The 144,179-nt window shown below is 41.1% G+C and overlaps 1 protein-coding gene across 1 annotated transcript; it reads right to left on the reverse strand.

Moving 5' to 3' along the window:
* Positions 1–336: 336 nt before the first annotated feature.
* On the reverse strand, positions 337–43,151 carry fbxo25 (F-box protein 25). Its single transcript, XM_060821649.1, has 9 exons — positions 42,826–43,151; positions 35,842–35,945; positions 30,836–30,885; positions 30,663–30,755; positions 29,455–29,548; positions 16,595–16,779; positions 12,102–12,284; positions 7,385–7,528; positions 337–1,155 (listed from the first exon to the last, which is right to left on the reverse strand). Exons 1-9 carry the CDS (start codon positions 42,972–42,974, stop codon positions 1,066–1,068), a joined length of 1,092 nt encoding a protein of 363 aa, XP_060677632.1. The 5' UTR covers positions 42,975–43,151; the 3' UTR covers positions 337–1,065.
* Positions 43,152–144,179: the final 101,028 nt, after the last annotated feature.

Consider the following 144,179-nt stretch of genomic DNA (forward strand, 5'->3'; position numbering starts at 1 on the left):
CTATTTCATAATAGAAAATATTTTTTTAATAGAAAATAGTTTTTTTATCATAAACTCTACCACAGCAAATGCAGCACCAGAATAAAAGGGAAACAAAGCAGTTATTCTTCAATTTTAAGTAAAAATGAATACAACGGTTGGCACTTTATGAACAGAGTACATCTCCGAAGACTTCAGTTTCTAGTAAAATACAAATGACTAGATTAAGCAATCAGAAGTCAATCAAATTCTCTTTATTTCCTTCAATTCTCCAAATGTTTACATGATAGAAGGTTTGGAAGTAATCTACTGTTTTTGCACTTAAAAAAAACTTACATATTTAGTTCATACATGGGAAATTTTTCCAGTATTAAACAGCAATGGTGTATTCTGCACCACAAGCTTATAAGAATATAATATTTACTTTCAAATAAGCTTTTTATACCAGTAACATTATAGGCAGCTGGAATGATTATTTTACAAATTACTGTACATTTGCAATACATCTTTGATCATACCTTAGGTATTATGATTCAAAGCAGTAACATCGTTTAATCCCATTCACATGGAATCTTAAAGAATAATGATCGTACATAATACTTTGTAAGGGCCAATGTTATCTTCAAAAGACAGCTTAAAAACATAACAAAGTGCTATATGTTTTAAAATTATTGTACACTAAATTATAGATTGCATCAATCTCAATGGATCTTAAACACGGGCTGCTAAAACAAAAGCTAAAGCAATTCTTTTGTTAACTAAAATCACATTTCAGACTAGATGTAGCACTGTGCAAAAATATCCACTTTAACTCAAGTTGTAACATTATTGAAGCTTTCAAATTAAGAATTAACTCCATGCAAACACCTAAGAGCCGTGTGTTTATTGTTTATGGAAACAAGTCTACATGATTTTTTTTCCACTAATGTAGGCATTGTTTCATCTGCAGTTTTTTATTTTAAAAACCTTTTCTTAAATTATAGGAAGAACAATGAGTATTGCACTGGAATAAGAAAAGCAGCAAAGTGCTTGCCTACAAAAGAGGGTCCCTTGAAAATAAAATCTTTTAAGCATACATAGTTCTGTTTAAAACTTAAAAAGGTCTATGAAGTGCTGAGGTGACACTGGTGTAGAACAGCTTTCAGGATTGTTGGCTGTGCATGGATGTCCTGTATCCTGATTTAAAAAGAGAGAAATAGCAAATTAGAAACCTTTAAACACTTTGTCAGAATGTCAGAAAGACTGGGTTCCCTTTGCTTCCTACTTCTCAAACAAGTCAACATAATATATATTTATGAAAAATTCTATAAGCAGCTTTACAATCCAGTTCTTGTCTCGAGAATTATGCTTAACATTTTGACTGTTGTACTGTTCATCGGATTTGCTAAAGGGTTAGAAATTGAGGACACAAATGTTTCAAAATACCTTGAATAATAAAGCAAGATGGTAGTCCTTCGAGATCAAGGAAGGAGCAGGAAGGGCACGCATGAAAGAAGAAGGAAGAAAAATGATGAATAGGTACAATTAATAGAATAGAAATAAAAAGGATTTTCCCATCCTGATTCTTCTTCCAGAGAAACTTCACTAAAATTAAAAGGGTCCTGTAGTGATATTTCTTTTAAATTTGTTAATGGGAAACAAATAAATTAAGTAACAATATTGCTGATAATTTCAAGATATTGAAAAAATTGATTATATTCACTCATTTGTGGTTTGAATTAAAACAGACTAATTCAGAACACAATTGATGAATTGAAGATGCTCAATTCCTTACTGCCTACAGCAGATATGAAATACCAGTATAATGCCTCTATTTTGATTCAATAATTGGGGAACACAAATAGAACAAAAACTCAGATCTATGGTAAATGTAATGGTCGAGAGCCAAGAGGCTTTAAACTTTCCATAGCTTACAGGGAGATGACCATATCTCCTTTTATAGTGGCTTTGTTCACACAAATTTTACAATCGGTGCACATACTGATCATTTGCAGAAAATGCATCTTGGCTAAATATGACAGGAAGAGAACCATGAACTGATAGAACACGATAGTTTTAGATGTTTGCAATGCCTATTTTTGACCCCAGCCAAATTTTCAAATACAAATCTTCTCTATCAACATTACCAAATTCTAACACTGCATAATGATTCTTGTTCTGCCTCAGTCCATCTGCTGCTGCTCAAAGTTTCATCCATACTCTACTTCCAGAGCTGACCAACTGATCTCTTGTCCAGACTCCGCCAACCACAAGTTTGGGCTCATCCAAAATTGCTTGTATCTCAACTTGCAATAACCCAATTCATCCACTGCTCAACAACCTACAATGAAGCGTCTGGGAACCAGGAAACAATTTTAACATTCTTACGTTTAAACCTTTCTGTGACCTTACTTCTCAGTTGTATCCCAACTATTCTAAGCTCATGAATTCAAGAACAGAGCTACAACATCTATTGCTATGAAAATAATATAGCACTTTTAATAAAGAGTACAAAATGAATGAAAGAAGAATCTTATAGCACAGAGGAAGACATTATTAGGCCTGTGCTGGCTCATTAAAGGTAAAGCTGCCAAATTAGTCTCACTTCTCTATTTTTCACTCAGAATACTGGAAATCACACCTCTTCAATTAAATATCCCAAACATCTTCAAAAAGTTGCTACATAGTTTGATTTCACCATCTTTTCAGGTACATACACTGAAATAACTCCAGAGACCAATAGCCAATCATCAAGTCACCCTTTATTTACATGTGGAGAGTCCTTGATACTTTTCTAGCTCCCTCTCATTGAGCAGGATGTTGAACACTCTTGTTCTTATCTGTCAGTCAGGGCTTCCTGTTTGGACCAGATTAACAGGGAACTCAAACGGAGGTCCATCTGACATAGTGATTGTAACAATCTCTCCCCTCTCCAAGACAGAAGACATCGGCCACTTCTTTTTTTGTAGCTTCTCCTAGTGCACTTTAGCATTGGTCAGGCAATTCCAACACTGCCTCTGTACAGGTAGCATGCAACATACAATAGCTTGCCTCTTGCGCCCAGAACTTTTCAGGAGAAATCTATAGTGATCTGGTCACTTCGGGTCCAAAAAGGTTTCAATTCTGGTTATAAACAGCCCTTTGGTTGCCCCTATTACCAATTGTTTCAGTTTTTCCATTACCAGATCTTCCTGCATCCAAAGTCTAATATTGTTAGCTGTGATCGGAAGGGAGTCTAGAAGATTTAGAACCATTATGGACTCTAGTGGCAGTACCACCAGTGGGATATCTCCCAAAGGCAGGCAACTCCATGCATCCTCATTTGCTACTTGGCATCCTGATGGTGTTCTGACTTATTGGAGGTGATGGCCTAGTGGGGGAGGTGATGGCCTCGTGGTATTATCACTGGATTGTTAATCCACAGGCCCAGGTAATGTTCTGGGGACCCAGGTTACAGATAGTGGAATTTAAATTCAGTAAAATTCTGGAATTAAGAGTCTAATAATGACCATGAATCAATTGTCAAGAAAAACCCATCTGGTTCACTAATGTGTGGGTAGCATGGTGGCTCAGTGGTTAGCACTGCTTCCTCACAACACCATGGACCAGAGTTCAATTCTCACATTGGGCGACTGTCTGTGAGGAGTTCGCACATCCTCCCAGTGTCTCCGTGGGTTTCCTCCGGGTGCTCCAGTTTCCTCCCACAATCCGAATATGTGCAGGTTAGGTGTACTGGCCATGTTAAAACTGCCCATAGTGTTCAGGGATGTGTTAGTTTGGGGTAAATGTAGAACAGTCAGGGTTGGTTAGTTACTCTTTGCAGGGTTGGTGTGAACTTGTTGGGCTGAAGGGCCTGTTTCACACTGTCAGGATTCTATATCATTCTCTAAAATTATACACACTTAGTGTTAGAGCCGACTGCTGAATGCGGCCTGAAGCTATGGGTAGCACTGCTTGTCCCTTTGAAATAGACCTAGCAGAGGTTTGTAGCCTGTTATTATTTAACTTTAGGTCAGTAAAGGTAAAATTCCCAAATCCAAATTTGACCTTCTCTATCTATGAAGATTTACATTCTACATTAGCCAAAGTCCTAGAAACATTCACTACTGGACATTTCTCTCTACTGGGCCACCTATGAGCAAATACTACCCTGATGCATTATGGGGAGGCATCGCATGTCAATACTAGATCTCGCTTGGAATCATAGTGTGCCAACACCTTAGAGGATGATCGCTGTTTCTTTACTTTCCTGAAGCCTATGACTTGGCCATGGAATTATTTCCAAGGCTGACCCTGTAAGAATTGATTAAAAAAAAAGGTTCTTGGATGGAGGCCAGGTTATGCATGAACTTTCTGTAATAATTCACCAAACCAAGGAAAGACCTATGCTCTGGTACAAGCATGGGCCAGGGCACCTTTTAAAGCTCTCATTTTATTTTCCAAAGGGTGTAACCCCGGTTTTGTCAACTCATCCCCAATCAGGGAACTCATTAATATCATTACATACTCGAAACTTGATTTTAGCAACCTGTATAAAGAAATGCCTCATTTCCCATCTTGTACTTTTACAAATTCTTTTTCACTTCGCGTTTGGACTAATTTCTCATTTTCTTTTCTTGATCAATTAAATACTCTCAATTAAGAATATCTACATTAAGTGTTCCCTTCTCCATAGGACTGAACTTAATCTTTGTTCATACTATTCTAGTAAAACCTTTCAAGACCCTGGCATCCTCCTTCAAAATAAAATGTATGGAGGCCAGAACTGTACTTGATGCTATTTGGACTTCAGCCAGAGTATTATGTAAAGTTTTAGCACAACTTCTTTCTTTCTGTTCTCAATGTCAATACTTATGACACCAATTACTGGAGGATTTGAGCTATAGGGAGAGGCTGAACAGGCTGGGGCTGTTTTCCCTGGAGCGTCGGAGGCTGAGGGATGACCTTATAGAGGCTATGAGGGACATGGATAGGATAAATAGACAAAGTCTTTTCCCTGGGGTCAGGGAGTCCAGAACGAGAGCGCATAAGTTTAGGGTGAGAAGGGAAAGATATAAAAAAGACCTCAGGGGAAACTTTTCCACGCAGAGGGCGGTGCATGTATGGAATGAGCTGCTAGAGGATGTGGTGGAGGCTGGTACAATTGCAACATTTAAGAGGCATTTGGATGGGTATATGAATAGGAAGGGTTTGGAGGGATACGGGCCAGGATCTGGCAGGTGGGACTAGTTTGGGTTGGGATATCTGGTCGGCATGGACAGGTTGGACCGAAGGGTCTGTTTCCATGCTCTACATCTTTATGACTCTATTAGCTTTCTTACATGCATTTTCAAACTTACCCTGTCACCTTCAAAGATTAGTAAATATGCACCCGGGCCTCCATTCTTACAGTGCTATTGATGCAGAATAATTTAGATTCAAAAAGGTTTGCAATGTCCTCCAAAGGCCAAAACCTACAATAATTTTATCTGCTGCTGATTTAAATCTACTGATTTAAATCAGTCAATCAGTCTTAGTTCACCTCATCTCTATCATGCTCACAATTTACTACATGACATGTTTTAAATGTCCACCTAGTTCTCGTGCATTTATATAAGAGAGCTTATTTTCAGTCTATACTAGAGGGCATTGGGGGTGCGGCAGGGAGGGGGGAAAAGATATAAAAAAAGACCTCAGGGGAAACTTTTCCACGCAGAGGGCGGTGCGTGTATGGAATTATCTGCCAGAGGAAGTGGTGCAGGCTGGTACAATTACAACATTTAAGAGGCTTCAGGTATATGAATAGGGAGGGTTGAGAGGGATATGGGCCAAATGCTGGCAAATGGGACTAGATTTAAATTTAGGATATCTGGTCAGCATGGATGAGTTGGACTGAAGAGTCTGTTTCCATGCTGTACAGCTAATGGACCCCTCTTGCAAGGATGCCTGCCTTGAAAAAGTTTTCCTCCTCTCTCTACAAGAATATCAGGGAGTCCCTCTCCCACTGCAACGCACAGGTCATTTCCTCTGCCTTGAAGTTCTTCAACCATGTCCTGAAACTATGCTACTTTCTCCCCACCCCCACGCTTCTCTCGTTTATCTCTCCACCCTTCAGGCTCTCTGCCTGTATTCCTGATGAAGGACTTTTGCCCAAAATGTCGATTTTACTGCTCTTCGGATACTGCCTGAACTGCTGTGCTTTTCCAGCACCATTTTAATCTAGACTCTGGTTTCCAGCATCTGCAGTCATTGTTTTTACCTAGCTCTGACTCTACCTGCTCTAGTCCCCCCTCCAAAATCATTGAAATTGCCTCTGAAATGTTGAGTATTATCTGACTTTTTTGTCCCTATCATTATTTTGAAACTCTATCCCTCAGTTATGTATTTTTAGCAGGAATTTTGAGTTCCCATTCATCCAAGTTGAAACCACATCTCTGGCTATTACATTATAACTCCAAGTTGAAATTTGAGTCTGCAGTTACTTCTCATTAATACATATGCATTTTAACACCATCTTGACCACTTTGCTATTTTTCTCTATTCACTTTGTTTTTGTTCCATTACTCGTTGTTCTATTGCAAATTTTTCTTCCTTGTTTTCTCTCCATCAGATCTCACCTTTCTGCTGTTGTGGTGCCATCTAAATCCACCTTGTACCACCTTCATTGTGGAGAAGTTAAAGGTCAGCCCAGTTCAGCTGTTTTGTTTAAAAATAGAGATCCTTCTTACCCAAAGAGCCTGAAGACTTCATTCCTGAACCCCTCTTAAGCCAGGTGTTCATGTTTGAAGGTCCTTGACACTTTTCCCTAGATCATTCTGTCTGTAGAACTCAATCCTATCCTGCCAACGTGATCACAACTTTTAACTGTTTCCGTTCTTGCAGAAATTGATAGTTTTCTTTTAGAAAGCATATTTAACTGTTCAGTTAGCAGCAAAACTCGCTTCTAAAAATATTAACCATTAAAAAAATTAAATTAACTGAACAACAGCCAACCTAAACGTAGCCAAAGACGTGTCCACTGTAACCCAGATTCAACCTTACATTATGTTTCTTCAGTTACACCTCTGTGGTTGTGGTATACTCAACTACTGCTGTGCTATCTGAATATGTTAAAGCATAAAATCACCACAAAAGTTACCATGTCAAAACAAGTACAAAATTGTGTATAAGTCTGAGCTATTTTCTCTACTTCTGAATAATGAACACTTGAAAATGATGAAATTTGACCAAAAGTTAAATGTTTGAAATGGATGCATATGGACACATCTCTAGAGTGAAAGAGAGAGTGCGAGAGACTGTAAGCGAGAACCTTATGCATGCAGAATACTGTTTATTAGTCTGTTAATGCTACTGCTACTCGAAATGACAGACAGATTTTAAGCATTAGAAACAGCATAAAATATAAAGATGATTTTCAGGTGAATTTAATACGGAAATTAAAAATTACCTTCCAGAACAAAATACTGCAATGGCGACAAAACTGCAGGGCATCACCATATTGCTCCTTTTTTGGACAATATTTTTGGAGTGTGAAATACATTAGCTTCCAGTCAACACAGCCATTCTCAGTCAGCATCAGGTGTCTGCAGAACTGTAAAGGACATTAGATTCAAAGGTTTGACATAACTTCATCCTTCAAAAAAGTTTTTTAATTGAGATAAAAGAGTATTGAAGGCAATGGAGCTTGCATGGTGTAAATGGACTTCCAGACGGAGATGGATAAAGTGCTATCTAACGTTTGTCAGTAAATTTGAAGCCCATGAAAGAAAATGGTCAGTGGCAAGGTTAACACTCCAAGTTTTGTTTTCTTATTTAAAGTTTAATTTCCATAAAAAGACAGCTGGTGGAATAATTAGCCTTGGGTAATGTTGGATAGGCAGAAAGAAACTCAAATAGATAAGATCACTTGCAAAAGTGGAACAGCAACTACTAGAAAGCCAAAACAACTGTAGTACAGAGTAGTGTTGGGCTTTTACTTTAACTTTATTTTAATTAAGATACTTGAAGTACAGGAGTTAATTAGTGTGTGAAAGTGGAATACAGAATATTACATGCATTTACTGCCTGCATTGTGCATTTTTTGAGCAAAACTAGAATGCATCTACAAATATAATTCTGCAAATACAAATACACTTCATGGATGTGTATGTGTGTACATGCATGAGAGAGAGAGAAAGAGAGAGAGAAAAAGAGAAAGAGAGAGAGAAAAAGAGAAAGAGAGAAAGAAAAAGAGAAAGAGAGAAAGAAAAAGAGAAAGAGCACGAGAGTGCATGCACGTGTGAAAACTTGGGAAATTGTGTGGGGGTGCGATGGAGTATAACGGTGTGTATGGGTGCGTGTGGGTGTATGAGAGAGCATGTGTATGAGAGAGGGTATGTGTGAGTGTTTGAGTATGTAGGAATGCGTGCAATATACAGTGTGTATAGTGTAGTGGGGTCACCTGTTGTGTGACATGCCCTGAGGTATGGTACATTGGCGAGAACAAACAGACGCCATGACAACAGATGAATGGACACCACACAACAATCAACAGACAGGGGTGCTCCCTCCCAGTCAGGAAGCACTTCAGTGGTCAGAAATATTTAGCTCGGATGGCCATCCTCCAAGGCAAACTTTGGGATAGGCAACAATGCAAAGTTGCTGAGCAGAGCTAATAACCAAGTTCGGTACCCATGAGGATGGCCTCAACCAGGATACTGAGTTCACGTCAGATGGCAGGTGATTCCACTACACTATACACTCTCACACATATACCCACACAAATACATATGCTCTCTCTCATACACACCAGCCCTCCACACTCTCAACATCCTCACACAGGCTTATACTCCGTCATGCCCACACACACTAACACTCTCATGTGCACTCACATGCACGCACGCACTCCCTCCCTCTCTCTCATGCATGCACACAATTCCATGAATTGATTTTGTATTTGCAGAATTATATTTGTAGATACATTCTATTTTGCTCAAAAAATGTACAATGCAGGCAGTCAATACATGTAATATTTTGTAAATTCCCCTTTGGAAATAGAACCAGTCTGACTTAAGAATGGGATACAGACAAACTCTGACCTCACACATTTAATGCATTATCTGAGCTGAGATGTCACTTTTTTAAAAATAAAACCTTAAGGTATCTCAAGAAGGTGACTTAAAAGTAATTCTGGGATTTACATATTCATGATTCGAAAGCTGAAATCCATTCTAAAAGATGTAAGATTTAACAATCCAAGTTTGTTCAATATATCACTGTATGACACTGTAAACTTTTGCTATAAATTCTGTGTCTTATAATCTTATACTTCACAACAAAATAAACCTGGCATTGTGAGATTTTTAATAGATGTGTTCGGACACACCTCCTGGAACTTGAACTTGGTCTTCTGACTCCGAGATAGGGGGCACTACCATTGTTACAGGAACTCTTACATAGACTGGAAGACCTACTGTTTGATTTTGGATTTTGACAGAAATCTGCATTGGTTTAATTGGAAACAAGGTATTTGGTGGGATTCTCGGGGTTGATATTAGGCCCATTTCTTTCTCCCGGATCTACTTTAACAACCTAGGCTTGAGTGTAGAGGGCATACTTGCAAAATTTAGATGGCAAAATAGTGAACAGTGAGGATAGCAACAGACTTCAAAAGGACTAGGAATGGGCTTATCATATGGGTGACCAGGTAGCAGTTGAAATTTTGTGCACAAAATTGCAATTTGATACATTTTGTTTGGAAGAAGAGGAAAGGCAATATGAAATATATTGATAAAATTATATAAAAAGGACTTGGTGGTATGGGTGGACAAAGGTTAAGAAGGTAAAAACAATGACTGCAGATGCTGGAAACCAGATTCTGGATGAGTGGTGCTGGAAGAGCACAGCAGTTCAGGCAGCATCCAAAGTGCAGCGAAATCGACATTTCGGGCAAAAGCCCTTCGTCGGGAATAAAGGCAGTGAGCCTGAAGCGTGGAGAGATAAGCTAGAGGAGGGTGGGGGTGGGGAGAAAATAGCATGGAGTACAATGGGTGAATGGGGGAGGGGATGAAGGTGATAGGTCAAGGAGGACAGGGTGGAGTGGATAGGTGGAAAAGAAGATAGGCAGGTAGGACAAGTCTGGACAAGTCATGGGGACAGTGCTGAGCTGGAAGTTTGGAACTAGGGTGAGGTGGGGGAAGGCGAAATGAGAAAACTGTTGAAGTTCACATTGATGCCCTGGGTTGAAGTGTTCAGAGGCGGAACATGAGGCGTTCTTCCTCCAGGCGTCTGGTGGTGAGGGAGCGGCGGTGAAGGTGGCCCAGGACCTCCATGTCCCCGGCAGAGTGGGAGGGGGAGTTGAAATGTTGGACCACGGGGCGGTGTGGTTGATTGGTGCGGGTGTCCCGGAGATGTTCCCTAAAGCGCTCTGCTGGGAGGCACCCGGTCTCCCCAATGTAGAGGAGACCGCATCGGGAGCAACAGATACAATAAATGATATTAGTGGATGTGTAGGTAAAACTTTGATGGATGTGGAAGGCTCCTTTAGAGCCTTGGATAGAGGTGAGGGAGGAGGTGTGGGCACAGGTTTTACAGTTCCTGCGGTGGCAGGGGAAAGTGCCAGGATGGGAGGGTGGGATAAGAAGATGGTAGGTGGTAAAGGTTAAGATGATATGAAGGAGTCTTTGGCTTTGTAAATAGAAGCAGAGTACAAGATGCTAGAAAGTTATGAGAACTCATTTGTTTAGTTTCAACTGGAACACTTCAGACATTAGAAAAGGAGAAGAAAAAAAAATTTGCAAATAGACAGAGATAGGGGCTTCCATTACATGAATTAATGGAGAGGTGGAATGATTTTCTTTAGAGAAGGTTGATAGAAGACTTGACAGAGATGTCCAAAACAATAAAGGGTCTGAACAGAATAGTAATGAAAAACTAATAAATGAACGTGGCATGACAACCAAAGTTCATTGAATCAAGGTGATTGACAAAATAATCCAAACAAAAAAGTGTGAGGAAAATTCACAAGGTACTGTTACTATTTCAGAACTCAGATTCCAAAGCAGATGGAAAATGGAGTTTAATTTTCGGTTATAAAGTCATAGAGAGTTATACAGCAGCGAAACAGACCTTTACGTCCAACTCATCAGTGCAGACCAGAAATCCTAAATTAATCCAGTCCCATTTGCCAGCATTTGGCCTATATCCCTCTGAAACCTTCCTATTCATGTATCTATCTAGATGCCTAAATATTGCAATTGTACCGGCCTCCACCATTTCCTCTGGCAGCTCATTCCATCCACGCACCATGCTCTGCCTGAAAATGTTGTCCCTTACATCTCTTAAATCTTTCCCCTCTCACCTCAAACCTACGCCTTCTAGTTTTAGACTCCCCTACTCTGGGAAAATGAAGGTTGAACATTTTCTTGAAGAAAAAGATCAAAAATAATATTGAACATTAAGGTTTAAAGCAGCATTCATGTTTTTCATACTTCTTTACTTTGCATTCTATTCACGATCTTACAATGAATCAAATACTTAGACTTATTTTGCCTGGTTAAGACTCTGCAAGTTCTCAAATCTTATTATATGTAAAGCTATGCTGTTGCTTGCACACATACCACAGATCCAGTAGAGGTGGCCAGCTATCCAATGAAGATGAATGATTAATAGCCCACAAAAAGCCATGGATATCCCCAACCCCTTTTAAAAAAAAAGTGAACGGACAGCATCAAATCTTTCGGCTCTGAATGCATAATCTGAACTAGTATCACGACTCTCGTATTACTACACCATAAGTGAGGTAAAAAAAATTGCATTTTTGACATGATCATGGGAACAGGGAATACACAAAAGTTCCTACCACGAATGGTGCCAAGTAGATGGAATTGGAAGAGTCAGACAACAGAAGACAGCCACAGTTCTGACTGCAAAGTGCCACAATGAAATCCAACATTTACTCTAAGAGTAGAAGTCATCCTAAATAAAGAGACAATGTACACTTGCAAAATACTGAAGTAGTAACTCTACATGCAGCTACTTTACTTTTACTATCCTGATTTTTCATATATTCTAGGAGTAAAACAGCATTTTAAAAGTAAAACTATACACTTAATGTACAGTATTAGGTCTTCAATTGAGTGTTTGTATTTTATTAGGTTGTTTGTAACTTCATCTGCTAGACTTACCTGTGTTTCTGCAAAATGATACTGGCAAAGTTTTTTCCACAGATGTCTATCTTCACTGAGCATGTGCAGGGTAGAAGTCACTTGACCTAAACTGATAATATCCAGACCATCAGAAAACCTATATAGGATGCTGTTCTGCATGTGAAGTGGAAGGTCACTCAGTGTTGTTCTGGTATTCATTTGCTGTAAATACAAAAGAAAAAGAATTACTGCCATTACCCTCATTCAAAACTGGAGAAAGCAATATATATTAGGGTTCTTATAATCTACCAGAACTGAAGTATACCAGACCACCTCCATAAGGCAGCTACTGCTTACACTGGTTGGGGGTTTTGGGTGGGGAGAAGGAGAGAGCGAGAGAGCAAGAGAGCGAGAACGCGAGATGGATGGAATATTGCTTGAAAGACAAAAGGGAAAAAAAAAAGTGCAGATATAAAATCCTCTTGCAATTCAGCAGCTCTCCCACTGGGTGAGAAAATAGCCAGGAAACTGAATGCTTGATAACTAGAAGTTGTTTATTGAACCATCGCATCTAAAAATCACAAAAAAAACCACACTGGCTCCATCTCACAAGAACTTTTGTAAATGCACATTCATTATTAGGACATAGAGTACAGCAAAATGTTATGAGTCTTGAGAATAGTCCAAATGCAGAGCTGAAGATTTGTGTTCAGAACTTACTGCAGTGAGTTATTACGATGATTGAATTATTGGTATCTATCAGAAGTGGAAAATTGGACAGGGATCCTTGTCCAATAACTTTGCTGTTCAATACTGCATTCAAGTAGCACTTACTCACCAATACTTTGCCAGGGCACACCGTTTCAGACCTCATTGCAGTTCTAGGCCAAACATGGAAGTCAATTCCAGAGGGGAGAGATAAATGCACTTGATATCAAGACAGCATTAAATTGTGTGTGACAACTAAGAAATTGTATGAATGGATTTTTAAAAAAATCTTCACTGTCTGGATAATATTTAATGGATTACTGATGGCCAATCATCCCAGCCCCAGGGATTTCCTCAAGATACTAAGTCCAAGCATTTACAGTGGCTTTATCAATGATTTCCCCACTATCATAAAAAGGTCAAAAGTGTAATTTCCACTGATAGTTGCAGTGTTCAGTTTATATGCTGCTTCAATATTTCAAGAGTTATGCCCAAATGTTGCAAGATTTTAACTAAATCAAGTTTTGGTTAATAAATGGCAAGTAACATTTACATAGCGCAATTGTTAGATTATCTTCAGTAAAGAAAGAGAGAGTGTAACTACCCATTCCAGAGAACATCATCTGGATCTTCCACCATTAACATTCAGAATAATGATGACTGAACAGAACCGGAATTGAACCAACCAATAGAGAGTGTAACCACAAGAACAGATCAAAGGTTGGAAATTCTGAAGCAAATGATTTACCTTCCAATTTGCCCACCATCTGCAAGGCACAAAGTCAGAAGTATGTTGATATAATCTCCACCAGCTTGGATGATTGCAGTGCCAACAATACAAGCTAACGGTCATCTTGAACAGCTGACTTGATCAACATCTCATCTATCACCTTCAATATTAACTCCCTTCACCATCTTTGCTACATGACTGCAGTGAGCAGCATTTGCAACTGCATTACAATATTCTATTAAAGTTTCTTTGATGGCACCTTCCAATAATTAACCTTGTTGCTCAAAGTTAACTACAAGGCAGCAGATTTTTGAAAATGCCATCAGAAAGCTTCCTAAATTGCACACCATCCTGATAATATATATTAAAAGGTTCCTTTCCTGTTGCTGCATCTGGGTATACCAATGCCATGCAAGACTGCTAAAAATTTAAGAAATAAAACAAGGAATGTGATGCTAGAGACTGAAACAAAAACGGAAATTGCAGATGAAATTCAATAGGTCTGGCAACATGTTGGAAGAAAACAGTTAACATCGAGTCTGGTGACTGTCAGAACTGCCACAGATATGGCCAGACCTGCTGAGTTTTATCAGCAATTCCTGTTTTTGAACAATTTAAGAAAGTAGCTCACCCAATCACCTTCAAGGACAATTAGGATGAGCAATAAATGCTGGCTTCACCAGTAATACCCGCATCATTAAAAAGAAATTTAAAGCTGTTTCTACCTCCTTTTGTTATGTGCCCTGCAAACCAAACTCCATGAGTGAGCAATAAAACAATTTGGGGCGGCACGGTGGCTCAGTACCTCGCAGCACCAGAGTCCCAGGTTCAATTCCAGCCTTGGGTGATTGTGTGTGGAGTTCACACATTCTCCCAGTGTCTGCGTGGGTTTCCTCCCACAGTCCAAAGACGTGCAAGTCAGGTGAATTGGCCATGTTAAATTGCCCATAGTGTTAGGTGCATTAGTCAGAGGGTAATGGGTCTGGTTACTCTTCAGAGGGTCAGTGTGAACTTGTTGGGCTTAAGGGCCTGTTTCCACACTGTAGGGAATCTAATAATCTAAAAAAAAATAGAAAAACCGAAGGCTTGCATGAATTTCATGTAGATTGCCACTTTGGCCATTTCTTTTTAAGGGAAGAAGGGAGTTCTGTATATCTGAGAGGAGATTCCGCTCAGATCTCCTTCAGAAATGTAGAGCTATACTCCCATTCCAACAGTCTTTTGATTGCACAGAACTGTCAAAGGAAGATAAACCATGCCCCTTTTTCACAGGAGTCAGCTGTCAAACAATTTTGACAGTTTCTATCAAAAAAAAGTAACAGTTGAATATAAGCTCAGTATTAGCGTACTGGAAGGACTGTATGGGAAGGGTGCTTGATAGATAAGGATAGGGACTAAGTGGTCTAAAGATGGTGTCTTGCATGTGTCTGCAAGGTAAAGATAGGTTCTTTAATAATTACTCAGAAATTAGACTGTGTATTTAGTAGTCAAAATTTTTTCCTATGTAACTATTTCACTTCATTTCAGGAGCTATCTGAAGTTTCCAATTTTAAGAAATATTTTGGAGGGTTCCAGTCACAGAGAAATTGCCCAGGAGGAAAATTCAATATCACTTACAATTCTTTCAGAATATGCTTACCATGGAAATTCCCCAGTGTCCCTAAGCACAACTCAAATTTACAATGGAACAACAACAACAACAACAGTCCAGCCAATGGAAAATGTACCCAAATGTCTTTTTACTCAGCCACTGCCAGAGAGCAGATTGACTGCTTATCCCCAGATCCAAGGTAAACCAGAAGAGGGCAGAATGGACATTTGAAAGATTTTAGCCTCCGATTCTTCCATTTTTAGGATTTAAAGTTGCCATTTTGCAGAAGTATGGCCAAAGACAAAATGATCTGTCTATGACAAGGAGTAGTATCTTCCATTATGTTAGTCTTGAGGCCACTTTCTCCCGTGACAGGTTGAGGTTTTCCACATGATTTTTCAGCTGAGCACGAGAGAGTTGAACGGCAAATGTAAACATACAAATACATGTCAAAATTGTCCATTGCCCAGGATATTTATGCATATTAGCATTCTTAAGTCAGTTGCCTTTCAGCAAGCCGTTTTAAGATAGTCTGTCCTGCCAAGACAACTAACTCCGACCACTGCGCCCCACCCCCAACCCACAATAAGATCCAAAGGGGACAGGCAGACCTGATACTCTTAGTGCACAATCCTGCCTTACAACTAAAAACACTTATGTCATCCAAACTGTATGCAAAGCATCAGACTTGGAAGTGTAAAAGTATTCTAATTTTTATGCCCAAAATGCAAATGACAATAATAAGATACTAGCTGTACCGGGTGGTGAGAAATTATTGGAAATATTTGAGCCTCTCCAGAGATATCACTTTCAAGATCTATCACAGTGACTAAAGCTTTTAACCAAACAGAAAATCTTTATAGGGACCTGGACCTCCTTCCATTAATCAGCAATTCCTACATCCAGATCTCCTAATCCTCACCTTAAACTGATGCTTATACAAATATTTTTTATTTCTCACCTCTCTCCAAAATGAGACCTTGCAAACTCATCCAGACTTTGTATTACAAGAATGTGAAAGCTTAGGTGAGCAAAGAATCCAAATCTGGCCTACATGGATGGCAGGTAAATCCTGCCTGGTGGATATATTCTGCCTGGTGCAAGGCTGAACAAAAAGGGTATTCAGCTTCTTCACAGATCAGTTAAGTCACAGGTTTGATTCCCACATGATTTCCACTCATTTCCCTGCTTCTTCTCTTTGCACTGCCAGATGATGTTGAATATATTGGACTATCATCCAGCAGATGTTCAAAAACACAATTCATGACATCATTGCCTTAAATCTCTGGAATGCAAAATAATGTACAGATAAATACGGGACTGCTCTTAACTTGTCCAGAAGCAACTCCAGCGTGGTGACCAGTTTAAAGAGATCAGCCTCAAATTCAAGTTAATCTAACATTCTGATCAACTATCAACATAAAAGACTCAGAAGTGATCAACAAAACAATCAAAACTTAGACAAGTAAGTAAATAATAAAAATGCAAGGTTAATACTCTCACCCTGGTAATTTGCAGATTATTTAGCTGGTGTTGCCAATTCAGAATTGTTTCCATACGGCAAACCCAGATGTTAATGTTCCCAACAAGGACACACCTTCCCACCTCACGGACTAGGATACAGAGAGCAGAACCCAAATCCTGAAGAAGGTTTTTGATTAGTCGAGGATTCTGTTGGTCCTCAAGCACTGTAAGAGAACCGGAAAAGCATACTTCAATGCTATACAACTAAGAAAAAAAAGTGATATAATTGTAGCTAGCCTACATTGTGCAGTGGTTTACAAATGATTATTTCAGTTTTGAGTTTGTTCAGACCAATTAAAATCAACTGATGAGATGAATGAACCCTGTCTTTTTCCACTTACAGATGTGTTTGGCAAGCACCAGCTCAGTTACTAGTTTGTGCAAAATAAATTCAGATTTAATATGAACAAAATCTTTAGTTGGGGATCATTAGGCTGGGTGGGATAGGAGTGAAGGTAGTGCCCCACAATTATGATTCAGCTCATTTAAGCAAACCAAGGGATATTTCACAGTGAGTTGGTAATAATTACCTGCCCAAAGACAAATGTTCCACCTTTGCCAACTACCAAAGTTGTTTAACTCCTCCTTCAACACCCCATCCCACTCCACCAAGGTCACGCAAGTCCTGGGCCTCCTCCACACCAAATCCTAGCCACCTCTATTTACAGTCTGGAAGAAGAACACGTCATCTTCTGCCTAGGGACCCTCCAACCAAAAAAGCATCAACACTGATTTCACCATTTTCCTCAAGTCCCCTCCCCTCACCTTATCCCAGATCCAACCCTCTAACTCAGCACCACCCTCTAACTTCTTCCACCTCTTCATCTTCCTTCCTGCCTATCCGCTCTGACCTATCACCACCACTCAACTGCATTTACCTATCGCCTTCCGAACTACCTCCAAACCCCCGCTTTCCCCCCCAGCCCCAATCCCCTCCTACTTATCACTCAGTTTCCCCCCCCCCCCCCCCCCCCCCACCCCCGACCCCGAACATTCCTGATGAAGGGCTTATGCCTGAAACACTGACACTCTTGCTCCTCAGATGCTGCCTGACCTACTGTGCTTGGCCAGCACCACAGATTTTGACTCTCATTTCCAGCATCTGCAGTCCTCACTTTCTCAGAGTTGTTTCATTCCTTAGTAAAGACTACAGAGAATTTAAAAAAAAGGACTTGCATAGCATAAAACCTACCATATTATTTAGCTTCACTATTTAGAACTGCTACCTCTTTCAGAAGAGGCGTACTTTGATTATCCAATTACCCAAGAAAGAATTTACTGACCAAGGTCTTTTTTTTAAATTTTGGATTCCCCTAACCTTTAGAGGGCATAGGATTAAGGTGAGATGGATAAGACATAAAAGGTGTAGGATTCGTAACTGTTCCTATATCTAGAGATACATAGGAAGGTTAATTTTGGGTATGGCAAGATAAGGAAGCTGCAGGTTTACATAAGTAATGTACTAAATTTTATTAATATGTCAAGATTATACCAAAAAATGTAAAAAAAAGTTATTTCTGCTTACAAATTAAGAAGTCATGAGGCAAGGACAAAATCGATAATTCAAGGCTAAAGACTGCCATAGTTACAGGAGAGAGCGAGAGAGAATACGCAAGAGAGAGAGCGCAATCATTTCAATACAATCTATGGCAATGACTGGACAATTCATGACTGAAGTGGCTAAAATCAATCCTACAGAATACACATTAATGCATGAAATCACTGACTAGTTTGTGAATTTCATAAACAAAAATCAGGCAGAAACAAAAGCTGCTACGGCTCCAGGAAATGCAAAACAAAATAAAAATCCATTAAACCAAAACCACATCTGCCAAGCTATCTGGCTTGCTATGCAGAAGCCAGTGGACATCAATCTGAAAAAATTCAAAAAAAGGATGAAATATAAATGGACGTAGGTTTGCTCGCTGAGCTGGAATGTTCATTTTCAGACATTTCATCACCATACTAGGTAACATCTTCAGTGAGCCTCCGGATGAAGCACTGCTGGTGTTTCCTGCTTTCTATTTATATGTTTGTGTTTCTTTGGCTTGGTGATGTCATTTCCCATTCTTTTTCTCAAAGGATGGTAAATGGGATCCAAGTCAATGTGTTTGTTGATAGAGTTCCAGTTGGAATGCCATGCTTCCAGGAATTCTTGTGAGTGTCTGTGTTTGGCTTGTCCTAGGCTGGATGTGTTGTCCCAGTAAAAGTGGTGTTCTTCCTTATCTGTATGATTACACTATTAGAAGACCAAAGACACATACACCAAACACCATCAATTTCAATCAGCAAGGACAGTATCTGCTTCACTGGTACCATTTTATCTTTCTGGTGTATTAAGCTAACAGGAACAAGTGGCTATAAAAGGGTCATTCTGATCAGGTAGCAGAAAGAATAAATCAGGAGACTGTAGTAAATGTGAGGATCTGGGATTTTTTTAAAAAAAGTTAGAACAGTAGAAGTAGCATGAATGAGTGGAGTCAGACTCCCACAGTAGCAAGGTTTTAGATTAGTTTTTTTAAATTGTTGGAGTTTTGAAGTTAGTTGTGGAAGCTGTCATACATCCCTCTTCGCCAGAATGTTCTCTTGGTGTTCTTTCCTCCTGGACTAGAGAAACACCAAGTGAGAAATCTACTTTACTGAATTTGCCTTTGCTAAGGGTGTATTTATGGAATGTTACAATATTGGAACAGTTGCTGTTTAGTTGTCAAATAATCTATTATTCTGTTAAGTTTTCCAAGAGTTAAAGTTGTACCAATTTTTCTTTCTTTTGTCTGTATTTTAACTGTAGTGCAAGAGTAAAAAGTGTGTTTTGTTTAAAGCCAAATAGTCCAACCAATCAAATCCCATCTGGAATGCAACACCTTGCACTTGCCTGTAAATAAGAAAGTTAGGGCTATCTCCTTGATATTTTGAGGGGGTTTGATCTGGTTCATAAATTGGGGACTCTTCTCAGTATCAAAATCTTTAATTCCAGGTTGGGTTTAGGATTATTGGACACAAAGTAGAGAGTGGTGAGTATTGGGTTTTTGCTGTTGTATTTGGTTGGTTTAAACTGAAGTGCTTTGCATAATATTGACTCTTCCAGTTGCAAAGACCTTCATGGGGGGTGGAAGAAGTCACCATGGATAGTTTATATAAAAACTTGCAAGACAAAACTTTCGGAACTGATGAGCAAGCGGAATTTGGAGTTGCCTGTATCTGAGAGGAAAGAGGAAATAATTGAGGCAACAAGTCAACATTGAAAATTGCCAGGAATGTATTCAGAATAATTGGAAATGGCTAAAATTCAATTGCAAATGAAGCAGCTTGAATTTGAGGCAATGGTGAAGAAAAAAGAGAAAAGAAAATGTAACAGCTTGAATTACGTTCAAAAGCAGAAGCAAAATGGTCCGATTAGAAGAAGGGAAGAGAAAAGATAGAAAAGAGGGAGGAAGAATTTTTGAATTTCAGAAGTTGGCAAGGTCAAAGGCAGGAGGAGTGACTAGGTCAGTGATGAAGAGTAAACCCATCATAGTCAAAAACCTGATGTGGATCTCTTTAAATATGTCCAAGTGTGACCAATGTTTAGGGAGAAGGACACAGAAGCCTTTTTCATTTCATTTGAGAAAGAGGCTAAAAAATCAAAATGGCAATAGGAAGGATATTAATCAAGCTAGAGAGTGTTCAGAAAAGATTTAAGAGGATGTTGCCAGGTATGGAAGGTTTGAGTTATAAAAGAAAGGCTGGATAGATTGGGACGTTTTTCACTGGAACATAAGAGAATGAGAGGCAATCTGATAGTAATTTATAAAATAATGAAAGGTATAGATTGAAGCTAATGGTAATTGCATTTTCCCTAGGATGGGAGAATTCAAGACTCGGGGCACATTTTTAAGGTGAAAGCAGAGACATTTAAAAAACATGAGGCAAACTTGTTTTTCACACACAGGGTGGTTCGCACATGGAACAAACTGGCTGAGGAAGTAATGGATGCAGGTACAATTACAATGTTTAAAAGACACTTGGATTATTACATGAAAAGGAAAAGTTTGGAGGGATATGGTCCAGGAGCAAGCAGGTGGGACTAGTTTAGTTTAGGATGATGTTCAGTATGGACTGGATGGACCAAAGGGTCTGTTTGCGTGCTGTATGACTCCATACCTTTATGTTCATGTGGTATTTCTTGATTCAAATAAACTGGTACGTAGGGCTAGTGAGGCATTTGCATCACTATCAGAGGAAGTGTGGTGAGGTGAAAAAAAGCCATCTCAAGTGCATATGAACTAGTGTCAGAAGCCTAGAGACAGCATTTTAGAAATTTAAAGAGGGAACCTGACCAAACTACAAAGAGTTTGAAAGGATCAAACAAAATAACTTTGATAGGTGGATAAAGGCATTGAAAACAGATCAGACATGTGATGCTGTTACAGAGACTTATTTTGGAAGAGTTCAAAATTCACTTCCGAAAGTCATGAGAACTCCTGTGGAAAAACAGAGTTATAACTACAAGATTAACAACAGAAATAGCAGATAATTAAGAGTTTGATTTATGAACAAAGTTTGGCTTCCACATCAATTTCAATCTGTATTGGATAGAAATTGGGGGGGTTAAAAAAAAACCTCCTCGTGGTAAAGGAAAAGGAGATCTTATTGAAGATGGAAAAGAAAGTTTTCCACTGGTTAAAAAAGAAACGAAATAGATGGGGGCAGGTAGAGAAGTACAAATCCTCGGGTGTTTTCACTGTAATAAACCAGACACAGGAAGTTGCAATGTTGGTGGTTTAAGCAAAGCAATGGGAAGACAAATGTGGTAAAACAGGAGGAGCAAGTGAGGCCTGTTAAAGTGGTAAAAGGTAATCCCAGTGGAAGGTAAGAGATGCAAAAGAATGAACAGCCTGGTCAGGATTGGTTAATAGGAAAATATAAGATCTGTTTGAAGAGTTTACCTGTATGGATAAGGTTCACTCATGTGTATCATAGAGAAAGAGATGTACAGCATAGAAACAGACCCTTTGGTCCAACTCGTCAATACTGACCAGATATCACAGCTCAATCTAGTCGCACCTGCCAGCACCCGGCCCATATCCCTCTAAACTCTTCCTATTCATATATCAAAGTTGCAATTGTACCAGCCTCCACAACTCCCTCTGGCAGCTCATTCCACACGCACCACCCTCTGCATGAAAAGGTTCATCTTCGATCTCTTTTATATCTTGCCCCTGTCACCCTATGCCCTCTACTTTTGGACTCTCTCTTTCCTCCTCCTCCTTCCCCCCTCCCCCCCAGGGAAAATACCCTGTCTATTTACCCTATCCATGCCCCTCATGATTTTTATAAACTCCATAAGGTCAACCCTCAGCCTCCGACGCTCTAGGAAAACAGCCCCAGCCTATTCAACCTCTCCCTACAGCTCCAATCCTCCAACCCTGGCAACATCTTGTAAATCTTTTCTGAAGCCTTTCAAGTTTCACAACATCCTTCCGATAGGAAGGAGACCAGAATTGCACATAATATCCCAACAGTAGTCTAACCAATGTCCTGTACAGCTGCGACATGATCTCCTAACACCTGCACTCAATACTCAGACCAATAAAGGAAAGCATACTAAACACTTCCTTCACTGCCCTATCTACCTGCAACTTTACTTTCAAGGAGCTATGAACATGCACTCCAAGATCTCTTTGATCAGCAACACTCCCTAGGACCTTACCATTAAGTGTATATGGTCCTGCTAAGATTGGCTTTCTCAAATGCAGCATCTCATATTTAGATAAATTAAACTCCATCTGCCACTCTTGGCCCATCTGATCAAGATCCCGTTGTAATTAGAGGTAACCTTCTTTGTTGTCCACTACACGTCCAACTCTGGTGTCATCTGCAAACTTACTAACTATACCTCATATGCTCACATCCAAATCATTTATATAAATGAGGAAAGGTAGTGGACCCAGCACCAAACCTCATATCACTCCACTGGTCACAGGCCTCCAGTCTCAAAAACAACCCTGCACCACTACTGTCTGTCTTTTACCCTTGAGCCAGTTCTGTATCCAAATGGCTAGTTCTCCCTGTATTTCATGAGATCTAACCTTGCTAAACAGTCTCCCATGGGGAACCTTATCGAAAGCCTTACTGAAATGCATTTTGATCAAGTCTACTGCTTTGCCCTCATCAATCCTCTTTGTTACTTCTTCAAAAAAATCCATCAAGATGGTGAGACATGATTTCCTATGCACAAAGCCATGTTGACTATCCTTAATCAGTCCTTGCTTTTCTAAACACATATACATCCTGTCCCTCAGGATTCCCTCCAACAACTTGCCCACCACCGACATCAGGCTCTCTGGTCTATAGTTCCCTGGCTTGTCCTTACCACCCTTTTTAAACAATGGCACCACGTTAGCCAACATCCAGTCTTCTGTGATTGTGATTACCTGTGATTACTGACAATAGAAATATCTCATCCAGAGGCCCAGTAATCACTTCCCGAGCTTCCCAGAGTTCTTGGGTACACCTGATCAGGTCCTGGGGATTTATCCGCTTTTATGCATTTCAAGACATCCAACACTTTCTTCTCTGTAATATGAATATTTTTCAAGATGTCACCATCTAGTTCCTACATTCTATATCTTCCATGTCCTTTTCCACAGTAGACACTGATGCAAATAACTCGTTTAGTATCTCCCCCACCTTCAGTGGCTCCACTCAAAAGGCCACCTTGCTGATCTTTGAGGGGCACTATTCTCTCCCTAGTTACCCTTTTGTCCTTAATGTATTTGTAAAAACCTTTTGGATTCTCCTCAACTCTATTTGCCAAAGCTATCCCATTCCCCTTTTTGCCCTCTTGATTTCCCTCTTAAAGTATACTCCAAATGCTTTTATACTCTTAGGCTTCACTTGATCTATCCTTTCTATACCTGACATATACTTCCTTCTTTTTCTTAAACAAACCCTCAATTTCTTTAGTCATCCAGCATTCTCTACACCAACCATCCTATTGTTTAACCCTAACAGGATTATACTGGCTCTGACTCTTGTTGTCTCATTTCTGAAGGCTTCCTATTTTCCAGCTATCCTTTTACCTATGAACTTCTGTCCCCAAATCAGCTTTTGAAAGTTCTTGCCTAATACCATCAATATTGGCCTTCCTCCAATTTAGAACTTCAACTTTTAGATCTGGTCTATCCTTTTCCATCACTATTTTAAAACTAATAAAATTATGGCCGTTAGTCCCAAAGTGCTCCCCCACTGACATCTCAGTCACCTGCCCTGCCTTATTTCCCAAGAGTAGGTGAAGTTTTGCAGTCTCTCTTATTGGTACATCCACATACTGAATCAGAAAATCCTCTTGCACACACTTGACAAATTCCACTCCATCAAAACCCTTAACACTATGGCAGACCCAGTCTGGAAGTTTGGAAAGTTAAAATCCCCTACCATAATCACCCTATTATTCTTACAGATAACTGAGATCTCTTTACAAATTTGCTTCTCAATTTCCGTCTGATTATTAGGTGTCTATATTATAACCCCAATAAGGTGATCATCCCTTCCTTATTTCTCAGTTCCATCCAAACAACTTCCCTGGATATATTTCCAGGAATATCCTCCCCCAATACAACTGTCATGCTAACCCTGATCAAAAACACCACTCCCCCTCCTCCCTTTCTGTCCTTCCTTAGCATTTGTATCCTGAAACAATAAGCTGCCAGTCCTGTCCATCCCTGAGCCACGTTTCTGTAATTGCTATGATATCCCAGTCCCATGTTCCTAACCACGCCCAGAGTTCATCTGCCTTTCCTGTTCGGCCCTTGCATTGAAATAAGTAGGTAGGTAAAGAAGTTAAAATTTTAAGAGATACAGAAACAAGTCAATCTTTGATGGTGAGAGATGAGGAGGTGTGTACTGCGGAAGGAATATTGCCAGAAAAGGTGGTAATATGTGGAATTCATGGTGAGAGGAGTACTGTTCCATTGTTGGACAGTTCGGTGAAAAGTGGTAGGAGTAATAAAGAAATTCACTGTTTTAGAAATACAGTTCATCCTTGGGAATAACAACAGCTTGGTCACAGGTGGAAGTGATGCCTACTGTGATTGCAAATCCAGTGGAAAAAATCAGGCAACTAAGCTATTATAGATAGTATATCCTGGGATTTTTCCTGACTGTGATGTAACTAGATCACAAAGCCACAAGTTGAATCAGGAGGAGAAATCAAAGAATAAAGATAAGGAAGTTGAAATTCAATTATCAGAAACTACATTTGATCAAATGGTTGAGAAAAACAAAAGAATAGGTGGGGGGTGGGGGGGGACAAAAGTAGTGCTTTTAGTTCAGAGAAGTTAGTTGAATTACAACAAAACAAAAATGAAAAAAAAACAGTTGTATAACAATAGAAGAATCTGATTGTATTACAGAATGCTGCTATCTTAAAAATGGAGTCTTGCAGAGGAAATGGAGACCACTGCATATTCAGGCAAAAGTTCAGCAAGTTGTTATAGCAGTCAGTCACAGAAAGTTGATGTTGTAGGTAGCACATGAATTACCAGGAGGTTGTCGTTTGAAAGTAAGGAAAACAAAAACATTTTTACTGGTCTGGACTGCACAGAGATATGGTTGAATTTTGCTGGACATGTCATAAATGTCAAGTAATAGGAAAACCTTGGCAGTGATAAAACCAACACCATTCCTAATATTCTACCACTTGAGGAACTTTTTACGAGAGTCTTCACTGATTGTTTTAGTGGAGTGTCCTATACAAAAAACTGGGAATCAATACTTGGCCATAATCTGCTAGATTTCAGAGGCCATTCAATTACACAATATTAAGGGTTGTAGAAGAGTTACTCAATTTTTTTAAAAATAGATGAGGACTACCCACTGACAAGAAATCAAAAATTCAGTTTTTTTAAAAAAAATTACTTAGTGTGGAAACAGGCCCTTCGGCCCAACAAGTCCACACCAACCTGCTGCAGCGCAATCCACCCAGACCCCCTTCACCTAACACTATGGGCAATTTAGTATGTTCAATTCACGTAATCTGCATATTTTTGGACTGTCGGAGGAAGCCGGAGCACCCGGAAGAAATCCACGCAGACACGGGGAGAATGTGCAAACTCCATACAGACAGTCGCCTGAGGCAGTAATTGAACTCAGGTATCTGGCGCTGTGAGGCAGCAGTGCTAACCACTGTGCCACCGTGCCACCCATGGTTTTGATCGGAGGAGATAAACTGCTAATACTACCTGTGGTAAGTGAACCTTTAAAAGTAAGATTTTGTGGGTCTTATCAAATCCAAAGCAGATTGAGTGAGTTGAATTATGTCAGAAGACCATCAGACAGAAAGAAACTTCAGTGCTCAAATGGTATTTTGACAGGGAAGAAAAGTAAAAGTAAAAGAATGTGGTACTTGTTACAATTCAGAGTGAAGAACCAAACATGGATAAGTTTGAAGTTGATAGCCCTCAAATTAAGTTGGATAATGAAGAAGTCCTTAAAAATTGAGATAAATTGAGTTACCTTTCAGTGAAAAATTCAAATGACCTGAAGTTATTACAATCACACAGAGGTATGTGGGAAATAAACTGGGAAACACTAACATTATTACACATGATGTAAAACTGTTCCAATTAAGCAACATAGTTATAGATTTAACCATCTAACATTGGCACAGGTTCGAAGAAATTGAAAGTATGCTCAAAGACATTACAATTCAAGTAAGTTGCAGTGAACAGAGCTCACTCAATGGTGATGCAAAAACCAAATGGTACCCAATGTTTGTTGATTACTGCAAAGTCAATGCCATGATTCACATCCTATTCTCTGGCTGTGTAGACAAAGTGGGACAAGCAACGTATATTTCTAAATGACACTTACTCAAAAGGATACCTTTGTACCTTTATCCAAAAAAAAAAAAGGAAGGAAATCTTGGCATCTGTGACACCAAATGGACTTTACCAGTTTCAAGTTATGCCATTTAACATTAAAAGATGCACCAGCAACACTTCAAAGGCTAACCAACAAAGTCATTCTGGCTTATCCAATTGTGTTGTGTACATAGACGATCTGGTGATTTTTAATCACACATGGAAGGGATAATTGGAGTATTTATCAGAATTGTTTGATCAACTCCAGAAAGTGTGTTTGGTAATAAATCTGTCTAAGAGTTCACTCGCAAAAGCCCAAGTCACATTCCGAGGCCACGTCATTGGACATGGGATAAAAAAAAACAATCAGGTCATCAATCAAAGGTTATTGGGGAGTTTCCCATACCACCGAAGAAAGAGGTACTACAATTCCTGGGGCTAAGTGGTTTTTAAATTGGAAAATCAGACCAAATTTTAGCAACATGGTCGCTCCATTGGTTGACTTGAAGAAGTGCACAAACTTTCCATGGACAGAGAAATGTAAGAAAACATTTGACAGCCCCAGCATTAGTCACACCTAATTATGGAAAGTCATTTAAGGTGCCAATCAATGTGAATGATGTGGATGTCACTGCAAGATGAAAAAGACATAGAAAGACCTATTGGATATTTTTCACAAAGTTGAATATTCATCAACAGAAATATTCCACAATTGAGAAGACCCCTTGAGGTTGGTGTTGAATTTGCAACTTTTCACCATTTATGGTGCTAATAATGCATCTGCGACAACTGTAATTACTGGTCATTTTTTTTTCCAAAAATGTTAAAAAGTAAAGATAAAAATATCAGACTGTTCAATTTGAAAATTATATACATGGCAGAACTAGACAATGTAACTGCTAACATGTCATCACAAATTTGGTGAAGGCAAAGGTGTTGAATAGCAGAAGAAATCTACTGTAGTATTGAATGTTTGCATGCTTAGAGTCAATGTAATGTATGTGTATTGTAGAGTACTAATGGCATAAAGCTAAAGGTTTTTAAAAATGAAATAAGTCTTTGGATCTTGATGGGGGTGTTTAAAGTTAGAACAATAGAAGGAACATGAATGGCTGGAGTCAGGCTCCCACAGAACCAGCATTTCGGTTTAGCTTTAAGTCACTGAGGTTTTGAAGTTGATTGAGAAAGCTGCCATTCATCTCTCTGCCAGAATTTTCTCTTCCTGTTGTTTCCTCCTGGACTGGAGAAATACCGCATGTGAGACGATCTATTTTCCTGAATTTGTCTTTGCCACAAAAGTGTATTTATGGGATATTACAACATAGGAACAATTAAGTAGTTGCATAACCTATTATTCTATTAAGTTTTCCAACAAAGTTATACTGGTTCATCTGATAGTGAAAGGGCAACAATTGAGGATGAGCATGAGCAATGACTGAAGCTCACATTTGTGACTGTGGGAGAGAGGGGGAGGGGAGGAAGGCGTAGAGGGGAAACAAGATCTATTGCAATGAGATCAAATCTCAATGAAAAATATCCAGAGTTAGCAAACCTAGCTAACGCAAGCAGGTGTCTTTCTTCTATCTCTGATCTGCAGCATCTCTTATATTTTGAAGTTTAATTTATTTTGCTATTTGCTCTGCAAAAACGTTGAAGAAAAACAACTGAAGAGATGGCACCAGACCTTCAAGAGAAAAGGAGTACAGCCTATTGACATTGAGTCTGCATGACTATTTAACTTTGAGAACCACGAGTTATTGGTTTGAGATTGGATCAAAGTCAATGTAAACTAATTTAGATATGCCTTTAGAAAGCAACATTTGGATTTACCCAAGACATTAACGGAAGTGTCAAGAGTACTTTCTAAAAGTGGAAACCTTGAAATAAACAGGATTTTTTGTTTGAACAATCGTGAGGCACCAATGGGACTTACAAGGAAGTGAACAACCAGTAGCTATGTGAACTAAGTGTGTTTCAACTTGGGAATTCACAGTAAATGGTGAAAATTGGTCAGCATTCCCCACATTAAAATATTACAATTCACCAGCAGTAAAGCTAGTATCTTGAGATCATGAAAGATGATGCAATAATGCAAGACTGTGTTTAAACCACTAACATACAAGTATTATTTTATTGGAGGCAAGCATTCCAAAGGCCTTTACTGCAAAGTGAATTGAGTTTAAGAATTGGGATGTCACGAAGCACATGTACAGGATGTTGGTTGGGCCACTTTTGGAATACTGGATTCAATTCTGATTTTCCTCCTACAGGAAGCATGTGGTGAAACTTAGAAGGGCTAAGAAAAGATCTACAAGCATGTGCCAAGGTCAGAGAGTTTAAGCTACAGGAAGATGGTGAATAGGTTGGGACAGTTTTCCCTGAAGCATGGAAGGCTGAGGGATGACCTTTAGAGCCTTATAAAATCATGGAGGGCATGGATGGGACAAAGAGCCAAGGTCTTTTTCCCAGGGTAGGGGGGGCCAAAACTAGAGGACATAGGTTTAAGGTGAGAGATTTAAAAAAAGAGACCTGAGGGGTACCTTTTTCACACAGAAGGTGGTGTGTGCATGTAAGTAACGAGCTGACAGAGGAAGAGGTATAGGCTGGTAAAATTGCAACATTTCAAAGGCATCTGGATGGGTAAGTGAATAGAAAAGGGTTGAGGGATATGGTCCAAATGTTGGCAAATGGGACTAGATTGATTTAGGCTATCTGGTCGGCATGGGTCAGATGGATCAAAAGGTTTGTTTCCATGCTGTAGAATTCTATTTCTACAAGTCCACAGTGTCCCAGACAAAATAAGTTGATACAAAAAGAGAGATAATCATTTCACATAGCATGAAATTAGACTTAAGTGGTTCTTTATACAGAACAAAAAAAACCAGTCACTTTTTGGCAATTCAGTGTGTTGGGCTAGAGGAGGGCTCTGCACTTCTGCTCTGAGAAACAGGCTTTACATATTTGCACATTAAAAACAAACATGGTCAAGTTTACCTTTCCGAACGATCTTTTCCAAAATATTGAAGTAGTTCTTCTGTGCAGCTCCACTTAGAGAGGTCAACTGTGAATTTGCTATAAGCTGCAAAAGCTAAGTTTTTAAAAAATTAACTTAGCTCATATAAGTATCTTTACTCAAGGCAAAATTTAGTAACACTGGCTATAAAACAGTTCTTATTGAACAACTGACTTTCATGTTAAATACCGTTTCTGAAATTGTAAGTCTTTTCTAAATAATGAACTCTTCCACAAGAAGCACTCAGACAAAGCAACATGAATAATTTGCACTGTTCACGCTACATAAAATCAATATGAAAATCTCAGATTTCCATGGTGTCAAACAGCACTAAACTGTGGTTAGCACTGCTGCTTCACAGCGCTAGAGACCCGGGTTCAATTCCCGCCTCAGGCAACTCTCTGTGTGGAGTTTGCACATTCTCCCCGTGTCTGCGTGGGTTTCCTCCCACAATCCAAAAATGTGCAGGTTAGGTGAATTGGCCATGCTAAATTGCCCGTAGTGTTAGGTGAAGGGGTAAATGTAGGAGTATGGATCTGGGTGGTATACGCTTCAGCGGGTTGGTGTGGACTTGTTGGGCCGAAGGGCCTGTTTCCACACTGTAAGTAATCTAATCTAATCTAATCTAAGTAATCTAATCTAAACTAAACTATTTCATGAATAAGTGGAATCTCTTTGCCCTGGAATTCAAAGTTCTACTACACCATGATAGGTGTTAAATGTCTGAGGTGTCTCAATTAAGTTAAATATGTCAGATAAGGATAAACCCACCTAAACTACAAGCTCACTTCTTTGATGTGGCTTCTTACTCAAAACTAATATAAGTATCTGAAATCTGCAAGTAAATTAGAAAGTTAATAATAGAAATTAGCACATTCTAATCAGGAATGAGGTTAATTTTGATTCATTTTGTACATAAATCAAATGTACTCATAATACCCATATTTAAATTTTTTACCATTAAAATTATTCCATGGCAATGCAATCTTCTGCATAACAAGCCATGCAATTTTTGCAATCAAAGTTGTGTGATTAAATACAAGTCAACATTTCATGGTTATTGTGTTTTTGGAGATAATAAAAACCCTAAAACATCTTGGGGGGGGGGGGGGGGGGGGGGAGCGGGGAAGTTGTAGAGAATATAGGTATAATCTTTAAAAGAATGCAATGTTCCAGGAAAACAACTTACTTTAACAACATAGTTGAATCTTCTCATGTCTTGAATTGCACTTGAAAAATCTAAGCGGTTAAATGCTTCTCCCAGTGTACAATAACCATGTCTCTGCAAACAAAGTAAAGCCACAACATTTAAAAGAAGGATAAAAATTAAAATGACAAAGATTACATAGCAAATAAACCTACTTCTCTGGTGCTTCCTTTATGAACATAGATCCACTTTTCCTGACAGAAGTCTGAAAAAAATAAAATGAGAACTTTTTAAACCAGAGTTGCACATCCCTGTTTTTCTGGCTGACATTGATAGCAATGACCTCTTCCAAAAGCATCCAGCTAATACTGTTATGTTTGCAACCGAGTAGTTTAAGTAGCATGAAAGATCCATCTTAACAGTACTATGTAAATGGGAGAATGAATTACTTACAAAAATTAATTGTTAGATTATTCCAACGAATGTTTGGAGCATGTGTGTTTTTGGAATTATCTTATATTTGTATAATATTTCAAAGTGTCGAAAGAGAGGGGTTTGTTTGGTGCTTTACTACCTTTTTTTTAAAAAAATAATCTAAAGGCTTACGCTGAAACAAAACTGCCTTCCTGTCATAGTTGGGTTGGGTGTCTTCCTTTTGAAATTGAGCATAACAGAATAACAAGAACGAACCACTGCAAAACCAGAATGCTATAAAACAGAAGATGTGAGAAGGGGCTCTCTGGAAGAAATCAGAGGATTTTTAGGGTGAAATTCTCTTCGTCAAACTTCAGCAATGACCTACATACAAGATACCTGCTCTTCAATTTTTTTAAAAAGTAAATGACTGAAATTTACTGTTGTAGTCACAACAAGTTAAATTTTGGAGATGGCAATATTTAATTGCCCAAGGCGGTCAAGTCATTACAGTTCTTAACTGGTGGTGTGTTAGACTCCTTCCAGTTTGGTACTGGATATAAGCAATGCCTTTTATCTCACATTATGCTGATTCACAAAATAGATCAAAGGACACTGTTAGAAACAGCTGCAGAAAGGAGAGCAAGAGACAAGTTTTCAAAGGCTTCCTTGTGGTGCAGGATTTTGTGTGCATGCACGTAATACTTGCGTGTGCCTCGTGACTTCAGCCATTTTTCTGAATGCAAAGGGATACCAGACCCTGAGTGCATATGGTTGCAAAATATTTGCACAATGCATCATACAGGTGAATGGAAGTCATCACCAATTCTTCACTCTATGATATTCCTCTGTCCCAAATGCAATGTATACACCACAGCAAGGCACGAAGAATACTGTGACAAGGTTTACTTATTTGTGAAATGACTCTACTGCAGAATCCACATACTTTAGATCCACACTTCAGACTTATAAGTGAAAACACAATGACTTCAGAAATACTCTATTCCTGGACAACATGAAGAGCCCAAGACAGTCAGTTGGGTAGCTATCAAGATCTGCGGCATGCATCCTGGCCATTACAAGCAAGCAACCTTTGCAACCACCCATCAGGTGAGAGCAAAAACAAGGAAATAGGAAATACATGACGCTAGACAGATGGAACAGGAAAAGTTAATCAAATCTAGCCTCCCTTGCTGTCTGGCTTCTATCAAATAATGCTGAAGCAATACCAGTTACCTCAAACACAACTCTCCATTCAGAAAACAGTCCCACACTTCTCACCTTTCTTCTGACCATTGCATCATACTTCTGAAGGAGATGCAAGACAAGTTATTTAGAAATGAATTCAAGAGAATAAACACACAATAAAAAGGTCACCTTTGTACATTGTTGGAACGTTAGACAAAGCAAAGGAACAGGGAAAAGGTACTTTGAAAAAAAAAGGTGTTTTTCCCAGTGGCAGGCAGGAAGTAGCAACGGCACTAGCAAACTTGAATGGAGGGGGGCACAAATAGAAAACAGTCCTTACAGAAAAAACAGTAAGAGAAAATATAGTTAGTAACAGTTACAGAAATGAGTGGGATGACAAGACTGTGGCATAAATCTTATCCCCAAAAATGGGGATAGAAAAAGTCAAGGAAGTGAAGAGGCTAAGAGTTAGAGCACACGAAATTAGCAGCATAGAGTCATCGAGCTGTACAGCATGGAAACAGACCCTTCAGACCAACTTGTCCATGCTGACCAGATATCCTAAATTAATCTAGCCCTATTTGCTTGCATTTGGCCCATATCCCTCTAAACTCTTCCTATTCATATACTGATCAAGGTGCTTTTTAAATACTTTAACTGTATCAACATCTACAACTTCCTCTGGCAGCTCATTCCATACATGCAGCACCCTCTGTGTGAAAAGGTTGCCCCTTTGTTGCCTTTTAATTCTTTCCCCTCTCACCTTATACCTATGCCCCTTAGTTTTGGACTCTGCTACACTGGGGAAGAAGATCTTGTCTATTTATACTATCCTAATGGACTGTTTCCAAGCTGTACATCTCTATGACTCTAAGCCGCTTATGATTTTATAAACCCCTATAAAGTCACCCCTCAGCCTTCTACATTCCAGGGAAAATAGCCCCAGCCCGTTCAACCTTTTACTTAAGCTCAAACCCTCCCACCTGACAACATCCTTGTAAATCTTTTCTGAACCCTTTCAAGTTTTACAACATTCTTCCTATAAAGAGGGAGATCAGAATTGAATACAATATTCCAAAAGTGGCCTAATTAAGATCTCCCAACTCCTTTACGAAATACACTGACCAATAAAGGCAAGCATTACAAACGCCTTCTTCACCAACCAGTCTAACTACAACTCTACTTTCATAGAACTTTAAACCTGCGCCCGAAAGTCTTTTTGTTTGGCAACACTCCAAGACGTTAGCATTAGGTGTACAGTCCTGCCCTGATTTGCCTTTCCCAAATGCAGCACTCACTTATCTAAATGAAACTTCATCTGCGACTCGTCATCTCAGTGGCCCGAGTGGCCCATCTGATCAAGACTCCATTGTACTCAGAGATAACCTTCTTGGCTGTCCACTACACCAATTATTTTGGTGTCATCTGCAATATTACTAACCATACCTCCAAATGTTCACATCCAAATCATTTATATAAATGACAAAAAACTGTGGACCCAGCTCAAATCCTTGTGACACACCATACATAGACAGCACATTTTCTACTGGGGAAGAGAATAGGCAATACAGCTAATAACAACATTGACACACAATAAAAAAGCATGATCATGAATTTAAAAAAAAAAGCAGAGGGATGTTCCACATAATTCATGAAAAGCAACTTTTGGTAATGATTCTACTTACAATGCCTCTATGTTTCTTGACCCTCTCCTTTCGCTTTGCATCAGCATCCCTTTTAATCTCTCCTATCACATACATTCTTCAATCACTCCTTATTCTCTTATTTCTGCACAGCTTAAAACCTGTTACATCTCCAGTTTTTTTCTACTTCTGACAAAGGTTGAAACTTAATAGTCTCCCTTTCTCATACAAAGATAGAGTCATAGGGATGTATAACACAGAAACAGACCCTTTGGTGCAACTCATCCATGCTGCCTAGATATCCCAAATCAATCTAGTCTCACCTACCAGCACCCGGCCTATATGCCTCCAAAGCCTTCCTATTAATGTACTCATCCAGATGCCTTTTTAAATGTTGCAATTGTACCGGCCTCCACCACTTCCCTTGGCAGCACATGCCACACACGCAGCACCCTTTGTGTGAAAATGTTGCCCCTTAGGTCTCCTTTATATCTTTCCTCTCTCATCCTAAACCTATGCCTCTAGTTCTGGATTCCCCCACCCCAGGGAAAAAACCTTGTCTGTTTATCCTATCGATGTCCCTCGTGATTTTATAAACTTCTATAAGGCCACCCCTCAGCCTCCGACACTCCAGGGAAAACATCCCCAGCCTATTCAGCCTCTCCCTATAGCTCAACTCCTCCAACCCTGGCAACATCCTTGTAAATCTTTTCTGAACCCTTTCAAGTTTCACAACATCCTCCTCTTGGTCATATCAGATTATTTTCTGCTTTTATGCCTTCACGTAATACTTCACACTCACTAACAGTTTCCTGCTGCTGAGTACAGCCGTTGAACAGTGTGGCGGGCACTTGCTTGCTCCACAGAACAATTTCACCCAGAAGGCAGTCTGAATTTGCCATGCTTCCATCATTAAAGTAAACAGATGCCATTTAACTGCACCTTCACAACTGTCCAATTTAACCCCACATTCTACTGCTTGTTATTAGTTTGACCTTTTCCATTATCAAAATTTCTCAAATGCTTCCCTAAAAAAAAAGGCAAAGAAACTTCAAAATTGTTTGGGCATGTGGATGATTATGAAAATAGTGGGTTTTGTTATAGATCTAGTAACAACCTAGCAAATATTTAGTGCACATTACCAGGAACGTGTTCTTGTTTTACATGACTTTGTTAAAAGGTTGCTGCTAAATCAGGCCCATTCTTGGAGATGGTTGCTGTCCTCACAGCATTCTGAAAGCAGAAAGTTGCACATATTGTTCTTTGAGCTAGAGGGTCCTTTCATGGGAACAAGCATTCTGAGCAATTATACTCCAGAACTTCCTCTTATACAAAACAGATAATGTTTGAGTATCTCAAAATGGAACAGTTTGAATAACTTGCTAAATTATGTATACTTCAAACAGAAGGGGAGTTGGTGAGCTGAGTTGGTTGCAGAGTAATGATAACAGTGTGGCTTCGATTCAGGCATCAGCTGAGGTTACCACGAAGAGCTCTCCTTATCAACCCCTCTTCTCGCCCGAGGCATGGTGACCCTCAGGTTAAACCACCACTAGCTATCTCTGTCCAATGACAGAGTAGCCCTAGGGGGCTGGTGGGACTCTGGCAACTTTACTTCTATATTTAAAAAAAGGAAGTAGGGCTTACTTTTGAAAAACAAATCCTGCAGTAAGAAGAAAGGTAGACTGTTTTCTAAACACAAAATGGATGAGCATACATTTTAAAATAAGTATTCTGTTCTCTAAAATCAAAGTGGATGTGGATACATTTTTAAAAAATATTAGCAGTTTGTCACTGAGTCAGAGTACTTCATTAATTCCAAACTTTTCTCTAATTAATGAGTAATTTGATTAATGTACCTAATTTACACATAGATAATCATTTGCAAGTTTTGGGATAGCTGAAAAGCTCCAATAATTTGGAGCTCCAAAGCCTACCATGTTTGCTTCAAAATAAGTCGCTTTAAAAAACCTTACACTGAGTCTTTGTGTTGTTATTGAAGTGATCTTTCTTCCTCTTTTTCACTATCACCTCACAGTCTTCCCCAATAATTCTATTTTCCTGGCTCTCTTCCTGCAATCTATTGAAAAGAAAGAAGTTCAAAACACTTTATGTAAAAAACATGATATAGTAAAGATAAGACTTTTTTTTTACAAAACGTGCTTGTGAATAAATAATTAAGATCTATTGTGTTAATGAGATCTGTAATGAAACAATACACTCAAAGAGGATTCATAGTTCTTAAAAAAACTATATATCTTATGAAAATGGGGATAATACGTTTTTTTTAAATCCTATTTTATTCTATATATGTTGCAGATTTTTCACTGGTGATTTTACAATTTGATATGAATGCATACAGTTCCAAGGATTCTAATAATGTCACACAAATTGAACACATTTATATTTTACACATAAAATATAGTTACAAAGGTCATCTATGGTGAATGCCTCATCTGATTTATTGTGCAAATGATTACCAGCACAAATATTTAGATTTAATAATAATTTATTTTTGGGATTTCCTGCAGACATGCCTTCAGTAAGTAATTGTGGATTGAGGTGGCATGCAGTTATAACAACGATGAGTGTGTGGTCCAGAAAGATCCCGAACAGTTTTTCTTTCCCCATGTTAAATTATTAACAAAAACATGTTTGCATTCAGCAACCTACAATTCACTCCTCAGTTGAGGAAGAGTCACGTGACCTGAAACGTTAACTCTGATTTCTCTCCACAGATGCTGCCAGACCTGCAGAGTCTTTCCAACAATTTTGTTTTTTTTATTATTTACAGCATCTGCGGTTCTTCTGGTTTTTATTTGATATTCAGCAATGTTTTTGTGTGCTTTACAACCCCAAGCATATTCATAGGTGCCTGAAATGTATTCACGGAGTTCTTCAAATCTGAATAAATCAAATGCAAATAGGAAAAATAGCTGCAGATTAATAGTACCTGTAGCAATACAGGTATTTCACAGTGGCAGAACAAACAACTATCACACGCTAGAAATACCTAATGGTGGAGCAGAAGGGGATAGAGTGTGATTATAGATTCAGAACCTATTGAAGTAACAATAAACAAAGCAATTAGGATACAATACCAAGACAGTTCAGTACAATTCAGAAAATGCCATGATTAAATTATAATGTGTCCAATCAGACTGCATGTTGAATTCTGTTCTACTTTTCCCTCAGTCATAAAAGCAAAACACTCAAGCAGTGCAGAGAAGGACATTGCAGCTAATTCCTGGCATTTAACATTTCTGATCTTAGGACAGACTGGCAAAATTAAGATTTTCCCCACATTGAAAATAGCTAAAGATAGGGCCCTGAGAATACTAAAACTTAATGATCATGTTTGGAAAAAAGATAACTGAGTAAGTAAACTAAAAGCAACATTTGGACATTTTATTTAATGTCTGTTAAATAATGAAGGGAGAAACACATGCAATTTATTTCAGATTTGGGGGCATGAATGAGATTCAATTGTACCACTTATAAATGGTACAAATGTCTCAGCAAAATTGCTGTACTTGAAATAAATAGCAATAGTTCAATGACAAATTTAATTCAAAAGTGTATTTTTGACATTAAATACAAAAACAAAATGAATTCAGGCTACTTGATAATGCGAAGTTCAAACAATTTAAAACAAGGTGATTTGAAATTAAGTCTTAAGCAAATATTCAGATGCTTATACTTAAAATTCAAACCTTCTCATTTGAATTTAAGTAAGACAAGGTAGAATGAAATTACACAAATCAATATATGTGGCAGACTGATCCAAAGAATTTACTCCTTACCATTCTATGGTGAAGCATATCACTCTGATACTCTTATTAATGAAAGAACCAGAATCTGATCTCGATAAATTTATAGATTTGGATGATAAGAAAATACCAAGGCTTGATATCTGGACTCATATCAAGTGATTATGTACAAGAAGAAGACATCCAGCCCTGTTATGTATGTCAGCTCTGAAATCAGTGTCCATAGCAGGTTATACTTCCACGGCCATGAAATTTTCTCTCCAGCCACCTTAAAAAAGGTAGGTACTCCATTTTCTCTTGAAAGGGATTATCAACTGTTTCCACTGTCCTCCTTAGGCAGTGTATTCGATATCATAACTGGCATTAATATTCTTTATCATGTTTCTGATTCATTAATTACCTTAAATTGGTGCCCTCTGGAACTCTTTGCTACATGTAACAGTTTCCCCTTATCAACTATCAAAATACCTTCTTCCACCACCACCCCCCCCATACCTCTATTAAAATAAATCTCCTGTATTCCACTGACAGCAATCTCAATTTATCTAGTTTTTTTTTACAATGAATTCCTCATTGCTGTTTCAGAGCCTTCACTTCTTACTTGCAAGCAACCTTAAAGCAGAGTTTTGGGCAATATATTGAGATTGTCTCCAGCTACTTCACCAGTAAGAATAAAAAATCCTCAAGTCGTAACAGTTTTTCATTCTCCAAATATGTATCCAAGCCAGCAAGGGAACTCTGCTTTAAGAGAGTCAGCATACTTGGAAGAAGTGCCTTTGAGAGGACTGCCACATTTGTGATTTGCCCTGCTAGCGATAAAAAAAATTCATCCAGCAAGGTGAAAATTGGGCTTATGTTTCATATCCAGACAGCAAGAGAGAGCAGAGGCCCCAAAACCTCGCATTTTTGTCCTCAGTATTAGCTTGATGTTATTCCATGCACATTTTGTGAAGATTCTGAAGGTGGTATTTGCTTTCCCTATGCATACAACTAGCTCTGCATTCAGAGATAGATTATTTGTCATCATGGACACTAGGAGGCAAAATTTGCTATTCACCTAACTGCTACCAAGTGGGGGGGTTCATCTGATGAAAAGCAAAGCAGTTATTAGAATCATAGAAGCCCTACAGTGCGGAAGCAGGCTATTCAGCCCACCATGTCTGCACTGACCCACCAAACAGCATCCCACCAAGACCCACTCCCACTAACCTTAATCACTTTAACCCTGCATTTCTCATGAGAAATCCACCTAACCTGCACATTCCTGGGCACTATGGGCAATTTAGCATGGCATCCACCTAATCTGCACATTTCCAGACTGTGAGAGGAAACCCATGCAGACACGGAGAGAATGTGCAAACTCCACACTGACAGTCGCCTGAGGGTGGAATCAGTGTCCCTCATGCTGTGAGGCAGCAGTGCTAACCACTGAGCCACCATGCCACGCCATTGATAGAAACATTCCCTTTATCCAATTAAACACTTCCAAAATTAACTTGCTCAAAGTATGATTCAAATCTTGGGCAGGTGTTAGTTAACAAGCAGTTTAATACTTTAAAGGTTCTATACACCAGAGAAAGTATGGGCATACATTAACTAAATTCCCAAAGTACCACAAAAGCTCTTTTTATAACGATCTTAGCTTCAATTTATACCTGGTTGACAAATTTAAAACTAAAAAAGGGAAAATAAAATCCTATTTCTTTTGCACAAACAGACCACATATGTAATGCAGCATTGCTAGTCTTGTTCAGAGTATAATGGAGTTTTAGTTGTGACAGATAACAGGGCTAACCAAAAGCAAGTGCAATTTGAGTCCATTTATTTTCAAAGAATCTGCAATCAAAATACCCATGATTCAACCTACGTCTAAGCAGTGAGGGAGATAGTCATCAGACATTAGTTCTACTAGTAGCCTCCCCAAAATGCCTTCATTAGGGAATGGAATTGCAAGACCCAGTCAAAATTCACCAAAATTTTCCAGTCTTCCTGGAACAACACATCAACAATAAAATTTGAAAATTCATCGACTGCAAAATTGTGTTTGAAGTACTGTAGGCTGAAGAAATTTAGTTGGTTTAACTTTAATGGTTCAGTGATAATTTAAAGAAGAACATGTTCATCAGAACACAGCTAAGAATATTGAAAAAAAACTCTACTAAATGAACATTACCCAAGAAATCAAACTTGTATCCTTATAACAAAGGCAAGCATCACTTACTGGCAGGTCAGATGCAGTGTTCCACTGGAACTCTCACCATACTGATCTAACAATAACAAGTGACTATTGACGAACAACTGCAAAAAGAAGTTTCTCTGTCTTTTGTGTATATTCTCCTTGGATAGTATATCACCCATGTGAAATTCCTCCAAGTCTTAAAAAGAAAAGCCCAACTTCCCTTTTGAAAGAGTAGAAGCACCAACATCAAAGTTACACTGCAATCATTTCTTAATTTTTGAAACTTTTGAAAAATATTGAAACAGTGTACACAAGATGGTTTTAAAATTTCAGTGTGGTTTACAAATTTGTAAATTCAAACTTTTGGCATATGCACTTCAAAAATAAATCCCTTGTATCTAACCCAGTTTAAAGGATGTCCAAGGATAGTAGTTCAATTTTTAGGAAAAGCTTGTTTTAAACATGCATGAGAGTACATTTTTCAGTTCCATTTTTAAAAAAAATATGTTTGTGGGATGTACTGTAGAGGTAGAATTGAATGTTTGAATGGTGCTGGATTGTGTGGCAATCAAGTGAAATTCTCTTTCTGACATTGTATGAAACTTCTCAAGCGGTAACTAAGTTAGAAGGTTATTTCTGATCAAGGATGATCAACAGTGATGTGGTTTATGTAGAGACCCTTGCTGGAAACAGTTATTCCCTGGCATTTGTTCATTTATTTGAATTATATACACATATAAATCCAGAGTGAGAGAAGTGACGCTAAGAGGGCAAAAGAGTAATTGGTAATACCACTGCAATCAATCACGCTTTGAACAGAAATAGATATTTCTTTTAAATCAGAGCAAATTATATTCAATTCCTTTATAATTACTTAAGTGTACTGTAAACAGAACGATTATATAAAACACACATGATGAAAATAGCACCTGTGACATTGCACGGTATCAGGCCCTTGTTTCTCCCACTGTGCGTGCAAGACAAACCAACCTTGCAGATAACAATGTGGATGGTACCAAAGAAAAATTAGGTAATTATACAATTTCAAACTAATAAACTGCCAAGTGTGAATTTCTAAAACACCCATTCTACAATGATGGGGAATCCTCAGTTGAGCAAGAAGGTGGACATTTCGGAGGTCCCCTTTTCGAAGTTGGCATCATCAGGACAGATGTGATGGAGATGGAGGAACAAATGAACCTCCTGAAACTACTGTGACATCTCAAGAACATCAGCTCAGCATCCCTACCAAATATGAAATATTCTTCTCTATTCTCAAATCTGCAGGTAAACAATATAATGAAATTTATTACTGACCACAAAATCTCCCATGGTTAACTATCCAAGCTTCTAATGTTTGTCTGCATCAGTTGTGTTCCATTGTGTTTGAAAACAATTGCCATTTGCTTCAAAATAATAACTGTTTTTTGACATGTGACTATAACACAAAAGCAGGTCACTAAAACAACTGACTCATAATAGATGAAAATGCAGATTTTAAGATAGCTAAATTCTCTTCTGAAATCAACACATATCCAATGTTGCTCATCAGTACATCAAAGAACACTGATCCTTTACTAAGACAACTACAGTATGTACCCAGAACACCCAATATCCTTTACTTTGTCTATTGTAGGCCCGTGAATGGTGAATTTTACCAGACTTTAGAGAAAGCCAACCAGAAGATCCTCAGCCAACTTATGCCCAGAGCACCAACACCCACCCCACCACCATTAATAACACATGCTCCTACAGAATCAGTGGAGGTGAGAAATTCAGCTCAAACATTAGGAACATCTCTTTTACAGTCAAAAAGGAACTGCAAGCTTGAGACTGCATACACATGTACTTGATGCATCAATTCCACTGCAAGAGTACATGAGATATTCATGAAGTGGCTCAGTAATCTTCAGTGTCACTGGACTGCATAATATCTTCCATCGCAAACATCACTGGTGCCAGAATGGATTTCCATAAAAGTTCTCTTTGTTGCCTCCACTATCCACAAGAATCAGTCACTGTCCCCGTTACATCATGTACAATTAGCAAGACAGACCACCGGCTGTCAGATGTGATAACATTTTGGAGTGCAGTGGATCCAGGAGTCTACACAGGATCTAGGTCCCATGAAGTCTCTCAACATCAGGTCAAAGGCAAAGCTATCTTCTGCTGATTATTACACCAACCCACCAATGAATCTTGAATTATGGACCACTTGGCAGAAGCACTGCAAAAGAAAACTCCAGGACGTCACATCTATAACTGAAAGTGACTCAGTAGCACCTCCAACAAAAGTGCTGACCAAACCCTGAAAGAGATAGGTGCCTGACCAGGTATGAGAGGGCCAACAAAAAGAAAATCTGACTTCACATCAACCTCAACAATCTAACCTGCTGCAGAGACCTGTATCTGCAAGACATCTGCTGGCTTGTTGACCACTACACAACCCTTGTAAGGACCAAGCCCCAAGTTCTCCATTAATGAAGAGGCTGCTCATCATCTTGCCCACCGCCATGTCAAACCTGTAGAAGGTGCAGACAGCTCTTGCGAGGATGCAGTTTTGTATCAAAAGTGTGACACAAAAGGTTTTTGCTGTTTCTCTTAAATGGTACAAAACAAGCAGAATCTCTGAAGTTGGTGTCTCTGTTGGAATCTGGGAGTAATTACAGTGAGGCTGGTTAACCAGATCCGCTCCTGAGACTCCCACCCCTCCATCCAACCTGATGGCCACAGGAAGTTGGAAACAACATTAGGTTGAAGATTACAGGAATGGACCTGAACACAGCAGTGAGCCATAATACCAAACAAAATGAAAATCAAACAAAACAACAGGAAGAAATAAAACAGAAGAGGAATCCACCCGCAAAACAAAATAAAAAAATGACAGAAACAAAAAACGAAGAAGCATTTGTTTACTAATGTGCAACTTTTAGTTAACGTTGCGGGGTAAAGAACACTTGTCGCCAGCGTTTATAGAAGGAGTGTCAATCCCCCGTTTGCTGAGCACTCACTGTCCGAGTTCCGGTTGGCGCCGATGGCGGCTGCTGCTGCTGCTCTCCTCTTCCTCCTCCCGTCGGTAAAACTCGAAGCGTTTCCAGCCGTCGTCAGATTTCACCCAATACCCTCCCGGGGATCGCCAGTCCTGCCCTAAGAACGGCATCGTTCCTCCCGCTGGAAGCGGTGGCTCCCGTCCCACTTGCCCAACCTCCACCACTTCAGAAGGAACTGGGCATCCGCTCTGGCTCGCGCCGCGGCCGTTAGTCGGCGGTTGGGATGAGAACGCACAGACAATCACAACTCGCGACACCTGTGTTTACAAACAGCACACAGGCCCCGCCCCTTCCTGGGCCTTTATTGACGGAAACGCAACGGCCATCCTCTCCGAGCCGGAAGTCTCCGCTTCTCCCGCCCCTATACCTTATCCTAGCCAATCAGCGGTACCTTTTGTCCTTCCGCCCCCACCCCCTCTCCGAAAGCTTCACGTTCTCGGTCCTCACTGGTGGAGGTAACAGTCAATCATCGAGGAGGCGATTTGGACGAATACTGAAGGACGTCTATGAAGCAGTGTCCAATGTCTTACATCCTCTTTCTCCTTACACTGTTTTTCTCTCCCTCCACATGCTAAGCATCTGCGCAAAACGTCGATTCTCCTGCTTCTCGGTTGCTGCCTGACCTGCTGTGCATTTCCAGCACCACACTCTCCACTCTAATCTCCAGCATCAGCAGTCCTCACTTTAGCCTATGCTAAGTTTACCAGTCTTCTCTGCCTTTGTTTCAACCATCCGTTCTTCTTGAATCTGTGGCAGTCACAGAACGCAGTGTATGGGAGAGATGCTGCTAGAATTGTGGAGGGTGGGGGGGCTGTAAATATAATCGCTTCCTTGTACATATCCATCTACACATGCAAAGTCACCCAATCTGCACTGTGTAACCAACCAAACTTTATGGGGATACGCTGGCCAACAATATCCACTACAAACCAAACGATTCCCACAGTTACCTTCACTATATATCCTCACAGCTGAATAACTTCTCTTTTCAATCCTCCCACTTCCTCCAAACTAAAGGAGTTGCCATGGGCACCCGCATGGGCCCCAGCTATGCCTGCCTCTTCGTAGGATATGTGGAACAGTCCATCTTCCGCAACTACACTGGCACCACCCCCCACCTTTTCCTCCGCTACATCGATAACCGCATCGGCGCTGCCTCGTGCTCCCACGAGGAGGTTGAACAGTTCATCAACTTTACTAACACCTTCCATCCTGACCTGAAATTCACCTGGACTGTCTCAGACTCCTCCCTACCCTTCCTAGACCTTTCCATCTCTATCTCGGGCGATCGACTCAACACAGACATCTATTATAAACCGACTGACTCCCACAGCTACCTGGACTACACCTCCTCCCACCCTGCCCCCTGCAAAAACGCCATCCCATATTCCCAATTCCTTCGTCTCCGCCGCATCTGCTCCCAGGAGGACCAGTTCCAACACCGCACAGCCCAGATGGCCTCCTTCTTCAAGGACCGCAGATTCCCCCCAGACGTGATCGACGATGCCCTCCACTGCATCTCCTCCACTTCCCGCTCCTCCGCCCTTGAGCCCCGCTCCTCTAACCGCCACCAAGACAGAACCCCACTGGTTCTCACCTACCACCCCACCAACCTCCGCATACAACGTATCATCTGCCGTCATTTCCGCCACCTCCAAACGGACCCCACCACCAAGGATATATTTCCCTCCCCTCCCCTATCAGCGTTCTGCAAGGACCACTCCCTTCGTGACTCCCTCGTCAGATCCACACCCCCCACCAACCCAACCTCCACCCCCGGCACCTTCCCCTGCAACCGCAGGAAATGTAAAACTTGCGCCCACACCTCCACACTCACTTCCCTCCAAGGCCCCAAGGGATCCTTCCATATCCGCCACAAGTTCACCTGTACCTCCACACACATCATCTATTGCATCCGCTGCACCCGATGTGGCCTCCTCTATATTGGTGAGACAGGCCGCTTACTTGCGGAACGCTTCAGAGAACACCTCTGGGCCGCCCGGACCAACCAACCCAACCACCCCGTAGCTCAACACTTTAACTCTCCCTCCCACTCCACCGAGGACCTGCAGGTCCTTGGACTCCTCCACCGGCAGAACATAACAACACGACGGCTGGAGGAGGAGCGCCTCATCTTCCGCCTGGGAACCCTCCAACCACAAGGTATGAATTCAGATTTCTCCAGTTTCCTCATTTCCCCTCCCCCCACCTTGTCTCAGTCGGTTCCCTCAACTCAGCACCGCCCTCCTAACCTGCAATCCTCTTCCTGACCTCTCCGCCCCCACCCCACTCCGGCCTATCACCCTCACCTTGACCTCCTTTCACCTATCCCACCTCCATCGCCCCTCCCCCAAGTCCCTCCTCCCTACCTTTTATCTTAGCCTGCTTGGCTACTCTCTCTCATTCCTGATGAAGGGCTTATGCTCGAAACGTCGAATTCTCTATTCCTGAGATCCTGCCTGGCCTGCTGTGCTTTGACCAGCAACACATTTTCAGCTGTGATCTCCAGCATCTGCAGACCTCATTTTTTACTACTATATATCCTCACACCCACTTCCTGTACGGACTCTATTTCATTCTCCCAGTTCCTCCATCTCCAACACATCTGTCCTGATGATGCCAACTTCGAAAAGGGGACCTCCGAAATGTCCACCTTCTTGCTCAACTGAGGATTCCCCATCATAGTTGACAGCGCTCTCGACTGGATCCGACCCATCTGTCATATTTCAGCCCTCACCCCCTTCTCTTTCACAACTTCATCTACCAACCTACCAGCAACCACATCTAGAGGATCATTACTTGCCATTTCTGCCACCTCCAGCAGTTGGTCAGCATCACTCTCCTCTCCTGTCAGTCTTATGCAAGGACCGTTCCCTCTGGGGCATCCTGGTCCAATTCTCACTCACTCCTAACACACCCCACTGCCCCATGCCATCTTCTGCAACTGCAGAAAGTGGAGCACCTTCCTGTTTATTTCCTTCCTCCGCAGTATCGAAGGACCTAAACACACTTTCCAGGTGAAGCAGCATTTCACCTCCACCTCACTATTCACGCCTGTGCATTGGGGAAATGAAGCGAAGACTGGGTGACCGTTTTGCAGAAGACCTATGTTCTCTCTGCAAAAAAAGACCCTAAGCTTCCAGTTGCCTGCCACTTGAACACATCACCATGTCCCCTAGCCAATACTTCTGTCTCAGGCTTACTGCAATCATCCAAGCACAGCTCAGCACAAGCTGGAGGAACAGCACCTGAGTTTCATCTTGGGAACTATAGCCTGCTGGATTCAATATTGAGTTCAACAATTTTAGGGCTTGATGCACGTTCTCCCATATCCTTACCCCAACACCCGCACACCAGTCCTTGTTATCACATGGTCTGCTATTGCACACAACCTATTGTTAGCTACTAATTATTCCCATTAGTACTTATTCTCCAGGTTGATGATTATCCACTTCTTGTCTGTCCAACTGTTCTCTCTGGGCTCTATCTGCACCTATCATTTATCTCTTATCCCTTCTCCCTAACCTGTCTTCTGCATAAAAAAAGTGTTTTCTTTGCTACCATCAGATCTGAGGAAGGGTCACTGGATCTGAAACATCTGATTTCTTCCACAGATGCTGCCAGACCGGAGCTTTTCAATAATTTCTGTTGTTTTTTCTGATTTCCGAAATCTGCAGTTATTTTGTTTTTTTATTATATGAACTATGTTGGATTGAACCATGATGCGGTGAAAGATCCTGCTGAGCCTCACAGAGAGTAATTCTCCATGAAATACAACAAAAGTGACAACCCCAGAAAACAAAATATTCAGACCTTGGTTTTTTTTGTTGCGTCAGACCAAAGCATCACTCTTTTGAATTGTTACCTCTACTTTAGTTATTTATTGTCATTTGTATTTTATAAAACATTCAGTGTAAAGTATTGTATAATATCTTCACTCTGCAGCGTCACCTTAAGGTACAGAAAAATAAACCAAAACATAGAATATAAAGGCAGAAAAGTAAAAGAAAACGAAAGAAAAAGAATCACAAATTATAGAATTATAAAATCATAGAAAGTTTGCAACACAGAAGAAGGCCATTTAGCCTATTCTATTAGATTAGATTAGATTAGATTTTCCTACAGTGTGGAAACAGGGCCTTCAACCCAACCAGTCCACACTGACCCTCCGAAGAGTAACCCACCCAGACCTATTTCCCTCTGACTAATGCACCTAACACTCTGGGCAATTTAACATTGCCAATTCACCTGAGCTTTGGATCAAGGGAGGAATAGTTCTGACTACCTGCAAAACTAATGCACCCAGTGCCAGTTGGCACCTTTTTCCTGTGTTATTGCAACTTTTTCCTCTTCCATTGTCTATTGCCATCTTCATAAGTGTTAGCACCCGAGAAATTTCCTTTTTTTGCCAATCGGCAAACAGTAGTGTCAACTCATTATTTATTTGTTTTGAGCTCTTTTTGCTTGTGTCAGATTTGCGATTTTACTTTGGTTATATTTAGAGTCATAAAGATATACAGCTCAGAAACCCTTTGGTCCAATTTGTCCATGCCGCTCAGAAATCCTAACCTAATCTAGTCCCATTTGCCAGAACTTAGAGTCATAGAGATGTACAGCATGGAAACAGACCATTCGGTCCAACCTGTCCACGCCGACCAGATATCCCAACCCAATTTAGTCCCACCTGCCAGCACCCGGCCCATATCCCTCCAAACCCTTCCTATTCATATACTCATCCAAATGCCTCATAAATGTTGCAATTGTACCAGCCTCCACCACTTCCTCCGGCAACTCATTTGATACACACACCACCCTCTGCATGAAAATGTTGCCTCTTAGGTCCCTTTAATATCTTTCCCCTCGAACTCTGAAACTATGCCCTCTAGTTCTGGACTCCCCCACCTCAGAGAAAACACCTTGTCTGTTTATCTTATCCATGCTCCTCATGATTTTATAAACATCTATAAGGTCACCCCTCAGTCTCAGAAGCTCCAGGGAAAACCGTCCCAGCCTATTCAGCCTCTCCCTATAGCTCAAATCCTCCAATCCTGGTAGCATCCTTGTAAATCTTTACTGAAACCGTTCAAGTTTCACACTATCCTTCAGATAGGAGGGAGACCAGAATTGCACGCAATATTCCAAAAGCGGTCTAAGCAATGTCCTGTACAGACGCAACATGACCTCCCAAATTCCGTACTCAATGCTCTGACCAATCAAGGAAACATACCAAACGCCTTCTTCACTATCCTATATACCTGTGACTCTACTTTCAAGGAACTATGAACCTGCACTCCAAGGTCTTTTTGTTCAGCAACACTCCCTAGGACCTTACCATTAAGTGTATATGTCCTACCCTGATTAGCTTTTCCAAACTGGAGCACCTCACATTTATCTAAATTAAACTCCATCTGCCATTCCTCAGCCCATTCGTCCATCTGATAAAGATCCCGTTGTAATGTGGGGTAACTTTCACTGTCTACTATATCTCCAATTTTGATGTCATCTACAAACTTACTAACTATATTTCCTATGTTCACGTCCAACTCATCTATATTAATGATGAAAAGCAATGGACCCAGCACTGATCCTTGTGGTATACCACTGGTCACAGACCTCCAGTCTGAAAAGCAACATGCCACTACCACCCTCTGTCTTCTACCTTTGAGCCAGTTCTGTATTCAAATGGATAGTTCTCCCTGTATTCTATGACATCTAACCTTGCTCACCAGTCTCACATGAGGAACCTTTTGGACCCCTTACCGAAGTGCATATAGATCACATCTACTGCTCTGCCCTCATCAATCCTCTTTGTTACTTCTTCAAAAACTCAATTAAGTTTGTGAGACATGATTTCCCAAACGCAAAGCCATGTTGACTATTTCTAATCAGTCCTTGCCTTTCCATATTTATTCATGAACAGCATATTGCTTGTGCTTTATTTCAAAACACTTGGAGAAAATAATCATTCAGTATATTGACTTGTTTTGTGTATGTAATCATTTTTAAAAAATATATCTTATCATGTTATTATCTATTATCTGGTTGTCCTCATATTGTTATAATATTCAAATAATTCTTACTGTTGTGTTTAACTGCTGTACTTTTTCTTGATTTTTCTCTTCTCTCTATTTAAATATTCTTAAAGCATTAAATTCAGGGCACCCTTTCCTTTTCCTTGTTGTATATTGACCAAAACCTATTTGGAAATATTTAGGCCAATTTTAGTGTAACATTTGGCTCCTCACCCATTATGAGAGAATCCTGACTCTGACTGTCCTAAGTGACTGACTGACCATGTCTAAGCCCCTGAAAGGTTACTGGAGACTCACCTTGATTTGCTGTACTGAAACCACCTGACTGAAAACTTCACTGAGGATTGCTGACAACCACAAGAAGCTTCCTGGGTTTGTTTCTGCGCTAAACAGCAAGGCAGTACCACAGTTCTATGAGCCTGGAATCTCCGGCTTATATAAGTATTAAAAGAGCAGTTTATAAGGCCTTTAACAAGTGATAATCGCCTTTAATAGACAACTTGCTGCTGCCTAGCTAGAATCTTACCTCGATACCCAGAACGTAGCTGAAAAATGCAGTGAGTTGTTCCTGACATCATAACAAGTCTTGCTGCACTTCCAGTATGACTGTCACATTTCTCACCATAACCACATCATTCAGACCCCTGTAAGATTCCACTCTTTGACTCTGGAGAATATCAACTTGAACTTTGGAGAAAGAGATATGAATGAAATCTATGCCTCTATCCAAGTTTAGAATTAATACTATCCTGGATTGTTATGCATGTCCACTTATTAATCCATGATGTACTATTATATTATGTTTAATGTTTTGTGTTGCAAGCTTTGTTTGAGAGTATCCTTCCCAACCACTTGAATATTTCTGAGATGAAACATCAGTCAGCGCTGAATGTTTTTGAGTAAGAGAATACTTCGTAGATTCCCACCTCACTTGTGTCAATGTTCACAACATCAAATAAAGCTCCATGCATATACATACAGACACATATATTCAAATAGTGAGTTTAGGTGGCATTCATTAATTCATATTACTCAGGTGAGGAGAAGCAAATGTGAGGAGAAGCAAATGATGATACTAGGAGAGCAGCAGAAACTCACTGGCTGGATAACCAAGTGAATAGCATTCCGTGTTTTGAGGAATGTAGCAACACTTGTCATTCTGGTCATAGAGTCATAAAGATGTACAGCATGGAAACAGCATGGTCCAACCCATCCATGCCAACCAGATATCCCAACCCAATCTAGTCCCACCTGCCAGCACCCGGCCCATATCCCTCCAAACTTTACCTATTCATAAACCCATCCAAATGCCTCTTAAATGTTGCAATTGTACCAGCCTCCATCACATCCTCTGACAGCTCATTCCATACACATACCACCCTCTGCGTAAAAAAGTTGCCCCTTAGGTCTCTTTTATATCTTTTTCCTCTCACCCTAAACCTATGCCTTCTAGTTCTGGACTCCCCGACCCCAGGGAAAAGAATTTGTCTATTTATCCTATCCATGCCTCTCATAATTTTGTAAACATTGATAAGGTCACCCCTCAGCCTCCGACGCTCCAGGGAAAACAGCCCCAGCCTGTTCAACCTCTCCCAGTAGCTCAGATCCTCCAACCCTGGCAACATCCTTGTAAATCTTTGCTGTACTCTTTCAAGTTTCACAACATCTTTCCGATAGGAAGGAGACCAGAATTGCATGCAATATTCCAACACTGGCCTAATCAATGTCGCAACATGACCTCCCAACTCCTGTACTCCATACTTTGACCAATAAAGAAAAGCATACCATAGGATTCTTCATTATCCTATCCACCTGCGACTCCACTTTCAAGGAGCTATGAACCTGCACTCCAAGGTTTCTTTGTTCAGCAACACTCCCTAGGACCTTACCATTAAGTGGATAAGTCTTGCGAAGATTTGCTTTCCCAAAATGCAGCATCTTGCATTTATCTGAATTAAACTCCATCTGCCACTTCTCAGCCCATTGGCCCATCTGGTCCAGATCCTGTTGTAATCTGAGGTAACCCTCTTCTCTGTCCACAACACCTCCAATTTTGGTGTCACCTGCAAACTTACTAACTGTACCTCTTGTGCTCACATCCAAATCATTTATGTAAATGACAAAAAGTAGAGGGACCAGCAACGATCCTTGTGGCACTCCACTGGTCACAGGCCTCCAGTCTGAAAAACAACCCTCCACCACCACCCTCTGTCTTCTTCCTTTGAACCAGTTCTGTATCCAAATGGCTAGTTCTCCCTGTATTCCATGAGATTTAAGCTTGCTAATCAGTCTCCCATGGGGAACTTTGTCGAACCCCTTACTGAAGTCCATATAGATCACATCTACTGCTCTGCCCTCATCAATCTTCTTTGTTACTTCTTCAAAAAACTCAATCAAGTTTGTGAGACATGATTTCCCACGCACAAAGCCATGTTGACTATCCCGAATCAGTCCTTGCCTTTCCAAATACATGTACATCCTGTCCCTCAGGATTCCCTCCAACAACTTGCCCACCACTGAGGTTAGGCTCACTGGTGTATAGTTCCCTGACTTGTCTTTACCGCCCTTCTTAAATAGTGGCATCACGTTTGCCAACATCCAGTCTTCCGGCACCTCATCTGTGACCATCAATGATACAAATATCTCAGGTTGTATTGCTATTCACCAAAAATATTCAAGAATATTTCGCCTGGAAAGAGGTTGTCACTCTTAAGATTGACAGAAGAAATAACTTTGTTACTGCTAGTGGTGTTCTAATTCTGGAATGGCGATAGTGACCTTTTCAACAGATAGTGCACTCCTACAACTTCATTGTTACAGTATAGTTCCTGGACCTGTAGAGATGGTTAATTTTATAATGATGTGTTTCAAAAGTCCAACTCTGTGTTGTCTGAACTCCCTGCCCTCCTAGGCCATTTTTGCATTAACGCCCCCGTGATAGAATGGTTTTGTATTGGTATAATGAGATTGTGGTGAGGAAGATCTGAGACACCAAACATATATAAGGTCTCTTTCTGATGGCCATTGAATTTCATGTGCTATTACCACTGGACGGGACAATGAGAGTTCATGGCAGTCCTGTGAAATAGTGTGGGTGAGGAATCATTTAGGCAAAAGGATGGAAGGAAATCAAGGTTTCCAAAACTGGGATTCTCTGACCAACATTTATTCGGTTATTCAGCAGGGGAAGCAATGGGAATTTTGGTTCAAAAATTATTCTAAAGTAGTTAACAGCAGCCATCATAATACTAAATATTATCTTTTGTCAATTAGCTATTTGAGACAATGTGGTGAAAAAAGTGATTGCGTACAGCTCCTTATTGCAGGTCAAAGATATGGTGTCAGTAAGCTTGGCGTTTTCACTACAGATGCTCTAGAATGCTTAAGGGCAATCATGCAAGTATTGCCATGGCAACACCTAATGTTTGCTGATGGCAAGAGGATGAACATGACTACTTGATCTATTTTTAATTGCCTGCTGACTCACGGAAAAGTAGCCTTGACTGACATATTTAGTGTACAAGAAATAAATTGTTGCATACTTTTCACAACAATGTAGAAGATATTTTCACGAAATATCGTGTGAGACTAAATCACACTAATCAGAATAGTTGTCGATTCAAACTCTGTTCTGTGGTTAACCAGCTAATTTAGCATTTCAGTATGAATAGCACCACTGGCTTTCGCATCCACAGGTGGAACTCAGAAATTGGAGACCAATTGCACTGTTGAATGCGGATGACAAAATTCTGTCAAAGGTAATCGCCAATCGGGTCAGGTCTGCTCTGGGGTCGGTGATTCACCCTGACCAAACCTGTGCTGTACCGGGCAGGATTATCGCTTAGAGTCTCGCACTCCTCAGGGATACAATTGCCTACGTGCAGGAGAGAGAGTTGGACACCTGCCTCATCAGCCTGGACCAGGAGAAAGTCTTTGACAGGATATTACACACATATATGAGAGATGTACTCTCCAAAATGGGGAGGGAATTTGCAATTGGACCAGACTGCTCTACATCAATGTTGTCAGTGGAGTTTCAATCAATGCGTGGGAATCAGATAGCTTCCCAGTCAGATCTGGAGTCAGACAGGGCTGCCCTCTCTCTCCTGTCTAGTTTGTGTGCTGCATAGAGCCATTTGCCGAGTCCATCAGGAAGGATGCGAGCCTGAGAGGGGTGACTATTCCTGGCAGCGGGGGCCTGCAGGTTAAAGCCTCCCTGTACATGGATGATGTTGCCGTTTTCTGCTCGGATCCGCTGTTCGTGCACAGACTCATGTACATATATTACCAGTTCGAACGGACCTCAGGGGCCAAGGTAAACCGAGGCAAGAGCGAGGCCATGCTCTTCGGGAACTGGGCCGACCAATCCTCGATCCCCTTCACCGTCAGGACCGACCACCTGAAGGTGCTGGGTATTTGGTTCGGGAGGCCTGGGGCGTGCACCAAGTCTCGGGAGGAGAGTATCAGCAAAGTGAGGCAGAAACTGGGCAGATGGAAGCTACGGTTGCTCTCCATCGCGGGAAAAAACCTGGTCATCAGGTGTGAGGCACTGTCATTGCTGTTATACGTGGTACAGGTCTGGCCTATTCCCAGAACCTGTGCCGCTGCAGTTACCTGGGCCACCTTCCAATTTATATGGAGATCAAAGATGGACCAGGTCCGAAGGGACTCGATGTATAAAGATCTGGGCAAAGGGGGAAAGAACACACCCAATGCCACCCTCACCCTGATGGCCACCTTTGTGTGTGGCTGCATCAAGCTGTGCGTGGAACCCCGGTACGCAAACACCAAGTGTCACTACATACTGAGGTTCTACCTGTCCCCAGTGTTTCAAAGAATGGGTCTGGCCTTGCTGCCACAGAACACTCCGAGAAGTTGGACCGTTCCGTATCACCTGTCCTTCGTGGAGAAATTTATGAAGAAAAACACCTTTGACCAGAAGTCCATCAGGAAATGGTCAGCACGTAGTGTCCTTGAGACCCTTCGGGAAAAGGAGAGGGCAGATCCTATCGAGCAGTTCCCTGAGCAGACTGTCAAAGTCATTTGGCAGAATGCCTCATCGCCAGCACTTTCCAACAAGCACCAAGACATGGCTGGTGGTGAGAAGGGCTCTGCCTGTGAGATCCTTTATGCATGCCTGGACTCTCAGCCGCACCGCATGCTGCCCTCGAAGCGGCTGCAGGGGGGAATGAGACTGTCACACACCTCCTTCTGGAAGGTGCCTATGCAGAAGAAGTCTGGAGAGGAATGCAGTGGTGTTTGTCGAGGTTCGTCCTGAGCAGCGCTGTGACATGGCACTCCATGCTCTGCAGTCTGTTCCCCGGGATGCACACCGAGATGAACATCAAATGTGCCTGGAGGATCATCAACTCGGTGAAGGATGCTCTCTGGGTGGTCCGAAACCTGTTGATCTTCCAGCTGAAGGAGTTTATCCCGACTGAGTGTTGCACATTCCAAGGTCCAGGACTACGTGTTGAGGGACACGCTGAAGCTTGGGGCAACTGCCGCCAAGGTGCGGTGGGGAAAGACCACTGTGTAACGTCTGCCTGCCTAAGCACAGGGGTCTGACGCAGTGAAAGGCTCTGCTGACCCCCCAGCTAAATATATGGATAGTAATCGTACAGACCTGTATATATGAATGATTACTCTGTCTCTGTATGCAAAGAAATGGAATGTTTACGTATGTATGGCATGATCAATTGTACAGATCATCAAAATATTTTACGAATAAAGTATATTTTTGAAACAAAAAAAAACCACAGGTGGTAATGTTGATGGTAACTGCATGGTCTTTATACAGCAAACCCTGATGGAAATGTCTTGAGTTTCAAACTGAGTACACAATCCAATTAGATTTAGATATGCCTGGCCAACACTTAAAATGCTCAATTACATCCCAACTTCAAAAAAACACAATTGCATAAAATTTCAACCATTGCCTGAAGATGAGTAAGGAAGGGATACAGTATTTAAAAGAGATATAGAAACGTTTGAGTTATATGCATATGTACCCCATAGCTTGCTAAATATCTTTATAGCAGGAGAATCAACGTTTCGGGCATGAGCCCTTCTTCAGGAAGGGCTCATGCCCAAAACGTCGATTCTCCTGCTCCTTGGCTGCTGCCTGACCTGCTGCACTCTTCCAGCAACACATTTTCAGTTCTGATCTCCAGCATCTGCAGTCCTCACTTTCTCCTAAATATCTTTATAATAAAGTAACTGAAACATTGCCAATCAACACTTATAGGCAACAAAGGAATTTAGATAATGTATAGGTTCAGTTTGTAATAGAGTAAACTATTACATGTCAGCTTAGTTGGCAACACACTTGGGATTTGTGCTACCAAATCTAACTGCAGAGCATTAAGAACAAGCTCTGTGATTTCTAGAGCTGCTGCAGTCAATGTGGTGAAGATACTTCTACCATATTACTAGGATGAGTTCCAGCATCTGATCCCCTCATGAAAAAAGAAAGGAAATGTGTTTTCATCATTTTGGTTTGTATCTTGAAAGCAAATGTAGGGATGATAATGTTCCCATATTCCTGATACCTTGCCCTATGTGGTATAGATTGTAGGTTTGAGGGTGGTGTTGAAAAGCTTTTGGTGGGTTGCTCTAGTACACCTTGCAATGGTACAATTAGCAATCATGTTGCACCACTGGTGGAAGAAGTGAATGTTTAAGGTGGTAAGAGGAGTGCTGGTCAAAAAAGTTGTTTATATAGAGTCATAGGATCGTGGAGATGTCTAGAACAAAAATAGACCTTTCGGTCCAACTCATTCATGCTGACCAGACATCCCAACCTAATCTAGTCCCATTTGCCAGAACTTGACCCACATCTCTCTAAACTCTTCCTATTCATACACCCATCCAGATGCCTTTTAAATGTTGCAATTGTACCAGCCTCCACCACTTCCTCTAGCAGCTCATTCCATACATGCACCACCCTCTGCATGAAAAGTTGTCCTTTAGGTCTCTTTTATATCTTTCCCCTCTCACTCTAAATTTATGCCTCTAGTTTTGGACAAGAATTCCATTGTCGTACTGATCTTCTTGAGCATTGCTGGAGCTGAACTGTTTTGAGGCAAGTAGAGAATATTCCGTCACAAATAGATTGCTGCAAATGACACAATCTTAGGAAACTGTAGTTCTTATGTGGCCTGATTAGTTAGGTTTCTGGTGATCCCTTGACGGTGGTGGGTAAGCCAATGAATCTCAATATCAGGGGAGGTGCCACAATATTCTAGATGTGATCTAATAAGCATTGTTACTTGTTTGCAAATGGGTTTCACATTGGCATTCACTTGGGCTCCTTTGGATAGGAACATATTGCTATTGTATTATGTGGTACATGTTTCTGAAAGGCTAATATTGCATTAGTCCTATTGCTCTGTATGATACACGCAGTTACTGAATTGTTATAGTGCAGTAGAAGACTACTTGGCCCATTACATCTGCACTGGCTCTTCAAATAAGAATCATTACCTGATGCCTAGGCCCTTTATCCCCATACTATTGCTCAATGTTTCTATTCAAAGACTAATCCAAAATTTCTCTAGAATGCCTTCACTGGACCAGACTCCATATGTGCATTCCGTATGCTAACCACTTGCAATGTAAAAACTGTATTCTCACATATCCCTATTGTCTTTTGCACATCACTTTTAATCTAAACCCTTTTTTCTATTCATTTATGGGATGTGGGTGTCACTGGCTGGCCAGCATTTATTGCCAATCCCTCAATGTCCTTGACAAGATGTTGTCAAGCTTCCTTCTGAACCACTATAGTCACCTGCTGTAGATTGACACCGCATTACTTTCAGGGAGGGAATTTCAGGATTTTGACCGAATGACAGTTAAGGAACAGTAATATATTTCCAAGTCAGCTTAGGTAGTATTTTGGAAGGGAATATGCTGGTGGTGGTGTTCCCATATATCTGCTGCTCTTGTCCTTCAAGATGGAAGTGATCATGGTTTTAGAAGGTCTTGTCTCAGGATTTTTGGTAAATTTATGCAGTGCATCTTATAGGTAGTACACACTGTTGCTACTGAGCATTGTTGATGGAGGGCCTGGATGTTTGGATACAGTGCCAATCAAATAGACTGCTTTGCCCTGAATGGTGTCCATCTCCTTGGGTGTTGTTGGAGCTGCACCCATTTAGGCAAGTGGGAAGAATTCCAATGCATTCCTGACTTGTGCATTGTAGATGGTGGGCAGGCTTTGGTGAGTCAGGAGATGAATTACTCACCACAGTATTCCTCACCTGCTCTAGTAGCCACTGCATTTATGTGTTGGGTCCAGTTGAGTTTCTGGTGAACCTCTGGGGTGTTGATGTGGAAGATTCAGTTATGACAACATTATTGAATGTCGAGTGGCAATGGTTAGTTTGTCTCTTATGGTCATTGCCTGGCATTTGTATTGCACAAATGTTATTTGCCACTTATCAGCCTAAACCTGAATGTTGTCCAGATTTTGTTGCATTTGAACATGGACTGCTTCAGTAACTGAGGACTCGTGAATTGTCCTGAACATTGTGCAATCACTGGCAAACATTCTCACTTCTGATGTTATGATGGCAGTCATTGATGGTTAGGCCTAAGACACCACCCTGAGGAACTCCTGCAGAGATGTCCTGGAGCTGAGATGACTGATCTCCATCAACCACAACCACTTCCTGTGCGCCAGGTATGACTCCAATCGTCGGAGAGTTTGCTCCCTGATTCCCACTGATACCAGTTTTGCTAGAGGTCCTTGATACCACACTTGGTCAAATGTAACCTTGCTGTCAAGGGCTGTCACTCTCACCTGACCTCTGGAATTCAGCTCATTTGCCCATGTTTAAACTAAGGTTGTAATGCGGAGCTTGTTCTTGTTCCCTTTTTTAGCAGGATTCATTCTTTATTACTTAGTGTTTTTCTCTCACACTTACCTGCTGTTTCCATCATTGCCTCTTTGAAATTGTATGGTCCCCTGTCAACAATACTTATCACACCATCAATTGTCAGACTTAGGCAAATCACTCTTGACAACATTATTTGTCATTCCTAAAGGGCCTGCAATGGGATGTCTTTTGCTTGGAGAAATCTGAGCATTTCGAATTACTGTTGACAATATAATTACAGGTCCGAAATATTTTGGATCCTGACCACCTTCTGTGTAGCTGTCTTTGCTGCAATTCTGGGCTCCGGGCACATCAAGGGGCCTGTGCATCACTGTCACAATTTCAACCCACTGCTAAAAAAAGGACTGACTTTCCTATAAGTTACTCTGATTGACTTCACACAGTCAGCAACTGACACTTGCATTACTCAATTGGATAATGTTTTGGAAATGAAATTCTGTATTCCTGGAGTGACCACAAATGTGAAGATTTAATGAAACTACCAAAATATCAAATTACCACTTACTGTGGAGGATAAAAGCAAACTCCACCAGGTTCCTTCAGTACTGTTATAAAACCAAAAATTTGTTGTAACACTCAACTTCAACTAGAACAGTAAAAGAATAGAATTTCTAATTTATGTGTCTGAAAGTTACCCGCTCTTAAATTCAGATGCCCAAAGAATATAGACAAAACACAAATATGAGTGAAGGGTAACAAAATAATCATGAGAACGACAGTTGCGTATCACCCGTCTAAGTTACAAAACCAGATGAGTTGGTATCACAACTTTTTTTGATTTCTTGATGTTACCTATATAGTGGTGATCAGTCTGTTGTTCACTGGTTGTTTGGTTGAACCCAGATCTTTATGGACGCCTTTGGGTTTTAGACTTGTTTCTTGCATTATCTCCGAATGTAGTTTTTCCTGTTCGACAGAAAATTGGAGAGAGCAATTTTTACTGAGAGAGAAATTGATGCAGTTAACATCTGGAGGTTTCTTTACTTCTGTCTGTTTTGTTTTCCTTACAGGATCTGTGGTAAAATGCAGCCTGACCAATCAGAGGGTTGTTACCATGTAGAACCCACCTGATTCCACAACAAATGGTGACAGATAGTATGGAATTAAAGTCTCCAGAAGGTAACACTGTCTCATATGCATTGGTTAGCTTCACTTGTTATTTTCCATGTTGCAAACAATTTCTTATATATTCTCCCCTTTTAAAAGCAACATCCATTTTTTTCTCATTTTTCAGTCCATAGTTGGACAATAAAAAAGTGTAGTCCCTTACACACTGCAAGGAACTAACCTTTGGATAAAGAACATGGAAGAGGGAGCATGATGTGGAGTTGTAAGATGTGAGTTCATTAAAATTTTCATGCCCCTGCCCACCCACACCAGCCCCAAGTCACCAATCACTCCCCACAATCCCAAAGCTGCCTCCGCAGATCAGGAAAAATAGAGTCCATTATCTCCATTCTCTGCCTTCTACTGTCTAGCCATTCTCCAAACCCCACATAATCTGCTGTGAATTTCCATGAGTTGTAATTTTAACTGACATGTCCTTTGCGGAATATTGTTGAATGCCTTCTTGTAGTAAAACTAAATGACAGTCAGAGACATTTCCCTCTCCGATTTGATAAAAAAATTAAATTAGATTTGGTAGAATTGTCTACTATTTTAAGAATCTATGTTGGCTCTCTAACCAGCTAAAATTTCTTCAAATGCTTAGTTACTCTGCCTTCAAATCTGTTATGTCATTTGTGTGTGTTGTATGAGATAATAGTTCTGAAAGGGTTAACGTTGGAGACTGCATTAAGCTCCACCCAATCTGTGATGCTATACGGCTTTGGTAGGGTTATCAGGACAGTAGGTCTGGATCTTAAAGTGGAAAAATTCTCCACCTATCAATAGTGTTAGCAACTGTACATAACTGGTTAATGCAATATGTTCCTGATTGCTATTATCCAACATGTTACACCTCAGGACAATAACCTCTTCATGTTAAGAAGATATAGTGAAAGTTCCTTTACCCTTACACCCAGTCAAAGAAAATGGAAAGGTGGCAGGATCCTTCAATCCCTAAGTTCCACAGTGTACTCTGCCTGAAAATAAACCTTTGGTTCATTGTCTGCTGATCCTTCATCTTGAGCAGTTTTCCTGACCATTTTTGTCAGTACTCTATTGATCCATTTCAGAAGAGGGGGAAGGAGGTAAGACCCAAGTCTACCTTGGCTGGTACAGGACTCAAACTCACACTATTAACATTAGTCTGAACCACATGCTTGCCATCGAGCGAGCTGAACTAACCATGATCCCACTCCCACTCCCTCACTTAATTATAAATTCTAATAACATAGCCAGATGCTAAGCTAACAGGTCAATAATTGCCTGAATCCTCTCACTCATGTATTGTATGGATTTGAGCACATGGAATACACAAATATTGCGGCACAGCAATCCTCCATTCTACTCAAATTAAAACATTTGTGTACAAGTTCATCTAATTGAAAGTAACTTTGTTTTGTAGTGTCAAGGAACAGTTGCTATTGTTAAAAAAAAGAAACACTGCAGAGCGCTGAACTATTTGTCTTGAATCAGCATTGTTGCAGACCTGCTTGGGTTTTGCAGGAATGCTTGGTCATGATTCTACACCCTTGCAACAGTAGTCAACTTGCCAACTTTGAGGGCATTTAAATGGTCATTGGATAGGCATATGGATGAGAATGGAATTGTGTAGGTTAGATGGGCTTCAGATTGATTTCACAGGTCAACGCAACATCGAGGGCCAAAGGGCCTGTACTGCACTGTTATGTTCTATGTTCTAATAAAGAAAAGATACTATTTCATTGGAAAAAGTTTAGAGAAGGCTCACTTGGGAGTTTGGAGAAGTGATCTCTTTGAAACATATCGAATCTTTAAGAGGCTTGACAGGGTAAATGCTGAGAGGATGTTTCCCCTCACCAGAGAGTCAAGCAAGAAGGCCTAGTCTCAAAAGTAAAGTGGTGCCAATTTAAGACTAAGATGAGGAAGAAGTTCTTCTCTCAGAAGGTTGTCAGCATTTGGAGCTCCTTACCATAGAGCTGTGGGGCTGAGTCATGGTGTACTTTTAAGACTGAAGTAGATAGATTCTTGATCAGTGGAGGGATCAAGGGTTATGGGAAAAGGGCAGGAAAGTGGACATGAGGAATATCAAATCAGCCATGATCCTATTGAATGGTAGAGCAAGCTTGAGAGGCCAAACAGCCTACTCCTGTTTCTATTTCTTACAGTCTTATGAGGTTCACCTTCCCCATCCCAATATCCCTTAATACCCCGAGCTACCAACAGTAATTTTACAATTTTCAATTGGTTTAGCTTCAAAAACATTTTTCCAGATTTAAAAGATATTTCAGATATTACGACAGAAAAACACACTGCCAACGTGTAAGTGGATTTCATAAGTACTGATACTTGGATTGACTAAAAGGAATTGACACTAAGCTGATGCCAGGCTGCACAGTTCCTGTCAGATTTAAGGGAATTAAATGGATTTGTGCTGCATAAAAAAAAGTATAAATAATGCTAATCAGAATCATCTTGTCACTCTGATGCATTTTCAGGTTGTATAATAAAAGCTATAAATAATGTTACTCACCATCACCTTGTCACTTTGCCTCATGCATTTTCAGTTCTTTTGGAAAATCTAACATGCATCTGACTTCATCATTTGCTGCTGAGATCCATTGATGCTTTGATTACTTTTGTCATAGTATTTGAAAAATACTTTGTATTTCACGTATGTGCACATTGCATAAAAGTTTAATCTATTGACAAAAAGAAAATGATCGAATTGCGCTTTGAGTTCTGCTAAGGCAGGACTTTAGCCATCTAAATATGATAAATGTTGTTGGGGTACAATTATAAGCATGGTACTTGAACTGTTCAGGTACATACATTCACTGTTAGTAATGCTTGCTTTCCTGGCACTTGCCAAGACTCATACATTCTGCAGCACCCTCACATACCTGGTGCATTTAATGAAGTACATGCCTTACAAGGCCGGTCAATGGGGGAATACACATTATCCCTGTGTCTGCATGGGTTTCCTCTGGGTGCTCCGGTTTCGTCCCACAATCCAAAGATGTACAGGTTAGATGAATTGGCCATGTTAAATTGTCCATAGTGTTCAGGGATGTGTAGGTTATGTGCATTAGTCAAGGGTAAATACATGATAATAGAGTAGGGGAATGAGTCTGGGTGGGATACTCTTTGGAGGGTTGGTGTGGACTTGTTGGGCTGAAGGGCCTGTTTCCACACCGTAGGGATTCTATGATTCTAAGTACCATGCTTACAATTGTACCGCCAACAACATTTTTCATACTTAGATGGCTAAAGTCACAACTGTAACTGTGGCTTATGACAGCTTTGCACAATCCTATGACCAAAGTAGAACGCAAAAACAATGTTGCCCATGTCCTCACCAGGGTTGTGATGGAGCAGGTGATTGGGCTGCTGAAGACATGGTTTTGTTATTTGGAATGGTCTGTTTGGGTGCCACCAATATAGTCCAGGCAGAGTGCCCTGCATTATCCTGGCATGCTATGATCCGTACGACTGTAGCAGGCAACAAAGTGATATGATGAATCCTTAGGAACTGGGGGAACAAGAGCAGTTTGAGGAGGAGAAAGCTACTATTGTCCATGATAGAGCTCAGCGCAGTTGAATGCTAAAGCTAGACAAAACCTCATTCACATTAGGTGACAGCTGGCTGCAGTAGATAATTGTTGACTGGAAAATAGTCTTTGATCATGATACAGAAATGTCGTAAGCATTATGTGGGAAACTTCAGATCACTTGACCCAAAATGTTAACTTTGATTTCTCTTCACAGATGCTGCCAGATCTGCTGAATTTTTCCAGCAACTTCTGTTTATGCCTCACATTTATATATTTGTTTTTGGATTATTTGCTGGCGTGGGATATTCTTCTAATGGACAGTGACTAGTTGCAGGTGTCCAGTGTGTACAAAGTAGCTATGGGTTATTGAGGCTAATTCGATGCAGTCACTAAGGATAGATACACTTTGTGTGGTGGTGGTGAAACAAAAACTAGAGCAAGAGAATTGGTTGTATGTGCAATGGAGTGTTAGCCATGCTGGCTATGGACCAGGGGCAAGTTGGCTTTGAGGCTTCTGCGCCATTATGTTGGCAATGAAGCAGGACTGCCAATTCTTGTCTTTCAAGGATGATCCAGGCACAAGAGGGATTGAATGTCTGCTGACATGTGAGTAGTTATGGGAATGGCATGTGGTAGGATGGGATGGAAATCGGACATGAGGGAAGCCATAAGGATGTGATAATTAATGAAGCTTCACTTCTGATATAGGTTACGCAACTCCTGTTGTGCTGCCAATAAGTTATAGTTTACAATTAATTATTGCATATGCTTCTGTAATGTCAAATTTTACTCACTTTGTAGGATTTAGTCTTAATTTCTGGAAATTACAGATTCAAATCCAGAGGGGAGCTGACACAAACTTTAGTATTTTTTTATTTGTTCATGAGATATGAGCAGACTTGAGTAGGACAGAGAATGGCAAGGGTTTAGGATGCATGGCCAGGAAGGTAGTTGAAGTGAGTAACCTTGTGATAGCCAATTGAGCAATATGGTGTGGCAGAGGCAGATTGGTATAGGACCTTTGTCTTTTGAATGTTTAATGTAAGGCCATTGCTCTTGTATGTCTCAGTGAAGGTATTCATGACTTCACCTTCCAAATGTGTGCAAATGTGAACATCGTCTCCAAACTGTTGTAGTTTAATGACAGAGGATGAGACAGCCTTGTGAAGGGGGAAATGGCACAGGGCAGGGTGTCACTAGGCACACGAACACACAAGATGGCTGCTGAGCCATAAGTTGGCCACTTGACACACAATATGGCCGCCGGACCACAATATGGGGAGAGACAGCAGAGCAAACAAAGATGCTATTTGAGGCCACCACAATGCCAGCACGATGCACTCACAACCTACTTAATTTGTTTAAGATGGGTGGGGGAGAGAATACACATGAGTAGCATATAATGCCTGCCGAAGTGTCTGGGTCCAGTCAATACCTTTGGTAGAAATGCTAACAGTTCGATATGGACTCAATACAAAGTGTAATAGCCAGGGCTGCAGTAATCATCCTTCTCAGGAAGATCCATTAGTGCCCAATATTGCAGCAATGGACTTCCATGCAGACATTGAAACTGACCATGTCTGTACTGAAACTGACAATGAATGCACTGAAATTAACAAAGGTTGCGCTGGAAATGACAATGACTCCACCAAAACTATCAATGATTCTGCAATGTTTACAATAAACAAACTATGGAGACAAGAACATCATCACTAGCCTATTATATTACAAAATATATAAAAGTATCTTGACATGTGCTCCAGGTTGAGAGAAGACTCACAGCTGAACATTGTGTTGTTGGTCTTTCTCTCCCTGGAGCTCCAGTATTCCTTGTACAATAAACACTGTCATTGAACCCTGACTCTGACTTCAAGGTTGGTGATTTCCACCCACAACAATTGGTGTTGTGAGCAGGGTTTGTATTACTGGTGCCCTGGTCGAAGGCCACAATCAGGGAGCCAGGGTGAGAACCATTTGTACCTGCAAACGGGAAGAGTCAGACCAGGCTAAAGACACATTTTCAAAGGTATACCAATTATAATGTCTAACTTGCTCCAGTACTGAGTTTAAAAAAATTAAGTGCATGTCTATGGAGAATAAGTGTTAACTGTATTAACTTTTAGAAGAATCTGCTGCTTGTGCTGAAACAGCCAGAGGACAAACTAGTGCCTGTCTCAACAACCCTCCTCTAAACTGGTTGTTAAGAGGGTTAGCCCCTCCCTGCACGTCCCCCACCCCACCACCACCACCATCATCACCACCACCACACGAAAGTTGGGATTTGAAGTGGGAATTGAAACGCCAAGGGCACTAGGAGTTGTGAAGCACAAATGGCAACATCAGGGATGAACAATGCAGAGTCCGGTTAGAGTTTAAGTTAAAAGGGTGCTGTTTGTCTTTGTAATTTCCAATGTGGTGAGGCAGAGGAGCTGATCACTCTGACCAAGAGCTAAACCTCTGTGGCGCGCATGTAACCAAGGTGGGGAGCGTGGACATTGTGAGTAACTGTGGTACCCTGTCAGTCCTTAGTAGAACGACAGAACTTGAATAGTGGCGGTGACCGGGAAGGTAAAGAGTCCCACTGGTAGAGAGCACACCGGGCTAGAGGTAAGTTTCTAGGCCTATCGGGAGGCGTTCGGTCAGTCGAGGTGGCCAGGAGGATGGAGGAGTCCCAGTAGAGAGCACACCCTATTGAGCCAACTTTCCCAGCTGACCAGATGGTAGTGACTAGTAATCGTGGCCAGGAGGGTAGGAAAGTCCCACCGGTAGACAGCACACCTTGCTAGGAGGCTGATACAGCTATATGGATGGTGTTGGGACAGTATTATTGGCCAGGGGGTAGCGAAGTCCCCACTGGTTAGGAACACTTTACTGTTGGTGGTATCCGGGGGTACACAATCGCTAAATGACAGATCAAAGTTTTAAGGGGGATGCTGCAGGTTCCCTTATTGAGAAATATAAGGCAGACAGACGAAGGTTGACAGGGCTATTGAAGAAAAGTGGTTGGGATCCAACCCAGACATTAGCATAACAGATAGAGTGGATAGATAAACAAAACTGAAATAAAACTAAAAAGATTGGGGTAATGTTAGTGTACCAATTAGCAGGCCTAATTGAACAAGTTGGTGCCTCCACTAGCAGGTGGAGAAAAGGCCAAGAACGAATTGAGGAGCTGGAGAATGAGATAAAGAAGCTGGAACAAAGTTTAGAAAAAGGACAGGAGGAAAAATACATTGAGTCTTTCCCCTCCTACGAAACTGTCCAGCAGGGACCAACTGCTCCCTCTGTTGGACGAACAGCAAGAGTACAACTTATCACCCGTTACTGGAGGAGGAACAGACTCACAGTGCAACGTGAATTATAAACCCTTCACCCCAGGGGAGAGGCAGCAAATTATGGCCTCCCTGGGCAAATTATAGCCCTGGAGCATTAACACCAGAGTCTGGGAAAAGCTGGATCGTTTATGGGTAGGGCACCAACTACACCTGAGAAATATACTCCAGCTGGTCTGGGCAGCTTGTTAGGCAGGTAGTTGGTGGACCCAATGCCACAGCAGCCCAAAACTTTAGGGGAGCACGGTGGACACATGCCTTTGCCCTTACAGCAGAGATAGATGCTTTTCACTGATTTTAAGGAAGAAATTCAGAGGGTGCTAGGAAATGCTTCCATGAACTGGAGCAAGATCACCATCACTCAGCAACTTAAAGGGGAAGGAGCCTCTGAGTATGGGGAACAATTATTTAGGGTCTATCAGGAATGCTCAGAGCAAGAGAACTCAGATTGGGGGGAACCAGGCATTCATCCTTTTAGAGATGGGCACTCTAGTGCCCACCATCCATCCTGAAAATGAGAACAATAATGTCCCAGGATTATGATGGCCTAGTTGATTGAGCTAGCAGGGTGTGGGAGGCAGAAGCTCCTGCAATAAAGGCAAGACCTGACAAAGCAGCCTACTGGAATGGAGGTGAGAGTAGAATAAAACTATTCTGCCACTACTGTGGCTGGCAAGGACACTTTGCTAGAGAAAGTAGGGTCCCACGAGCAGGAGATAGACCAGGGAACAATATAAAAAATGACAGCCACTGCAACAGAATGGGACACAGAAGCAGTGTGCTGGGAAAAGCATGGTGCACCCCCAAACACCACCCAGAACACTGCGGAACCATGGGAGTCCTGAGGTCAGTAGAGCTAATAATCAGCTAACCACATTCGTGAGGGTAAGCTAGTGGACACAAGAGCTGCTGTATCCATCACAAACCTACCCTTACCCCACTCAAACAAAATGAATTACTTAACTGGGGTAGGAGGGGATAAAACCCTAGCCTACCTTAGTGAAACTACCCTTGCAGAAATAAATAACATGCATATCTCCATGAGATTCTATGCATGCCAAAACAATGAGAGCACCATAATGGTCAATGATCTCATGCGAGAATATAATGTTCTAATCAATTGCACAAAAGGGAAATTGATTTGGCCCAGACTGGACAGTCGAAAGACCGAGATTGGGAAACTTGCAAGTCACCTTGGAACTATGAAAGTGGCTACAGCCACCAGTAGGGACTGGAACCTTGAAAAGGAGGGATTCGGAGCCATCTACACCTCCGTCCATGGAGCATGGGCAGAAACAAAGTTAGACACAAGTCTAGTTAATATAGACCTGATAAGGTTCCTAGACCATGAGCTTAGGCCCCACTAGCAATACCCAATAAACCCGAAGCAGGAAAAGTAGTTGCCGAGATAGTGAAAGGATAGTGAAACAGGGAATCCTGAAAGCAACCACCAGTACAACTAACTCCCCGACGTGGCCAGTAATAAAGCCTGATGGGAGCTACAGGCTCACCATAGATTATACAGGACTAAATAAGGTCACCCCCAAATTGCACCCCATTGTAGCAGACTTCTCCACCATTTTAAACAGCTTGGCCCCCAAACACAAGACTTTTACTGTTTTAGACATAGCCAATGGGTTCTGATCTATCCCATTACACCCTGAGTCCCAGAATAAATTCGCTTTTACAGTAAGGGACAGGCAGTATATGTGGACTTGCCTAACACAAGAGTTCCACAACAGCCCCACTATTTTTCAAAGGGTGATGAGCAACATTCTCAAGAGAATAAATTTACCAAAGGGTAGCACTGCCTTCCAGTATGCAGATGATGTCCTAATTGCCTCAGAGTCCGAATCGGGACACCAGGAAGCTTTATGTCTAGTATTACAGGAATTGGCAGGGTTAAAAGTCAGCCCCGCAAAGGCACAAATTGGCAAAACACAAATCTTATACCTGGTAAACCTTCCATCCCAGGGACTCAAAGAAATGCCCAACAACCGCAAGAAGGCAATCCAAACAATGCCACGACCTGCCACTGTCAGGGGAGTCAGAAAGATCTTGGGGCTATTCAACTACAGTCGGAGCTTTATACCCTTGTTCGCAAAATTGGCTGAACCAATCCAGAGATTAATTATAGGAGGCAAGCCCGCCTTGGAACCTGTTACCTGGGGGCAGAACAGAAGTAAGCATACAGTCAGCTTAAAACTCATCTCATATTGGTCCTCGGGCTAGGGCTGGCAGATCCCAGTAAGGATTTTCGCATCCACTGTAATGATGAGGGAAAGTTTTACTCCGCAGTGGTCACCCAAGAGCACGGTAACAGGAGAAGACCTGCTGGGTACCAGGTTGCCCATGTGCATAACAGCCTGAGACTGTGCTGCTTGGGCCGTTAGCGTTAGCGAGCCCATAGTAATGACAGGGAATGTCATCCTCCCCACTAAACACACCCTAGCAGAGATGCTAAACACAGGTCCATTTCCAATATGAGAAGGGGAAAGTGGGAGGCAGTTCTTTTACTCCCAAGTCGGTCCGTGGGATATGGGAGAAAACCCAGCTGAGGGAATTCTAGACATAGGGGAAGCCACACAACTGTGGGGAGATAGATGGGGATGAAGATAAGGGGAGAATAAAGGATACACCCCTAGACACAGACGAGAAGACCCTCTTCGTGGATGGGTCACGAAAATACATAGCAGGGTGACCCCGAACGGGATGGGCTCTGGCAAATGATAAGTTATGTCTGGGAGGATTGATGGAAGTCAGTCCGCATTGGTAGCAGAACAGCACTCACCAAAGCACTGGAATTAGCAAAGGGAAAAATTGTGAATATATATACGGACAATCAATATGCCTTCAGTGCAGTCCATGACTCCATGGTGGCACCCCGTAGTGGTGAATCTCTATCAGACACCAGTTAAGAATTCAGGCACTATTGCGTGTCAGTGAACAGCCAAAAGAGGCTGCGGTAATAAAATAAAAACCCATCAAAAGGTGCCAGCAAAAGAAAGTCCAAGTTGGCTAAAATTCAAAGGAAACCAGGCAGCATATCAAGCGGCTCAGAAAGCCCTAGAACAAGAAGCCATTGATGAGGCGGCAATAACCACTATTGAAAAGATGCTCTCCAAATTCAGCAACAAGAGGAGCATACCCCGCAGGAAGAGTGAGAGAGCAATGGAAACTGCAGGAGGCATTCACAGGAGAGGATGGTGTCTGGAGGTGAGCAGACAAGGTGGTAGCACCAGCGTGTATACAGAATACATTGCCTGAACAGCACCACTGGCTCTCCTACACAGGTAGAGAGGCCATGATAGCAAGCCAAGGGAGAGAGTGGTGGTGGAAGGGAATGGGGAGAGATGTGGCCAAGTACTGCCACTGATGCATTGTTTGTGCACAACATAACCCAGGGAGATCCATAAAAGTTAGGGGATGGGACACCAGCTCAGACCTAGGGGACCCTGGGAACACCTTCAGATAGATTTTACAGGACCACTACCACCTTCCCCTGGGAAAACACACTGCCTGGCCATCATAGACCAATTCACCTGGTTGGTAGTGGAATTCCCGACCAAATGGTGCACTGTGACCACTGCAGCCAGAATATTAGTGGAGGAGGTAATCCCGAGGTGGGGGTACCCCTCCTGATCAACTCCGACCAAGGGACATATTTACAGGCAAGGTCATGAAGACTGTCTGCCAATTACTTGGCATTAAACAAGAAATTTACTCCCAGAGGTCAGACATGTCGAGAGAATGAATAGAATGCTTAAGAGTATGCAAACCTCAGACAGAACATGGGCTGAAGTGCTACCAGCCATACGAATGAGATTAACAGCCATATGAATCAGGCAACTGAGCTAACACTATATGAATTAATGACTGGGTGAGCAATGCAATTGCCAGAGACAATAATCACAGGTGGCACTTCCACTAAAAGCCAAAATTGGGCGTTATGTGATAGAATTAAGTGCCCAATTGAAAGGGATGCAGAAATCCGTAATAGATAAACAGGACAAAAAGGGCAAGGCACGGGAATTTGAGATTTTCCCTGAGGTCTCAGCAGCAGGAAGCCATGTGCTGGTGCAAGCACTGCCTGACAAACCAGGCTTTGCCACAAAATGGAATGGGGCAAACGACTTGGTAAGAAGTGGGGACACCTGCGCTTGGATAGATAGTAAAGGAAAAGGCACATGGAAGCACTGAACCCAACTAAAACTGTTTAAAGACTCCTATGACCAAACTAATGTCATTGACCATTCCCCAGGTGCAGACAGGGACGGCAGACAAAATGGTCATCCTGGAAGGAGTATTGAAAACCCAACAGAACAAACCACACAAAAGCACCTCCTGATGAAAACAAAGACTTTGACTGATAACTTTATTTTAACTACAAAATGTATATACCTGAATGTATTTCACTGTGTTTAAGTGTCACGACTGTCAGGAGCATGCCAGGATTTGAAGATAACTTCTTCCATAAAACCCACCTAAGTTTACATGGCAACTGAACTGTCTGCTACCCACTGGCATGATCAGTGGAATCACTATTTATGGCCACCTTGGTGTGGACCCCTCGTGACCTGGACATCTCGGGAGCGCCGTGTAAGGGGCAGATAGGGAAATATAAATGGGGACTCCAGGGTAGATGTGTGCAGCTGGGCAGGACCACCAGCCCATGGGGCCAGGCCCCCCAGCCTAGGGAAGGGAAGACGCATTAAACCCGGTAATTATCCACTCTGTTCCACAGGGCAGGGATGGGGATGTGTTTATGCCCATGCGTCCAGACACAGTGCATTTATTAGCACTGTATAGTCACCAGGGGATGTTGAATGTGACCGCAGGCAGACAATTCATATGTGGTCAGTGCAATGGTACCCATTTCAGCTCTGCCATATGAGACGTACCCGTTCGACATTTATCAGCTTGGGGGGGGAAGGGGTGGAGGGCAGCCAGGGGATCGGAGCGACATGAGTGGACAGACAGATGGAAGGTCAGGATGATGTATGTTACTGATCTGCAAAGGGATTTGTTTTTCTATTTAAGGTGACTTATGCGACAGACATTCCAGACCTCCCAAACCTGTTCTCGGTAGGGACAATCGCACCCCTTACTATACCATGAACCAGATGGGGATATGTTCATAGAAGGATAGTGACCCACTCCGTCAGTCAGGGGATCTGTGTTGACTGGCAGGTCCCCATCACTTTGGGGTCATCATTGGGATATGGATTCTTGGGATCTCTATCTTTGGGGGGTGCAGCAGGGGTCGTCAGCACTAAAAAACAAAATTACCTTGTATGTGACCTCATTATCTTAGGCAATAGTACCTCAACGAATTAACAAAGAGCTGGCTGAACTCAGACTCAACATACAGTAGACACGTTATGCAGAGGATTATCAATTAGCGCAGCAAAGGGGAGTTTGTACAAGTATTGCAGACAATTGCATCACCCATGCTATTGATGCTTCTTATAACATTACAGAGGCCATCAAGAATATCCAAGACCAGCTAGATAATTTTTGACAGGGAGCTACAATTACAGACAGCTGGCTAAATTAGTTTGATAGGTAAATCTTGGGGACCCTATCTGGCACACATGATAGTTCTCCACATTGCACTCATGCTGATATTCTGGTGTTTAAAGCTCTGCTGTAAGGCACTACTGACAAGAACTGTACCTAAGCGAGTTTCACCATGGAAGAGCCCCCAACAAAATTGGCACTCCATGAGACCCCTTGGGAGGAGGAGCTACTAGAGATGACCTACCTCTACATGAAGGTTGGGTGGTCTGCCGGACATATCCGAAGTTGCGTCCTTAACCATAAAGGGGGGAGCGGTGTGAAATGTCACGGGACAGAGTGACACTAGGCACAAAGGCGCACAAGATGGCCGCTGAGCCATAAGTTGACCACTTGACACACAAGATGGCCAGTGGACCACAATATGGGGAGAGACAGCAGAGCAAACACAGACAGTGCCTGGGGCCACCAAAATGCCAGCACAATACACTCACAGCCTAGTTGATTAATTTAAAGCAGGTGGGGGAGAGAATACACATGAGTAGAGTATACTGCTCGCCAAAGTGTTTGGATCCAGTCAGCACCTTTGGTAGAAATGCTAACAGTTTGTTATGGACTCAATACAAAGTGTAATAGGCAGGGCTGCAGTAATTGTCCTTCTCAGGAAGAGGCATTAGTACCCATTACCACAGCAATGGACTTCCATGCAGACATTATAACTGACCATGTCTGCACTGAAACTGACAACGAACGCACTGAAATTAACAAAGGCTGCGCTGGAACTGACAATGACTGCACCAAAGCTATCAGCGATTCTGCAATATTTACAATAAACAAACTATGGAGACAAGAACCTCATCACTGGCCTATTATATTGCAAAATATATAAAAGTATCTTGACCTGTGCTCTTGGTTGAGAGAAGACTCACAGCTGAACATTGTGCCGTTGGTGTCTTTCTCTCCCTGGAGCTGCGGTATTTCCTTGTACAATAAACTGTCTCGTTGAACTCCGACTCTGGCTCTGAGGCTGGTGATTTTCACCTCTACACTTATACCTGGCCTGGAAGTGGCCCAGGTTGAACAAGTTTCCCTTTATTCTGTGATTAGCTCCAGTCTAGCAGGAAGCTTGCTGAGGGTAAAGTGGAACATTGCAGCAAGGAAGATAGAGAAGAGAGTCAGTGTGATGATACAGCCTTGCTTGACCCTAGTCTGATCATGAATTGGGTCTGTGCTGGATCCATTGCTTAGGCTTGTATATCATCATGGGAGCAGGTGGACAATGGTAACAAACTTTCCAGGGCAGCTGAAAAGGAGGAGGACTGTCCACATGATGCTGTTAGAGGAATTCATAAGAGCAAGGAAAGCCACATACGCACATTTCACTGTATATCTCTTCCAACTGTAGCACAATGAAGATCATGCATTGATGTGTTCCTTAGAAGGTGGAATCAAAATTGTGACTCTGGAAGGAACGCTTCAGCTACAGAAAAAAGAGATTGAGGAGGGTTCTTGCAACAACTTGCCTTGTAGCAGATAGCAGGGAAATTCCTCTGTAGTTACTGCAGATGAACTTGTCACTTTTCTTGAAGATGGTCACAATTATGGCATCTGTGAGAGCTGCCAATTCTCTCCCCCTTCTAGCCTAGGCATGCATTTCCACCATGTTTTAACGCTTTAGCAGAGATTCTTTCTGCTCCTTCCACCTTGATGGATTTCAGTTGCATGGCTTTTTCTACCTCACCCTTGGAGGTGTTGTGCTGAGATGGTGGTGTGTAGCATGCTACAGAAGTCAACAGCAGTTACACTGAAGGTGGAGTCTCTGCTAAGGAGACCTTGGGAGTGCTCATTCCAGTCATTACCAACTGTCATTCTGATCTTAATCAGTCCCTCTCCTTTCGCGGTCAGCAGCGGAGTGGGATCTTTGGTGCATGGAGTGTATGTACTGAAGAAAGTACACATACCTTGGTTACTGGCTGACTGCTGGTTCTCCTGAAGTCTTTTCACCCACCATCAACATTCCCTTTAAGCTGTATGACTGTGGGCACATGTAACTGCTCTGAGTTCCTACACAGATCACAGTAATAATTTCCAGTTTCAGAATTCACTGCCATGCATGGTCCTTGGAAGTCTGTGCAGAAGAAAAAAAAATGTTGAGGGAACTCTCCCTGCTGCATGTTTTTTAGGTGCAATTTTCTGTTTTTCTGGATTTTGTCTTCAGTCATCTGTTTTCTAGTCCTCAAGTTGGGTTGCTGTCTCAGGTTCAGAAATGCCTTGATCCTGGATCTCCTATATTCTCATTGAACCAGTCCTGGTGTTTGCTAGTTGAGTGACTGAGCACCTCTCCACAGATGTTGATGAAGGAGGCCTTGAGGGCAGACCAGGACCTGGGGATTCTCTGCATCTCTGTATCACCAGGTGTCACTGACAGTGAGGTTCTGGCTGAATAAGGCTCTCTTATCAGGGCCTCTAAGTGCCTCAATAGTGATTTTCTTAAGACAATATTTCTGTTGTGAAGTTGCTTTGGGGCTATGCTGATGTTGATGACAGTGAATTAGGTAGTGATCTGTCCAGCAGTCATCAGCTCATGTCATAGTGTGGGTAAGATACACAACCTACCAGCCCCTCAGTCAGATGATGAAGTGGTCAAACAGATATCAGTTCTTGTAATGAGTGGATAACCATGATTCTTGAACTTGTCGTTCACATGGAACAAGGTGTTGATTATGATAAGGTCATGTTCTCAGACTTTTATCAGGGGCAAGGTAGTGTTACTGTTGGATTTCCCTACCCCTCTCTGCTGATGACGTTGCCCCCAAATTCAGTGCCCTTTCCAACCTGGCATTTAAGTTGCCAAGCATGATCAACTTGGGACAGGGGCAATGCAAGGTCAACAGAAAATTCTTCTTTGGACTGATCTGTAGCATTTACTGCTGGGGCTTACACATTGAGGATTGTAGTGTTTTGGTTATGGGCAAGAATGAGCCGAAGTATCATAAGTCATTTATTTATACTGCAAAGAGAGTTCTGATGTGGCCAAGCATATGGGCAAAAACTTGGCAGATGGAATAGAATGTGGGAAAATGTGAGGTTATGTACTTTGACAAAAAGAGTAGAGGAGTTGAAAATTATTTAAATCTCAAAAAGCTAACATCGAAGTTGTTTGGAGAAGGCAAATAGAATGTTGGTCTTTATTTTGAAAGGGTTGGAGTTTAAAAATAAGAAGGTTTTGCTAAAACTATACAAGGCACTAGTCAAACCACAGTTGAAATACTTTGAGCAGTTCTGGGCCCCTCAAAAAGAAACTAGGTTCACTAGGCAGATAGCAGGTATGGAGAGACTCTTTTATGAGGAGACTTTATGTAGATTGGGCCTAACATCATTGGATGTTAGAAGGTGATCTTACTGAAACGTTCTTGGGGACTTAACTGGGTAGATGCGGAAAGGTTGTTTCACCTTGTGGAAGAGTTTTGGACAAGAGGGTGTAATCTCCGAATAAGGGGTCACACATTTAAGATAGTGAGGAGGAGTAATTTCTTCTTTCAGGCAACTGTGAATCTCACTGCAGAGGACTAGTGATGTTTGGTCATTAAACACAGTAAAGGCTGACATAGGCAAATCTTACTCAGTAATTGAGTCAATGGTTATGGAAAGAAAGGCAGGAAAGTGGAGTTTAGAGCTTTCAGATCAGCCTTGATCCCATTGAATAGCAGAGTAAACTCAAAGGACATGCAGCATTGCACAGCTGCAGTTTAAATGTTGTGTTGGTGGCATGATCACTGGAAGGACCTAGCAATGGCAAATATTTCTGCTGATTGCAAGACGGCTTAAGTGCGGCAACACAGAGGTGTGCTGCATAACTAAAGAGGTGAGGCCAAATAAAATTGTGTGAGAAATTTGTTAGGGCTAAAAGAGGGAACCCCTTCCATGAACTACATCTCTCCTCACCAAAACTCACAATCAGTTAAACTTTGGGAAAATTCAGCTAACGCATCGTTCTAAAATAAAAAAAAAGTATTGTGGATGCTGGGGACCTGAAATAAAGACAGAAACACAGCTGCTCTTGACAATCACTTTTTATATCGAACCTCACCCAAACCAATGTCAGAAAAGGAAATGGCTGTGGCGCTTACCGGTTGTGCCTCCTTTGTCCCAGTGCAGTTACACAATAGCACAGAGCAGCTGACAAACTGTGGTTTGACTAGTGCCTTGTATAGTTTTAGCAAAACCTTCTTATTTTTAAACTCCATCCCTTTTAAAATAAAGACCAACGTTCTATTTGCCTTCTCCAAACAACTTCGATGTTAGCTTTTTGAGATTTAAATAATTTTCAACTCCTCTACTCTTTTTGTCAAAGTACATAACCTCACATTTTCCCACATTCTATTCCATCTGCCAAGTTTTTGCACATATGTTTGGCCACATCAGAACTCTCCTTGCAGTATAAATAAATGATTTATGATATTTCAGCTCATTCTTGCCCATAACCAAAACACTACAATCCTCAATGTGCAAGCCCCAGCAGTAAATGCTACGATCAGTCCAAAGAAGAATTTTCTGCTGACCTTGCATTGCCCCTGTCCCAAGTTGATCGTGCTTGGCAACTTAAATGATAAGTTCAGAAAGGAAATGTTTCCTTTCTAAAGACCCATTTCATCACCACCACCACCCTTCTCCCATTCTACACACACACACACACACACAATAAATCCATGGATATATTATCGGCCTTGTAGAACTAGCTGTACTGCTTTTGAAACATTAACAGTTTTTCTCTCCTAATTGTTCTTGCTGTTTATGTAATGTTTTTGATGAAGATTTTCATAAGATGTCACCATAAATAAATAATTTTGAAAGGCACAAATGTAGTAAGCTCACCAGGGATATTCTCCATGTTACAGACCAATGTCTTTTTTTTTAGATTACTTACAGTGTGGAAACAGGCCCTTCGGCCCAACAAGTCCACACCGACCCGCCGAAGCGCAACCCACCCATACCCCTAAAAAATTTTAAAAAATTTTTAAAAATGTCGGACGCTTTTTCTCTGTGATGATGCCCTCAAGTGGACAAGTTACCTTGTGAAGTTTACCACAGTCAGTGTACAGCCTGTTTCTCCTTGTCATTTACCAAGTTGGCTATATTACATAAGATGTAAAGTAACTTGCTGCTAATACATAAAATATCCCTGAAATTCCCAGACTTGGTGAACACCAAGCAATGGTGTTTGAATTTGGTACAGGATCCAGGGTGAAATTCTGCTCGGAGTACAGTTGCCTTTAATTTCCAATCTATTATCAGAAAAGGAGGTGGCTATGATACTCACCAGTTGTAACTCTTTTGCCCTAGTACAGTTTCACAATAGCACAGAACAGCTGACCACAATTAAGTTAATGATAAGTACAGAAAGAAAACTTTTTCTTCAGGTAAACATGGCCAGAAAGACCCATTTCATCATCTCTTGATACTGGTTCAAAAAGCAGCAAAAAGCCATTTGGTGATTTCAGGTCTCCACAGGAGATATATATCTATATATATCTAAGGAGCACCACAAATGGTCTTGTATTCTCCCTCACTGCACTGACAGGTCCAAGATTTGTGATGAGATCTGGGAGGACCAAACTTGACTGCACTTTGGTGGTGCAGTGGACTGTTGTGAGTTTACAATAATTCCTTACATACAACTTCACAAGAAAACTGCTTAAGGTTTTATTATGATTCCTTGGCTAGTGTGTTATAAATCTATCCCCTCTAATCCTGGGGTTATTACAAATGTGAACATTTGATTAAACCCCTGAATTGAACAACTTTACATAATTGTCAAATTCAGGTTTAAAGAATATGCACACCAGGTTTATATCATTAACAAGCAAATTATTATTATTTAGTGCAATCAAAGTTTTAACCATTACAAGAAAGAAACATTAATTGATAATTTATAATTCTATAACGTAAACTCTACCCTTTTAAAAATTGTTCATATACTTTCAAGTAGACAAATAAAGAGATAAAGAGATAAGACCAAAAACCAAAGTTAACAAAAAGATCAGTAAAGTTTTGGCATCAGTCTAATTTACAGGCATTGGTGAATTGTTTTTTTTCTCCAGTTCCCTTCCAATTCCATTTGATTCTTTAATGAAGACATAGGGTTGTGGACACAAGATGTTTGATCTTTCAATAAGTGGTTGCAAATTTGTACTTTCAAAGTCTCCGACAGTAGTTTTTTCCCCTATTGGAGTCATAGAGGCTTAGAGATGTACAGCACTGAAACAGACCCTTCGGTCCAACTTGTCCATGCCGACCAGATATCCTAAACTAATCTAGTCCCATTTGCCAACACTTGGCCCATATCCCTATAAATCCTTCCTATTTATATATCTATCCAGATGCATTTTAAATGTTGTATTTGTACCAGTCTCCACCACTTCCTCTGTCGACAAGCAGAAGGCTGGAAGAGCACAGCAAGCCAGGCAGCATCAAGAGGTGGACAAGTCCAGCGTTTCAGGTATAACCCATCCACCACTTCCTCTGGCAGCTCATTCCGCCACGCATCACCCTCTCCATGAAAAAGTCCCTTTTAAATTTTTCCCCTCTCACCCTAAACCTATCGCCTCTAGTTCTGGACTCTCCCACCCCAGGGGAAAGACCTTATCTATTTACCCTATCCATGCCCCTGCAAAAGAATTTACAGAGAAGAGGAGAAGGAGTGGATAGGTGCTTACAATGTTCCTGGAGAGAGGGAGGGAGAGAGAGAGAAAGAGAAAGAGATTGGGTGCTTTCCATTTCACAGTTTGCATGTTGTCCAAACACCACACTGTAGCCTCTCACCCAGAAAACAATCAACAAGTTGTTACTATGCTCAACACACATCAACATCTACATCTACATCCAGTCTTGGTTTAAAAACTAATCAAACATCTCTATACATCCTGGAGCTGAGATGTCTAACATCCTCCCCCTCACCGCTGTTGTTTAAATAATGCAATATGAATTCTAGTAACTCCTTTTGTAAAAAAAATTGCAACATCTTCTTCCACTTCCCTTGGTTTCAGGCACTATTTTTTTCCCCATTTTCACTCTACAGTTGATAAAAGAAAAGGGATCTTTACAATTTATATATCATTATCCTCTCTTAACCAAAACCATTTGTTTTCAGAATTATTTGCATTTTCCAAATGCATCTTACATGTTCAATTTCATGGAATCTCAACAGTGTGAGAGCAGGCCATTCAGCCCATTGAGTCTACACAGACTCTCTGAAGAGCATCCCACCCAGAACCACCCTCTCTATCCTATCCCTGCATATCCCATGACTAATCCACCCAGCTGCACATCCCTGGACATTATGAGCAACTTAGCATGGCTAATCCACCTAACCTGAATATCTTTGGGCTGTGGGAGGAAACCAGAGCACTCTGAGTGGGAACACAGACATAGGGAGAACATGCAAACTCAACACAGACAGTCTCCTGAGGCTAGAATTGAACCCGGGTTCCTGGCATAGTGAGGCTACAGTGCTAACCACTGAGCCACTATACCACCCCAATACTTTGTTAATTCTTTAACCCTACCTCTCCTCACCCTAAATTTGAAAGCCATCATTCTTTTTCAGGGTTGTACATTTAGTACTACCCGCCCCATACTCTTCACCTTCCACAGCTGGCTTTCAAACTGTAGTTTGGTCTCAGGATTCTAACCACTGTACAGGGAAAAATTAGTTTTATCAAGTGACAAGAAAGGATCTATTCTAGATTACTATAGATAACAGACTATACAATTGAACTTGGACAAGTTTAGTCAATAGTGTGGGAATGCATCAGGAAGGCCGAGGCCTTTCTAGTTGCCAATCAGGATGATTCTGCCATCAAGTGAAATCAGGGTGACAAAAGAATCCCTTTTGTAAAGAGACATAGATACCAAACACCAGGTTATATATAAAAAAAATTGCTTGTAACATGCTGTCCAGTAAGTCAGTATGTGAGGTTTCCTGCGGTTGCAGACTGTCTCACACATACTGACAGACATCTTATGCACCTTCTCCAGTTACCCAGGCACAGACAAGGCTGGGGATGAGAAGCAGGTAGCCCGTGTGAGCAACCGAAAAAGTATTTCTCCCATGGATTTTAGGCAGAAACAGCAGCACGGTGGCACAATGGTTAGCACTGCTGCCTCACAGCGCCAGAGATCTGGGTTCAATTCCTGCCTCAGGCGACTGACTGTAGAGTTTGCACATTCTCCCCATGTCTGTGTGGGTTTCCTTCCACAGTCCAAAAATGTGCAGGTTAGGTGAATTTGCCATGCTAAATTGCCTGTAGTGTTAGGGGAATGGGTCTGAGTGGGTTGCGTTTTGGCGGGTTGGCATGGACTTGTTGGGCCGAAGGGCCTGCTTCCACACTAAGTAATCTAATCTAAACCTTCCAAATCTATGTGGGTGGCACAGTGGTTAGCACTGCTGCCTCACAGTGCCAGAGACCCAAAGAATGTACAAACTCAACACAGACAGTCTCGGAGCCAGAATTAGGATTAAACGACAGAGTTTATTGTACAAAGAAACCAGAGCTCCGGGAGAGAGAGAGAGAGAGACGTTCAGCAGCACGGCTGTCAGCTGTGAGCCTTTTCTCACCCTCAGAGCACATGCCATCATATTTCATACATTTCATGGCAGAATGGTCCACATACCGAGTCTTTGTACAGCATGGTTTGTTTACAGAAAACATTACAGAGTCATTGTCAGTTTCAGCAGCTATACGGAAGTCCATTGCTGCAGTGATTGGTCGTGATCATTATTCCTGAGAGGGAAGATCATTTTCCATTACTGCAAATTTAAAATATTAACACTTGTATACAAGCAATCTCAGGTAGTTAACATTTCTATTTAAGGTGGTAGCTGGACCCGCCAAAGTGTCGGGCAGTAGACCTTCTTGATGTGTATTCTCTTCCTAACTCACCTTAAACTAATCATCAATGTTCTGTGTCTATTATGCTAGTATCCTGTTGGCCTCAGGCAGTATCTATGTATGCTTCACTATACTTTTCCATGTATTGGCTCAGTGGCCATCTTGTGTGCTAAGTGACCAACTTATGACTCAGCAGCCATCTTGTGTCTGTGTGCCCCTTGTCAGCATGCCCTGTGTCAACTCCCCCTTTACCCCCTCCCTTTGCGGTCAAGGAGGTGACTTTAGAGATCTCCTGCAGACCACCCAACTCACACATAGAGGCAGTCCTTTTCTATGGTTTCCCCATCCTGACGGGTGTCAAGGAGTACGAGTTTCGTTGCGGGCTCTTCTGTGGTGACACTTGCTCCTGGAGCACCTTACAGCAAAGCTTTAAACACCCAATGTCTAGACAGGATACCAGTATGAGTGAAATAAGAGGAACAATCCTGTGTGCCAAATAGGGTCCCCAGGATTTGCCCATCAGCCATTCTGGCCAGCTCTCTCCTCCTGTGGCTTCTTGTCTGAAGTCATCTGGCTGGTCCCAACTGTTTTTGATCGCCTATGTAATATTGTAAGATTCATCAATGACATGGGTTATTTACTTGTCACCAATGATTGTACATACTCCCCCTTGCTGGGCTAACTGATAATCCATCACGTAATGTGTCTGCTGTTGTAAAGTCTGAGTCCAACCAATTCACCATTGATTGCTTGTAGACCCTTTGATGTATTGTTCCTAAGATTGTCAATCTACACACAATATAGTTTTGGTTTATAGCGCGGACGACTCCTGCTGGCCCCCAAAGACAGAGATCCAAAAACCCGTACCCCAATGGTGATCCCAGCATGGTGGGGATCTGCCAATCAGCGCAGAATTCCTGGCTGATGGTGCGGGTCACTATCCTTCTTCGAAAATGTCCCCAGCTGGGGCATTGTATAGTGAGGGGTCCTATTGTTTCTACTGCAAAAATGGTTCAGGAGGTTTGGTGTGTCAGTAGCATAAATCCCATAAAATAAGAAAAGGAATCCCTTCACTGTTTGATAGCACACAGTGTCGTGTTCGTGGGCCTGTTTGTCTACCCATCTCCCCATTTGTTCCCACCAGCTGGTAGGTATCAATGGGTATGTCTATGTAGCAGAGCTAAGGTGAGTGCTATTGCACTGTCTGCATATCAATTGTCTTCCCATGGTCACGTTCAGACTTGCTGCAGGTGCAGGTAAGTTGTCCCCAGGTGATTGTACAGTGTTGATGAGTACATTGTGTCTGCATGCATGAATGTTTCTAGGTACCAGGGCATAAACACATCCCCATCCTGTCCCCTTGAAACAGAGTGGGTAATCAGCGATGTTTAAGTAGGTCTTTCCTTCCCCCTGTTGGGGCACCCAGTCCCATGGGCCAGTGGGTTTAACCAATTCCACACACCTACCCTGGAGTCCCCTTTTGTATTTTCCTGGCTGTCCCTTATATGGCCCGCCCGGGATATCTATTGTGTATAAGTTGTGAGGGATCCACACAAGGGTGGCCACAAATAGGGAATCGACCAATCGCGCCAGTGGGAAACAGACAATTAAGTTCCCATGTAAATTTCAGTGGGTTTTGTAAAAAGAGGTTATTCTCAAATCCCCACAGGCTTCCGGCTATCACAACACTTAGAAACAATAATATATACTCAAGTACATACATGATTAAAGTTAAAAGAGGTTAATAGTCAGCATCCCTTTTTTCTCACAATGGTAACTGGAAGTTGGCAACTGTAGGTGATTTCTGTATCTTGTCAGCAGTTTTATCCATGCCTCTGTGTGGTTTGCTTGGTTGTGATATCGGAGCTCACCCCTTGGTCACTGCCTTGCTCGCAGTTCCTGTCTGTGCCTGTCATATTAGCTCGTTCATAGGGGTCCTTATATGGTTTGAGTTGGGTCCAGTGCTTCCACGTGTCTTTGCCCCTTATGTCTATACAGGCTCAGGTGTTATTTGTCAGGCAGGGTTCACACGAGAACATAGATCCCAACTGCTGGGACCTCAGGGAAGGTTTTGAGTTCACCTGGCTTCTCCTTTTGCTCTTGTCTCTCAGTTATCGATTTATGCATCCCTTTTAGTTGAGTGCTTAATTCCAGTACATGTCTCCAAATTTTGTCCATTCCCACCTGTTATAATGGCCCATGTTCTTCCTGATGTCTGTCTGGCCTTGGCTAAAGCACTTTTAAGGGTTTTGTTCATTCTCTCTTCCATCCCTGAGCTCTGGGGGTGATATGGGACATGAAATTTTTGTTTTATCTCTAGCAGCTGGCATACCGTTTTCATAAATTTGCATGTGAAATGTGTCTGTTGGTCAGAGTCAATCTGTAGGGGTACTCCCCACCTTGGGATTCCCTCCTCTGCTAGAATCCTGGTTACAGTGGTAGCGGTACAATTTTTGGTGGGGAATGCCTCCACCCCCAGGTGAGCTGGTGACCAGGCAGTACAGTTTTCCACACGAAGGTGACAGTGACCCTGTGAAATCCATTTGGAGGTGGTCCCAGAATCCCCTTGATCTTAGTTGGTGTCCCATCCTAACTTTCATGGGTCTACCTGGATTGTGCTGTGTGCAAACCTTACACCTGCGGCAGTGTTTGGCTACATCTCTTCCCATTCCCTTCCACCACTACTCTCTTCCTAGACTTGCTATCATAGCTTCCCTGTCTGTATGTGAGAGCCTGTGGTGTAGCTCGAGCAAGGTGTTTTGTATGCATGCTGGTGCTACCAGCTTGAGCACTTGCCTCCAGACACTGTCCTCCTCTTTAAGTGCTCCCTGCATTTTCCATCTCTCTCTCACTTCCTGCAGGGTGTCCTCCTGCAGCTGCTGTATGTGAATAGCATCTTCCGCTAGTTCAATTGTTACTATTGGAACTTCATCAATGGTTTCCTGCTCTAAGGCTTGCTAGGCAGCTCAGTCTGTGGCTTGGTTTCCTTTAAATTTCAGCCAGCCTGGACTCTTTCCCTGGCTCCTTTTGGTGTGCTTTGATTTTCATTACTGCAGCCTCTTTTGACTGTTTACTGGCGCTCAGCAGTGCTAGGATTCTTAACTGGTGTTTTGATTTGGAGATGCTGGTGTTGGATTGGGGTGTACAAAGTTAAAAATCACACAACACCAGGTTATAGTCCAACAGGTTTAATTGGAAGCACACGAGCTTTCGGAGCTACGCTCCTTCATCAGGGTATTGTGGAGGGCTCGATCGTAACACAGAATTTATAGCAAACATTTGCAGTGCGATGTAACTGAAATTATACATTGAAAAATTGATTGTCTGTTAAGCCTTTCATCTGTTAGAAAGAAGTGAAACTATCACTATATTCTAACAGATAAAAGGCTTAACAATCAAGTTTTCAATGTATAATTTCAGTTACATCACACTGCAAATTTTTGCTATAAATTCTGTGTTACGATCGAGCCCTCCACAATCACCTGATGAAGGAGCGTAGCTCCGAAAGCTCGTGTGCTTTCAATTAAACCTGTTGGACTATAACCTGGTGTTGTGTGATTTTTAACTGGTGTTTGATAGGGGCTCCCCCAAGTGGTGGTGAACCCTCTTCTTCTCCCATGCAACCATGTAGTCATGTACAACTCTGAATACATATTGGCTATCTGTATAAATGTCCACAATTCTCTCCTTTGACAGCTCAAATGTTAGCGCTACTATCTCTGCTACTTTTGCAGACTGATTTCAGTCAATCCTTCCTGACATAACAGTCTCTAGTTTATTGTTTACCATGGCCCATCCTGTCCGGGGCAATCCCGTTATAAATTTCCATGAACCATCCACGAAGAGGGTCTCCTCAATTGTGTCTAGGGGGGGTATCCTTTATCCTATTCCTGTCTTCATCCCCATCAATGTCTCTGCAACTGTGCGGCTCCCCTGTCTCCAGAATTCCCTCAGCTGGGTTTTCTCCCGTATCCCTAACTATTACCACAGACTGAATTGGTGGGAGGAAAACTGCCTCTCACTTTGTCCTTCTCATATTGGAGATGGCCCTCAGCTTCCTGGTGTTTAACATTTCCACTAGGGTGTGTTTGGTGTGGAGGATAACATTCCCTGCCATTACTATGGGTTCGCTGACCCTCAGCACAAGTAGCACAGTCTAAGGACACTATGCATCTGGACAATCCGGTGACTACTGGCCCTTCTGTGGTAAAGTAATACCCTACAGGTCTTCTCCTGGCACTGTGGTCCTGTGTGACCACTGCGGAGTCAAATCCTCCCTCTTGATTACAATGTATGTGGAAGTCTTTACTGGGATCTGGCAGCCCAAGCCCGGGGGCCGATATTAACCATGTTTTTAACTCACTGTAAGCTTCTTCCTGTTCTGGTCCCCAGGTCACAGGTTCCAAGATGGCCTTATCCCCTTTGATTAGGTTTTGAATCAGTTCAGCCAATTTTGTGAATGCTGGTATAAAGCGCCGGCAATAGTTAAATAGCCCCAAGACCTTTCTGGCTCCCCTTACAATAGTGGGTCATGGCATTTGCTGAATTGCCTTCTTTCGGTCACTTGGCATTTCCTTGAGTCCCTGGGATATAAGGTGTCCCAGATATAGGACTTGTGCTTGTCCAATTTGTGCTTTTGCAGGGCTGACTTTTAACTCTGTGGCTGCCAGTTCGTACAGCATGAGGTATAAAGCTTCCTGGTGTCCTCTCCGAAGCAATCAGGATATCACCCATATATTGTAGGGCAGTGCTCCCTTCTGGTAAATCTGTTTTGTTAAGGATGTCACTCATCACTCGGTGAAAACTAATGGGGCTGTTGTGGAATCCCTGTGGCAGGCGAGTTCACGTATACTGCCTGTCCCTTACTGTGAAGGTGAATTTATTCTGGGATCCAGGGTGCAGTGGGATGGACCAGAACCATTGGCTGTGTCTAATACTGTGAAAATTTTGTGCTTGGGGGCCAATCCATTTAGAATTGTGGAGGGATCTGCTACAATGGGATGCAATTTGGGGGTGACCTTGTTTAGTCCCATATAGTCAATTAGTCTGTAGCTCCTGTCAGGCTTTATTACTGGCCATGTTGCGGAATTGGTTGTACTTGTGGTTGCTTTCATGATTCTCTGTTTTACTCATCCTTTAACTACTTCCACTACTGCTTTCTCTGCTTCAGGCTTGACTGTGTACTGCTGGTGGGACTTATGCTCTGGTCTGTGCATCTCGACTAAACCTGTGTCTAGTTTTATCTCTGCCCATGCCTTGGGTATGGAGGCGCAGATGGCTCCGAATCCCCCTTTTTGGAGGTTCCAGTTCATACGGTGGCTGTAGCTACTTTAATAGTCTTTAGGTGACTTGTAAGTTTCCCAATTTCGGACTTTCAACCGTCCTGTTTTGGCAGGATCAGTTTTCCTTTTGCACAGTTGTTACCCATTGTGGTGCCTTCATTATTTTGGCACACATAAAATCTCAAAGGGATATAAATGTTATTGATTTCCACGTGGTTAGTCTTGCTTAAGTAAGTGTGTGTCTTATCTGCTCCTACTCCGGCAAGGTGGATCATTTTAATTGTGTGGGGTAAGGATAAGTTGGTGATAGATATGGCCGCTCCTGTAATGGGGTCCCGCGATTCCGCAGTGTTCTGTGTGTTGTTTGGGGATCCGCCATGCTTTTCCCAGCCCACTGCCTCTGTATGACCTGTTCTGTTGCAGGGGCTGCAGTACTTTTCGCTGTTCCTTGTCCTATGCCCTGCTGGTGGGGCCCTACAGTCTCTGGCAACGTGCCCCTGTCAGCAACAGCTGTGGCTGGATAGTTTGCTTCTGCCTTCGCCTCCATTCTGGTGGGCTGCTCAGTTGAGTTTTGTTTGTATTGCGGGAGCTTCTGCCTCCTGCACCCCGCTAGACCACTCTACCAGGTAGTCATAAGTTTGGGACATTATCACTCCCATTTTCAGGATGGATTGATGGAAGCTAGAGAGCCCATCTCTAAAAGCCTGAATGAATGTAAGTTCCCATGATCTGGCTTTGCTTGTCCTAAGCATTCCTGGTATACCCTAAATAATCGTTCCCCATACTCAGAGGCTCCTTCCCCTTTACTGTTTAGTGGTCGTGATTTTGATCCAGTTCGTGGGAGAATTTCCTCATAGCTGCTGAATCTCTTCTTTAAAATGGATGAAGGGGGCCTGCTGGGCATCTATCTCAGCTGTAAGGGCAATGGCATGTGGTCACCATCCTCCCCATAGTCTCGGGCTGCTGTGGCTTTGAGTCCACCATCTACCTGTCTCCTTTTGTCTGCTGGGCAGGCTACCTGGACCAACTGGTGTATTTCCCTCAAGTGCAGTTGGTGCCCAATCCATATACTATCTAGCTCTTCCCAAAACCTCATGTTTACACTTCAGGGCTGTAATTTGCCCTGGGAGGCCATGATCTGTTGCCTTTCTCCTGAAGTAAGGGGCTTATAATTTTCTTTTGGCTGCAACTCTGTCCCCCCTCAAGTGACTAGTGCTAGATTATATTCTTGCACCTCATGCTCTGTTGAGGGAGCAGTTGGTGCCTGCAGTACAGTTTTGTAGGAGGTGAGAGAGTCAGTCTCCCTTTCCTCCTGTACTATTTCTAATCTTTGTTTGAGCTCCTTTATCCTCCAGCTCCTCAATTTGTTCTTGGTCTTTTCTCCCCCTGCTAATGGGGGCACCTATTTGTTCAATCAGGCCTGCTAATTGGTACACTAACATTACTGCTATCTTTTAGTTTTATTTCATTTTTCTTTGTCAATCCCATTCCCCTGCTGTACTCATGTCTGGGATGGGTCCCAACCCCCTTCCTTCATCTGTTCTGTCAGTGCTAGACTGTTTGTCTTGTATTTCTCAAATTGGGAACCTGCAGCATTCCCTTTAAAATCCTGATCTGCCATCTCGCAGATTGTGTGGCAACAGTACCCACCAACAGTAAAATGTTCCTAACCTTCTAGCTCCATCAAATGACTGTAGACAACTTAGTCAGGCCCTAAAAGCTGATTTAGGCCCTTCATTTAATTTATTCTGCTGATATCTGCTTATGAACTGAATTTGGTTCACCAGCGTCTCTGTTGTCTTGCTGTCCTACTGTTGGAATCACACTTGTTTTGATGTTGTAAGCAATTTAGCTCCCTTTGTGTGTGAAATAAAATGCAATGTCTGGAGTCTAATATCTGCAGCTTGATGGGCACTTTCAAAATGTCTAACTAAATTGTCAACTTTCCTCTAAGTTTTTGGACTGTATTAGCTGAAGAAGCTTTGTCTATCTGAGCTTGCCAACACTTCAAGGCATTTGGTGTTAGTCCCAGACTTATCTCTTTGGTTTGATTTATTGTTGTCACATGTACCTACGTACAGTGAAAAGTTTTGTTTTGCATGCAGTACAGATAGATCATAACATACAAGGACAAATAGATCATAGAGTGTTTAGACAGAGTGAGGTATACAAGATTATGGCTACAAAGAAGGTGCACAATAGCAAGATCAACATTAGATTTAAAATTAGACAGGTCCATTTCTTACAACCATTCCAACTTTTGAAGTTCAATTCCAAGTCTGCAAAGATTACTAACAATGTTCTCTGAAATCTACTTATAGGTCTGAAGATCCGATAAACTTCCAGACCAGAGCACTACCGGCACTGGATTCATAGGACCAGAGTAAACCGACTGGCCTTTCACAGGTCTGACCTTCCCAACCATGAAGAAACCTGGAACAGAGGCCTGAACTCTGACCCTGCAGTGACCTGACCCCATGGAACCCCCAACCCAACCTGGAACGAAACCAGCCCAAATGCTCTATTGTTTTCAGTATTAACTTGGAAGACTTATTTATTTAGTGAATTCCTGAAACTAAGTGATAGCTTGCTTATTGTTGAGTTAAAGATTACTGGATTACCAGTTAGACTACAGAGGGTTATGTTCCCAATATTGTGCAGCATTGTTTGAGTCTCCCAAAAAGTGCATATGAAGTTTTTCCTGATGTCATGGTGATAGACGTTAGCTGTGCAGAGACCCCGGTTTTCCTTGAACCTAGTTAACGAAGGACCACCCTTTTTCTCATGGTAGTTCAAAGCCTGCCATTTGACAGATGGCTTTGTCACAAGAAATTTGCCAGTGCCTTCCCATGTTTCCCACTCCCGATCAAAAGTAAGTCTGTTGGCAGATCTTACTCATGACAGTTGCTCATTGTGTGTGTGTGTTGGGGGGGGGGGAGGTGGGGACAATGCCAGGATGGAAGGAAGGTCATTGTGGAATGATAAGTGAAGTGACAAGTTGATGATTTCAACCAGTTTGTGGGATTTTGTAAATTGATGGATAAATGGAGAAATTATGTTTATGATAAGTGGGCGGCACGGTGGCACAGTGGTTAGCACTGCTGCCTCACAGCGCCTGAAGACCCGGGTTCAATTCCCGACTCAGGCGACTGACTGTGTGGAGTTTGCACGTTCTCCCCGTGTCTGCGTGGGTTTCCTCCGGGTGCTCCGGTTTCCTCCCACAGTCCAAAGATGTGTGGGTCAGGTGAATTGGCCATGCTAAATTGCCCGTAGTGTTAGGTAAGGGGTAATGTAGGGGTATGGGTGGGTTTCGCTTCGGCGGGTCGGTGTGGACTTGTTGGGCCGAAGGGCCTGTTTCCACACTGTAAGTCTAATCTAAAAAAAAAAATAACAGGAATCCATGGAGGAATTTTGTGTGAAGGGTTCCAGTAATGATAAGCTTTGAAGGCAAGCATGTCTCCCCAGCCCCTTCAAAAGTCTGCTTTCATTGCATTTTAGCTTTTATTTTACATGAAAAGCCAGGAGACAGCAAAAGAAAACATCATAAGTCAGTAAACCTGGGTAGATTTGTAGTTCCGTAAAAATCATTGTTTATTATAAACATTGCTAAACCACAAAAAATATGTAAGGGAGTCATTTGGCAGAGTTAAGTTAAATAACAATGTACAACTATTTGCTTGTTCTCAGACATCATTCTATTTCGACTCAATTGCTTTTCCAGAAGCAATGTAATGCTTTTCATGATCACGAAATATAGTAATTTAGCAAAGTAGATTTTCCTGAATAGGCCACAAGCTGCAAAATGTTGATTATTAAAATTAATGTTTTAAGTAGCACATCAAAATCAATGTATTGTAAAGCACTAATATTTAAAAGTTTGACTGAAGTATAAAATAGTTGATGCTATCATATAATTTTTATGGCATGTGTTATGAGCATTATGATCATTATATGTAATTTATCCATGTTGTTAATAACACCCTTACAACGATCAATTTCTTCAAGCCAAATCCTTACATTACAGATGCAATATATGAATGTCTTTGGGCCTACCTTTTTTGTTAAGTTACTGGCCAAGCTGTTTGTCCTCAGTGAGGGGAATATTTTAGAAATTATAATTTGGACCAAATCATAGTCACTGAGGCAAATGTGGACTGATTAAGAAAAGCCAGCATGGATTTATTAGAGGGTAATTCTTGTATAACTAACTTCAGATTTTTGATGAAGTAACACAGAGGTAACATATGGCCAATGTTATATACTCAGACTTCCAAAAGGCATTTGATAATGTGCAGAACAGATGTATGAGTGGAAAATAAAACATAAATCAGAACTGCAGGAAATCTAAAACAAAAACAGAAATTATTGGAGAAACTCAACAGGTCTGGCAGCATCTGTGGAGAGAAAGCAGAGTCAACGTTTCAGATTCACTGGACCTCAAATGTTGACCCAGACTTATGAATGCATAGAATAAAAGGAACAGTAGCACAAAAGATATAAAGTTGGCTGAGTAACAAGAAACAAAGAGTAATGGTGAGTCATTATTTTGGACTGCAGGAAGCTTTACAATGGGGATCCTCAAGGATTAGAGTTTGGATGTTTGCTCCTCTTATATTGTAATGACCTAGACATTGGTATTCAAGTTTTATGGATGAGGCCAGACACTCTCAAAATGTTTCAAGAAGGTAGCCTAACTTTTTAGTTGTTTTAAGTAGATATTTCAGGAGTGATGCAGCTGGCCCAACCACTCAGTATTTTTTAACAAAACAGTATTTATTTACACATGAACAAAAGAAAACCGAATTTAGAATAGCATAACTATTTAAAAAGCCCAGTCAACTCTTTTACAACTTAACACAGCTGTTCCAAATACTTGCAACATTCCCATAAATACCTCCTTAGCAACAAAAAAGGTAAAATAAACACAGGTTCTTACGGGAGAGGTGCCAGAGAGTAGAATGGATCAGCATGGATTTGTTTCTTTGACCGGCAGCCTCAAAAAACCAACTGCTTGCTAAAACCAAACCAAACCAGAGAAAAGCTAAGCTGGAAGAACTGGCTACTCACATTTCATTGCACAAGTGTTTTTTTTTTAAATTTGAAAGCCTCTTGCCAGAGGCAGTATCTGTTAGCCATAACCAAATTGGCCTTAAAACCCTCATAAACCAGACATGTCAGAACCTATGCATTTATGACCCCTCTGAAAAAAATAACCAAGGACAACCTAACTTTGTTAAAGGAGAAGCATTGCCACACAAGGCACACTTTCAAAACTTTTGGATGATTAAACTTAGAAGTTATTGAGAACTGTAAGGAGGAAGGTATTAACTTTCAAAGGGATATAGGCAGGGTAGCGGATTGGGCTGATAGGTAGCAGATATACGTTAAGGCAGAGAACTGTAAAGTATTTGTTTGGCTTGGAAGATTTTGGAGAGGCAATATAAGATAAAGGGTACAGCTCTAAAGTTGTTGCAAGACCAGAGGAACCAGGTGATTTGTACTTAAATCATTGAAGGTAGTACCAGAGCAGGTTGAAGGAGTAAAACTTGCAAGATCCTGTGCATAATAATAGGTAGAGGCACACTATGCAAAAACAAGTCATTTAAGATGAATTTATATGTAATACTGACTTGTCCTCAACTAAGGTATCATATCTAGATTTTAGGAAGGATGGAAAGGTATTAGAAAGAGTGCAGAAAATATTTGTGAGTGTTCATGAGAGAATAGCATCACTTACATTGATATTTTGGAGTAATGGGTGTTGCTGCTCTTGGAGAAGAGAAGATTGAGAGGAGAATTGATTGGATTAGATTAGATTCCCTACATAATGGAAACAGGTCCTTCAGTCCAACAAGTCCACACAGACCCTCTGAAGAGTAACCCACCCAGACCCATTCTCCTACCCTATATTTACCCCTTACTAACGCACCTAACACTATGGGTAATTTAGCATGGTCAATTCACCTGACCTGCACATCTTTAGATTGTGGGAGGAAACCCACACCAACATGGGAGGAATGTGCAAAGTCCACACAGACAGTCGCCCGAGGCTAGAATCGAACCTGGGTCCCTGGTGCTGTGAGGCAGCAGTGCTAACTGCTGAACCACTTTGCCTCCCTTAGTGTAAACAAAGCCATGAAGGATCTCAGCAGAATAACAGGTAGAAATTGTTCACATTGAGAGAAAGGACAAGAATTAAAGGATATCTATTTTAGATTTTTTTTCTTTCCTTATCAGAAACACTCCCTTTCTAAACTTAACTCTTGTGTTTATGTATGTATTTGATGCCATACTTTTATTACAGTTCTTAGGGTTCACTACAAAATAAAAGTTTGTTGCAATTGACCAAGAAGAAGATAGGAGCAGCTTCCTCTTCTTCACTTGGTTGTAACACCTGTAGTAGCAAATTCCATACTCTTACCAGTCTTTGGAGAAAAGGTTTCTTTTGAAATTCCCTGTTGGATTTCCTGGTGACTATGTCAGCATGATGGCCGCCAGTTGTGCTTTACACCATAACAGAGTACATTCTCCCAGTACCTAATCTGTCAAAATCTGTCATAATTTTAAAAGCCTCTATGAAATCAGTGCTTTTTTTTCTCGAGAAGAGGTTCTATCCGTCAATTATTTCCCGAAATGTGCCATCTCGAGTTCTGTGCCATCTCGAGTTCCTATTCACCATGTTGCAATCTCTTCCTCAAATAGGGTAGGAAGGAAGGTCTCAAATCCATCCCACTTTGAATGAGGATTGATTGCCATGCTATTGGCACCAATCAGGTTCTTTGAGCCATCCACCTAATTAGGCTAACCAACCTCTGAAAGAGACCAAATTACAGTGGTAATGTTCACTTTTACTTGCATGTTGTAGCCTGGAACTAATTTACTTCCATTACATGGTTAAACAGGAGTCTCTCCCATTGCCTCAAGTCCTGGTGTGGGATTTGAACCTTGTGTTTCTGACTCAGAGACAAAGATGCCACACCCTGCCTGACAAGATTTCCTCTCTTGATATGTATACCCACACACATCTGGCATTATCTTTGCAAATTCACTCTGTAGTCTCATCAGCACTTCTACTAGCTTTATGCAAAATGTTGGCCAGAACAGCCTGAAAAGAGCAATTTTCATTTTAAAAGTCTGGGTGTGAATGTGTTAAATGCAATTAATATGCCGCTCTCACTGGCTAGATCATCCACCAGACACTCATTAGGAGCTCATAAGTGACCAAGGTAAAACCTTGATGGTACAGATATAGTGGGACAAAGAGCCTCTTCTATACTGTATTATTCAATGAATCTCTTGTCAGCAGTTCTGGGTGCTAAGATCCACTGGTCCAGGCTCTTTTGGGATTCAGCAGTCAGAATGTATACAGTATATTTTCTTGTCATAGCGTGACAGTCACAGGGATTAACCAAGGCTGGGTTATGGCTTTCAGAAGCCACCCCCTTGCCCCCAACTGTGCTCCAACTGGCATTGGATTTGGGCAATTCAAGGACCCTCAATTTGGGAGACAGTTTGCCATGGTTTTACAGATGGAGAATTAACCACTTTTTGAGGCCATTAACTGATCTTTAATTGATGACTTGTTGATGTTAATTGTTATAGTGTGCTTTAACCAATGTTTGATAGAAATTTACATCACTTCCTTTTTAATTCCATTCTTCTATAAAAAATGTCTTGTGTTTGGTTTTCACTTCTTTTATCACTAGCAACCAATGTGCATATTGTGTCCCAATGGCTCCAATACAATATCAATCACGTTTCTTCCTGTAAAGATCTAAGATGAAATCCAGTCCTGCTTAGGTAAGTATTATTGATGGACTTGTGCAATGAACTGAGTACTATTCAATTGTGAGTCAAATCATTTCTGATCTTATGATGGCGAGTGTAGTGATTGTAACGAGGTCAGCCAGGAGGACTTCTTACAATACGAGTTCTCTGATTGGGGCTGTTAAGCTGGTCTAATCAGTGACTGACAGTAGCGTCAGGATTTGTCCTCATTTCCCTGAAAACTGGTTGACCGTTAGGGTGTGGGAATTGGTTTTGTCGCTCCTCTCCATTGTAAATTGCTGTTTCTCTGCATAAAGCTGTTAATGTTAATTGTTTTTTAAACTGTGTTGTTTAATAAAAAAAGGAAAAAAAATAGAACAGGAGTGTCAGACCTCTGACACACTGAGAGCTAACTCTGAAGGTGTCAAGGACTCTCCACATGTAAATAAAGGGTGACTTGGTGACAGGATACCAGCCTCTGGAGTTATTTCAGCGAGGATTTAAGTGATGAGGCAGCCAAAGATGGTTCAGCAATGAATGCAATGACAATGCAGTGATGGTTCCAATGATCAATCTCCCACAGCCACAAATTTCAGTATTAATTCCAACATTATCCCCATAATTCCGCGAACATCAGTTTCACCAGGTTTTCTAAGCAGCGTACATGGTCACGATCTGCCTTAATGTCAAGGATAGATAATCTCAATAATCGTCTGGCATTTAGTTTGTATTTATGATGGGATCATTGTTGTGGCATATTCTGGAGTCAAAACAATTCTGCTGGAACCAAAACTCTCAGTAGATTATGGCTGAATCATATTGCTTTGTGGTGTTGCTTTTTACTACATCTGTCATTCAGCTGATAATTCGAATGGAAACTGAGAGTGTGATAATGACCAGGTTAGATTTAAATAAAGGGATTTACAATTACAATTTCAATTGGGATCAATTTTATGGAGCATCATTCACTCTGTTTTTCAAAATGGAGAATTTGATTGAGATTTTTGACCTAGAATCCTTTAACTCACAGAAGCAGTTAAAATCAAAGTTGAAATCTTTCATTTTAATAATTTTCAAACCCCAAATCATGCTGGCACCACAATAATTTTCATAAATTCACTGTTTAAAATCTAACCATGAATTACAAGAGAACAAGACTTTCAATTATGTTGCAATCTGCATTTATGTCATAGCCTGGTATTTAATGATCCTTCTTTGATATATTTTAACAGGAGCTTTTCTTTATAATTCTTGAAGTTAGTACAAACCTATTGATTTTTCATTCTGAGAATAGCTCTTACATTACCTTTGTCAACTCTCTTTCTCTCCCCTCGAATATATTTTGACGGATTGTCACATCAAATGAGAAATCAAGGCCATTGTTTGATATATTTTTTGAAACAAGTTGTTGAAGGGAATGTGGGCATCCCTGGCTCGTCCAACTTTTATTGCCCATCCTTAACTGCCCTGGAGAAATTAGTGATGAACTGCATTCTTTAACCACCACTGTCCTTGGGAAGTGGATATAACCACAATGCTGTTAGTGAGTTCCAGGATTTTGAGCCAGTGACAGCTCCAAAAGAAAATAGTTCCAAGTCATAATGTTGCATAGTTTGGAGAGAAACATAGAACAGTACAGCACAGTACAGGCCCTTCGGCCAATCTTTTATTCTACTCTAAGATCAGACTAACCTACATACCCTTCTATCTTCCATGTGCCTATCCAAGAGTCACTTAAATGTCCCTAATGTATCTGACCCTACTGCAAATGCTGGCAATGTATTCCATGCACCTACCACTCTCTGTGTAAAGAAACTACTTCTGACATGTCTCCTAAACCTTAGATAACCTCTGGCTATCCACTCTATCTATGCTTCTCATCATTTTGTACACCTCTATCAAGTCAACTCTCATCCTTCTTCACTTCAATGAGAAAAGCCCTAGCTCCCTCAAACCTTCTTCATAAGACATGCCCTCCAGTTCAAGCAGCATCCTGGTAAACCTCCTCTGCACCGTCTCCAAAGCTTCCACATCCTTCCTTTAATGAGACAAACAAAACTGAACACAATATTCCACATGTGGTCTAACCAGGGCTCTACAGAGCTGCAGCATAACCTCACGGCTTTGAAACTCAATCCCACTGCTAATGAAAGCTAACACATCATACAGTTTCTTAACAACCCTATCAACTTGGGTGGCAACTGTGAGGAATCTATGGACATGGACCCCAAATCCCTCTCTTCCTCCTTGCTGCCAAGAAACCTTTTTTAACTCTGTATTCTGAATTCAACTTTGATTTTCCAAAGTGAATCCTTCACACTTTTCCAGATTGAATTCCATCTGCCACGTATCAGCCCAGTTCTCAATCCTGTCAATGTCTCTTTGCAAACTGCAACAGTCCTCCACACTATCTAACACTCCACCAACCTTCATGTCATCAGCAAGCTTACTAACCCACCCTTCCACTTCCTCATCCAAGTAATTTATAAAAATCATGAAGAGCTGAGATCCCAGAATGGATCCTGCGGAACACCACTGGTGACTAAGCTCCAGGCTGAATATGTTCCATCTACCACCATCCTCTGTCTTCTATGGGCCAGCCAATTCTGTATCCAGACAGCCAGGCTTCCCTGTATCCCAGATCTCCTTACTTTCTGAATGAGCCTATTGTGGGGAACCTTATCAAATGCCTTGCTAAAATCCATGTACATCACACCCACTGCTCTCCCTTCATCAAAATGTTTTCTCACATCCTCAAAGAATTCAATAAGATTTATTAGGCATGACCTGGCCCTCACAAAGTCATGCTGACTATCTCTAATCAAACTATGGTTTTTCAAGTAATTGTAAATCCTGTCTCTCAGAATCCTCTCCAATACTTTACCCACCACAGATATAACACTGAGTAAAAAATGAGGTCTGCAGATGCTGGAGATCACAGCTGCAAATGTGTTGCTGGTCAAAGCACAGCAGGCCAGGCAGCATCTCAGGAATAGAGAATTCAACGTTTCGAGCATAAGCCCTTCATCAGGAATGAGAGAGAGTAGCCAAGCAGGCTAAGATAAAAGGTAGGGAGGAGGGACTTGGGGGAGGGGCGATGGAGGTGGGATAGGTGGAAGGAGGTCAAGGTGAGGGTGATAGGCCGGAGTGGGGTGGGGGCGGAGATATAACACTGTCTAGTCTGTAATTCCCAAGAATATCCCTATTCTTGAACAAGAGAATACCATCTGCCACCCTCCAACCATCTGGCATTACTCCAATGGACAGTGAGGACACAAAGATCATCGCCAAAGGTGTAGCAATCTCTTCCCTTACTTCCTGTAGTAATCTTGGATATATCCCTTCTGACCCAGGGGATTTATCTATCCTTACAATTTCAAAATTTTCAGCACATTCTCCTTTTAACATCAAACTGTTCAAGCATACCAGTCTGTTTCACGCTGTCGTTGGAAATGTCACGGTCCCTCTCATTGGGGAATACTGAAGCAAAGTATTCATTAAGGACTTCCCCTACCTCCTCCGAATCCTGGCGCAAGTTCCGTCCACTTTTCCTAATTGGCCCTACCCCCACTCTGGCCAGAAAATTCAAGAGATAAAAGACCTTTCAATGTAGACAGATGTAATGGAGAGGCAAAAGTGAGGACTGCAGATTCTGGAAATCAGAATCTAGGTTAGAGTGGGTGCTGGAAAAGCACAGCAGGTCAGGCAGCATACAAGGAGCAGGAAAATCCCCGTTTCGATCAAAAGTCCTTCATCAGGAATGAGGCAGGGAGTCTCTGGAGAGGAGAGATAAATAGAAGGGGGGATGCGGGGGTTTGTGGGTCTGGGGAGAAGGTAGCCAAGAGTGGGGATGAAGGTGATAGGTCGGAGAGAAGTGTGGAGCGGAGAGGTGGGAAGGAAGATTGGCAGGTAGGACAGGTCACGAGGACAGTGCTGAGTTGGAAGGTTGGAACCGGGGTAAGGTGGGGGAGGGGAAATGAGGAAACTGGTGAAACCCCTCATCTCCATCCAAGGCCCCAAAGGAGCCTTCCACATCCATCAAAGTTTCACCTGCACATTCACCAATGTCATTTATTGTATCCGGTGCTCCCGATGCGGTCTCCTTTACATTGGGGAGACTGGACGCCTCCTCACAGAGCACTTTAGGGAACATCTCTGGGACACCCGCACCAATCAACCCCAGAGCCCGGTGGCCCAACATTTCAACTCCCCCTCCCACTCTGCCGAGGACATGCAGGTCCTGGACCTCCTCCACCACCACTCCCTCACCAGCCAATGCCTGGAGAAAGAATGCCTTATCTTCCGCCTCAGATGTAACAGATAATGCAAGTTAAAGCCAAAGACCAACCAACGTTCTAAGTTCAAAGAGAACAGATTGTGGAAAAATTATGAAATTTCCAGACTATCTGAATTTGTCAAGTAAGAGACACTCCCTGTATATTTGTGGCCAGTTTGGGAAAAGGTTGTAGCAAGACCACCCAGGGAATTGTACAGCCCACTGCCCCACCATGACCAGGGAATGCTAAACCTCTGCCTCACATTACAGAGGTTCACATCACATCTATTACTCTAATTGGATGGGAAGTTAGTACTAAAATCACTGCAAGGTGACCCTATGAAGAAAAATCACCAACATACTGCCTGTACTTCTAAATTCCAGCATGATATTGCTTTCCTTCTTACACCTCTCAGGCTCCCAATTAATCTCTTTGTTGTTTTTAAAAGTTCTTTCTCTCCACTGCAGATGTTCAGTGGACTGGTCTATTATTGTGAGATGTAGCCTTCTCTTTTTTTTGAATAAAGATATAATGGTCCTCCAGTCATCATATGGGATCTCAGGAGATTTGGAAAATTGTGGCTTGCATCTCTACCCTTACTTTATTCTGCAGCTAAGGATATATCTCATCTCGACGGGATGACATATCCATTCTATTGCCAGTCTTTTAATTGCTGTCCTTTTTATTTATACTGATCTCATCCAATATCTTGGCAACTTCCTTCTTTATCAAAGTTTTGACAAATTCATTGTTCTTGCTGAACACTGATATTTTCTAGTCAAGATTAAAATGGTGCTAGAAATGCACAGCAGATCGGGCAGCATCCGAGGAGCAGGAAAGTCGACATTTCGGGCAGAAGCCCTTCATCAGGAATGAGGCTGGAAGCCTCAGGGTGGAGAGATAAATGGTAATGGGGTGGGGATGGGGAGAAGGTAGCTAAGAGTGCAATAGGTGGACAGAGGAAGGGGTAAAGGTGATAGGTTAGAGAGGAAGGTGGAGCGGATAGGTGGAAGGGAAGATTGACAGGTGGAACAGGTCATGAGAATGGTGCTGAGCTGGGAGTTTGGAACTGGAGTAAGGTGGGGGAGGGGAAATGAGGAAACTGATGAAGTCCATGTTGATGCCCTGGGGTTGAAGTTTCCGAGGCAGAAGATGAGGCGGTCTTCCTGCAGGCGTGGGATGGTGAGGGAGTGGTGGTGGAGGAGGCCCAGGACCTGCATGTCCTCGGCACAGTGGGAGGGGGAATTGAAATGTTGGGCGGCGGTGTGGTGGGGTTGATTTGTGTGGGTGTCACGGAGATATTTTCTGAAGTGCTCTACAAGGAGGCATCTAGTCTCCCCAATGTAAAGGAGACCACATCGGGAGCAACGGATACAATAAATGGCATGTATGGAAGTGCAGGTGAAACTTTGATGGATGTGGAAGGCTCATTTGGGGCCTTGGATGGAGGTGAGGTGGGAGGTTTGGGTGCACGTTTTGCAATTCCTGCGGTGGCAGGGGAAAGTGCCAGGAGGGGTCAGTGGGTTGTTGGGGGGTGTGGACCTGACCAGGTAGTCACGGAGGGAACGGCCTTTGCGGAAAGCGGATAGGGGTTGGGAGGGAAATATATCCCTGGTGGTGGGTTGTAGGTGTTTGTAGGTGGTGGAAATGTCAGTGGATGATAAGGTTTATGCGGAAGTTGGTGGGGTGGAAGGTGAAGACCAGGGGCGTTCTGTCCTTTTTGCGGTTGGAGAGGAAGGGTTTTAGGGCAGAGGTGCGGGACGTGGATGTGATGCATTGGAGGGCATCTTAAACCACGTGGGAGGGGAAATTACGGTCTTTAAAGAAGGAGGCCATCTGGTGTGTTCTGTGGTGGAACTGGTCCTCCTAGGAGCAGATATGGTGGAGGCGGAGGAATTGGGAATACGGGATGGCATTTTTGCAGGAGGTAGGGTGGGTGGAGGTGTAATCCAGGTAGCTGTGGGAGTCAGTGGATTTGTAAAAATTGTTGGTGTTGAGTCGGTCGTCATTGATGGAGATGGAGAGGTCTAGGAAGGGGAGGGAGGTGTCAGAGATGGTCCATGTGATCTTATGGTTGGAGTGGAATATGTTGGTGAAATTGATGAACTGCTCAACCTTTTCACGGGAGCACGAGGTGGCGCCGATGCAGTCATCAATGTAGTGGATGAAAAGTAGGGGAGTGGTGCTGGTGTAACTACGTAAGATGGACTGTTCTATATAGCCGACAAAGAGATAGGCATAGCTAGGGCCCATGCAGGTACCCATGGCTACCCCTTTCATCTGGACGAAGTGGGAGGATTCAAAAGAGAAATTGTTGAGGGTGAGGACCAATTCAGCCAAATGAATAAGTGTGTCAGTGGAAGGGTACTGGTGGGGACGTTGGAGGGGGGGCGGAGAAATGGAGGGCTTGGAGGCCCTTGTCAATGCAGAAGGAGGTATAGAGGGACTGGATGTCCATGGTGAAGATGAGGCATTGGGGGCTAGGGAAACACAAGTCTTGGAAGAGGTGAAGGGCATGGATTGTGTCCCGAACGTTTGTGGGGAGTTCCTGGACCGGGGGATAGGACAGTATCGAGGTAGGTGGAGCTGCATTTGGTGGGCAGGAGCAGGCTGAGACAATGGGTCAGCCAGTGTGGTCAGGCTTGTGGATCTTGGGAAGGAGGTAGAATCGGACGGTGTGGGGTTCCAGAAATATGAGGGTGAAATCTGTGGGTGTGAGATCCCCTGAGGTGAGGAGGTTCTGTATGGTCTGGGAGATGATGGTTTGGTGATGGGGGTGAGGTCATGGTTGAGGAGACAGTAGAAGGAGGTATCTCTGAGTTGGCATCTTGCTTCAGCGGTGTAGAGGTCAGTGCGCCAAACTGCACCCCCTTTGTCCACTGGTTTGATGATGAGTGTAGCGCTGCACGTTGTGAGGGTGAGAGGTTGTCAACTGGTTCAGAAATATTTTTCTATGCCTCTGGAGCAGGTGGGAGTTTAACTCAGGCCCCCTGACCTAGATAGATCGATAGATAGATAGAGAGAGAGAGAGAGAGAGAGAGAGAGAGAGAAATATGCCACCACTACAATCTAAGAGCCCCTTGCTGAACATTAATGCAAAATAGTCATTTAATACCATTTTTATACATCCAGAGTGCTCTTACAGACAACTGAATGACTTTTTCTCCATCACCAAATCACAGGTGATATTATTCATTTAGTAACCACCAGTAGTAAATCATCTAGGTTTTCCAATGGATTAATTTACGTGCAAAGCTCATTCAGGATGGCGGGGGTGGGGGGGGTGGGCGCGGTGGAAGGAGCTAAGTCAAAATGGAGTGGAAGGTGAGAAAAAGTACTTGAGCCTCTGTGGTTCCCACCTCTCTCTCTAAAGGCATCAATAGTATTGGTCGACACCACAGTCCACGTCTACAGGGACACCTGGGCATGAATGTGTAAAGTCTCCATAGGCTGCTTTCTCATTGGAGACAGATGATTGGTATTGGTTTAACCTGACAGTCACCATGCCTCAAGCAAGGGAGAAGTTGAGAAGGAGATCCTCCATGGTAACCTCTGATAAGTGTGAGAACTGCGGCTTTCTGACCCATAAGCTGGGGTAGTACTATCAGACCACAAGTGCTCCTTGCTGAACATTAATGAAAAACAGACAGTTAGGACTTTAGCCATGTCCTCGGCTTCCAATTCTAGATCTCTATTTGGTCCTTAATTGGATCTAGCACTCCTCTAACAATCCTGTTATTGCTCGCCCCTCTACTGTTGTCAGTGTTGCTGGATAATGAGCAGAAAGCAGGGACTTGAAGAAGAAGAAGGATTGTTTGTATCTGTTGTTGATGCTAATTTTAGCTTGCTTTATGCTTTCTTTTACTTTATGTTAATATGATTCTCAAAATCTTGACACAAGTTGCAGAGCTTATTTTTCTTTTCACATTAAATTAAAATCGCTTTAAATCAGCTGGTCTCTTTGGCCACAGAGAGGTCCCATGGGATTGGAGGACAATCAGTGTGAGGAGAAAGTGAGGACTGCAGATGTTGGAGATCAGAGCTGAAAATGTGTTGCTGGAAAAGCGCAGCAGGTCAGACAGCATCCAAGGAGCAGGAGAATCGATGTTTCGGGCATGAGCCCTTCTTCTGATGCTCATGCCCGAAGCGACGATTCTCCTGCTCCTTGGATGCTGCCTGACTGCTGCACTTTTCCAGCAACACATTTTCAGGACAATCAGTGTAATACCATTATTCAAGAAGGGATCAAGGATAAACTAAGAAACTAGTCAGTCTAACCTCTGTGATGAGCAAGCTATTGGAAGCAATCAAGTGACAGAATTCATCTGCACTTGGAGAGCAGGAACTAATCGAGAACAGTCAGCATGGCTTTGGTAAGGAAAGGTCATGTCTACAAAATGTTGATTGAATTTTTCGAAGCGGTGACCAGGTATATAGTGGAGGGTAATGACAAGATCTCACATGGGAGACTGGTAGTGAATGTAAGAGCCCATTAGGAATAAATGAGTTTGGCTAATTGGATCCAGAATTGGCTGGAAGCAACGGGTTATGGTCAGGGGGTGTTTTTGTGACTGGAGATCTGTATCTAGTAGTATTTCCCAGGGATTGAGGTTGCGACCCTTGCTGTTTATTTTATATGTAAAGTATTTAAACTTGAACGTAGGACAGTTGATCAGTAAGTTCACGAATTAAACAAAAAATAATGGGGAGATAAATAGTGAGGATAGCCTTAGATTACAGGAGCTTAAAGAAAGGCTGGTCAAAAGTATAGTAAACAGATATTTATGTGAATAGATATTGATTTAACTAATTGATCTGGTTTGATCTGAGTTGGACATGAGTTTATGCTATACTGTTTTTTTTCTTGATGGGCTGAATGAGACCTTATATTCTCGTACTATTACTCCACTGATCACACATTGTTCCCAAAAAAACACTAAGATGGAAATAAATGTTGGCAGTACAAGCAATAACTAGGTCACTGGTTGTAATCTTTATTGTAAAATAATGTAGTCCATTCATTGTGAATTTTTACAAGAAAATTCAGGCTTCCTTGCACCTATCAATTTGAGGGAACGTTTCAATTTTTAAATTGAAAATCCAGAATATACACATTGTCAAAGCCATTTTCCCACTCTCTCCTGATGGTAACAACTTGTAGTAGAATTAACAAAGTACAACACAAACTCTCTGCCCAAATACCAATTCCAGCAGGAAACTGGAATTTAGTGACAAAGGTACAAAGGTATGAAAGAGTTCATTGACAATTCTCTTTACCAATGGAACTGAGGGAATTCTTTTGTTTCCTGAAATTGAGGGAAATTTATCAATGATATAAGTCAGCAATAGCAAAAGAGGGGATAAATAGTGTGCTAGTAACTAAGGACATAGATTTTGAAAATCATACAAATTGCTAATGTAAAGAATATGAGTAAAAAATGAGGTCTGCAGATGCTGGAGATCACAGCTGCAAATGTGTTGCTGGTCAAAGCACAGCAGGTTGGGCAGCATCTCAGGAATAGAGAATTCGACGTTTCGAGCATAAGCCCATATACCTAATCTAGATAATAGCAACTACAAGTCTTAAACAAACAATATCTGAAATCTGTGACCTTTTTGGTAATATTATTGTATATTTGCTGAAATTGTAAGGAATTTAATGAGAATTAGAAATATTCGTTTAATATTATCTCATCATTAAGAAAGGATTAAATACATAATTGAAGTATAGTTGATTCTAGCTGCATTCCACATTGGTGACTATGACTAATACAATGAGTAGCAATATAGGGGTGAGTCATAGTGCAGATAGCAATAAAATGAACCCAAAAATTAAATATTCCATACAGGGAAGAGGTTGTAGGCATGTCCTCCAATAATCTGTCTCCTGACTCCTAGTAATTTTCATATACTTGTCAATCTCTTGTAATGTTGAAAATGTGAAGTCAAGATCAATTACAGTAAAATCAAACAGATTAAGTAGAACAAGCAAGTGAGAGGGGAGTTCAGAGAGTCAGACAGTGTTGTCTTTCATCCACTTTGGATAAGACCTCAGCGCACCAGATGCATATACCTGGGATTGGTGGGACTACCACATAAATGGCATGAACCAACTAAAATCAGTAATTTTTGCTGTCTCTCTTTTGTGAAACTTCCTCTTAGTTCATTGTAATAAATTGGTATTATCCATAAAACATCTCCTCTCCTCCCCTCACATTGCACACCCTTGCTTTAAAATTTTATTGCGCATAATTAATGGAATGAAGTCGTTTCTTCTTTGGCTTTGAGGGGGTAACCATTTATCCTTTAGTTATTTTGGCTCTATAAGCTATGTTTACTATTGCACAAATGTCTTTGATTCAATATTGAATCACTAAATGCTGGAATGCAAGATATTAACAGCTGTGGAACTACCCAGTGCTGAAATGCAACATAAAGTTCAGGTAATTAAGCTCAAACTAATAAGTCGTTTTGAACAGAACTACTTTCATCAGTTTGAAGTTGCTTATTTTCCAAATAATAGTTCTGAAAGTGAATTTCTATGAATTTTGTGAAAATAATACCGTGAAGGAGGATCAAACAACTACTTAGGTCAACACATGACTCTAATATGCAGCTTAAGTCCATCAGAAGGATTGAAGCTATCCACTGAGATAGTCTAGTGATAACTGTAGAATCCTTGCATGTGTCACCTATATCACAATAAGTGACAGTGGTAGTGCTGTTAGATTGAAAACATTTACAAGGCTAATTTTGTTTTAAGGAGCTGAAATCTTAGAAAAGAAAGTGATTAAAGTTGACACTGATCAATATAACACTGCAGGAAAAGGTAACTAAACAGTTTAGCGCAATCCCATGACATGTGACATTTTAAAGGCATTCAAGAATGACTTAACTACATTAAGTAAATTGAAGAAATCCTATTTGACATAAGCCCAACAAGTGCACTGAGGGATTGTTAAACTCTGATTAATGACACATCTATTTTTATAATCAGAGAGATTTGAGATCCAACAATTGCCCTAAATGTCAATTTCTTATTCATTCATCTACTATTAACTAATGGTGTGCATTGCAAGTTGCATAAAATTGATCAAAATACTTTCCTGAATATCTCATTCAAGAGTCATAATTTGGTGTATTCTTTCTTGCATTTCTTTGATAACAAGGTTTGCATTCGAGTCTGTTGGTGGCTGAGAGTTCTCAGTTGCATCTCAACTGGCAAAGCAGATATCCTGGAATATCTCACGCAAAATATTAAACTCAGTAGGTGCATGTTATTAGGGACATTTAAGAGACTCTTGGATAGGTACATGGATGATAGTAAAATGTTGGGTATTTCGTTAGTTTGATCTTAGAGTTGGATAAAGGGTCAGCACAACATTGAAGGTCAAAGGGCTACGGGGTGCTGTACTGTTCTATGTTCTATTGTTTACCTGATGCACCGCTGATGTGTGTATAGGCTATAAAGAGCCAAATTCAACCTCTGGCCTGTAATGAGTTACCAATTGAGTTAGGTGACTGCAATTAACCACAATGTCACTGTGTTAGGGAATAGAAACATCAGCTTTTGTGAGTACTGAGAGATTAGAGATTGATCACATGGTTGAGATAGAGGAATGCTTCTGATATTTAATTATAATCCAGCAAGGCTGAGGAAGAGGTCACTACCCTAATCTCTTTAAAACAAAATCCAGTAGCGTGAAATGTTAAGGTTGAATTCTGAAATGGTGAAATACAATGGTTGAAACCTACCTCAATTGTACCTGGTGTTTTGTTATTGTGAGAAGAACAGTTCAGAACCTTTGTGGAAAGGAAAATAACATTAACTGAATTAAGATTTGTGACTAAATAACACTCATACAATTAAAATGAACCAGCACTATGCCATTTATTATAAATCTCAGGAAGACTGCAATATAGCATTATCTTTCTGGATTATTAATCCCCAGAATCTAGATACATTTTCCGAGTCCCTGAGTAACATGAGCACTGGCAATTGGGAAAATATGGTAAGATTGGAAAAATGAGGTTTTTGACATTGATGAGAAATAAATTTCATTTTCCACCCAATGTTTGAATGCGGAGATGAGATTATTAGGAATGGTCAGCGAGAGAACTGCTTGCACACACTTACATCTCTCTATAACCTACTCTTGCCTCAGTTGTATACAGTTTGCTATTCTCTCACATGATGGAGAGATAATAGAAGGCCTCAATTCCCAATATGTAAGTCTGAGCAGATACCTGGCAGCTCCAAATCGCAATTTGCTGCTCTAGACCTCCATTTTATGACCTTACAAACAAGGAACAAGAGTTATCCAATTGGCCCTTTGAAGATGCTCTAAGGTTATGGCTGAACTGATTTTTAACCTTAACTTTACATTCCTGAATATCCCGATAATCTTTCATCCTGTTGGTAATCAAGATTCCTAGTCAGCTGTCCTCAACAACTCTCAGTGTGCTCCACAGGCAGTGACAACCTGCATCCTCCCCATCCATATCAGTTGGCATCTGGCATATACTTGCTTCATCATCCAATCATGGCACACCTTCATTTTCTTAGAATACCGTTTTCCATTTTGGAATGCACTGACACCTTTCATTGTTTTGTTGCTCACAGACCACTTGGCATCTCATATATTGGAGAATGGTGCATTAAGGGCTCTTCATTCATTTCTTTACACAACATATGAAACCTGTTATTGATGTTGTTTATTGTATACCACACTGTTTTGTCTTGTTTTCCTGTGATGAGGCCAGTGCTGCAGCCTGGATAATAGACTTTGTCAATATAACTGGCTTTCTCCAAGTGCAGGGTATTATAGACTGTACACATGTTGCATTGAGAATGCCACATCATAGCACAGCTGACTTCATACACAAAAGGGTTTCATTCCATCAAGTCATCTGTATTCATGAGAATTCTTAATTTCTTACTGTTTTTCAAGAGCCAGCTGCCTCACTAGGTTGGTCACTGGAAAAAAGGAGCTACCTTTTGCAACCATGGCTGATGACTTCATTATACAGCTCATTGTGGAGCAGATGATAGTCCTTCTGAAGATGAGGTTCTCCTACTTGGATCAGTCTGGGTGTTCCTTGCAGCACAGAACAGATAGAATGTGCCACATCATCCTTGAGGTCAACTACAGCAAGCAAAGAGGGGATGTGATGGAAATGGAATAGCTGGGAGAATGGTTGCAGTTTTCTGAGGAAGAAGATGAACACATTGAGCAGGAGGATCTGCACCTGCAGCATAATAGAGCTGTACAGCTTTGGGCGCAACAAGGTAGACAGAAATCTATTGACACCCATCTCCAATACAGAAAGACACAGTCCAACTTGGCACCCACTCGGCACTTCCTCCACCATGGCTCTTGTTTAATTCATCAGCTCACATTCCAGCCATTAATCTGAGAAATGGGTTCAAGACCAGGAAATGTTTTCACTGTGAAATATCCTTATCTTTATGGGAAAAAAATTGCTGTAGCACTGTCAAACTTCAAAAAAGATAAATTCAAAAAAGAAAACAGGAGCATTGTCAGATCATGCTCCAACCATGAAAGAAACATGCAAACTTATAAATAAAAAGATTAAAAACCAGCTGATCCAACAAGCTTGTTCCATACTGCCATGGTATTGCTTCTGCATGCCACCATCTTAATTGATCTATTACCCCTCCCATTATCCTTCTTCCTTTCCCAGCCATGCAAACACTTCTGAAACACAAAAGAGGTACTGAAGAAAAACCTATATTAAGGAAAAAAATGCTTGTAATTATCCTTAATGGAGAAGGCAATCCAGAGACCACATTGACTGAGAGAATTCAGCCTCCAATAGCCTCCTACTTGCTAAATACACTTAATTTGGCCACAGTCAGGAAATTGTCCTATTCCCTTTAAATACTCAATAAATCTTCTCTCACTTTATGAGCCAGTACCTTGTTTTAATAAGCTTATTGGTCAGCCATTCCACGACTATCTATCAGCTATATACTGCTTAAAAATAGCTGGAGTTAAGTAAATTTGGAAATAAAAATGAGGCTGTAAGATTCCTTCAATGGTAATAGGATGCCAGATATGCAGGCCATGTGTCTCAGCAACTGTACAATTCTGGATTAGAGTGGTGCTGGAAAAGCACAACACTTCAGGCAGCGTCCGAGGAGCAGGAAAATCGACATTTTGGGCTCGAAACGTCGATTTTCCTGCTGCTCGGATGCTGCCTGAACTGCTGTGCTTTTCCAGCACCACTCTAATCCAGAATCTGGTTTCCAGCAACTGCAGTCATTGTTTTTACCTAATTGTACAATTATGTCAAAAGGTATGTTCCTTCAGTTATTTGTAATAGTCAGAATAAATTCTGGACTGAACCAGTTTGCTCTGGAAATAACTCAAAATAAAATGTCTACTCTTAGCTGTTATTTTGTGATTAGGCAACACTTGCTGAACAACCTTAGTACACTGGTAATTATATTAAGAACTAATTTAAGATCAACAGTCAAGTGTATAACATACCTCATGTATGCTTGCTTAAAGTAGTGACATAAATTCAAACACAAGGAGCCATTCTCTGTAGACAATAAGAATATTGTTGCATTATGTGGGAGCTTGAGGACCCCACAGTGCTAATGCAGTGCTGCAGCCAATCAGTGTCAATCAGGTTAGCCAATCAGCACATTTTTTTTCCTGTTCGTATAATTTGTTGTAATCACAAAAATTTGGCATTCTTGCATTTGTCCTGATGAGTGCAAGACAAATGTTTTATGTGCTTCTTTTCAGCAATAGAACATCTGGACGTTCTACTCTGATGTTGGACCAGGATTTTTATTGTCTATCCATGCCTACAAGAATCCTGGTATCCAAAGTATACAATTTCAAATGCTTGTTGCTCCATTCTGGCTATGCCACTTTTAGCATTGCAATTGATCAACCAATCCTCCAACTGAAACATCACACTCGAGGGAGATAAGCAAAAATGTAGCCTGCAACCTTCAAACAAAATTCTGATCTTTCTTTATGTTTGTGTCTCCTTCTTGTCCGCTCAGCTTTGGTGTCTCTAATTGTTATGACTTTCTGAACTCCATCTGTCTCAGCCTTTGTTCTCTATATTGCTACGGTAGGGAAAAGATCTTAGCTACCCATCCTATCCATGCCCCTCTTGATTTTATAAATCTCTACAAGGTTATTCCTCAGCCTCCAGCACTCCAGGGAAAATCGCTCCAGTCTATTCAGCCTCTCCCTATAGTTCAAACCCTCCAACCCTGGCAATGTCCTTGTAAACCTGTTCTGAACCTTTTTAAGTTTCACAACATCCTTCCTATATCAGGGAGACCAGAATTGCACACAGTATTCCAAAAGTGACCAAACCAATGTCCTGTGTAATTGCAGTAAAAACAAGCACATCAATAGCCTTCTTCACTATCCTTTCTACCTGGGACTCTACTTTCAAGGAGCTATGATCTTGCATCCCAAGGTCTCTTTCTTTAGCAACACTCCCCAGGACCTTACCATTAAGTGTATAAGCCCTGCCCTAATTTTCCTTTCAAAAATGCAGCACCTCACATATATCTAAATTAAACTCTATCTTCCACTCCTCGGCCCAATGGCCCATCTGATCAAGACCCTGTTGTACTTTGAGATAACCTTCTTCATTCCACTACACCTCGAAGTTTGGTAACTTGCTAACTATACCTCCTATGTAACATCTAAATCATTTATATAAATGACGAAAAATAGCGGAGTCAGCACTGATCCTTGTGACTCACCACTGGTCACAGGCCTCCAGTCTGAAAAGTAACCCTTCACCACCATCCTCCATCTTCTACCTTTGAGCCAGTTCTGTATCCACATGGCCAGTTCATTATTCATATACTTATCTAAATGTCTTTTAAACATTCCTCTGGAAGTTCATTCCACACATGAACAATTCTCTGCATAAAAACGTCCCCATGTCTTTTTAAAATCTTTCTCACGGTATTTATTAACAACTTGATAGTATAAAAAGCCACATATTTAAAATGCTGATGATATAAAGTTAGATTGCACCATATAGATTCTAGATTGAAGCATAAGAATGCAAAGAAATATTGATATATTAAGCGAGTGATTAGCAAATGGATTTCAATTTCAGTAAGTAAAAAATATCATCCAACTTGGACTTAAAAGGAATTGAACAGTGCTTTTTAAATGGTGAAAACACAGAGACATTGAAGGCCCAAAGCGACCTGTTAGTTCCAGTCCATAGATCATTAAGAAGAGTCAAACAGGTAGATAAAACCAATCAAAAAGACTGATGGAATGATGGTATTTAAATCTGGAGGATTAGAATACAAGTTGACAGAAGTCATGACTTTTATAAGATTTTGGTCTGAAATGTTTAACTCAAAAGTTTTAAAACATCTCTGCCCACTAATGTCTAAACAACTGTCTCTGTTTTTGAGAGGAGCCAGTCAGTTCTAATCTGTTGTTGGTTGTATTTTTTATCGAGAGCAAAAACAAAGCAAAGAAAATTACAACACAGGAACAGGCCCTTCAGTCCTCTGTGCCTGCATCTACAGATTTTGCCCTTTCAGACTAAAACTGTCTTCACTTACAGGATCCGTATTTATCTATTCTTCTATTCATATCTTCATCCAGTTCATTAGTTCTGCAGTCTACATATATGTGGCATAAATCTAGTTACTAGGAGATAATAATGTCTTTTATCTCATGTTAATGTTGTGAATCAGTTTTAAAACGAATTAGATTATAGACAGTGTGGAAACAGGCCTTTTGGCCCAACAAGTCCATACCGACCTTTTGAAGAGTAACCCACCAAGGCCCATTTCCCTCAACTTAAAGCCAGAGTCCATCAACCCCATTCAGATTTCTAACATGTGAGTGAAAGGAGTAGTTTAGATTAGATTAGGTTACTTACAGTGTGGAAACAGGCCCTTCGGCCCAACAAGTTCACGCCGAAGCGCAACCCACCCATACCCCTACATTTACCCCTTCACCTAACACTATGGGCAATTTAGCATGACCAATTCACCTGATCTGCACATCTTTGGACTGTGGGAGGAAACCGGAGCACCCGGAGGAAACCCACGCAGACACGGGGAGAATGTGCAAACTCCACACAGACAGTCACCAGAGTTGGGATTTGAACCCGGGTCTCTGATGCTGTGAGACAGCAGTGCTAGCTACTGTGCCACCGTGCCCCCCAAGGTTCTTGTAAGTTGCCCTCATTCGCATCATTCTCCATGCTTTAACTGTGTTAAGGACAATTGGATTTCTGCAATGGTCCATAACAGTCCTCACATTGTCCATAAACAACAAATTGATGAGGGGGCATTTTGCCAGACGTCCAGCCAGATTGACCGCAGGTCCTGGCAAGCCCAGTCAGCCACATAGGATAGTAAGGAACTCAGTTGATATTTCTTAAAATCCAGGAAATCAAAACCTCCCATCCCCTGTGGAAGTTGCAATTTGACCAGCTTAATAAGAAGTCACCTATGATGCCAGATGAAAGATCCAAACCAACTGTAAAGTCTCTGTAGTGATTGCCTATGCAGTATTTGCATGGGATATAATAAACGAGGAAGAACATTCATTTTGACCAGAGCTATTTTACCCAACCACGACACTGGAAGATCCTCTCAGCGCCGAAGGTCCTGCCTTATCTTCTCTAGCAACTGCACAAAGTTAGCTTTATATAATTGATTGAAGGCCGGGGTGAGAAATATGTCTAAATACAAGAAACCTCCCTGTGACCACCTGAAAGCGAAATGAATTCCATCCCCAAAATCGGATATTCTAATGAGGCCCCCCACAGGCATGGCTTCCAACTTCATAAAATTAATTTTATACCCCGAAAACAAACAAAATAGATTAATCACCTGTATTAAACAGGGCACAGATATAATTGGATCAGTTAAAAAGAGAAAAATGTCATCCACCTAAGGGTGATCTTAAATGCCTGATCTAACCTCCCGGTTATATTGGGTCCCTCCGAATGGCCACTGCCAATGGCTCAATCACCAATGTAAATAATAGCGGCGAGAGAGGGCACCTTTGTTGGCTGCCTCTGACGATACTAAAATTGTCTGACTTTATACCATTAGTGAGAACCATCGCTTTCAGGTCACTATATAACACTGTCCACCTGAGAAAAACCCCTCCAACACCAAACTGCTCCAGTACATAAAAGAGATACGGCCATTCCACCCGGTAAAATGCTTTCTCTGCATCCAGGGAGACTATCAAGCCTGGGAATCGACCCTTGATGGCTTACCTGGACCATGTTTAATACACTTCTAATATTATTAGTAGACCTACAAACCGTATTAAAACTTGTCTGCTCCTTTACAATGATGGGCAAAATCCTCTCCAACTTTTAACACTAGTATTTTCAACAGAATTTTAAAAACCACGTTCAGTAACGATATGGGTTTGTATGTAGTGCAATCCTCTGGGGCTTTCCCTTTCATGAGAATAAGAGAAATATTTGCTTCTCTCAGAGAGGATGGGAGGCAGTCCTGACTGTATGAGTAGTTGTACATATCCAACAGTGGCCCGGCCAGCATGTCTCTAAACTCCTTGTAAAACTCACTTTGAAATTCATCTGGACCGGGCGCCTTACCACTCTGAAACTGCCTTCTGTATTTCTTGGATTGTCAGGGGGGCATTTAGAAAAGAAGCCTGCTCTGAAGTTGCACCTGGAAGTTCCAGGGTCTTAAAAAAGGATTCCCTCTTCGTCAATCTTCCCTCCGACCGGTACAGCTCAGAGCAGAACTTCCTAAATGCTGTGTTAATTTTTTTGGCATTGCAAGTAAGAGTACCAGTACTCTCTCTGATCGATGTGATAGATTGGGGGACACTCTTCTTTTTGGCCGGGTATGCTAGATATCTACCCAGTTTGTCGCCATACTCAAATAACCTCTGTTTTGCAAAAGAGATTTCCCTCTTTGCTGTCTGGGTGAGCATGGCATTCAAAGTAGCCCTGAGGGCTATAACTCACTGCAACTTGGTTACAGACGGTCTGTCAAAGTATGCTAACTCAGCTGCCTTCAGCCGGGTTTCGAGCAAATGCTGCTGGCTCTCCCCTTGCCTCTTCCATGTCACCAAGTAAGAAATAATCAAATCCTGTGCATAGGCCTTTGTGGTCTCCCAGAGCACCAATGGGTTACTGGCCATACCCAAAATAATGTTCCAAAAGATTTAAATTCCCACAAAAGATATTCTATAAACTTGCTCTTCTTCGAGAGGAAAGGATCCATGCACCGTTGCCGCGAGCCTCTTCCATTACCACCGGCCTTGACTTCCACGTGAAATGGCATCATTCATTGAACTCCATTCTAACATTTCCAGTTCTGTCTCAGCCAATCCAACTTCCTTAATTTTCAAATATGGAGGAGGAAGGTTTAAAAAGGACATGAGGGGCAACTTTTTTACAGTGAGAGTGGTTAGTGTGTGAAATGAACTGCCCGAGAAAGTGATGGATGAAAGAGGTGTGTTTGAAAAACATTTGAATAAGTACATGAAAAGGAAAGGTTTGAAGGGATATGGGTCAAATGCAGGCAGGTGGAACTACTTTGAGAACATGGTCAGTGTGGACTCATTGGACTGAAAGGTCTTTTTCCATGTTGTATGACTTTATGACTCTTTAAGGATTGGATATGAGATTGTGTCTTGTGGGCCCATACGATGTCCCTTGATAGATGAGTAACTTGAAAAAAAAATAATGGAGAGGTAGCTGAATTTAAAACGTCACCAACAGACATGTAGCACAGACCTCTCTCACGGCATGAATGCAGCCAGCCAACATGTCGTACATTTAAAATTAGATTCCTTTCCAATTATATAACCCTTCTGCTGATCCAAAGGTATTGGTCTAATGGTACAATATAACTGGCACAGGTTGTATTCTAACTGCTCTACTTTGAGGTGGCATTGTGGTAATGTCACTGAACTAATAATTCACAATGCCAGGCTAATCTTCTGGGGACAAGGGTTAGAATCCTGTACGGCAACTGTGAAATTTGAATTTAGAATCTTAAATAAAAAAAGGCATGATTTGGAGATGCTGGTGTTGGACTGGGGTGTACAAAGTTAAATCACAAACACCAGTTTATAGTCCAACAGGTTTATTTGGAAGCACTAGTTTTCGGAGCGGTGCTCCTTCATCAGATGGTTGTGGAGTATAAGCTTGTAAGACATAGAATTTATAGCAAATGTTTACAGTGTGATGTAACTGAAATTATATATTGAAAAAGATCAGGATTGTTTGTGAAGTCTCTCATCTTTTAGAATTACCATGTTGATTTCAGTTCTTTCATATGTAAATCACAAAACTTTTTTTAAAAGTTACATTCTCAAGTGAACTTTAACAATTGCTGTCATGTTGGCCCAGATGGTACATTGAAGGTGTGAGGCTGTCTGTGCCACAAAGGTCAGACTGATTCTAATCTAAAAAACGATCGACAGAAACTCACATGGATTCATGCAGTTTTTGAGCAAAATAAAATGTAATATTGCAAGTACAAATTCACCCCACAAGTTTATATGTGTATGTGTGCATGTGGGTGTGTGTGGGGGGGGAGGGCATGGGGTTATGAATGTCTGTGAGAGATTGTGTCTTTGTGTGTGAGTGTAAAGGGGTAAAAGTCTGCGAGAGAGAGAGAGTGTGTGTGTGTGTGTGTGTGTGTGTGTGTGTGTGTGTGTGTGTGTGTGTGTGTGTGTGTGTGGTCACCTGTAGTGTGACATGAATCCAAGGTACCAGCTGAGGCCATCCCCATGGGTTCTGAACTTGACTATCAGTCTCTGCTTGGCCACTTTTCGTTGTTGCCTGTCCTGAAGTCCGCCTTGGATGATGGTCACCTGAAGGTCCGAGCATGAATGTCCCAGGGCGCTGAAGTGTTCTCCGACTGGGAGGGAACACTCCTGTCTGTTGATTGTTGTGCTGTGTCCATTCATTCGTTGCTGTAGCCTCTGCTTGGTTTCCCCAATGTACCATGCCTCAGGGCATCTTTGCCTGCAGCGTATGAGATAGACAGCGTTGGCTGAGTGACATGAGTACCTGCCACGTACGTGGTGGGAGGTGTCCCCACAGGTAATGGTGGTATCTGTGTTGACATTCTGACATGTCTTGCAGGCGAGTAAAAAATGAGGTCTGCAGATGCTGGAGATCACAGCTGAAAATGTGTTGCTGGTTAAAGCACAGCAGGTTAGGCAGCATCTCAGGAATAGGGAATTCAGCAGGTGTCTACAGTGACAAGGTTGTATGGTATTGTCCTGAAAGCCAGGGAGTTTGCTATGAACAATGATCTGTTTGAGGTTTGGTGTCTGTTTAAAGATGAGAAGTGGAGTTAAAGGGAAGGTTTTGGCGAGGTGCTCATCCTCATTGATAATGTGTTGCAGGCTGTGAAGAACATAGTGTAGTTCTTCAGCTCCTGGGAAGTACTGGACAACTAAAGGTACCCTGTCAGTTGCAGCTCGTGTCTGTCTCCTGAGGAGATCATTACGTTTCCTTGCTGTGGCACGCTGGAATTGGAAGTCGATGAGTTGAGCATTGTACCCCATTCTTATGAGGACATCCTTGAGTACTTCCAGGTGCCTGTCACATTCCATGCACATATACGCATATAAGTTTGTGGGGTGAATTTGTACTTGCAGAATTACATTTTACTTTGCTCAAAAGCTGCATGAATCCATGTAAGGTTCTGTAAATCTGTTTTTTAGATGAAAATCAGTCTGACCTTTGTGGCACAGACAGTCTCACACAGGGCAGCTCACACCTTCAATGTATTATCTGGGCCGACATGACAGCAATTGTCAAAGTTCACTTGATAATGTAACTTTTTTAAAAAGTTTGTGATTTACATAAAGAAAGAACTGAAACCAACATGGTCATCCTAAAAGATGAGAGACTTAACAAACAATCTGGGTCTTTTTCAAGATATAATTTCAGTTACATCACACTGTAAATGTTTGCTATAAATTCTGTGTCTTACAATCTTATGCTCCACAACCACCTGATGAAGGAGCAGCGCTCCGAAAACTAGTGCTTCCAAATAAACCGGTTGTACTACAACCTGGTGTTGAATAAAAAGGGTGAGCCTCACAGCAACTATAATATCACTGTTGATGATTGTAAAAGCCCATCTGGTTCACTAATGTACTTTAGAGAGGCAAATCTGCTGTCCTTACCAGGTCTGGTCTAAATATGATTCCAGACCAATAGCAATGTTGTTGACTCTTAACTTCCCTCTGAAAAGGCCTAGACAATCAATCAGTTCCAAAGGAGATTAGCGATGAGCCACAAATGCCAGCCTCACCACTGTTATCTACATTGCAAGAATGATTAAAAAGATGTCACTCTTGATGCGTGAATATGAGGAGTCTATTAATTGGTAGAGTGTTATAGCTGTCTGCAATCTTCTGTTCACTTGAAGAGAAAGATATCTTTGTCAAATGAAGTGGCTAATAAGTTCCTCCATCAGTCATCTAACTTAAGTTCTGGCTTTCTGTAATAAACTTTTCTACATTGATATTTATACTGATAGTAACATTTATTTTGATAACAAATTCATGGTCATCCCTGGTCAAGAGGTCCAAAATCTGAGAACTAAATATTGATTTATTGCAAAAACAAATGCATACTGTTTTAATTGGATAACTTGTATAACATTATTCGGACAGTTAACCCTGAATAACTTAAATTTTCAATAATTGAGTTATATTTATTTGCTTTAAAATTAACTTGAGCATGAATGGTATGTTTTGGCTCAATTATGTTGTTATTCTTAATCCAAATTGATGCTGAACAGACTTGGGTGTGTTTTTATTTCATTTATATGTACTCAAAGGATTGCTCAACCACGGAATGTATGATATAATTTCTGTTGATCAATCATCTGTCAAAAGAAAAATATAGAGAAAAGGAACATTTTAAATGGTGTGCAGACATGTTCCTGTTTTTGAAGAAATTCATGAGGACTTTCAGTGCTTTTGAGAGAATAGTAAAGAATCTTAAAACAGCAGACTGTGTGTTTTAAATTATATTTACAAAGTTGTTAAGCTGGCACCTTGCTGGAGTTTAAACATAGCCTACATGTTTGGTGCACTATTATTGTGTCAAAAAGAAATGAAACTGGACCTGGCATTGACCTTGGTACAGGAAATGACAATGGAAAACACAGCCCCACGGAGCCTTCCTTACTAACATCTGCAAGCTAGTGCCAAAATTGGGACAGCCATCTCACAAATGAGTCAAGCAACAGCCTGAGATAGTCATACCCACAGGTTCATACCTTACATTTACTGTCATAGGTAACACCCCCACTGCCCCTGGGTATGTCCTGACCACCGGCAGGATAGCCCCAGGAAAGGGAGTGAAACTGTATAATACCGTCAATAGGTAGTTGACCTGACACTACACGATGTTGACTCTGAACAATGACATCCATGGCATCAGATCAAATGTAAGGAAAGAAACCTCCTGATGGCATTTGTTTGCCTGGTCAGTGTTTTAGTGGTTAGTATCCCTGTCCATCAAATGGGAAACTGAGGTTCAATTCCCTAACTGGGAGGACAATTTATCTTAACTGAGGTGTGTAAAATGCTAAAGGAGATTGACAAAGTAGACACAGAAAGGATGTTCCCTCATGTGGGGCAATCTAGAATGAGAGGTCATAGTTCTAGGATAAGAAGTACCAATTTAAAACAGAGATGAGGTGAAATTATTTCTCTGAAAGGGTTGTAAATCTGTGGAATTCACTACTTCAGAGTGCTGGGACATTGAGTAATTTAAGGAGCGAATAGGCAGACTTTTAATTAGCAATGGGTTGAAAGGTTATAGAGACTGGGCAGGAAAGTGGAATTGAGGCTGATATGAGATCAACCACGATTATCTCAAATGTCAGAGCAGGTTTGAGAATCGTCTACTCTTGCTTCTGGTTCTAATGTTCTTAAGATTTACCATGTAACCTGCCCTTCCCCTCAGTCAATAAAGCAGTGCTCTTTCATGTTGAACACAACTTGGAAGAGCACTGAGTGCAGCAAGGGTATATCACCTAGCCTGGGTAGGCAACTTCAATGTAAATCATCAAGAGTGAGTTGAAACATCACTGTGGACTGAGCTGGTTGGGTCCAGAAGGCCATTGCTGATAGACAATGTTTGAGGCATATGGGGAAGGAACCAGCAAGAGGGAAAAAACATATTGACCTCATTCTTGTCATCTGCCTGCTGCCGATGCATCTGTTTGTGTCACTATTGGTAAGAATGACCATGCACAGTCCTTGTTAAAACAAAACCCTGTCTTTACAGTGTGGCACTGACAATGTGTAAATTGGATCAACAGAGACATAGAAACATAGAAGATAGGAGCAGGAAGAGGCCACTCAGCCCTTTGACCCTATTCTGCCATTCATCATGGCTGATCATCCAACTCAATAGCCTCATTGAACAATTCAAGACGAAACATCCATGAGGCATGGTGGGCAATCAGCTGCAGCCACATTGTACTCAAAAACAAACTGCAATTTCATGGCCTGGCATATCCCCTGCTCTACCATTACCATCAACCTAAGTGATCAACCCTGGTTCAATAATGAATTCATGGAGGAGGGCATGTCAGGAAAAAGGGCTCACGCCCGATTCTCCTGCTCTTCGGATACTGCCCAACCTGCTGCGCTTTTCCAGCAACACATTTTCAGCTCATGTCAGGAAAAAGACCATGTACACCTAAAAATGAAGTTAAGCTTGTGAAGCTACTAAGCAGGACTCCTTGCATGCCAGTGTAAGCAGTAAGAGACAGTCCAGTCTAAGTAATTAAACTCTACAGTACTGCTACACCAGTTATGAATGACGGTGAATAATTAAACAACTCACTGAAGGATGAAGAATCACATATGTCTCCATCTTCAATGAGGGGGGAGCCAAGCTCAGTCCAAAAGATGAGGCCAAAGCATTTGAAACAATTTATAGTTAGAAATGTTAAGTCCATGTTGGATCCATCTTGGTGTCCTTCAGAGGTCCCAGTATCATCAATACCAATTTGTTTTTTTCAAGTAACAGCTGGAGACACTGAATTCTGGAAAGGCTGTGGTCCCTGACAACATTCCAGCAATGGTACGGCAGATGTGTGCTCGAGACTTGCCATTCCTTCAGTCATGCTGCTCCAGTAAAATTGCAACACTAGCATCTACCCAATGATGTGGAAAGTTTTCCAAGTATGTCCTGTATCCAAAACCCAGGACAAATCCAACCCAATTAATTACTGCCTCATCAGACTACTCTTAATCATCAATAAAATAAAGGAAGGCATCATCAACAGTGCTAACAAATAACAAATGCTGAGCAATCACCTCAAGATCGACATTCAAGATTTGGTTTTTGACAGATCACTTGACACCTGACCTTATTGCAATGTTGATTCAAATGTAGACAAAAGAAACTGAATTCCAGAGATGAGGTCAGAATGAATGCTGCTGGAATCAAGGCCACATTTGACCAAATATGACATCAAGAAGTCCTAGCAAAATTGGAATCAATGGAACGAAAACTCTTTGCGGGTTGGATTCATACCTGGCACATAGGAAGATGATTGTGCTTGTTGGTGGTCAATCTTTTCAACATCAGAACACCTCTGAAAGCATTTCTTAGGGTAATATCCTCGTTCAACTATCATCACTGTTTCACCAATGACTTTCCCTTCATCACAATGTCTGAAGTGGGGATGTTTACTGTTCATGCAAAATGTTCAGCACCATTCTTGACTTCTCAGATGCTAAAGCAAGACATGCCCGAATGTAGCAAGACATTGACAATATCCAGGTTGACAAGTGGCAAGTAACATTTATGCCGTACAAGTAACAGGCAATGACCATCTCCAACAAGAGAGAATCTAATTATCATCCCTTAGCAATTACTATTGCTGAATCCACCCTTTATTAACTTCCTAGAGATTACCATTGAATAGAAACTGAATTGAACTGAATTGGAACCCTACATTGAATAACTCACTACCTGATTGCCCAAAGCCTGTTCACCATCTACAAAGCACAAGTCAGAAGTGTGATGGAAAACTTCCCACTTACCTGGATGATTGTAACTCCAACGACACTCAAAAAATTTGACACCTGCTGTTATGAGCACCATGGGGGTTCAGTGGTTAGCACTGCTGCCTCACAGATCTAGGGACTTGGGTTTGATTTCACCCTCAGGAGACTGTGCGGAGTTTGCACATTTTTCCATGTCCATGTGGGTTTCCTCCAGGTGCTCCAATTTCTTCCCACAGTCCAAAAATGTGCAGGCTAGGTGGATTAGCCATGGGAAATGTAGGGTTACAGGGATTAGGTGGGGAGGGAGAGCTCTGAGAGGGATGGTCCTCAGATGGTCAGTGTGGACTTGATGTGCTGAATGGCCTGTTTCCACACAATGGAGATTCTATATATCTATACCATGAGGACAAATTAGGCCTGTCAATTGACAATATATCCACAAACATTTATTCACTCCATGTCCAAAGTTTATGAGCAATAATGTGTACCATCCTACAAGATATACTGCAAAAATTCAACAAAACTCCTGACAGTACCTTCTAAACCAATGACCACTACAATCTAGAAGGATAATGAGAGCAGGTACATGGGAACATCATCACCTGCAAGTTCCCCTCCAAGCCACTCCACATTCTGGCTTGAAATTGTATCATCATTCTGTCACTGTTGCTGGTCAATATCCTAGAATTCCCTCCCTAATCATGACATTGTGAGTGTATCTATAGTACATGGAGTTCAAGACGGCAGCTCACTACCAATTTCTCAGTAGTGGTGGGCAATAAATACTAGCCAGTCTAGAAATGTCTGCCTCCCCTGAGTAAATGCAAGAAACCTTACTGTCCAAAAGTTTATCTTTCTAAGTAAGCACTTTATAAAAAGAAACACTTGCCTCTAACTCTGCCATGTTTGTAGCATATAGGTAATTCCTTTACATCTTGTATATGGAAAACAGGTAAAAAAAGATAATGAGATCACTAATGGATGTTTTTACTAGTCCCTGTCATGCCTTGAAAAGTAAAACTGTCAGCTTGAAACTTACCTTCCAGCTTTGGGTGACTGCAAATCTATTCTCCAAGTGGCCTACCTTAGCTTCTCTCCACAGCCACCTATCAAAGTCAAAAGCACAGACTTATTTCCCTCCAATTGTTTTCTCTCAATGTATCCCTCATCTAGATGAACTTAAAATAACCCATGCATTCCGGTTACAATGTTGTATTATCTTTATGCAGGAATTTGTCAAGCCATTTATTAAGGGATTTTCCACATCCATTGATGGGCTTTGTATGACAATGCTTTGAGAAGATAAACACTTCCTGACGTCTGATTAATTTCCAAACTTTGAGGACATGCACCTATCACAGCAAAGTGTTCTTTTAGTGTATTAGAGCAACCCAAATTAAAGATTATGGTGGCTATAGATAATAAGACAATGGTAAGACCTTATTCCTAACTGTGGAGAGAGCTGATTCAAAGAACCAAGGATCCTTGGTTGTGGAAATTGCAAAAGTGCTACAGGGTGAGGGGTGAGGCACTAAAGGGATTTGTAAAGAAGAACAAGATTTCAGTTCAGTATGTTAGCAAACACTGGGGGTCAGTAGAAGTCAGTGAGGTTCAAATTGTGTGGTAAATGGGCATGGGAGAGAGGTTAAAGAAAATGAGGTTTTAATTCAGTACAAGTGTATGTATGATGAAGCAGGGCTTTAGAGAAAAAAACATTTTTACAATAGACAATAGACAATAGGTGCAGGAGTAGGCCATTCAGCCCTTCGAGCCTACACCACCATTCAATATGATCACGGCTGATCATCCTTAATCAGTATTCTGTTCCTGCCTTATCTCCATAACCCTTGATTCCACTATCCTTGAGAGCTCTATCCAACTCTTTCTTAAATGAATCAAGAGACTGGGCCTCCACTGCCCTCTGGGGCAGAGCATTCCACACAGCCACCACTCTCTGGGTGAAGACGTTTCTCCTCATCTCTGTCCTAAATGGTCTACCACGTATTTTTAAGCTGTGTCCTCTGGTTCGGCACTCACCCATCAGTGGATACATGTTTCCTGCCTCCAGGGTGTTCAATCCTTTAATAATCTTATATGTCTCAATCAGATCCCATCTCAGTCTTCTAAACTCAAGGGTATACAAGTCCGGTTGCTCCAGTCTTTCAGTGTAAGGTAGTCCCGCCATTCCAGGAATTGACCGTGAACCTACGCTGCACTCCCTCAATAGCCAGAATGTCTTTCCTCAAATTTGGAGACCAGAACTGCACACAGTACTCCAGGTGTGGTCTCACCAGGGCCCTGTAAAGCTGCAGAAGAACCTCTTTGCTTCTATACTCAACTCGTCTTGTTATGAAGGCCAGCTTGCTATTAGCCTTCTTCACTACATGCTGTACCTGCATGCTTATCCTCATTGACTGGTGTACAAGAACACCCAGATCACTTTGTACTTTACCTAAATTGATTCCATTTAGGTAGTAATCTGCCTTCCTGTTCTTGCCACCAAAGTGGATAACCATATATTTATCCACATTAAACTGCATCTGCCATGTATCTGACCACTCACCTAACCTGTCCAGGTCACCCTGTAATCTCCTAACATCCTCCTCACATTTCACCCTGCCACCCAGCTTAATATCATCAGCAAATTTGCTAATGTTATTGTTGATACCATCTTCTATATCATTAACATATATTGTAAAAAGCTGCGGTCCCAGCATTATTCCCTGCGGTACTCCACTGGTCACTGCCTACCATTCTGAAATGGAGCCGTTTACCACTACTCTTTGTTTCCTATCAGCCAACTAACTTTCAATCCAAGTTAGTACTTTGCCCCCAATACCATGCACTCTAATTTTGCTCACTAACCTCCCATGTGGGACTTTATCAAAAGCTTTCTGAAAGTCCAGATACACTACATTTACTGGATTTTCCTTGTCCATCTTCAGAGTTACATCCTCAAAAAACTCCAGAAGATTAGTCAAGCATGATTTCCCCTTCATAAATCCATGCTGACTCTGACCTATCCTGTTACTACTATCCAGATGTGCCGTAATTTCATCCTTTATAATAGACTACAGCATCTTTCCCACCACAGAGATCAGACTAACTGGTCTATAATTTCCTGCTTTCTCTCTCCCACCTTTCTTAAAAAGTGGTACAACATTAGCCACCCTCCAACCTGCAGGAACTGATCCTGAATCTATTAAACTCTGGAAAATAATCACCAACGAATCCACGATTTCTCGAGCCACCTCCTTCAGTACCCTGGGATGTAGACCATCAGGCCCCAGGGATTTATCAACCTTCAGACCTAACAGTCTCTCTAACACCACTTCCTGGGAAATATAAATTCCTTTAAGTTCAGGTCCTTTAGCCACTGTTACCTCAGGGAGATTCCTTGTGTCTTCCCCAGTGAACACAGATATGAAGTACCAATTCGATTCTTCTGCCATTTCTTTGTTCCCCGTAATATATTCCCCTGTTTCTGTCTTCAAGGGCCCAATTTTAGTCTTAACCATTTTTTTGCCTTTCACATACCATAAAAGTTTTTACTATCCTCTTTTATATTTTTGGCCAGTTTACCTTCATACCTCATTTTTTCTCTGCATATTTCCTTCTTAGTAATCCTCTGTTGTTCTTTAAAAGCTTCCCAGTCGTCTGTTTTCCCACTTATCTTTGCTATGCTATACTTTTTCTCTTTTAACTTTATATGTTTCTTAACTTCCCTCATCAACCACTGCCACCCATGCCTCCTCCTAGGATCTTTCTTCCCTTTTGGAATGAACTGATCCTGCATCTTCTGCATTATACACAGAAATAACCGCCATTGTTCCTCCACTGTCATCCCTGCTAAGGTATTGCACCATTGAACTTTGGCCAGCTCCTCCCTCATAGCTCCATAGTTCCCTTTATTCAACAGAAATATTGTCACTTCCGATTGTACCCTCTCCCTCTCAAATTGCAGATTGAAGCTTATTGAATAAAACACATGCTTTATATAAAGTAGAATAGAGGCTGAAACTAATGTGACAGTGGAAGTAAACAGCCTGGCATCACCTGCTTTAGTTTAAATAAATATATGCAGAAAAATGCATCAAGTTTCAGGCAACAACAAAATAAAATTCAATTTTTCTGATGTTAAGAAACCGCTGGCTCATCCATAAACAACATGAAGGGCCCCAAATTCTGGTGGTAGCATTGTGATCCCAGGACTGAGGCAGAATAGGTTTTATTGTGATCCTGATTCTTCTGAAAATTGTGCCCGATAATTTAAATACAGAGGCATATAATTTTCCTCAATATGATCTGAATTGCCCTCAGATATTGTATGAAATTGACAACTCTATCAGTGATGACAATTAATCTCCAAATGGCTGAAGTTGGTGACAGTAAAACATGGGAATGGTGGCAGAGGTGTGTGACAGTTGAAATTAAAAGGCATTACTGCTTAAGAGACTGGTATCAACTGGTCAAAGTACAGCAAAACTGGCAGCCAGATCAAGAAATGATTGCTAAACTCAAGTAAATCAGACCTACACATTCTACTCATGGAACAAGATGACCTGTTTGAGATGGAAATCTTTAATCTTGGGTGAATGCTTTCAACAATTTGTGAAAACAGGTAATGAACAGTGACAGGCATCAGCTTGAGCTCTGGATCTCCTTTGCAGTAAAAATAGGAAATTAATGAACTCACCAGAACAACTAATGTAGGTTAATTGACTGAGAAGGGTTTCAAGCATATTGGTGTTTCCTAAACTAAGTGGAAATACCAAAGACATCTACAAGTATTCCTCCGATAGAGTTGGTTTTAGAACAGTCAGTGCATCCAAAGGGTATGAGGAGTCATTTGGAGAACTAAGAAAACTAACTGTTGAGAGATTTGGGGTAAGATCTAGTGAAGTCTTCAGGATTTCAAATGATTCTATTGTATCTGACCTCTTGTTAGTACTGAGCATTTGTCAGTACTTTGATCCAACATGACTAGAATCTGTTTTTGTGATGTCATGGTTCCCCTTGATGATAGACCATGTAAATAGTTCTCTCAGGCAGTAGCTCACATTGTTGGCAGAATGCAGGCACAGAATATACTTGCAATGGTAATACAAATTGCAGATAGGTCTTCTCAAAACTAGGTCTTCCTAGAGCAGTCCAGTCCAAAGATGCTCATATACATTGCTAGACTAATACTTGAAATAGTCTGATTGTCTTATAAGGAAATGTTGCGCAGGCTAGACTTGTATTGACTGAAGTTTAGAAAAGTAAGATGCAGCTTGAATGAAACACATAAAGATCTTGAGGGTGAATGGAGAAAGGAGATTTCCTCTTGATAAGAGAGTTTTAGAACTGGGAGTAGTTGTTTGAAAATAAGGGGTCATCCGTTTCGGAAAGAGATACATAAGAACGTAAGAACCAAGAACAGGAGTAGGCCATCTGGCCCTTCAAGCCTGCTCTACCATTCCATAAGATCATGGCTGATCTTTTAGTGGACTCAGCTCCACTTACCCATTCTCACACCATAACCTTTAATTCCTTTACTGTTCCAAACAAAATCTCTCTTAGTTTTAAAAACATTTACTGAAGTAGTGTCGACAACTTCACTGGGCAGGGAATTCCATAGATTCACAACCCTCTGGCTGAAGAAGTTCCTCCTCAATGCAGTCCTAAATCTGCTCCCCCTAATCCTGAAGCTATGCCCTCTTGTCCTAGTTTCACCTGCCAGTGGAAACATCCTCTCTACATCTATCTTATCTATTCCCTTCATAATTTCATATAATTCTATAAGATCCCACCTCATTATTTTTCCTAAGTCATGAGTCTTTGGATCTCTCATTCTCAAAATGTAGTGGACGCAGACTTGAATAATTTTAAGGAGAAGTAGATCGATTCTTGAAAAGCAAGAGGTTGAAAGATATCAGAAGGAGCCAGGAATGTGGAAAAATCAAATTATCAGTCATGATCTTATTGAATAATGGAGCAAGTGGCCTATTTCTTGTCTGTATGTTCATTTTCTTTTAATGTTAAATCTTTTTTTGTGAAAGGTCAGGCAGCATCCAAAGAGCAGGAGAATCGACGTTTCGGGCATGAGCCCTTCTCCTGATTCCTGAAGAAGGGCTCATGCCCGAAATGTCGGTTCTCCTGCTCCTTGGATGCTGCCTGACCTGCTGCGCTTTTCTAGCAACACATTTTCAGCTCTGATCTCCAGCATCTGCAGTCCTCACTTTCTCCTTTTCTTGTGAAGCCAAGCAAGATTTATGAAAGAGATTGGTACAATAGTTAGGCCAATGGAATAATAAATGGAAATGCTTGTCATAAATATATTTGCGCAGTGAAACGCTAGTTTCTGATCTGAAGTCAAGTGTTCTGAATTATAACTGTTCTTTTTTAATGTTTGAGAAAATGTTTGTAGGCCAATTTACTAGTGGAAGTTTAGCAACGTCTGTATTTTCATTTTGAACTATTCTTACTTTCGTTAGATATTTCCTTAAGCATGCTGAAGAATGTAATTTGGTGTGTAGACTTTGGTGGAAAAGCACCTCCTGAATACATCTCTCATTGCCTCTACTTGTGAACTCAGATGACAGAAGGCATGTACCTACAGACATAAACAGAGTGATGGGCAATACAAGGAAACAAATCTCAGAAACAATCACCTCTGCTTTGCCTCCTGTTACACATCTCCTTTCTTGTATTATCATGGATTGAAGACTGGTCAACACAAATAATTATTAGCCTGGATTGACAACTAGTTAACATTGGTCCAGAAGACTTGAGGAATGTGAGGACTGCAGATGCTGGAGATTAGAGTCGAGAATGTGGTGCTGGAAAAGCACAGCAGATCAGGCAGCATCTGAGGAGCAGGAAAATTGACGTTTTGGGTAAAAGCCCTTCAACAAGAATGAGGCTAGGAGCCTTGGATGGGGGGGGGGGGGGGGTGGAGAGATAATTAGGAGGTGTGGGGGGCTAGAGGGAAGATAGCTGAAAGTGCAATATGTGGATGGAGGTGGGGTAAAAATGATAGGTTGGAGGGAAGGGTGGAATGGATGGGTGGAAAGAAAGAGGGACAGGTGGGACAGGTCATGAGGGCAGTGCTGAGCTGGAAGATTGGAACTTGGGTAAGGTGGGGGGGGGCAAGGGAAATGAGGAAACTGGTGAAATTGGTACAGAAGAGACAGATTTGGAATTGATGAGTCTTTTTCAGATTGGGAAGATATAACAAATCAAGTGCTACAAAGATCAGTCCCAGGGACACAATTATTTACCTTACACATTAATGACTTGGAGTGGGGCAGAGTGTCCTTTATCATATTTGGTGATGATACAAAAATTCATGGGATGGCATATGTATTGAGGACATAAGAAATCTACAAATGAATATCGATAGATTTAGTGTGAGGGTTATAAATTGGCAGATGCAGTTGTGTAGGAGAATGTGAGATCATGCACTTTGGTAGGAAGAATTAAAAGGCAGATTCTTCTTTAAATGGAGAAAGACTCTGAAAGTATGACACAGAGTGACCTGAGTGTTCCTGTACATGAAACACAAAACATTAATCTGTCGGTGTTGTACATGATTAAGAAGGGAAATGGAATTTTGAACTTTATTGCTGAGGATTTGAAGTTTAAAAACAGACAGGTCTTGTTATAACTGTACTGATGTTGAGTACTCTGGAAGTACTGTGTACAGTTTTGTCCCCCGTATTTAAGAAAGGATATAACAGCATTGAAGGCAATCCAAAGAGATTCACTCAGCTCATTCCTGGGATTGGGGAGAGGTGGTTTGATGGCTCAACAGGCCAAGGCTTTATTTAGAAGTTTAGAAGAGAGATGATTTATTGAAACATACAAGATTCTGAGGGACAAAAACAGAAATTGTTTAAAAAGCTCAGCAGGTCTGGTACCATCTGTGAAAAGAAATCAGGGTTAATATTTTGGGTCTGTGTCAGAGCTGAGGAAGGGTCACTGGACCCACAACGTTAACTCTGATTTCTCTTCACAGATGCTGCCAGACCTGCTGAGCATTTCCAGGAACTTTTGTTTTTTTGTTTCTGATTTACAGCATCCACAGTTCTTTCAGTTTTTATTTAAGGTTCAGAGAGTGCTTGACAGGCTAAATGTTGACAAGATATCTCCACTATTGGAACTGGGGACATGGATAAGCAATAAGGGGACACTCATTTAAAACAAAGATGTGAAGAAAAATATTCTCTAAGGATAGTGAATGCCCGGAATTCTCTGAGGTTATGAAGGCGTTGGAATTATTTATAAAGGTATTTATTGAAATATCAAGGAATTAAAGGTGATGAACTGGCACAAAACAGCAGTTGAGGCCTAGGGGCAGATCAGCAATGACCAGTTGAATGGTAGGGCAGACTTAATGGAGTGAATGGCTTCCTGCTGCCCCTATTTTTTATGTTCTTACGTTCTACAAATCTAGTGCTGATGCAGGAATGTTCAAAATAAACTCTGCTTAAAAATTGCATGCTTCAAATGAAATGGAAGTTGTTGGTAAGGCTATTGTAGGAAACAAAAGAAAAATAGCAAGCATGGGCAACAAGATGTTATGCACTGCAAAAGTAATCATTTCTGTATCCAATAGGTTAAAGTAACTGCAGCTTTATGAAAACTCTCAAACACCAAAGAAAAAACAAATCAACTAGTGCTTATTTGTATGGGAGTGAACAACTTGTAAATTGTTCAGTAGCTTTGGTGTGGAATAAAATTACAGAAGTTTGAGTACACTAGAAGTTCCAATATGCCTATTGTCAAGTCTGAAATAAATAAATGAACATTTCATCATTTCATTCTGCTTTGTTCTTATCCTGAATTCATGCGGCATGGTGATTCAATGGTTACCACTGCTGCCTCACAGTGCAAGGGATCGGAATTTGATTCCAGCCTTGGTCGACTGGCCGCATGGAGTTTTCACATTCTCTGCATCTCTGCATTGGTTTCCTCCAGGTGTCCTGGTTTCCTTCCACAGTCCAAAGATGAGAAGGTTAGGTGGATGACTATGCTAAATTGCCCATAGTGTCTAAGAATGTGCAGGCTAATTGGTTAGGCATAGGAAATGCAGGGTGACAGGGAGATGGTGCAAGGTTGGTCTGAGTAGGATGCTGTTTGGAGGGTTAGGGCGACTTGATAGGCCAAACGGCTTGCTTCCACGCTGTAGGGATTCTATGCTGTCTGACTAGGAGCATAGAAATGTAAGCGTTCAGGAAAGGAGTAGGCCATTCAGCCTTTGAGCCTGCTATATCATTCTACAAAATGTTGGCTGATTTGGTTGGCATCTCAACTCTCCATAACCCCTGACTCTCTTGTCTGTCAAAAATCTACACACCTTTGCCTTGAATAGATTCTATTCAGGAAACCCAATTTACATTGATTTCTGGGTAAGAGGATCTTATATTGACCAATGATCATCTTGGGGAAAAAGAATTTCTTCTCATCACCATCTTTTATGGGTGATCTCTTATTCTATCTCTATCTCCTTGTTCTGGTCTTCCCTGTAAAAGGAAACACACTTCTGTTATCTATCCTATCATGGCCCTAGGATCTTATACATTTCAATGAGATCATCTGCCATTCTTCTCAACTCCAATGGGCAAAAGCCCAATTGTTCATCATTTCTTCAGAGGATCTGGCTTTTGTTCCAGCAATGAGTTGAAACAATTTCCAATGCAATCAGATCCTTTTACAAATGAGGAGACCAAAACTGCAGACCATTCTCCAGATGTGGTCTCACCAGCACTCTGTACAACTGTGGTAAACATACTTATTTTATATTCAATTCCCGTTGCAATAAATGCCAAAATTCTATTTGACTTCCCAATCACTTGCTGTACCTGCATATGTCTTTTGGGTAGCTCATATACCAAAACATCCAGATACTCCTTCACCCATAGAGTTCTGCAGTCTCTCTCCTTTTAAATAATACACTGCAATTATTCCCACCAAAAACTGGACACATTTACATTTCACTGCGTCACACTCCATCTACTGTTTTTTGTATAAACATGACCTAAACTTAACCTGTCTAAATGTCTTTGCCTTTAATATTTATGAAGATATAGATGGGCTTTCTGAACAGGCAATTTTCAAATTGACTCTAATGAAAATGAAGCATTTATTTATGTAAGCAATATGATGTTCTGGCCAAAACTAAAATCACTTAAGTAATTTTGAGGCAAATTTTCAATCAATGATCTTTTGTTTCTCTTCTGTGTCACTTGCATTGCAATAGTCTCTGAAGAAAAAGCTGCAGTTTTTAATTTTGAACATTAGATGGCATTTGATTCCATATATCAAAAATAATCTTTGCAGGAACAGCTTTGCCCGAAGTTCTTTGCGCCAAAATTAGTTTGCGTATTATCTAGCATTGAGCTGTCATGTAGAGCAGTGTTGTCAAGCAGAATTAAATTGTTAACTTTTTAAAAGTTAGAACCTGTTCACACATATCAGTGATTGCGTGGTTACTTATGTTTTCGAACGCTATTCCGGACAGTTAACATGAAGGGGCAAAGGATAATATGGATCAAATGACAAGAAAATCAGTTGTCTATTTTGATTCATTTCTCCATGTGATATTTCAAATATCATTACAATAGGTTACCCTAAATGCAGAAGGGCCAGAGGTTGTCTTTGTGTCCTTGTAGCTTAATTAAAAGAGACTTCTTCTCTAGGTGGGTGTCCATGTTAGTAAAAAAATAGTAGGCTAAATTTTCAAATCAGCATGAGGAACTGGCAGGATTTTGTAAAGGCAACTATTAAGAAATTGTTTTGGGATTTCAGATCTTCATTATATGTATCAATCATTGGATAAAATAGCGAATTAGAATTTATGAACTAGAGTCAGCCAGTGAGCCCCTCAATCCTGTTCCAACACTCAATGAGACCATGTCTGATCTGTGAACTAAACTCTACATACGTACCTTTGCTCCATTTCTTTAAAATCATTAGATAAAAAAACTAGCAGTCCCAGAGTTTAAAGTTGCAATTGTTCTGACATCACTTGCCTTTTGTAGATAGAAGTTCAGAAACCTTTGTGTTTAGACATTTTTTCCTAATTGCGGTTCTGAGAAGTTTAATTTTTAAGACCCTGTCAACATACACTTGTCTAGACTCCTAATGAGAAGAGTTTCTCCCAATCTTTTGCATACTTCTGTCAAATCATTCTATAATCTTCAAAATTCTAAACAGTACATCCCTCATCTATGGACTTTCTTCCCATAACAACTCTTGGAAGCTAGACATCATTCTGATAACTCTATGCTGCATTCACTAGAAGGCTAATGTCCTTTCCAGGGTATGAGATGTCCACAACATATATAGTATATCCGAGATTGCAGCCAACTTTGTTTTACCATAAATTCACCTCTGAACTTGGTTTTGAATCTTACAGTTACTTTTACAGTTGCGTGCATCACGTGTTAAGGGTTCTATACTTTACATCATGTTTAATGTTGATCAGGACTTTTTAATTAGGTCTTATTAATTAGGTTAATTAGATCATTTTCAACTTTTGTCAATATAGCTGTGTCCTTTACCTGCCCTTAGTTCAGTCTCAAAGGATTATGTCCAGGTGAAGATGACATCCATCTGGATTCTAAAACCTGTATGAACAAGTGCACACTTCACATTGTTTATGAAACTAGGTAGAGTATATTAGGTTACCTGATGAATTCACCACAGCGTAGTGCAGGACATTAAATTGAGAAGTCCATACAGTCAAGGTTTGTCACTTCATCTCTCTTTTTAAAAACTGATTAAACAACTTCAGTGCAGTTTTAATCATGAGCATCATCTCCTGAACTTAATTAATTAATTTACTAAATGCCTCTTGATGCTTCATTAATTTCAGTACTGATGACCTTTAAAAGTCATATAGCAGGGTCATTGGTTTGGAATTTGCAAACATCATATTGACATGTGAGAATTTTATCCCTTACCTTATTATAGTCCTACTGTGCTTGTCGACTTGCTTTCATCACTACTAGCAGTGCTCATTGGGTGTTGTTTCTGTTCTGAAGAAATGTAAGGTATTGAACAGTAAAGCTCATACAGAGGCCACTGCCAATCATGTCCAGATCCCTGACAATGAATAACAAGCCAAAATTCTTAAACTTGCCATATGCTTACTTCCTTTAATTTTATGCTTGCTGCACAGTTGTTCAGCAAGTTCTTTATACTTCAATGATCTTGTAATTTAATTGTGTTTTTTCATATACTTTTTCTCAACTTCTTGTACATTTTAAAAGCCTTTTGTTTGACACTGCTCTTCATATGTGCTATATTAAACCAAGTTAAACCAAGTTATTTTTACCTTTGATTTACGCTGAATTATGTAGAATGTGCAGGAAAGAAACAGGCTTTTTGGTCACATTGTGCTTCACATAAGAATTCACAGCAGCTAAATAAACATTGGATTTAGAATGACAGTTTGCACTGCTATAGTTTGAACAAGAAAGGATAACTGGTGATCCATTAAGGCCAATTTTATCGCACGTCAAGATGATAGATATTAACATGCCATTGTTGTACAAGGTAATGGTACTGACAGGGTTAATGTTGGAGGCTGCATTAGTTTTCAGCCAATCCAATGATGTAATACAGTGAGGAAAATCAGGAGAATAGTTCTGGTTCTCAAGGGGGTCAAATATGGCATTTATGTCTCCCAACAGTCTGTTTCTTTTAATATCCTGAAGTGCTCTTGCTAACAGCTCAACATTTCTTTCTGCCATCACCATATTACCCGTGGTCTCCTGATAGTCTTAGTAACAATGGCTAACTAGCTAATGTAACTACCAAAAAGAGTCATTGAGATGTACAGCACGGAAACAGACTCTTTGGTCCAAATTGCCCATGCTGACCAAGTATCCTAAATAAATCTAGTCTCATTTGTCAATATTTGGCCCATATCCCTCTAAACCCTTCCTATTCATATACCCTTCCAAATGCTTTTTAAATGTTGTAATTGTACCAGCCTCCACCATTTCCTTTGCCAGCTCATTCCATACACACACACTATCCTTAGGACCCTTTTAAATCTTTCCCCTCTCCCTCTAGATTTGGAATCCCCCACCATGAAAAAAAGCCTTGTCTATTTACCCTATGCATGTGCCTCATGCTTTTTTTAAACTTCTATAAGGTCACTCCTCAGCCTCAGCTCCATGGAAAATAGCGCTAGCCTATTCAGCCTCTTCTGATTGCTCAAATCCTCCAACCCTGGTAACATCCCTGGAAATCTTTTCTGAACCCTTTCAAGTTTCACAACATCCTTCCAATAGGAGAGAGAGACCAGAATAATTGTTGACATACAATGTTGACAACTTGGTAAGACAAGCACCTCCTGTTAAGATTCCTAGTCATTGCTTCTACACACACTAAACCAAGCAGGATTTCATAGAATCCCTACAGTCTGGAAACAGGCCATTTGGCCCAACGAGTCCACACTGACCCTTTGAAGAGTAACCCACCCAAACCCATTTCCTTATCCTATTATTCTACATTTGCCCCTGACTAATGCACCTAACCGACACATCCCTGAACACTAAGGACAATTTACCATGGCTAACTCACTTAACCTATACATCTTTGAATTATGTGAGGAAACCGGAGCACCTGGAGGAAACTCACGCAGACAGTGAGAACATGCAGACTCCATATAGACAGTTACCTAAGGCTGGAATTGAACCTGGGCCTCTGGCACTGTGAGGTGGCAGTGCTGACCACGGAGCCACCGTGCCACCCACTAGATCAAAGGAAATGGTAAAGGAAGCAATATCCATCTCTCCACAAAAACCATAGCATTTATTTATTGGCTCGTTGCTCAGAACATATTTCACCATTTCACATGATCTTTCAGTTTGTCATATGCACACTATCTTGCATGTAGAAGTGAATCAAACTGAGATCTCAAACCTGTCTTATTGTGCCTGCATAACAGTACTTGAAACTCTTATCTTTGTAAAGCTGTTCCTTCCATCATTGTTAGTTATTCTTAAAGCACATTTTAAAAATTCCATTGTGTAATTATTCAATTATTGGTTTCATTTCAATGAAATCCTTTCAATTTAAATTGAATTCCCCTGACATTTACTATCTTAATGTCCACTGTGTCTACATATTCTTCTTTGCTATACTCATGCATATTCTACTTCTAATGATAAGATTATTGAGTGCTAGCTGTTAGATACCATATATTGATGAATTTAAGAACAGATCCTGATTAGCTGCTCAACCCACCAAATATGTCCTGAAATGTATATAATTTCTGAAATAATATTAGATGTGAGGGGTGTTTAACAACTCAGGATACTCTTCTCTTGCAAACAACACCGTTGCAAAGTTAGACTCAGAAGAAAAATGTTTTTCGTTAATTATAAATTAAACAATATGGCTTTGTAAGGATTGTGAAAAGCTGTCACACTTTGTACATTGGACTTTAAAAGTTTTATTTGACTTTCAGTCTTTTCTGCAAGTTCAGGGCTGATTCTCCAGTGCAACTGTTGGATGTGTTACCTTTGAGATTGGCTAAACCAAGGCATGCTGGCTTTTCTAATGAATGATAAAAAAAACAAACACAACAGTTTTCAATATTATTCAAAGTGTGACCAATAGATACTTGACCAATAACTAAGTTATGATCATTTAGGCATTCATTTTAGTGCAATTTATGAGACCTTGCTGGAAAAAAAATAGTTGCCACATTTCCTGCATTATAATAATACTGCAACTGTAATTACACTTGAAAATATACTTCATTGGCTCTAAGACACTTTAGAATACAGTAGAATCTTGCAATCTGTTTCATATTTTCTTCAATTTACCCCAGCACTGCCCCCTCTTCCCCCTCCCTAACCCCAACAGTAGTTGGTTTTCATGCACTGTGCCCCATACATCAGCCTGTCAGGCCTTTCTTAGTGCAGATATGTAATTGACTGTCCAGCTGAATTAACCTACTCTTTAGTTATTGATGTCCTTTCTACATTCCTTCTGAATGGAGTACCCTGTGTCTTTTCTGGTTGCAAAGTTTACAATGTCATTCAGAACAAAAAAAATCCTGTGAAGCAGAAGCCACCTTTGCAGCATATAAATCAGCATGTCCTTTGATGTCAAATATGTGGCGCTGCAAATTTTTTTCACAGAGTCATGTGAAACTCTTGTGAGGTTAAGCAGAGCAGTTTGTATGAAAGTGTTTTACTTAGACTTCAGGAGAATACTTCAATCCTTCTAATTTAGTAATGCTTCAACGATCTGCAGAATACACATTAAAATGATATGGCTTTATCTATAAGAAAGCAATATATTCTGGGACTGAGAGGCGTAAAGCAAATGTGTGTGGACATTTACATGTGAAATTAGTAAATTGCTAAATTGATTTAAATAATTTGACCCTTTTAAATTATAAAGTGGTCTCCCACTTGACAGCTGTCTGAGTGTAAAAACAGTGAAATCCTTATATTACCAGCGGCCTCATGTATGCGGGAATGTCTCAATACTACATTGACCGAAAGACAGCATAAGCTTATTAAAATAAACACTATTGATAGGAAAATGTACTTTTCATCAAGTAGACCACCCCTGTACACATAGTTAGTCCAAAAGCTTTTGTCAACTGTGAAACACTGCATGTTTAAGAGGGGAGATTATTCATTTAGTACACACATTGTCACTGCGCAATGTTTATTTATATTGTTTGATGGCACCCAGATCTGGTTTAAATACCATTCAGGAAATATTCCTATTTAAAAGCATGCAAAAGTAAAAAAATGTATTCACAAGCTTGTTCTGGATTTTTACAGTGGAGCTTCAATTACTGATCTTCTAAAATGAATGCTCTCTGTGGTTAATCGCCCACCATGAGATAATGTTGTGTTTGAAGACTTTAAGTTGCGGAATAGTATTTTCAAACTTTGTAGTAATGTTATCTGAACTGCAACATGGTAATAAAGAGATAGATATTTTTGCTGAGTTGAGGAATGGAATATAGTCCTCATACATTTACAAATCAATATATTTTTTATAATTCTGTTATTAAAAAGGGCATTCTGAAAGGATTTAATAAAGTTAGAGAGACTTACAGCATTGAAGGAGCCCATTTGGCCCATCATGTGTCCTGACCAATCATGCTAAGCCCCCATACCTACTTGTTGTCCAAACAGTTTAGGTTCCTCACCCTCAGGTACCTGACCATTCCATTTAAAATTATTTACAGAATCAGCTTCTGTTGAACTTTCGGGTGCAGCATTCCAGGCTTCAACAACTCACTAAGGGGAAAAAAATATTCTCCTTAGCTCCTCCCTAGACATTTGTCAATGTTTTCAAAGCAATGAACTCAATGAATTATTGACCAAGTTCGAGAGGGAATCGGTTTTCTCTATCTCATCATTTTGAAAATATCCATTAGGACTCTGCTTGGCCTTCTCTGTTCCAAGAACAGTCCTAACTATTCCACATAACTAAAGTCCTTCACCTGTACTGATAATCCTCCTCTACAATTTTTTAAAGGTCTTTACATTTTTCCAGAAATGTGACATTCAGAGTGGTCTGTAATACTGCTGTTGAGGTCTGGCTCATCTGAAGGTCTGTCATGAGTTGTCTGAGTGACTCGTGTGGAGTGACACCAGCACCAATCGACAACAACATACATTGTTATACTGCCTTTAACATGATAAAGTAGGTCCCAATGTGATGCTCAGGCTTACCATTAAACAAAAGTTGACACAGAGCCGTATAAAGAGATATTAGGATAAATGTCTGAAGACTTCATCAAAAAGGCATATTTTATAGAGTGACGTAAACAGATGTGACTTTGGAAGAGGTCAAGTATCATTTGGGAGCGGGTTAAGTCTCCTTTGGGACTAGGAATGCAGTACTGAGCAAATTGGAGTTGTGGGAGTTGTGGGCTGATGAGTTCCATAATCCTGAAGGTATTCATCTGAGATGTCAGAAGAAATGACTGCTTTGAAGGTTGATGAATTGGTTTTAATTTTCCAAACTGCCCTAGAATTGCAGAAGATCTCTTAGAATGAAACTCATCTATTTGAGAGAGAGATAGAGATTGCAGGAAACTATAGACTTGCTAGCTGTCATAGAACCTATTATTAAAGATTTTGTAACAGCACTTAAGAAAGCTCAAGGTCGTCAGGTAGAGGCAATATGATTTTGTGAAAGGAAAATGGAACTTAGCTTTTTGAATCTTTTTTGAAATCTTTGAGGAAGTAACATGTGCTGTGACTAAAGGGGAACCAGTGAATATGGGCTCATTGTGACCAAAAAGAAGTTTAACGCTTGGAAGTGTGTTGGAGATAGGGAGGTGGGGTGAAGGACAGCTTTAATATTAATTGAACATTTTACATCTGTCTTTATCCAGACCATGGTGATAGGCAGAAATTCTATTATATGGAGAATGCAAAATTGATAAGGAGAAAGTGTCAGATAGATTATCAATACTTAACATTGACAAGACATCAACACAGGATGAGATGTATTCAAGGATATTGAAGGAAATTACAGGGGTACTGGTCATAATTGTTCAGTCTTCTCTAGAATTAGGGGAAATGCCAGAAAACTGGAGAATTGTAGAGATTATGGCTTTGTTCAAGAAAGGTTGTGAAGATAAGTCCTGCAATTACAAACAAGTCAGTTCAAATTTAATGATGGTGAAACCTCGATAGACAATTAGAACATAGAACATAGAAGGATACAGCGCAGTACAGGCCCTTCGGCCCTCGATGTTGCGCCGACCGAGTCCTACCTAACCTATACTAGCCCAATAACTTCCAAATGCCTATCCAATGCCCGCTTAAATGAACATAAAGAAGGAGAGTTCACCACTGATACGGGCAGGGCATTCCATGAACTCACAACCCGCTGTGTGAAGAATCTACCCCTAACATCTGTCCTATACCTACCACCCCTTAATTTAAAGCTATGTCCCCTAGTAACACCTGACTCCATTAGCGGTAAAAGGTTCTTAGTATCTACCCTATCTAAACCCCTAATCATCTTATACACTTCTATCAGATCTCCCCTAAACCTTCTCTTCTCCAATGAGAACAGCCCCAAGTGCCTCAGCCTTTCCTCATAAGATTTTCCTACCATTCCAGGCAACATCCTGGTAAACCTCCTCTGCACTCGTTCTAAAGCTTCCACATCCTTCCTATAGTATGGCGACCAAAACTGCACACAATACTCCAGATGAGGCCTCACCAGAGTCTTATACAACTGCAACATGACCTCAGGACTCCGGAACTCAATTCCTCTGCCAATAAAGCCCAGTACACCATATGCCTTCCTCACAGCACTATTTACCTGGGTGGCAACTTTCAGAGATAAATTATTTGGTTAAAAAAAGTCAGTGGTCATGTGAAAAGGGTGGCTTGAATATTAAGAACCATCATGGATTTCTGAAGGGGAAATCAAGTTTAACTAACTTAGAAGGGCATTTTGAAATGGTATCAGAAAAGGTTGATGAGGGTGATGCTGTTGACGTGGTGTATATGGATTTCCAGAGTGATTTCAATACAGTGCCACACAAAGATTTGTGGGAAAAGTTATAGTTCATGGAATAAAAGGAATAGCAGCAACACAGATACAAAATTGGCTGAATGATAGGAAAATGATATTAATGGTAATGGATATTTTTCAGGCTGGAGGAAGTTTTGTAGTGGAGTTCCCTAGGGGCCAATAAAGGGATCTTTGCTTTTCTTGGTTTATGTTAATGATCTAGATCTTGGTGTGCAGGGAACTATTTAAATCTGCAGATGATATGAAACTTGGAAGCATTGTAAACCATGAGGAGGACAGTATGGAACTCCAACATATACATGATGAAGAAGATGAATAGGTGCCAAATGAGGTACAATGCAGAGAAATGTGAGGTGATATGTTTTGGTAGGAAGAACGTGGAAAGACAATGTAAAATAAGGGATACAATTCTATATGTAACGTAGTTTCAGTTGGACTAGGGTGAATATGTACATGAATCAATAAATGTGGCAGGACAGGTGGAGAGAGCTGGCAATTAAGCACACAATATCTTTGGCTTTATTAATAGGAGTGTAAAGTGAAACAGCAAGAAGATACTGAACTTGTATCAAACTTTCCTTTATTGGTCAGAGTATTGAGTACAGGAGTAGGGAGGTCATATTGCGGCTGTACAGGACATTGGTTAGGCCACTGTTGGAATATTGCTTGCAATTCTGGTCTCCTTCCTATCAGGAAGATGTTGTGAAACTTGAAAGCGTTCAGAAAAGATTTACAAGGATGTTGCCAGGGTTGGAGGATTTGAGTTAAAGGGAGAGGTTGAATATGTTAGAGCTGTTTTCTCTGGAGTGTTTGAGGCTGAGGGGTGACCTTTCAGAAGTTTACAAAATCATGGGGTATGGATAGGATAAATAGACAAAGTCTTTTCCCTTGGGTGGAGGAGTCCAGAACTAGAAGGCATAGTTTAGGGTGAAAGGGGAAAGATATAAAAGAGACCTGAGGGGCAACTTTTTCACACAAAGGATGGTACATCTATGGAATGAGCTGCCAGAGGAAGTGGTGGAGGCTAGCACAATTGCAACATTTTCAAGGTATCTGGACGGGTATATGAATAGGAAGGGTTTGTGAGATGTGGGCCGGATATAAGCAGGTGGGATTAGATTGGGTTGGGATATCTGGTCGGCATGCACAAATTGGACCGAAGGGTCTGTTTCCGAGCTGTGCATCTCTATGACTCTATGACTTGTTAGACCTTAGCTGATGTATTGCATACAGTTCCAGGTGCCACAGTATAGGACAGCTGTGAATTAGATAGAGTGCTGAAGCAGTTTACAAGAATGAATGAGAAACTTTAATTATGAAGATGAATTGGGCAAACTGGTACATTTTGCCTTGGAGAGAAGAAGGCTGAGAGGAGATCTGATAGAGGTTTTCAGTATCATGAAGGGCTGGACAGAATAGATAGGGTGAAACTGTTTTCACTCATACAAGAATGAATAATGAAAGGGCATAGACTTAAAGTGCTTAGAAAGACAAGGAAAGGTGATATGAGGAGCTTTTTTTTCACAAGTGGTTCAGCTCTGGAATGCACTTGCTAAAAGCATGGGTGAAGGAGGTTCAAGAGAGACATCCAACTCGGTGTTGGCAGACTGTTTCAAACTGAAAAAAGTGCAATGGGTTGGGAAAAAGGCAGAAGAAAGGCTTTAAGTCATAATGCTCATTTGGAGCGGTGATGCAAACTCTGGGGGGGGGGCGGAATGGTGGAGTTTGGGGGGGGTGCAAATGGCCTCTTTCTGTGTTGAAACACTTCTGTGATCCTGTGATGTACTGTACTTGGAGTAAGGTATAACACCAAAGGTTATTGCAGAAAATATTGTGCTCATGGTATAGGGGGTAATCCATAGGCATGGAATGAAGTTTGGCTTACCAATGGGTAACTGAGCAATCATAAAAGGGCCTTTTACTGGTTGATAAAATGGAACAAGAAGTGTGTCACAGGGTCAGTGCTGGGTTCTCAACTTTTCACAATTTATAACAATCAATTGTATTTGTTACTAAGCTGGAATATTACCCCTTTCACATCCCATTGTAAATACATGGTAAGGAAAAGAGCATGCACATTGTGAACAACACTCAAGATATTACCCTACTTTGTTCTTACCCACACGAGCTCCATAAGCCCGCCACACACTTCACCTCTCTTCATAGGCTGCCTGATCCTTCCCTCCCTGAAACACGAGACTTACCTGGTTCCAGGATCCATTGAAGCTCTTCCTAAGCCTTCACACAAACACACCAAAGTGTTCTGGTGCTGCTCAGACAGCTACAGCTGCTGGCATTTGGGCAATACTTGTTCTGGCTGAGGGTTTGAATTCCCATTCTCAGCCTGCTTAGTTTGCTAGCTGCTATTATGGCAAGAGTGGGCTGGTTTTCTTTAGGGCCATTGACTGGATTTCCTTACTGGAGGTGGAGAGTCCACCACCTTGTCCAATTCAGACCCATGTCTCAGGGCAAGTTTTTTTTTGTTCTGCTGCTGATTGTGTAGGTTGTAAACCTGGTTTAAGGTTTGGACATGTAGAATGCCTTTGTTAATGGTGCATGGATTGATGATATGCTTTTTGTATGGATCTCTACTCCAATAATTTGATAAAGTGTGTGGAATATGGAGTGTTTGTGAAAAATATGAACAAATGCGGATGCTAGAAATCCTACTGTTGGGTGCTACGGGGACTGGAATGCTTCAATATCCCCAGGGAGGTCAATTTTAATTTGAATTTTTTATGTTTCCATTAGTTTGTTTTTGTTGCAGTACAGTTTCTTTTCCTATTTAAGAAGGGGACTGTCATTTCAATGTTTTGTCTAAAATCTATCATTGTTTGACGATAAAAGGTTTTGTTTGTTAGTGTTGCTGCAAGAAAGGGCAATTATTACCAAGTAATTCATGAAAACTTTGGATAAAAATTTAGAAATTCTGCCAACATGAAACTTTTTATTTGGGAAAATTTTGCATGTGCTTCTTTATTTATGAATTTAAAACTGATTGGATAAAGATGTGCGAGACATAATTGGAGTTAAGAATTGTCAATCTATTGACAAGAAATAATGTTGATTCATTTTATCATGGCAGCCTGAATTATGATTAACTTAGTAGAAACAATGGGAAAATAGTGAAATTTGTTCTTGAAAGCTATGATGGAACTAAAAATATTATCAAAGTTAGAAATCTTAAAGGTATGGAGTTCAAATAGAAGGACCCTTACACACTGGTCAAATTATAGTCTTCCCTCTAATCATTTCAGCATATAAACAAGGAACAAGCGTAGGCCACTTAGCACTTGCAAGCCTGCTTCACCATTTAATAAGATCATGGCTGACCTAATTCTAACCTCAACTCCTGCTTTTCCACAATATCATTCATTACCTTGGCAATCAAGAATCTTCTAAAGAAGGTCACTGGACTGCAAACATAACTTCTTTTTTCTCTCCACAGATGCTGCCAGACTTGCTGAGTTTCTCTATCAGGTTTTGTTTTCATTTATTTAAGAATCTACCTACTTTTGCCTTAAAAATATTTAAAGATTCTGTTTGCCCTGTATTTTGAGGAAAGGAATTCCAAAGAAAGTCAATCCTCTGAAAGAATTATTTTCCCTCATCTTGGTCTCAAATGAGTGACCCTTTATTTTTAACCTATCACCCTTGTTCTAGATTCTCCCACATTCTTTTCCATGTACATCTGTTCGAGACCTCTTAGGATTTTATATGTTTCAATTAAGTCACCTCTGACTCCTCTAAACTCCAGAGGGTACAGGTCCATTTTATTCACACTGCCTTTCCACAGAAAGCAGAGTAACCTAATATTCTTGTAATCCAGAAAAGATAACTTTGCAGACATCACACTAAGCACTGTGTCAGCATAAACAAGCATGATGAATGAGCATTGCTCTGAACTCTCTCCCTTCATGTACTAACGCCACACTGAAATTAATTTTGACAACTACAAGCAATGTGTTCTCCTTCCTATGGAAGAACATGCCATGGAAATGAACCACAAAAGTTATTGCAAGGAAAATGGCAACCTTGACCTTTTGGTACCATGTTCTATTTTTCCATGATTCCTTCTTTTTAGGCTGGCAAAACTACTTGGGGAACAATGTCGACTTTGTGTTGTAGTCTAACACTGGAGTTAAAAATGATGTAGAGCAAGGTGGCAATTCGATATTATTCATTTGGCATTATTCAAAAAAATCAAAATCTACTTTCAATTTTTTAATTTTTACAATGGAACATGCAACGTTTAAACATATGATTTTTAAAAATCGCACAGAGACACAATCTTTTTGCTCCCAGAGTTGCGCAATTTCTTGGCAAAGTGGTCACTTCATTTGATGATATACCCACACCTCCCTGCCTTCTTGCCTCCACCAGAATTAAGTCCGAGGTGGGAAGGCTCATGGTTGATCTTCCTGCCCTGCCACTGGGCAGGGCTTCTGTCTGGGTATCACAATTTCACGTGAAGACTTGCTGATGGCCTCACCAAAGCCTGATCCATTAGCGAACCTTGTCTTACAGAGTTAGTTCTCCCACCAGCTCTCTAGCCAGCTGACAAGAACTGATATTCTTCTTGTTAAGATGCCATTCAATGTCTGTAGTTGAACATATTCCATTTAAGGTCAAACTACAAACAGCGACTCTTGATATATTGCTCATCTTTGTTTTGATTTTTAACAATATCACCTAAGTAATCTTACATACTGTAAAAGCAGGGTCGACTGCCTTGAAGTGATAAGCAAAGCCTTCTGCCCATAGTAAATATTAACAGTTTGTATTTCCTTGTTTGCTTGGTAGCTGTAAGTTTAGCATTACTTGATAATGTAACAAGATACCCAGAACATCAATAAATGAGTTTGAAAGGCTTACAACCAACACCAGAACATTTGTCATAACTTCTACCACCTCTTGCTAACCTTCAGGCTGCAGTCTGTTAGCCGTCAATGTGAACTTGCTAAATGCTTTTCAACTCAGAAGCACAATCCATGGGATAATGAGACAGTGTGCAACCAAGTTCTCCAGCTGGGCCTTGTGATTAGATTCGCATTAAACTTCAAGGGATCAACCAGGAAGGAAAACAGATTAATGGAGTTGATAATGGAGTCGCTCTAAGTTAGTGACATGAATTATATATGGAACTAAAGTAATGTTCACCTTTACCTTTAGAGTAATTCAACATTAAATGAATCAAAACTGGTCATTGCATGAAGATACATGTGAATTTAACTTACAGAAGTAAAATGCTATGTAACTCATGAAAGTTACACATGAGTGAGTTATGATGAGATAAACACCCTGATTTTCACAGTAATGGAAAATGTCTCCAAGAAGTTGGGAACTTCAAGTCCCATGCTGAACCCAGCCCTGCCCATTTTCCTGGGGATAGGATTGGAGGTGAGCCTTAGTTCAACTCTAAGAGAGCCCAAAGACAGCTGGCCATTTTAATGTTTTTATTCATTCATGGGATGTGGTTATCACTGGCTGGACCACAATTTATTGCTGATTCCTAGTTGCTTTCTTGAATCACAGCAATCCATGTAATGCAGGTGGACTCACAATACTGTTAGGGTGGGATTTCCAGGATTTGACCCAGCAACAGTGAAGGAACGGTGATATATTTCCAAGTCAGGATGGTGAGTGACTTGGAGAGGAACTTGCAGGTGATGATGTTCCCATGTATCTGCCGCCCTTATCCTTCTAGACCAGTTGAATTCCAAGACTTTACATACAGGAAAATTTCCCTTGTTAAATTGGAAACTATATAAGTATGTTGATCTGCTTGGGTTGATACCAGTTTGTATCAGTTATGTTACAAATTACTACTGTAAGGGATGCGTAACAGTGATGACAAAGCTTCAGTTATTTTCTTCAATTTTCTCCTCTTCACTTTTGCATTCATAAAATCAGGCTGCCCACAGAGTCCTCAGACCAGAGAGCTTGGGGAGATCACCATACTTTAGGAGAAAACTGGTATGCTGAGTGTGAATAAATAATTTAACAGGTGATCCTTAAATAATTCTTATGCTGCTTTCACTGTCTCTCACTGGGGGCACCGGAATATGGTTCAGGAATCAGATTCCCATCAACCAGAGATGCAAAA

This window comes from Hemiscyllium ocellatum, chromosome 3 (genome assembly GCF_020745735.1).
Source record: "Hemiscyllium ocellatum isolate sHemOce1 chromosome 3, sHemOce1.pat.X.cur, whole genome shotgun sequence".
NCBI lineage: Eukaryota > Metazoa > Chordata > Chondrichthyes > Orectolobiformes > Hemiscylliidae > Hemiscyllium > Hemiscyllium ocellatum.

Coding starts and splice junctions, on each gene's coding strand:
- fbxo25 (XM_060821649.1), bottom strand. CDS start 42,974: ATGCCGTTCTTAGGGCAGGACTGGCGATCCCCGGGAGGGTATTGGGTG. Junction 35,946..42,825: donor CGCCAACCGGAACTCGGACA/GTGAGTGCTCAG, acceptor TCTTTTCAATAG/ATTGCAGGAAGAGAGCCAGG. Junction 29,549..30,662: donor GATTCAACTATGTTGTTAAA/GTAAGTTGTTTT, acceptor TTAAAAACTTAG/CTTTTGCAGCTTATAGCAAA.